General features: G+C 33.9%; 1 protein-coding gene across 4 annotated transcripts; it reads left to right on the plus strand.

Annotated features, from left to right (window-relative positions):
* Window positions 1-14087: 14087 nt before the first annotated feature.
* On the plus strand, window positions 14088-112909 carry PCDH17 (protocadherin 17). Of its 4 annotated transcripts, none has more exons than XM_055359459.2 (6): window positions 14088-14638; window positions 14745-19102; window positions 50093-50151; window positions 50286-50458; window positions 93268-93351; window positions 108185-112909. In XM_055359459.2, the coding sequence occupies exons 2-6, from the start codon at window positions 16538-16540 to the stop codon at window positions 108865-108867; spliced, it is 3564 nt and encodes a 1187-aa protein (XP_055215434.1). In that variant the 5' UTR covers window positions 14088-14638; window positions 14745-16537; the 3' UTR covers window positions 108868-112909. The 4 variants fall into 4 exon arrangements, with proteins under 4 accessions (XP_055215434.1, XP_055215435.1, XP_055215437.1 ...); XM_055359460.2 differs by having other exon boundaries at window positions 50289-50458; XM_055359462.2 differs by having other exon boundaries at window positions 14745-18892.
* Window positions 112910-144179: the final 31270 nt, after the last annotated feature.

Below are 144179 nucleotides of genomic sequence, written 5' to 3' on the forward strand. Positions count from 1 at the left end.
CTCAGCTCTTTGGGAAGCCAAGATGGGTGGATCACTTGAGCCCAGGAGTTTGAGACCAGCCTATACAACATGGTGAAACCCTATCTCTATAAAATACAAAAATTAGCCTGCTGTGGTGGCAGGTGCCTATAGTTCCAGTTACTTAGGAGGCTGAGGTGGGAGAATCACTTAAGCCTGGGAGGTTGAGGCTGCAGTGAGCGGTGATTTCACCACTGCACTACAGCCTGGGCAACAGAGCAAAACTTTGTCTCAAACAGAGAAAAAAGGAAAAAAAGAAAATACAGTATTTTCTATAAGTACAGTATGTACTTATTTTTGTCCAATCAGCTAAGCGCACTCAAATTTTGTCATTTTATCCGATGTTGTCATTTAGAGTATTTTTAAAATTTCAGTAAAGAATCCTGTTTAGGATTGTTAATTAATTTCTCTTTGGTTTTCTCTAATCTGAAATATTTCCACAGCCTTTTTGTGTCTTGCATGACATAAATTTTTGAAGAATGCAGTACCCCCAACTTTTTATTAGAACACACCAATTAGTTATGAAATGTGCATTTCTTTTGATATGGATAATTAATTTCTTGCAAAATAATTTCATGTGAAAAATACTCCTACAAATATAGAATAGAAAAAGATGTTATGTCAATTTCAACACTAAAAAAAAGATCATCAGAATCAGTCTGTATACCTATTAAGAGGGAATTAGTTACATACTAATATCTACACAAATAAATTCTACATATCCATTCAAAAGTACAGTGTTCTTCTACTGAAAGATATTCTTAGTATATCATTACTGGAAGAAAAAGAAATCCTAAAAAAAGTGATTATTACATCTCATTTAAATTTGCTAAGGTATTGCTGCTTTTATAAAAACCTTGACAACCAAATTTCAAAAATTGATGTCAACATTATTTTGTATCAAAAACATAAATTTAAAATATTTCTCAAGTTATTTTAGGACTAATCTAAATAATTAAAACCTCTCCTAAATTCTAAAAAGAGTTTTAAGTTTACTATTCCACAATTTTCTGACATTAGGTATTTATAACAATTTTAATGACATCTAAAAGTATTATAATTCTAAGTATTTTATCCAATATAGGACTGCTGATAGCAAAATCTCTTTACAAATTTAGAAAAGGAGTATCCACTGGTGTTTTGAAATATGTAAGATTATTATTAATTTAACAAATAATTTTTGGTGATATGTCTAGTATATAATCAAACAAATTACAGGCTGAAACTGTATATATATCAAATAACTATCAAAATAATGTGATTATCTTTTGAATCAGCTTATAGACATTTAGCAGAAAGTCACATGTAGAAATGTCATCTGTATAATAAACTAGCATGTCAATTTCCCCCCACAAAAATCATGCAATAGCCAGCAGAATATTGATGCTAATTGGTATATGTTTTTCTTTTAGAAGTGAAAATTCTAACCTTTCACTTGACAGATGTTTGGGTAAAATGCCGTGTAACATTTTGAAAGCTTATCTGTGCTCTTTACAGTTGTGTTTATGCTGCCACACATTCAGGAGCAAACAAATGAAAAAGTAAACAAGAGTAAAAATATGACTGCATTAGCTATTTACAGATCAACATATAAATCAAAAGCAAGTTAATCTCAAATATATAAAAATATAACTAATTAATCAAGTAAAATATCAACCTAGAAAGCATATTTCAAAACATTTGGAATATTTGAGAACAAACAGCATATAGTATGGTCAAGAGACTCATAATTTTAAATAGATATGAAAACTATATCTCTTATGAACACAAATTTCTAATTCTCAAACGCTCATTATATTCCTTTCTGTCATAATTTAGCTACAAATGACTACTAATGCAATAATTATAGTGACAACTGTTTTTTAGAGTTAGTAAAAATTTTTCCAAATATAATCTGCTTCCCACAAATGTGGGTAGAAGGAATATCAGATATTTTATAAGCATTTTTGAGATTAGAAAATTTAGTCTCTGCGAAGTTAGCTAACTTTCCTACTGGACTAGATTAAAACCAAGGTATGCTGATAATATTTTCAACCTCATTAATGAAGAGTCCACCCCCTCCCCACATCAAGTTATTAGAAACATTTAGGTACAATTAAGACTGCCAATAATTCCATGTGCTTTATTATGTATTATTATTATTATGACTGCATTGCTAAATGAATTTATTAATGTTTCTATTGAAAATGTTTACCAAGTCCACACAAATCAGTGAGCTTTGCTTGTTCCTGTGTCTTAGACATCTTTTTTTAATTGTTTATTTACTTATTTTTTTTAACAGAGATGAGGTCTTGCTACGTTGCCCAGGCTGATCTAGATCTCTTGAGCTCAAGTGATCCTCCTGCTTCCGCCTCCCAAAGTGCTGAGGTTACAGGCATGAGCCACTGCTCCTGGCCTTGTGTCATAGATATCTTAAGCCCATCAGGATAAAAGATAAATACATTTGATTGAAAAGATACACAGAGTGGCCCGGCGCGGTGGCTCACGCCTGTAATCCCAGCACTTTGGGAGGCCGAGGCAGCGAATCACGAGGTCAGGAGATCAAGACCATTCTGGCTAACACGGTGAAACCCCGTCTCTACTAAAACATACAAAAAATTAGCCAGGTGTGGTGGCAGGTGCCTGTAGTCCCAGCTACTTGGGAGGCTGAGATAGCAGAATGGCATGAACCCGGGAGGCAGAGCTTGCAGTGAGCCGAGATCGCGCCACTGCACTCCAGCCTGGTCGACAGAGCGAGACTCCATCTCAAAAAAAAAAAAAAAAAAAAGATACACAGAGAATTGTGAGTTATAATAAATTAATTCATACTTTCATAAATAATAGTTTATCAATGTAGCACTAATCTAATTGATCCAATAAAGAAACTCATCAGATGTTGGACATTATATACACAACAGTATTAAAATATAACAATTTAGTATACCTAATCTATGGAGTTAAGTAACAGAATTAAAAGCAGGAAGTAGTAACAAGTATTTTTTTCCTTTGAAATGTTAAGTTACAGCATACCATATCAATAGGTTCTTATTTCATTTACCTATAAATTAATTTCTCTTTTACATTAACTGGTCTCTCAGCAATGCATTAAAATAAAAAAAGATTCTTAGTCATGCACCTACACCCAGGTTGCTGTTATTCTACATTGGGGATAAATTATTTGCTACAACTTTTATAATGGAAAGCAAGAGAAAGTAGTATAAGCAATCGGTTGGAACTCTCGGGTTTTGGAAAACAGATTTCTGTGAAAAAAAAGATTTGCCTGGTGAAAAGAACAAAAGCAAACATGGAAATTGATATCACTTATATGAGAGGTAGTGAAGTAATAAGAGACTAAATGTATTGGTGAGGGAAAATTGTACTACTTGTCTATTTATACAATTTCTTTAACATAAATTAATGTGTTCATAATACAAAATTTATAAAATATAAGATGTTAAGAAGTCACCCACCATTCTAACACACAGACATAAATACTTACAATATGTCTTTATAAATGCTTGATGTTTATCTCACCACTTATTTTTCTACATACAAATGTGTATATACAAGTTTTAAGAATGTTTTAATAGTATATACTCTGTTCCTATCCTGTTTTAATATAAATTTTAACTGTTTCCATTTTATTAATTTTTATGTTAACATTTCAATCGAATGCTATCATATAAGTTGTAGGATGTATTTATCCAATTCTTTTGTGGTTAGTCAGAATACTACATTATATGGGAAAAAAAAGTACTTTGCAGATTTAACTCAGATTGTAGACTGATTTAGGGAGATTGTCCTGAGTTGTCTGACTGGACCCAATCTAATAACATAAGCCCTTAAAAGCAGAGAATTTTCTTCTACTGGAGGCCAAAGAAATAGCACAGAAGGGGAATTCAGACAGATTTAAAGCTTGAGAAGGAACAGGCTTTTCTGGTTTGAATATGGAAGGGCAATGGTGACTATTGTGGGGTGGGGAGAGGGGGGAGGGATAGCATTAGGAGATATACCTAATGCTAAATGACGAGTTAGTGGGTGCAGTACACCAACATGGCACATGTATACTTATGTAACTAACCTGCACGTTGTGCACATGTACCCTAAAACTTCAAGTATAATAATTTAACAAAAAAAGAATGCAAACTGCTGAGGAAGTCTCTTGTCTGAGAACCAGCAAGGAGATGTGGACCTCCACTCCTACAGTAACACTGAATTTATACAACCTTGGACCTTGGATGAAGCACCTCCCTTGTCTGCCTCCTTCACTATTATAAGTCCATGCCCTAAAACCCTAAAATTTACATCTCATTTGCTAGGTCAATAAATAAATAAATTATATTCCTTTTATGGAGCTTGTTCTTTACTATCATTTGCTGAAGTTTTGTTTTTTTCTTTTCCTTGAGGAATAATTCCACGTTTCTTATTGATTTGTGGGAGCTCAAAGTTCCATACAGGTATTAAATACATAGAGAATGAGACATTCAGAAGACAAATCTCTCTTATAGAAGAAGAAAAATACATGAAAGTGAGTTAATGAAAATTAAAAGAAATTAGGAGACCACCCAAAGCAGTTCTGGGAAGCATAAATTGGGGTTACCCCTTAACAGTAATTTTTTCATCATCTTTGAATTTCACATGTCGGGGGGAATATGTCTATGTTTGTTTTTACATTTTGCTGGTATTCAGTGAGGTGGTCTAATTTATAAACCTAGGCATTTCCAACCTTTTTTCCTCATATTTTTATGGTTATAGATTTTCCTCAGTTTCCCCATTTTATTTTGTTTTCTTCTTTTAAAATTTCTGTCATTTATTACTATATTCTGGCAATAGCCTGTTCCTGTCATTATATTTATTTTTCTCTGATTTTATTTATCTCTTCATCCACCCCATTGCTCTGAGTTATAGAAAAATATCTGAACTTTCTCTTGTATTTCTCCAAGTTTTCTGCAATATTCTTCTGCTATTGACTGCGCTTACTGTAGTTCTTCACTTTACAGTCATGATATTTTATTTTATTTTATTTATTTTGACATGGAGCCTAACTCTTGTTGCCCAGGCTGGAGTGCAATGGCATGATCTCAGCTCACTGCAACCTCCGCCTCCCAGGTTCAAGTAATTCTCCTGCCTCAGCTTCCCAAGTAGCTGGGATTACAGGCGCCTGTTACCACGCCCACGTAATTTTTGTATTTTTAGTAGAGATGGGATTTCGCCATGTTGGCCAGGCTGGTCTCGAACTCCTGACGCTAGGTGATCCACCCGCCTCGGCCTCCCAAAGTGCTGGGATTACAGGCGTGAGCCACTGCGCCCGGCCTCAGTCATGATATTTTAAATATTGTCACTTTGTCTTCATGATTACCTATTCAAGTTTCATGGATTCACTGTTTCCAAAAATCTTTTTGAGACCTTGATGTACAATTTTTATGAAGACTTTCTTCTGTTTCTGCATTAATTCCACTTTGTAAGAGAATGTATACTTTGATTCCTTAATGTGGTCCTGAAACTCTAACTTACAGTAGTACTATTTTTCATAATGATACACTTACCTTGTTCATCTTCACAGAGAGAGATCCTTGAGGGGGTTAAGACAGATTCCCTGAGAGACTGCAGATTTTTATCAAATCCAGACAAAAGTGAGGGCTGAAACTTCTGATTCACTTCCTATAGCTACTGATAAAATAAAATTTGCATCCACTACTTTCCACAGACTACTATTTGTGCTTCTTCTCTTCATGGACATGATATTTACATTCTTCCAGGGTCTCCTTCCTCTTACTCCCAGGGAAGTGACTCTGGGGAGTTAAGACTTGAGAAACATCCTTCAATCTAGTCCCATCTCACCTGTATCTATAAATCACTCTTAGTTATTCAAATATGTCACTGTTTCTCTTTCTATTATCATGCACAATTTTCTTTGTATTCATTTATTTTCTAGTGATATTTTTAATGACAGTTTAGCAAGATTTGAGGCAAAGGAGTAATACCTGACAACTGCACATGTCACTAACTCAATTTAGAACTAGGACAAGGTTTTAAACTGTGTTTAATCTTAGGTAGTTTTAGGTGCTTACATTTCTTCTTAGAAAAATCCCTGAATAGACCAATAACAGGCTCTGAAATTGAGGCAATAATTAATAGCTTACCAACCAAAGAAGTCCAGGACCAGATGGATTCACAGCCAAATTCTACCAGAGGTATAAGGAGGAGCCGGTACCATTCCTTCTGAACCTATTCCAATCAATAGAAAAAGAGGGAATCCTCCCTAACTCATTTTATGAGGCCAGCATCATCCTGATATCAAAGCCTGGCAGAGACAAAACAAAAAAAGAGAATTTTAGACCAATACCCCTGATGAACATCGATGCAAAAATCCTCAATAAAATACTGGCAAACCGAATCCAGCAGCACATCAAAAAGCTTATCCACCATGATCAAGTGGGCTTCATCCCTGGGACCCAAGTCTGGTTCAACATATGCAAATCAATAAACGTAATCCATTACATAAACAGAACCAGCGACCAAAACCACATGATTATCTCAATAGACGCAGAAAAGGCCTTTGACAAAATTCAACAGCACTTCATGCTAAAAAGTCTCAATAAATTAGGTATTGATGGGACGTATCTCAAAATAGTAAGAGCTACTTATGACAAACCCACAGCCAATATTGTACTGAATGGGCAAAAACTGGAAGCATTCCCTTTGAAAACTGGCACAGGACAGGGATGCCTTCTCTCACCACTCCTATTCAACATAATGTTGGAAGTTTTGGCCAGGGCAATCAGGCAAGAGAAAGAAATAAAGGGTATTTAATTAAGAAAAGAGGAAGTCAAATTGTCCCTGTTTGCAGATGACATGATTGTGTATTTAGAAAACCCCATCGTCTCAGCCCATTTTTATGCCCTTGTCTTACTGCTCTTGCCCGTTCACATCAGTAGTGCCCTTTACCTCTAACTAGACAGATTTATACCATCCATCTTTCACCAGTCAGAGTGAGAAAGATCTCTACATCTCAATGGATTTTTTGCTGCTAATCCTGAATAGCAAAGTGGAAAGACTGCACCCTGGACAATCTTTTTATTCTCTCCTGGTTGTGAGATGCACTTGAACCACAATAGTTACAAGCTTCCAATTGTAAATGAAGTTTCTGGTCATAAGCACAGGAAGCTATTTTTATAAACAGATTTTTCAATTATTAAAATATGATCATATTGTGCAATGTATTACACAAACCCGTCTCACTTTTCTTAAAATTTTAATACTAGCAGATTAAAGCTAATTCCTGAAAATTGTTGAAACTGAGCTACTCATTGTAAACAATGCGTATGCTAGTCAACTATATACAATTCCTACAAGTGTTCATGAAAATATTTGTGTACATTGAATTTATAGATTACCATCAAATTTATTGAAAAGGGATCTTGTAGCATTCAAGCATATTCTTGAATGGATCCTTGTAACAAAGGAATTTAATTAGCAGTATTCCTTATTGATACATTTTCAGAATATTGTTAATTTATATTTGTGTAAATGGCTGAGCAGTACAATAAATTTTAAATTAATCTGTTTTTATGCCTTTCTTTGAGTTTTATTCCCTGAGTATATGACTCAGAGGGGAAAATGGATCAGCCTGACTCATATAATTATTACAACCAATATGTTTCTGAATTTGATATGTATTTTTCTGAGAAAAATTGGCCAATATTTAAATAAGCACTTGAGAATCTAAATTTCTTTTTTCTAATACTACATTTGTGGTTGTCACATATCAAACATATATTGCAAAAAGTATTTTTGGTAAGAAATTAAGATATCTCACTTATTTACTACCAAAGTTCTACTTAAGTCTTTCAATGTTTAATTAAAATATTATATAAATCATTCTATTTCTGTTTTAGTATTGTCCATTTCTAAATGATTATGGCCTTTTTACTACATATTCTTCTTACCTTTTCTCTTATCACTGGCAACAAGTGACACTGACTCAGAAAGCTACAGATACTCTTTAAAAATCTGAGTATAGAGATAGATTAGATTTCAGTAGCTCCAAAAATCAATTCAGCCATGGTAATTTTCAAGAAGTTTCATTCCAGTGGTTCCTTTTATTTAATATCTAACATCATTTCAAAAACATCACTCAAGTAAGAACAGAAATTATTTTATTGGATGTGTATTTGTTTATGAATATTTTTGGGGAAAAAAATAAACAAAGGTGCTTTACCTAAAACAAGAGTGTGCTTTTTTGAGGGTGACAGACAATAGCTGTTTAACAGCGCTTGGTTTTCAATTGAAATGCTCCGAATTTTAAAAGATAAGAGAAAATAATATGCTTAGCTCACTGAAAAGAGGAATTTACATAAGCAGAACATAATTATCCAAGTAAGACCTTGTCGCTGAAACTTGGGAGGGTTAATGATTATGATGATAATTAAAATGCAGGGATTTGTAGAGTACTTATTTGCTTTCTGAAGAGCTCAGCGTACTTCTATATTCTTCTCATTGATCTCTGTGCGAGAGCTATACAACAGGCTGTTTAAATACCTCAGAATTATGGAAAGAAATATATGGCTTGTTATATCCATAAGTTATTATAAGCTTTTGGTTTTTGCCTCACCTGAAAGGCAGGACCTCCGGTGACACAGCTTTTTGAAACATCATTTTAGGTCATTGTTGCTAAACTGACTCTGAGGAAAGAGTGCCACCTACTGAATCAAATGTCCCGGGTTGCCTCCAAGGGCTGGTCTCCAGCTTTAGAATTGTCCTAACATGCTTAGCTATAAGAAACAATGGGATTGCTGCACCATGCATAAAATCATCATCTTTGTTTCCAGCTTTAGCCACCTTATTTTAACAATCCAGCGGTCACATCTGTAAATTAACTATTTAATTCATAAGCTTTTCATTTGTTTTTCAAAAGTAGTATACAAAGATTAAACAAACCTAATTTTCCTAAGAAGTAAATTTCCCTAATGCAGGAATGTCTCGCTCTACTGTCAAAGTGACCACAAGGGGGAGCTAGCATGTAACTTCTTATGGGGCAGGAGCATTGAGGTTGTGTAATGAATTGATCTTGTTTCTGGCTGACAAATTAGGAAAGAATGGAAATATGCCACTTGAAACTCATGAAGCTCAAGACAGTTTTTCTCTGAATTACATTTTGCACAACTTAATCTAACTCCTCTTCTTAATATGTACTAGCTAATACATCAGATAGAGTATAACATGTTATTTGGTTGGACAATTCTTTTTTATCCATGGTCAAGTCTATCTATACATACACAATTTATTTTGACCACACTAAATGACATTCAATTTTAAAACTTAAATATAAAAGTCTTAAAATAATTTTAAATATGTCTCAGTACTTCAGAATGTATGCCCTGAAATATGTGTCTCTTTTCAAGAGTCATTGGTTACTAATTTACATTTACTTCTGACTTACAAACTTAAAATTGTACATAAAGTACAAAAATACGAGTTGTAAATTTAGTTTATTTATTGCATGAATTACAAATTAATCTCTTGAAGATGTAACTTGCCTGTCTTTGTAGGGTTAATCCTACAAAGTCACTTCGAGTGTTCATTGGCAACACACTTCTTATACTAGCAAGGAGAACGCATATTAATAGATATGTATATGTCATCATATATTACATATTATAACATAGACATAATATTGAAGAAAATTAAAATACATTTCCTGATCTAAATATTTTTTCTAATAGCAACATTTCACAATTGTAATAAAAACAAAAAAAGTTCTATATTAAATTTAAAATGCTGTCTGTTTATAGAAATATTTTATACTTTTTCTTATTGTGTTGTTCTGTAGGCAAGATTGAGTTTTCAAAAAATTTAAAAATAAACAGTAATTATATTTTTAAAAATTATGAACAAATTATTAAATTTTTTTCCAGAATTTTAAAAATTCTTGTTAAATTACATTGCTTTTATACAGTCCACGTTTATCATCAAGGAGAAAGATATGTTTTAGCAATTGTCCTGTTAGTAGTGTGGATTTCTCATTTGTTAAAAGGTAAAGCTTTTATTAAAAAGTTAGAAAATGGTCCAGGTGCGGTGGCTCACGCCTATAATCCCAGCACTTTGGGAGGCCGAGACAGGCAGATCACCTCAGGTTGGGAGTTCGAGACCAGCCTGACCAACATGGAGAAACCCCATCTCCACTAAAAATACAAAATTAGCCGGGCATGGTGGTACATGCCTGTAATCCCAGCCTACCCGGGAGGCTGAGACAGAAGAATCGCTTGAACTCGGGAGGCAGAGGTTGCAGTGAGCTGATATCGCACCACTGCGCTCCAGCCTGGGTGACAGAGTAAGACTCCATCTCAAAAAAAAAAAAAAAAAAAAGTTATAAAATGGTTGATGGCTGTGTATTAGAGGTGAACCATACATATCTCTAAAAGAGAAGAGCAGCTAGGAGAACTAGCTATGAAGGAACTTCTATCGTTAATTTGATAATTTAAATGTGACATGGAAATCTTTGATACATATTATATCTAAAACAGTTTAGCTATTAAATTTACTTTTGAAAATTTTCTGTTAATGAATAAAAATATATGAAACCAGGCAGTGAATTGATGGTAAAAATGATACAGAAGGAGAGAATAATTGTGGAGAGAATGACTTTTTATTCATATAAACAATGACTGCATTGAAAACATCAGCATCAAAAATGTCTCTTAAGAACTGTATTTTATTGAACTCAAGAACACAGCAAGTAGGACAAGTGGCTGAAGAATGTTAAAACTGATGCTATTATGACTGCATGCATAAACTCTCAGAACTACAACTACAACTAATAAATATGTATTTTAAGGAGTCTTTCTGAGGCAAAATTAAATAAGTTACGTTACATAAAATTCCATAAATTGCATTTTAACATTATTCTTTAATAATAGTGCTATTCAATTATTGGAATACTATAGCAGTACTAATCATTTTTATCAGTCTATAAAAATAGATTTTAATAGTTGTCTTTTTGAAGCTATTCCAACATAACAATCAATTTACCTTTAAAACTCACCTACACTAGCATATTTTATTAGACACGTTATAATTATATGTCTTTCCAAATACTTTTCTCAATGAGTATCCACACATACATGGTTTGAATAACTTACAAATCTTTAGATGTTTAATGTGTGTGTATTAAAAGATATAATTTCTGTTTAAGGTTAAGACTATCATTTGTAATTATAAATAACAACTATCAATCAATCTCTTCTTGAGACGTGAGACTGCAAGTATCTTTAGCTATTTATACAAACATATTCTTCTAGATTCCTCAGTTTCAGGTTCTATGTCTGTAGCCTTCTATGGTATTAAAACATATTTCTGAACGATTTAGCTATATTTATACTATCTCTCTTTTTAAAATTAAGGTTAATACTTTAAACACAGTGAAAAATACATTCCTCAATAACTATGTTGTAAACAAAAAAACTGTTTGGGGAAAAAATACAAGTCTTAAGAGATGGTTAAAAATTAGGAGTGATTATTGTGGTTAAAGGAAAGCCAAACCATTGGAAATGAAATATCAGTTCATTTCACTCCCTTTGAACATAAACTAGGTATGGGACATAAGGAAGAAAATTAAGTACCTTGGGTATATGTCAGTATTCAGCAATAAAATTTAATACTACAGGTTAAATAAAATACAAATATGTGATACATTTCAGTCAGACACGCTGTGGTATTCACCTAAAGCATGGTAGTTCTTTTTACATACACTAGGGGGCGATGTGACATAATTACTCTGGAGGGGTCATAAGCAAATTTATCTCTATGAGGATGTATTCTCATATCACTGGGTCTCTTAGAAGCTGTATTTCTAACAACTCTCAGTTGCATGCCAGCACATCTCATTAAGTCTAATTGATAAATCATAATACCCTTTCCTTGGAATTTTTCCCATTCTCTTGTTTTTGCTTTATGGCAAACAAACCTCAAGGATATTTTATTACTTTCTTTGAATTAGTATGCAATGCAAAAAAGACATAGATTTGCTGTATTTAAAAAGTAATAATTAATAAGTGAATGTGCAGTCACTATTCTTTACTTAAGTTAGCTGCTGCTTTTAAAGCCTTAAAACCTCTGATCTTCAGCTTCCAAAATACGTGCCTTGGGACAGAGGTATTAACCCCAAAGAGACATAAAACTGGCATTTCCCAAGGCAGCATGGTTATGTACTCACTCAGGAAAACAATCTAGATTTCTACAAAGCTCTGACTCTCCCGTTCAGCAATAGTATATGCGTGACAAACTACCTGTTTAGAAAATACAAAGACACTTTAGGATTTAAAAGTCTGGCTGTAAACAGCTTCTCTTTGAATTTTTAAACTGTCAGAGTCTCTTAAGGGAGTGGCGAATTTTGGATACAGATCAGACTGCAAATTCAGACTATAGGTTATCTCATTGAATACTCCAGGAAACAGCTCCTATACCTGAATCTTTAAGCAATTATTCCAATAAAAATCTTCAGAACTATCTTGTAATTTGTTTGGATTTGATTTTCTTTGAAGGCTGAATGATTCATGTTACACACTTGTATGTTAGTCATTCACAATTTATAAATGGCAACTTAACTTCAGTATTTATGAATTGCGATCAATACTCCAGCAATCAAACACTCACCTTTTCTATTTCAATGCTTCAATTTTCTTTTTTGTTCTTAACTCTTTCTCAGAACGGCTGGATCACGAGCAAACCAGTCTCCAGTTGCAGATGTTTGTGATAATATTTAGGGAAAAAAAACGTCTCTGAGATTAGTAAATGAAGTTGGAGAATAAATAGATGAATCAGAAGTCGGCGTGTGTATGTGTGCTTGTGTATGTGGTGTGTGGTGGTGGTGGTGTGTGTGTATATATATGTGTGTGTGTGTTATGGCTTACAGAACAGAAATCTTAGATCTCCTAATGATTGGCCTTCATGTTTTATACTTTTGTTTTCATGGATCTTTGGCAAATGCGGTTATCAATGGCTATTTGATCTTAAGGAGAAAAAATCAAATTGCAATGTGACACTTTAATAACAAGAATGGAGGTGAACAAAACACCAAAACTATTGTGTGTGTGTGTGTGTGTGTGTGTGTGTGTGTGTGTGTGTGTGTGTGTGTCGGGGGTTGGGGGGTGGGTATCCACTTTACCTTGAACCTGGGCTGAGATGGTGAGGAAGGATGACCAAAAGGGGTAGAACCTTAAGTAGTATTTAGCCGGATTTGAGTTTACAAAGCTTGTATTGACAGTGAGCCTTTCTCCTTAAAGGAGAGGCTGTATTCCTCTTAAGAGACATAGCCTCTCTTTCAACGGGAGTCTGCTTTTCTTCTGAAACACTTTCATAATTAAGTGACTTTCCTTGCATGGGTGCCTGGGGACAGCTGATTTTTCTCAGAGGATGAAGAAAGTTACATATTGATTGCTGTTGCTCGCGGCATGTTCGTACCAGCGCGGGCAGAAACGGGCTCACGAGCGCCCTCGAATTCACACACACTCACCGAAATACACATCTCAGCCCGTGGAAGCGCATTCACACACACCCACATACACTCCTCCGCACCTCATTCAGATGGGTCCACGCGGAGTCAGGGCTGCGCTTCCCTTGGCATGGGCGTGTGTGCGGCGAGGGCGTGTGTGCGTGCGTGTGTGAGAGTGTGTGTAGAGAAACCCTTTAGGCAGACCGTAGCTACGTTATTCTGCAAGCATACTGCGATTCCCGATCCCGTGTATGTAGGACCACAAAAAAATTAAATCGCTGTTAAACTTTTTTTTGTAAATTCTCTTTTCCGAAGGAAGGCGCTGGAAGAGCTACTCCCGGTAGTTAAAGGCCCGGGAGACCTGGTGGCGAATCCCGGGGCGCGTCGGCTTCGGCGGAGCGCTGGGCTCCGCTAGCCAGACTGGTTCCCCCATCTAACTGATCTAATCAATGACTCCGAAGAGCCGGGGCTCCTGGCCCCGCCCCCGCCATCCTCTTCTCCGCCTCCCATTGGACGCCGGCCGAGAAGGCAGGGCCTTGCTCCTCGCTCGGATTGGCTGACAGGGAATCAGTATCAATGTTTAAGCGGCGGCGTGAGGTGAATAGAGTCAGTCAGCAAGAGACGCTGGGGAGAGAGCAGGGATCGCGAGCCCGGCGGATGCGGCAGCGGCGGAAGGCGGCTGGGGAGACGCTACTCCAACTGTTGAATTGAATTTTCACCTTTCCTTTCATCCGCTGCTTTGCTTGCGGAGATGGATTTATTTGCTTTGAAATCCGCATATCTTTCTCAGACTGTGGGGTGATCCCGGCAGACACCAGACTGAAAGAGACCACCCGTGACAGAAAAGGAGGAATTAAAAAAAAAAAAAACCTCCACAACAGACTGCACAATTAACTGTACACATCGATGTTGGACTTTGTGAATAGAAAAAATTGAGAGGAAAATCTTGAACTATGATGCGAGGCTAAGCTGGGAACAATTACTGGAAACCTGATTTTGTTTTTCCTTTTCCAAGACTCTGAAAAATTTCGGGGTACCTCTCGCCTAACCAGGAGGAAAGGTTTAAAAAAATAAACAAAATAAATAAACCAATACACCTAGCAAAGCAGACGCCTTGTTTTCCAGAACCTCGGACTCCGGCAGAAAGAGGTAGAGTAAAAGTGCTGTTAGATTCAGCTTCACCTTCCTCCCTCCATCCCTTTCTCTTGCATTTTCTTTTCCCCAAAAAACATGAATCTGGTTTTTCTTTCTATAGACTGAGTCAGAGAAAGCGTTAGGAAGAAGCCGCAACTAATGTCTGTGAAGGGAGGACCATGAGGCGAGAGTGAATACGATTCGTTCCGCTGCTTCTGACTCATCCGGCAGATCGGAACACCTGCATTTCTGGATGTGTCATTCCCGTATGTCAAGGCGCCTCCAGAACCCCGAAATAATGTGTAGACAGACCTATGTCTAACATCCCCTCGGAGGGAGCTCCCTGGGGTAGGCGCCCCTGGCTGGACCGCCGCGGCCGCAGCTCTGCACCCCCTGCCCTCCCTGAGTCGCCCAGAAAAACTGAAAGAGAGACTGCAGAATGCATCACGCCAAACCTTGATGTGTTGCTTTCATCCAGCCCACTCCTCCTACTATAAGAGAAAATTGAAGGAAAAAAAAAACACGTACTTTATTTGCTTCAAATATTCATCACTTTTATTCCTCGCCAAGGTTTTCTTTTCTAGATGAAGAGGACTGGGAGGCAGGGCTATTGGAAGGAGATGCTGAATAGAAAGAAAAGAGAGGCACTTGACAGCCCAGCCCTGTGAATGCAGAGACTGTTTCCCTTCTAGCGAGAGACAGGGAGAGTGTGTGTGCAAGGACTGGGAGGGAGGCTCCCCCTTCCTTTTTATTCGGCCTCCCCCCTCCCCCTTTAAATCTGCACATCCAACCATGAGTTGCCTGTTGATTTCCCTTCGCCTGGGAAGAAAAGCAAACTGGAATTAAACTGCTTGGAGAGAAGTCCTTGCTCGCGGGGAGAGGATGGGATGGTAGCGGAGGCTACTAGCTTGGCGTAGAGAAATCAGAGAGTGTGTTCTACGAACAGAGGCGAAGATTTATCTCTCTATTTCCCCCCTCCCAATAGACTCACACAGCAAATGCTGATCAGGCTGTGGCTTTCTTGATTTCGGGGGAGAGCCTTTTCCGAGGAAGAGGGGGAGGAGCCTGGTGGGGAGAGGAAACTACAAATCGGGACACTAGTTCTTTACGCTGCATTTCCTCCCCTCCCTTTGGCTGCTCGGAAAGGAGAGAGAGGAAAAAAAAATACGCTTGGCTGGGAGATGCAGTCCGCCGCCGCCGCTGCCTCAGCCAGCAATGCAAGATTAGATCTCTAAATGCAGCAAAACACTGCCTGAAAACAGACCGGCCCGCGCAGCAAGCAGACATTTCACGGTGCGCTGGGGAAGCTTCAAAATACATCTGTGACTCTGTCTTCGTTGCTCTTCAGCCCCATCAATTTCATCACGGGAGGCGAGCAGCAAGTAAGAATTTCACTTTCGGATCTGCCTAGAGACACACCTCCCTGCTCCCTCCCCCACTCGATGTGAAGAGTATTCCGGAGTCTCCGGGCGGGAGTAGATTTGCAGCACCCTAGCGGGAGCGAGGAAAACCTACTGATTCTTTAGCTCATTATCATCTCTCCCAGACGAGATTTCCTTCTTATCGCCTGCCTCATCGCTCAAGTTTGAGCCTCCCGAAGTCCAGGCGGGAGAGACGAAACCCCTGGCTCACCCCCAGCCGCAGGAAGCCGCCGCCTTGCTCCAAGCCCCTGCAGCTCTGCTGCACCGCAGCTTCTCAGCCAGTGCGGATGCTGTAGATCAACAGGTTCAGGGAACTTGAGCAGAATAAGGAGAGACCACCGGGTGCCGCAGCTCGGGTGCAGAGGGAAAAAAGGACCCATAGACTTGTGGCTCGCGTCGCGCGCGCACGCTGCGCCAGGGCCCCAGGCTGGCGCGCACTCCCTCTCTGGCTCCTTCAGTCCGATTGCTCCTGCCCCCACCTTACAGGTCTGGGATGTACCTTTCCATCTGTTGCTGCTTTCTTCTATGGGCCCCTGCCCTCACTCTCAAGAACCTCAACTACTCCGTGCCGGAGGAGCAAGGGGCCGGCACGGTGATCGGGAACATCGGCAGGGATGCTCGACTGCAGCCTGGGCTTCCGCCGGCAGAGCGCGGCGGCGGAGGGCGCAGCAAGTCGGGTAGCTACCGGGTGCTGGAGAACTCCGCACCGCACCTGCTGGACGTGGACGCAGACAGCGGGCTCCTCTACACCAAGCAGCGCATCGACCGCGAGTCCCTGTGCCGCCACAATGCCAAGTGCCAGCTGTCCCTCGAGGTGTTCGCCAACGACAAGGAGATCTGCATGATCAAGGTAGAGATCCAGGACATCAACGACAACGCGCCCTCCTTCTCCTCGGACCAGATCGAAATGGACATCTCGGAGAACGCTGCTCCGGGCACCCGCTTCCCCCTCACCAGCGCACATGACCCCGACGCCGGCGAGAATGGGCTCCGCACCTACCTGCTCACGCGCGACGATCACGGCCTCTTTGGACTGGACGTTAAGTCCCGCGGCGACGGCACCAAGTTCCCAGAACTGGTCATCCAGAAGGCTCTGGACCGCGAGCAACAGAATCACCATACGCTCGTGCTGACTGCCCTGGACGGTGGCGAGCCTCCACGTTCCGCCACCGTACAGATCAACGTGAAGGTGATTGACTCCAACGACAACAGCCCGGTCTTCGAGGCGCCATCCTACTTGGTGGAACTGCCCGAGAACGCTCCGCTGGGTACAGTGGTCATCGATCTGAACGCCACCGACGCCGATGAAGGTCCCAATGGTGAAGTGCTCTACTCTTTCAGCAGCTACGTGCCTGACCGCGTGCGGGAGCTCTTCTCCATCGACCCCAAGACCGGCCTAATCCGTGTGAAGGGCAATCTGGACTATGAGGAAAACGGGATGCTGGAGATTGACGTGCAGGCCCGAGACCTGGGGCCTAACCCTATCCCAGCCCACTGCAAAGTCACGGTCAAGCTCATCGACCGCAACGACAATGCGCCGTCCATCGGTTTCGTCTCCGTGCGCCAGGGGGCGCTGAGCGAGGCCGCCCCTCCCGGCACCGTCATCGCCCTGGTGCGGGTCACTGACCGGGACTCTGGCAAGAACGGACAGCTGCAGTGTCGGGTCCTAGGCGGAGGAGGGACGGGCGGCGGCGGGGGCCTGGGCGGGCCCGGGGGTTCCGTCCCCTTCAAGCTTGAGGAGAACTACGACAACTTCTACACGGTGGTGACTGACCGCCCGCTGGACCGCGAGACACAAGACGAATACAACGTGACCATCGTGGCGCGGGACGGGGGCTCTCCTCCCCTCAACTCCACCAAGTCGTTCGCGGTCAAGATTCTAGACGAGAACGACAACCCGCCTCGGTTCACCAAAGGGCTCTACGTGCTTCAGGTGCACGAGAACAACATCCCGGGAGAGTACCTGGGCTCTGTGCTCGCCCAGGATCCCGACCTGGGCCAGAACGGCACCGTATCCTACTCTATCCTGCCCTCGCACATCGGCGACGTGTCTATCTACACCTATGTGTCTGTGAATCCCACGAACGGGGCCATCTACGCCCTGCGCTCCTTTAACTTCGAGCAGACCAAGGCTTTTGAGTTCAAGGTGCTTGCTAAGGACTCGGGGGCGCCCGCGCACTTGGAGAGCAACGCCACGGTGAGGGTGACAGTGCTAGACGTGAATGACAACGCGCCAGTGATCGTGCTCCCCACGCTGCAGAACGACACCGCGGAGCTGCAGGTGCCGCGCAACGCTGGCCTGGGCTATCTGGTGAGCACCGTGCGCGCCCTAGACAGCGACTTCGGCGAGAGCGGGCGCCTCACCTACGAGATCGTGGACGGCAACGACGACCACCTGTTTGAGATCGACCCGTCCAGCGGCGAGATCCGCACGCTGCACCCCTTCTGGGAGGACGTGACGCCCGTGGTGGAGCTGGTGGTGAAGGTGACCGACCACGGAAAGCCCACCCTGTCCGCAGTGGCCAAGCTCATCATCCGCTCGGTGAGCGGATCCCTTCCCGAGGGGGTACCACGGGTGAATGGCGAGCAGCACCACTGGGACATGTCGCTGCCGCTCATCGTGACTCTGAGCACTATCTCCATCATCCTCCTAGCGGCCATGATCACCATCGCCGTCAAGTGCAAGCGCGAGAACAAGGAGATCCGCACTTACAACTGCCGCATCGCCGAGTACAGCCACCCGCAGCTGGGCGGGGGCAAGGGCAAGAAGAAGAAGATCAACAAAAATGATATCATGCTGGTGCAGAGCGAAGTGGAGGAGAGGAACGCCATGAACGTCATGAACGTGGTGAGCAGCCCCTCCCTGGCCACCTCCCCCATGTACTTCGACTACCAGACCCGCCTGCCCCTCAGCTCGCCCCGGTCGGAGGTGATGTATCTCAAACCGGCCTCCAACAACCTGACTGTCCCTCAGGGGCACGCGGGCTGCCACACCAGCTTCACTGGACAAGGGACTAATGCAAGCGAGACCCCTGCCACTCGGATGTCCATAATTCAGGTAGGAGACTTTTAGCATAACTGGGAGTTCACTTTATTGCTGGTTTTGGAGCTGTCCTGAAACCTTTGGAACAGGGCAAGCCACTCTGCCAGCAGCAGTGAGGGGGAAAAATAATGAAATGAAAACGGTTTACACTTTTGACACTGTGTATACATCATATTCTACATATAACCCCTCCCATGTAAATAGTCTAAACTCTACCAAACGTAAATATCTTACTGTTTCATTTTAAAATTTATTTTTATAGGTTTAAAAATGTTAGCAGTGTTCAATAATAATAGCTTATTTTACTTACTTTTATTTGTTGGTTTACATTTCTTTTCATAAAAAGAATTCCCAGATCAGAAAAAAATGTTTTAGCTAATTGTCTTGAAAATATTTTTATTCTGTTTTTTTAAATGATGCCAAAAATGAAAGGAACTTATACCCAACTATTAAGAAGTTAACTTCTTTAAGTACAGAATAACAACCAGTCAGAATTTCAGAGTTCATTCAATTTGAACTAACTTTTCACCCTTAAAAAGTCAGCTTTATATTTTAAAGGTGCTTTAAAGAACATGAATCTCACTTATTCTTCATCATTCAGTTATGCTAAAACTGCAGCATAATGCATTAATACAGCTTAAGCTTTTCAAATGTGAGTTATACTCTGAAGCACTTTGAAAAGTTTGAATACATGCAGGCTCTGCAAAATGACTAGTAACTATCTATGAAAAGTTTGTATTCGTTTTGTCCTGTGGTTATCGTGATCTGTTTCTTGGAGTCACTGAGGAATGAAAGGAATACAGCAGAGGACCAGAGGCTCATTTTGCGCTACTGAAAAAAGGAGGCAAAGTTACACTGAAGGCCCTTGATGTGCCAAAATGAATTCATGATGCATTTAGTTTGCATAGTGTGTATTTTAAGTATATCTAAGTGATATTTAATATATATTAGATAGTATGCCTCAAAGTTATTGATAATACCACAAAACTAAATGACTGACCCAGCTTGGACATAGATTCTAACAGCAGCAGGTGACTATACCATGTCTAGTCATTGTCTTGTTTCTTTTACCTACTATTGAGTTGTGTCACAGAAAAACTTCATTCTTCCTTATTATAATTGTATGTTGCAACAAATTACTCTGGATGAGCAGTATGTGGAATTCAAAATTGAGCTTGACTGAAAGTGACACCTCAAGAGGAAGATTAGTTTGGGGCAAGTGAAAATAATTTGTTCATAATTTTATGCTTTGAAAAGCAAATAACTTTTGATGACACTTGACTCAATAATGTTTTCATTGTTAAAATGGAGCAGTAATATTTCATAATCTTATTCTTTCTAACATAATAAGTATACCAAATACTAATACTTAGCAAAATATGTTTTCCTATAATAGTATAATGTCCTTGTAAAACAATCTCACACTTGACACTACTAAATATTAAAATATCAATTGTCATATTAAATCTCACTTCTAATAGTGTTTACTGTACATCAGTAATCATAATTTTTTAAGGTCTACATAAAACTGAAAAAGAAATTCTCCACTTTAAAAAAATGTGGTTTCTATGAAAGTATTTCTGTGACTGTGTAAAACTGGTATTTATGATAATCAATACGTATTTAGAAGGAAATATTAAAACACATATTTAAAGATTTGCTACAGTCATTTTATAAATACACATATGTTAAATACCTTTCTTATATTTTTACCATTGACAATTACAAAGATGTCACAGAGGGTTAATGCTTAGTCTTCCATTTAAAGTGCTGTGAGTTGAATTTTCATTTATTTTCCAGTAAAAATGAAGGTGGTGCAGAATTTTCAACAAGCCTGATTCCTTGGTTAGACTAGTGGGGAACAATCTTGGATTGAAATATCCAGAGGTTTTGAGAGATAGTGATACCTGTAGTATATTGCACCATGCTGTTCTTGAAGGTGGTCATTGCTTAAGGAGGAATAGGATAATGATTCCTCTCATTGACAGTAAAACTCAAGCCAAAGCAAATACACACGTGCGCACACACACACAGAATGTAAAGGGAAAACTTTTTTTAACATTCTGTTTCTTCTAGATTCTTAATTCATGCCATAAAGACACAAACTATGTTTTTGTTTTAAGTCCTTGAAATGTTTTGCACAGTGGCTAATTTTCCCATATTGCTTCTGCCCTAGAAGTATCCTCAACATGCATTGTTTAAACTTTTTTTTAATTCAGTTTTTGTAATCCTCTAATGGATGCTTTGTAAGTTCTTAATATGTTAATTTTCTTTCAAGTATATCAGGTTTATCTCAATATTAATTATGGGGAGCAGAGTAAATTAACTACAGGGACAGTCTTTTTTTTTTTTAACTAGTGTGTCGCAAACACACTGTGCTAAAGTGACATGCTTAAATTAAAGCATTTAGGTATCCCATAATCTTGTTTCAGGTGCTTTTATTAGTGTATATATGTAATACAGCATCCTAAGGAAACACACTATTAATCTCATGTGTATTTCTGAAGGTAGAATTTTAATCCACAGAGTGCACTTAGCGTAACTACTACTAGGTCTGGTTCATCTTCATTTTATAGCATCTGTGTTCTGTTTGGAAGTACAGTGTATTCTATTGATGGAATGAAAAGAATTTCATAATTGTGTTGAGATACACTGGTACAGTGTGGTGATATGAAATTTAGGAACTTTATGATTTATGAAGCTCACATTATAGCTAAAGTTAAGATTTAAGTATCAAAGCATTTTGTGTGGGTCAAAGGGCCTAAAATGTTAAGGTTAATGCCTGTAGGTTCTCCTTAGGCATAGGAGTAATTTTACTGAGTATGGATGCTAAGCATTCATATAAGCTGATACAGAAACAGTGATGTTTGTGAGAAGAGATTTGATTTCAGGTGTTTTTCAAGTTCCTCAGAAAAATTAAAGTATAAAGTGTTTAAACAATAGATTAGCAACTAAATACCCACAATAGTGTGAATCATAATAAAACACAGTTATAATTAAAGTCTTTTTAAACATATAAAACTGATATTGAAGAATAGGAGCACAGGTTTTGTAGTACATAAGGCAAATAGATTGTTATACAAATTTATAAGAGCACTTTTTATAGGAGCAATATTCCTGTGAATTATTTTATGTGTTAATATGAAATCTAAAGTCAAGTAAAGAGATTATTACTAGTTCTCAAGAATAACTGCTTATCGTGATTTATCAAGAATTAAGTGCTAAGTCTCAGGGTGACTTCTCAACAGGTGTTTTCAATGAAGGCCTTGTAGGAAAGAGAGGAGGAGGCTGGGGACTTCTCACTGATGGGAGACTTCCCAGTTTTGTTTGAACATCTGTGTTTTCACATTTTTTGTAGCACTACTACAAGTCATTTTAATATGCTCTCATAGAAGGAAATATATTGAGCCAGCAGAATAAGATCTACTAAAATAAATTTTGAAAAGGAATACATTCTCAGTGTTTTACAAATCAATTTCAAACGATTCACATTTGGGTTGACTTTAGAGTCTTTATGCTAGGAAGATAAAATCCTTTTGATAGATGTACATGGCCTTTTCAATAACAGGGAATTAAGCATATGGTAAATACCTAGAGCCAATCCAAATATATAAAAATGATATTGAAGTGTAGAGGACTAACGTATCATAGTGTAAACAATAAACTCAATATTGCAGAGTAAAAAGGTGAAAGGAGACTCCATCTTTAATAGCAACATTATCCGCTGTATGCCTTTATTCCCACTTTGCTCTAGTACAGGAAGATCTTCACTACCGGCACTTATTCAGATAAGTTCCCAAGATCATGATCTTCAAAATTTCATACTCTAGCCTATTAATGATTTCAGTAACAAATACAAAGTGTGCAAACAATTTATTTTGATATTTATAATTTTGGAGATATTTTGCTATGATTTTTATTCTAAGACAGCTCTTTAATTAGTATATACATTAGTTTCCATAAACTATATATACATCTCTACTTGTAGGCATTCTGGTATCTTGAGTAGGAAAGGAATGTCCCTTTCTTACTGTGTGCCTTCTGGATTGTTTAGTTCACTCATCCTTTTTCTTAAATATTTTGAAAAGGTAGAATGAGTAATTCCTACTTGAGAGTACACAATGATTACATATTTCTTTTTCTGTTTTATCAGGCATTAAAAGTAGTGTAAAGTAAATAAACTTAATTTAAAATATAATCAGATATTCAATGTTTAGAGTTTTTTTGGAGAAGAGTTTATAACCCCTAAAAGTCCAAAAATTGTTATCATCATTATTATATTGTTACTTTTATTTTTATATGCATTTATGAAAATTTTAGCTCCAATTTTAATGTGGCATTTCTCTATTTCCCAATAAATGAAAACACAGAAAGTATAAAGCTAGAAACCAGAGCATCTTGTTTTTATATTAACTAATATAATTCTTTGTAATGTATTAACTTCTTGATTCCATTTCGATAAAATTTTCAAAATGCAAGCTAGGTAATATTTTACCATTCTTGTATTGAGATTATAATCCTTCAGTCTTTTGAAAATGTCAGGAGTAAGATAATTTTTAATTTTACTTGAGTTGTGTGAGTTCTATAATTTCAATAAATATTACCATATGTAAGTATATGCCAAAAAATTTGGAATTTTAGTCTTGGCATCTTCATGTTATTTAAGGCTGTGTGTGACCATGAAAAGATCGGCGTAGAAAAGTATGCCCTAAAATTGTTATCTCAACTACCTGAATACACTGTTTCAGTCATGAGAAAATTTACATTACCACCTTTGACTACATTGTTCAACATACTAAACACACAAAATCCCTCAATTTTCCAGAATGTTTTCTCCATAAAGTTGATGCTATAACATATATCATTCACTTTTTTCAAGTGCATAGATGCAGATTTTGTATATGAGGTTAAAATAATCCCAAATATCATCTCTCTGCAAAAAACTAAGAAATACACATATTTTAAAAGGAAAAAACCTTCAAAAATTTCAGGTAATATTTAATCCTGTTTAAAAATATAGCATTTATATTTTATCATGTTTCAGGACTATTCTTGGGTTTCAGGTTTCAAGTTTTTCACTGTTAGTGCTGCTTGCTGCTTATGTACTATAACACAATAGAAATGTATCTACAAATATAAAGGGCATACATTAAGAAAAAATATATTTAAGATTAATGAAAATTCACATGCATTTATTGCAGTGAAATTTGGCTATGCCTGTATTTATAAAAATATACAAATAATTTTTTGGTAAATTTAAATATATGTATAAATGTATATGTCTTTATATTTTCAATATAGTGTATGTAAGTACTTGCTCAAGCAAAAATACTAGTCCAATTTTATACATTTTAGTTCAAAAGTATTTCTTCTCTAAGGAACAGCTCAAGCTTTTATTTTTCTTTGAAAATATGTTGAAGCTTTATTTTACTGTTTTAAAGTTTCAAACAATTTGAAGTCCCATAAAATAGAGCTAGTGACCCTAGAGCGGGGGCACTTAACACGTGGCCTTCAGTGGGCAATAGGTTGAAGCCTATGTAGACGAAGAGAAACAAAAATCTCACCCAAGTTCCTGATTCTTTTGAGAAGATGGCAGGAGAGCTGGAAGCATGTGAGAATGTATGCTGTGAGCCTGATGATGAAACAACAACAGGAGGAAGAAGAAGCCACTATAACTGGGCCCATGCCAGTTAGGAAGTAAAACTTAACTCCCTAATGCTGAGAAGTCTTGCAATACACTCAATAGTGGGTAAATTCTTACAAATGCACCCGCTAATTACAATATTAGTCATTGCACTAGAATGTATTCCCCTCAGTGGTAATTCTGTTTAATAAATCCCATAGGGCATTATCTTAAGGTTGTATTTTAGTAAAGCCATTAGGGAAGGATTTTTTGTGTATTAAATTCCTTCAATCAATGACTGTATATTAGTTAGATAATAGCATAAAGTTCCTTTTGCCTATCATTTTGAAGATAATGTGACTTCTGCAACCCACCTACAAAGCACTTTTAAAGTTCATCAGACCTGCATTAACCTATTGTCAACCTACTTTAGTAAAGGAGGCTTTGACAAGAATTTTCTTCAATGACATACAGTATTTTACAGTTAGTCATAAGCTTTCACCACTAGCTTTGACAATGATATATTGCGATCTTTGGTCTTCTGGAATAAGTTATCTACAATAAAGAAGTCCTTAACGACATCAACATCCCTACTGTGACTAAGCAGAAGCATGCTTTTATTTCCTTGCTACTGCAGAAATACTAAGATCAATATATTTAAGGTAAAGCAAAAAAAAAGAAAAAAAACACGCAAAAATCCCATAACAAAATATAGATGAAAAATTGTGGCTCTGTGGGTGGCATCCTTTGCTTGTATGTACCAAGTTCTTCTGGGGATAGACTATAAAATTGGTTTCAGACAGTGTTTGAGAGAAAAAAAAAATATATATATATGACATACTTCTATTCGTCTGTTCTGGTCCTAGTGACATTCTGATTACTGGTATTTGTAGGCCTTGCCCTGGATCTATTCCAAGCAGTTTTATTGTAGTGAAATGGTTCTTACAGTTCATTGAGCATCTAGCATAACTGTGCTGAATATGATTGGCACGTTTGCATATATTTATTCAAAAAAATAAGGCAGTTAAACAGCATAATTACGGGAAAACGAATCATAACAATAAAAGACCATTTAAGTTAACAAGCTTTGTGATCAAAGGATAAATACAGGTTGGATAAATGACACTTTAGATGTAACTAATCTACATAAATAGACTTTGGTCTGATTAGAGGGGTGGAATATATTAAAATAACTTAATGGTATTAGAAATTCACTTTATTTCAGTTATCTTGAAATGTTTAACGATCTGTATTATCTTATTTTCTTTATGTTTCTATTTAATATAATAGTGATACACCATATTTAAGTTGTATGAAAAATGCCAAGGTAAAGATAAATATAATTTTGTAAACTTCTGTTTGATTCTGAAATATATGCTGTCTGAACAATATTTAATACTTTTTAAACTTTTAATGTTTTTGATTGATCTTTAATTAGTGGAACACATTAAAGGGACTATTTAAAGGACCATTTCTTATTTACACTCTCAGCTAAAAGCAGCCTTTGTAGGGTTTGAAAGCTAGAGCATGAAAATCAGTTTGAAATTTCAAAGCTATACATTCATAATTGTTTTATAGATATATACTCATAAAAAACATTGGTTACATGTTTGTAAATTATATTGATACATAACTTAGACAATGACTTGATATTCTGAAAGATTCTGATGCTATTTTCATAGCATCTATGCTTTACAGTTACCTTACAACTTCTCTAAACAAGTAATTTCTTTGCAACAACTATGGTATTTTAGATATATTTCATTCAGCTGTTTTTGATAATAACTTAAAAAATATAATTTAGGCACTGAGTCATGAATTGTTACATCTCATTATCTAGGATTTCCACCTAAATACTTAACAGTTATGCTAAACAATGATTTGGTTTTTTGCGTGCCTAAAATTTTCATGGTCTCCAATTCAGAAAAAAACTCAAATTAAAATATATAAATGAAATAATTAGGTTATATTCGAAATTCCAATAATTTGCTTTGATCAAATGAAAGTGCAACAGGTATTTATTGTAGGCAGAAATGGTTATGGGAGTCAAAATAGCTTTCTTATTTTTATAATACAATTTCAGACTATGCATGTCTTATATAAATTCTTAAATTTGAATTTGCTGTACAAACATTTGCATCAGTTTTGAACATCTAAAAGTAGTTTTCACCCTTAATCTACAACATTCTTTTAAAAATCATAGTCCCCAATAAAAATGCCTTTGCTAAAAGTAGTTCATTTTATTTTTCACACAACATATTTTAACAGCGTATACTGAGATTATTTTAACTGAATACTTGATATATTTTTGCTATTTTTGCACGGCGACATAGAAATTGCATATGTATTACTGAATTTATAAAGCAATTCACCTTTGATAATCATGAAAAGAATTACCTAACCACATGTGTAAAGTGGCTGTGTGAAATTTTTACTGATGTTCTTATTTTATCAGTAGATAAAATGAAATTAAGACATTAGAATGTTTGAGAAATAATATGCTTAAAATTTTAGCAAAATATAATAAGAAAAAAGTTATTTTAGTATTTTGGAAAAGGCAATTTGTTTAAAAGAATATTTTTCAGTTCAAACTTGAATAAGTGCTTAATGATACATTTTATATAAATTATTAGTCATAAAAACTTACTAAACAATGTTAAAAATAATTACTTCAATTTCTATAGTTCTGTCAGCAAAACAAATACAAAACAGAATATCATCTAAATATTGGTGAATTCTATTATAATAGTGTCTTCTTGGGTCCCACCAGAATTCATGCCTTCTATTTCGCTCTTGCAGTTTTGCATCTATTTTAAAATAGTATATCCCAAGTCCTTTTATTGAATTAAGAATGTGAATAAGAGCAGTTATAAGTCATACAAAAAAAGATAAATCACTAGTCCATCTTTATTGTCATTTTCATTGTGGTAATATTAAGGATTCCATACAAACTTACCTTCCCATAGTTTCACGGCAAGACACTTGATTGTTTTAATTATTATTTGAAGCTTTGTGTGACCTTGTGTTAATTAATGAATTTTTTTATTTTTGTGAGAGGCCAGTGCCTTGCCTCATATTGTAATATTGGTTGATTAAATCAGAAATTCCTGACTTAAAGAAGTAAGCTTATAGATATGCATTGACCGTTATTTGGCATGGTATGCATATAATGCATTTATCATTTTAGAAAACAATACAAATGTTTTGGTGCTGTGTCATGAACCAAAGTGTAGAGTGAGATACAGGTTTGTTAAAAGCAGATATATCAGAAAACAGTAACTATTTTAATATCAATGCATACCTTGAAAAAATATTCATAACCTTTCACTTTTTAGTGTTGGCAGATGCACGGGTAGTAATTATTAGCTAAGTTTCCAGGTTCCAACCTTCTTAGGAAAGCTGCTATTTATCCCTAGATGGTAATAAGGATGGAAATAAGAGAACCATCCTATTAAACAAATCCCACTCACAGGACATTTTAAGGATCCTTGGCAGAAGTCTATTCTATGGTGTGGCTCTGATATCAGATGTGCCAATACCAACAAATGAAGCACTATGCCTGAGTGGAGAGAAACTAGAAAAGACAAAGAATACATTTATAGAGACTTTTTTTTCCTTCTGATTTTGAGCAATAGACTTTCCACGATTTTTTATAATCAAGACAATTACATAGTAATTTGGGTTAGAATGCGTGCCCAGTTCCCCATCTCAAAACCCAATTTGTTACCACCTGTGGCTATTTCTATTAAAAAAAAAAGAAACATAATTACTATGAGTCTCAGCAGTCTTAGAGTAAATTTTTGCAATTACAATACCTCCCTTGGGCAGATGTGTGAAAATGGCAGATTAATTCTTGCCAGGATTTTTCTGTTCCTCGTGCGTTTTTAGGTTTGGTGTCGCCTGCTTATTAGAGTGCCTGTTTTGCTCTGGTTAAAGGTTATGTCAGTTTTTCCATAGTAAATCTCTAGAAATAAAGATCCACAAATTAGCCATTAAATTTTGCCTTAGGTGAAAAGTTGACATGTAATGTCTCAGGAAAGGAGTAGATAATATTTTCCATCACGCTCCTCGGTTGCCTGGTTAAGTTTGAAGTAAAAGGGAATAAGACCATTTGGCAATGTTGAGAAAGCACGACTTAGCCTAGGAGGTAATAAGAAAAGTGTGGTAAAATAATATCTAATCCAGTAGTAGCCATGGAAGTGATCCCAAAGCTACATGTTGCCTAGGGATTTTAAAGTGCAGTAAAAAATATATTAATACTGGGTGGATAACAAGAAATTTAACACCCAACTCATTTCCATTCATTTCTTTTTGTAGTTGTTGTGTGCACTCTTTTCTTAATAAAGATCTAATTGATCTACACACAAAATAATGAACGATATTGTCTGTAAAGTGTTAAACCTCTCGATCAGTGTTTTAACTCTCTATGAGTAAGATTAAGTTATTTTTTCTCAAAGCAGTCTAGATAGTAGAATACTTGAAACCAGAAGCCACATCCATCTTGATTGTCACTGTAGTTGAAATAATATAGCAGTTTCTGACATGTAGTATACACTTAAAAAAATATGAATTCTTTTTGAAGAAACTGAGACTTCTATAGTTAAGTCGTTTTCGACAATCACCCATCAGATACATGCTGGAATTTGGATTCAAATCTAGATATGACTAAGGCAAAAGTCTAAGATATTAATATAAATATGCTAAAATATTGATCTGCTGGTAAATAATTTATTTGAATGTGGCATATTTCGATATTTTTTAAATTTATAGCTACCACTTTTGTAATTATTGCTATGAAAATTTGTATATAATTTTATTAATAATATTACAACTTCATGGAGAAAGACAGGTGATCAAGTTTCACAATTATGAGCATCAAGCTCTCCCAGTATTTGTTTATATTATATATAATTGTATATGGTATATATGATATATACACACACACTTATATAAATGGTACATCAAGAGGAAATTGTGTTGATTGTAGCATATCTTTCTATCTTTTGTCCCACTCCTTGGTCTGGTTTATATGGTATTAGAGTGATGCACTTCTGATGTTATGTCTGTCTATTTTTTAAGGCTTTAAGGATTACACAACCCCAGTCAGTTATTAAGAAACTAATATGATCATTTTGTCTATATATTAATTAATTTTTAACCTGGTTTTATTTGTGGAAATGCTCCATAAAGTATAAATATTTATTTTCTATATGATAATTTTAATGAAATGAGATTATATCTAAACCATAAACAGTTATTTGGGGATTACATTTATTTTTATTTTTTGATATATAATTTTACAATTTAATCGCTTGGGCACAGATCATCTACCATGTGATAATCAGAAAATAAAATTATGGTTGGAAATTATCAAGTGTATGTAATAAGCCAACTTACAACATTTTTCTCAAAATTTCAGAATCTGTCACATATATGTGGTAATGAAATTTTTATGCAAATATTGAGTAAATGCAAGCTAAGCCTTCATATAAACAGTATGTTGTCCATTTCACTATTGTTATTAAAAAGACATCCACAACGTTCAGAGGTGTTTAATCTATAATTATTAATTCAATGAATAAATAATGTAATAATTTTAAAAGCTATTAATTGAAATGGTTTACTGGTTTTTCATTTTTTTAATTGTGCAAATTTATGGGGCACATGTGAAGTTGTATTATTTAGTACTTTTAAGCTATACTGAGAGTTAGTTATGTTTGTCTGAATTTTACATTTTAAAATCCATATCAAACCATAAGGAGGTTTTACAGAATAAAAGTTTTAGGCAGAACGAGTTTTCAAACATATTAAAAATTCAATTATCCCCATTAGTCAGAGTAGCTGAAATAAAAAGTGAAGGAAAAATAGAAAGAAGCATAGAAATGTAATTTAAAAATGTTTAGAATTCATTTTCAACCTTCGTAGACAAGAGAATTTTTCTGAAAGATTAAGCTAACGGTATTAAATATCATATAAGATTATCCCACGAATAAGAAGTTCTCAATGCAGAATTTATATCCACATTTGTCTAGGCATTATACTAATAGTTCAAGTCCATCTGTTAATTCACCCTGAAATATTTGACATTTTTGAAAATAAGACACATCAGCAATCAGTGCTACTCAATCTTGATCGAGGGGGATGTCAAAATAAGTCTTGGTTACATGTTACTACAAGAAGCCCTGTGTGCCAGGAACAAGTTTTCTCTTAGACACCATCAACCAGAAACTGGGCTTGTAATATTCCATAATTTGTTTGTATTTTACTCTTTCTGTGACTTTTTCTTAAACTATCGTACATGCTTTCTTTTAAAAAATACAGCTTGGACATCTGCTGGCAGTGCGACTTCCAAATAATGTTGGTAAAAATCTTAACGTTTCATAAATACACCAGTTGGCAAGTACTTTTTAGTCTTTATATCAAACCTTATAATCTAAAAACATATGTCATTTGTTTAAAAGACTTTGAAAAGTCATTTAAACATTTTAGAAGTATTGTCCAAAATACATGATTGTGAGTGAAAGAAAAGGAAATAAATTATTATTTATGTCTTATGCTGACCTGTTCTAATTCTATTATTTTTATCCTTGGCTCTGGTCTCTTTTCTGTGACATCCCAGCAGAAAATATGCTTTTCACAGCGTTACTTTAGTACCTTGTATATTTACATCTAGTGTACTTTTTAAAAATATTCAAATAAATATGTTGATAAGGCATGGTGATATTTATCACCAGATTAATGTTTAACTATATGCACATTTGGGCCTGGGCTCTGTATAGTTGACTTTACATAGTGCATATACACAGGGGTGGATTGGATTGAGCAGTATTATGTTTCTCATTTTAAAAATGCATTTAATAGACAAGAAACTTTTGTTTATTAGCTAAAATAAAAGGCTTCTTCAATTTCCTTTAATTTAGGCTTGAGTATATATTTTAGGATGTAAAGTGTTGATTTTCTTTTATATAAAAGCAATAAAATAAACTTCTCCACATGATTTCCTCTTGTGGTTCTTCAGGCAAGAGTGTGCTCTAATAAGATATAGTCGAGATAAAATTCTCCATCTGCTACTCCTGAAGAATAGAATGCTAATTTTTTTAAACTCTTGGTAAATCTTCTTTCCATACTTATGACTATGCAAGTCAGCGTAAGCTAATGTATCAGTTCATCATATAAAGAAAGAAACTTTATAGTTAAACTTAGTCAACAAGTTTCTTAAAATTATTTTTATTTGAAATTTTCCATTGAGTCTCAGTGAACTTAAACTTGACATTTATGTTAAATATCCATTATTTAACTAGAGAAATCAAATCGCCAAGGAGACATCTGTTATTTAACGATATTACAGTTTGGACTTTTTTGGTTGAAAGTGTGGGATGGTGATAGAAAGGCTCTAGGGGTGAGGGAAGGAAAGGAGCTGTGGTTCAATATCCCCAGGTAGTATAAATAATTGGAAAGTGGAGATACCTTTTCAGTTGGTTAATTGTAATAAACCTATTATCTTTTTAGAGCATTAAGGTAGAATCAACATGTTGGAAAACAGATAAAAGGTGCATGAAAGCATTTAAAATTCAATCATTAGGTTTCATTGCACCCATCTGCTCCCAGGAAATATAATTGGAAATTTTATTCATTGACCTTTAGCTGCCATTTTGGACAACAGTTTCAAAGTCTGTATTTTCAAGTTGGACATTTGAAGTTAATTAGGTAAGAGCCATACTCAGTGCATTTTTAAAACCCGATTATTTGTTGGAACAAAATTTGAAAAAATAAAGGCTTAATGGGCAAGTGTATATTTGACAAAGAGTCAAAATAGTTATTTAATCTTGGATCTGCTTAAAAGCAACTAATGTTCAACTTCACTAACATTTCTGTTAACTAGAGGGACTGCTCAAGTTTTTATTGTTTTTTTATGTGCAAATTCCTACCTCGCATTAATTATTTTCTGGATTCATATTGCCTTAGAATTATACTTACAACATTCAATTACTCTAAAATCACATACCATGATATAAGGGAAAAAAATTAATGAAAGTATTTAGTATTTCAGGTGGTTATCTTGAGTTTTAAAATGTTGGGCACTCCCAATTCCTTTTGCCAGTGTAAGTATAATACCATATAATCTTTCTAGGATATTTTTATGTCTCTACTCAGAAGGATGATGTATGATAAAACTGTGTGTCTAATATAGGAAGTACATTATGTAAATTGATCAAGATTTCTTGCCAGCATTTGTGTATTGCTCTGCTTACTGAAGTTCATGTACCTTGGAAAAGAGTCATGATTAGACAGGTGTTTCTTCATCCTATGAGATCAAATTTCTGAAATATTTATATAGTGATGAGCCAGATGTACACAGCTTAACCTTGTAATCCCATTTCACAGCTTTCCCAAATACTTGGAAACTTGTTAAGTATGAAGCTGATTATTTTGGCAGCATATCTCCATTAATAGGATTCAGATATTCCTTATTTACAAGCCAGTGCTGTTAATATAATCTACTATATTAAATCAACAAGGAAATGGAAAAAGGAGAATCCGTCCAAGGGCAAATTGACAGGGAAGCTTTTCCTAAAGCTTTTTAATTTGTTTTTTATTGACTCCATAATATCAGAAAACACACAGCAAATGTGAATAATGTACATGTTGTGGATACCATGCTACAGCCATTTTGGTGTGAAGTAGTTAGTGCTCAGATCCCTTGTACCTCTATCATAACTTTGATGTAAGCCACATAAGACCATGCATCTCTGCTCTTTAAAAATATCCCTTTCAGCATCATCTCAATGGCAAAGCTTACTGTCATTTGACATAAAATTATTTTAAATGCACTCATCTGTTTTTTTAATGAACAAGAGCAATACAGAATAATGTAATGTATGCCATGATTTTCATTATGCTTATTTATTGGTTCTGCAATAATAGGAGAGCATATTGTTATGCTTTCAGCTTGAGCTATTTATGCACTGTGCTACTGGATGCACCATTTTATATTTGTGATATTTTGTCCTCCCAAGAAAAGGGGTATGAAGATCCTTAAATCAAATTAGACTAGGGGAAGAGTTTCATACTTCGTCTTTTTTATATTAAGTATATAGCTTTTATAAATTACCTAACTCTACTTGAATAAACTTACACACCTTCAGAGAGAGGAATACCCTATTTTCCAAGCTGTATGTGACAACCTGATTTACATGGTTTGAAAAGAAGGAAGAGGAAAGCAGGCTATCAGAAAAGAGAACAACTCTTCCTTTTTTATCTGTTGGAGAAAATTATGTACTTTGTGTTTTATGTTTACACAAATGTGTCTAACACACCAATAAGATGACATAACTTTTTTAGTTATGTTACAAAACAAAACATAGAATTAAGTAACTTGTAAAAAAAAGAGTTTTTCAAGCCCAGATGAGATGTAAACATTTGAGATTTCTGTACCCTTGATTGTGTGTGTGTGTGTGTGTGTGTGTGTGTGTGTGTGTGTGTGTGTAATAACAGATGCTCCAGAGATGGAGCTACTCCACTGAGACCATGTGCCTGTAGGCCTGTGTAGTTGAGATTCAGGCACGGCTGGTCTAGTGCCTTTTGGATTTCAACTAGTCTATCATTGAACTGGAATCTGTAGTGACCCTCCAGGGATGAATTGCTTACATTTGACTACAGGGCCAGTTACTCCTCTTCTGTTTGATTTTTAGCAAGTCAATAGTTTCCCTACAAAAAGATACTTTAATCCTGGGGAAAACAACAACTATTACAAACTCCTGATATTCAGATATCCATGTTTTTATATTAAAATAATTTCAAGTTGTTTTTGAATATGTTATGTGTCTTTGAGTTTAATTTTCACTCTTCTCAAAATTATGACTATATTTTTCCCAATTTTAAGAAAAATTCTTATATATTGCAAATATTCTACTAAAATAAATATCTAAAACAGTGTCTAGTGTATAGTAAGAAGTCATTACATAATTGTGGACTGAAAATAGAGAAAGTTGAACTTATAGAGTTCAATTGCCTATAATTTACTACTCAGAGAAAACCATTGTTAATTTTTTGTTGAGTAAATCTGCAGTTCTTCCTTTCCAATTCTAAAATTCAAAAGACTCACGCCTGAACTGATTCAACATTACTTATAATCTTTACTTATTCTACCTAGTGTGAATATCAACATTTTTCACTGCAGAGATATCGATATGTTTAATATTGAGGTGTTCCGCTAGTCCCCACTGGAATGGATAATACATGACATATACATCAAAATATCATTCTAAAATATGAAAGAGGATGGTCTTACAAAATGAAAAAAAGGATTGTGAACCTATATCTCTTTCTACTTCTTCATGCCTGTGCACATGCACACAAACACACAACTATATATTTTATAAAAAGTTGTATATACTAAACACAGCATAGTAAACTGCATTTTCCTTAAAATTATATAAATTTCATGAAAAATTATATACTATTTCATTTTTTCATGTCAATAATGTAGTTTCACATTATCTTAATAATGGAATTCTAGGCCAATCAATGGATATATTAAAATTCAGTTACTCTCTGATAGATAGGTGGTTTAATTGAGATTTTTTTTTTTTTTTTTTTTTTGAGACCGGGTCTCACTTTGTCACCCTGGCAGGAGTGCAGTGGCACGATCTCGGCTCATTGCAATCCTTTCACATCAGCCTCCCAAGTAGCTGTTACTTCAGGCATGTGCCACCAGGCCTGGCTAACTTTTGTATTTTTTTTAGAGCTGGGGTTCTGCCAGGTTGCCCAGGCTGGTCTCAAACTCCAGGGCTCAAGCCATCCACCCGCCTCAGCCTCTCAAAGTTCTGGGATTACAAGTGTGAACCACAATGCCTGGGATTCTATTTTGAAAATTCCTGACTTAAAAAAATATATATTAGCTATGCAGTCCAGGGGAAGTTGCTTAATCTTTTTAAATTTTGTTTCTGATTTCTTATAAGGCATAATATTTACTATCTATAGGGCCGTTGTAAGAATTAAAGATAAAATGTAATTATTTGTATAAAGAATATGATAAATACTAAATACATATTAACACATATTATTATTGTTGTTAAAAGCAAATTACATAAAACATTCTGGTGCAGTTAAACTTTAGGGTACCGATTTGCAAACATATTCTCTATAAAAACAATATTTCACTTGGCCTAAATATAAGCAGTTGCATAAGAACAGAGTTTTATTTAAGAACACTTACGACTATAAAAAGGTAGTTTTACTGGAGTACTAATTAATTTTATTACAAATTTCATTTTGCACCCTCTAAACCAGGCTTGGTCACTTTTGGTTAATTTTTGTTAGATGATTTTAAGAGTGACAAACTTTTGGTAGAGGATTTTCCAAAATCGGTTTCTAGATATTTTAAATTTCTTAAAATAACAAAGTAAACTCTAAAGTAGAAAGATGTTAAGTCTTCTGTATAAATTGTGACTTCTTTTTTATGGAGAGAGGCCTTTTAGGAAGGAAAGCTTGTACCAAGGAGAAAATGAAGAGAAGTTTCTACAAAAGAACTGTTGTAGGATAGTGAATATTAGAAATTTGGATGCGTAAAATTGCTTCTGATTCCATTTATACTTCTTCTCTTACAAGAAAACTGAAATACAGAGATTTCATTCATGTATTTACAGCCAGCTAGGAATACAGAACTAATGTCATCTGGTTCAAAGTTTAGAGTTCTTGCTCTTATACCACCGGGATCTCATGATTAGCATGCATTTATCATATTGAGGTATCTATAGAGTTTGAGAAACTTATATAGTATAAATAACTGCTGCTATAAAGTACTGCAACTTGGTTCCTAGATTGCAGGTCACTTTGGAGGAGAATTCTTTAAGGCTTCTACATGTTAAACATTAAAATCTATGCTGTGACCTATGTATAACACATTGCCACAGGGTCTTTCAAATAGGAACCTGGCAGTAGTTTCAAGAGGTTCTCTAGCTTTGTCTTGTGTAGTAAAAGTATTCACAAATTTTGGATACTATAGAGCAGCCCAGGATTCTCATGGATTTAATCTCAGATTTAATGTTAAATGTATTTAATTTTATTAAATTTATTTAGTTAAATCAATTCTCAGATTTAATCATAGAACTGGCTCTGATTATTATTTTATTCTAGTCAAAATGGTCCAGTAGATTTCATTGCTTTTCTTTGTGTTTAATCTAATTCAGAGCTGAATAGTTAGGAAGAAAGCCATTCCAGGGGGTATGACCTCGTATTAGAAACTGTGGGGAGTGTTAATTAGAATGAGAATAATAAATCTGTAAAATAGATGTGACAATGATAAATAGAGTAGAATAGAAAGCACAATACACAGAAAAGCTAGATGAATCATACAGTACTTGAAAGAGTGCAAAATTTGAGTCAAAAGAAACTTGTTCACATTACTTACTCATATTGAAATCTCCACTAGCCTTTCATAAATTTCATAGGACTTAGTTTCCCCATCCACAAAAAAGAAATAATTATAATGGACCTATAGAAGTGAGGTTAAAAGGAAAGAGATTTGAAGGTGTTGTAATATAGTGGTGAGATCATCCTATAAAATAGGTGAGGAAGTATGCGATACAAAGGAGTAAGTTCTGGGTATAAGGGTGAATTCTTTGAAGTAAACAAGAGCTGAAGAGCAATGTTGCTGGAAAGAACCGGTATTTACTCTTACACTAAGTACACTCTAGAGGAATTTATAATATGCTTTAGGAAGCTTCATGTGTCGAAGTGCATTTTGTTTTCAGGTGTTCCCATGGCGGTACTGTTTCCGCAGTTTTAAGTAGTTTGGAATTGAGTACAAACACACTGCAAATCACCTAACACTGCAGTCCACTTAAAAGAAATATGAACAGTTTTTCAATCAGGTGCTTTCCACATGTACATCTTGTGAGGGAGGTCTGTGTCCTACAGAGAAAGAAAATGATTTGTGTTTTTTCTAAACTATGACCTAATTAAGCATAGTGCATACATAAAAATTCATCTTTAATATTTTATCTGCAGGAATGTGCAGAGTAAAAATGTCAATTATATGGTTAAGAACCTAGACCTAGATTTTCTAAGTAAGCAGTCAACAACTTTTTCTGTTAAGGGCCAGATAGTAAATATTTTAAACTTTGTGGTTCATGAAATTCTCTGTCACAAATACTGTACTCTGCCATTGAAGCAGGAAGGCAGCCATAGAAAACATGCAAATGAATGGGACATGGCTGAGTTCCAATAAAACTTTATTTTCAAAAACAGATAATGGGCCATGAGACAACCATTGTTGTAAAGCATGACTGTTATTGATATTTCTTAAGTTTTTTTTTTATTTGTGTGTGTGTGCCTGTAAAAATTGCACCACGTAGATTATAAAAAGTTTCTAACAAAATCAAAATGATTGTTATTTTAAAACTAGATATAAAAGAATGCAGACCTATTGTCTCATGAAATGATTGTCATTAAGTAAGATTGCTTGTTTCACTAGAGGAGAAAATTCTTGAAATTAAAATCTTTAAGCAAAGAAAAAATTGGAGATGCTTGAATTCGATATTATGTGACAGTCTGATAAAGAGTACAGAGATTTCACTTCATCTTGTGCTAATGTTTAATTAAAAGTATATTGACACTAGTAAAGACACTTTATTTTAATTTGAGGTATAAATGTCTACCTAAAATAGACTATTTCCATTGAGTCATAGATTTTAAATGTGGTATATATTCTTATATTTCAGAGAGAAAATGATAAATATCATAGAAATCTAATACTCATTAATTTGATTAATAATTATTTTTTTCCTCAAATTTGGAAATATCTTTTCCTATGTAATGGTCATGTCAGAGGTTGTCTTTCATTACATTTTTGGATGGAATTGGTAAATTATCTTTGAAGCCTATGTAGAAGGTTGGGGATTTCAAAATTTACCCAAACTATTTATTAATTATTATAAAATATGTTGGCTGATTAGCTAGTGGACTGACTTGTCGTTAATAGTCATAAAACAGTAAAAATTCTTTATGCCTATCAAGAGTTAAAAGAAAAACAATAGGCATTGTGTCAGTCCATTTCATCTTGAACTTCATTTTATTTTGTTTTTTCTGTTAGGAGTTAAAATGCACCTACAAAGGTGATAGCTTGAAAGAATAATGCAAAACAGAGAGACAACTAAATTTGTTGATATTTTTAATTTCATTTGTCAAATGTAACATTATCTAAATAATAATTGATTTATCTTCTAATTGATGATTTAATATTTTGAGATGTAAGAATGGTGAATTTTGTTTACCAAAATTACTGTATTCATAAAGTTTCTTATTTTAGTGTATTGTGAAAAAATAAATTGATGGAAATATATAACAGACTTGTAGTCTGTTATATGTTTGGATCACCTTTTAAATTAGTTATTTTGTTTGTGTGTGGGAATTTTACATAATGGTGGGAAAAAAGTAACATTAAATTTCTTTTGCATTTAAAAAGGTAGGTATTCATAGGTGCCTAGTTTGACAATTTATATGAGTATAATGATGATAAGTAATCATATGATTAAACCTCCTGCATGCATTAGAATATTTGATAATAAACGGCCATGATTGCCTTTTAATGTTATAGATCAAAGAAAAATCTAGTTGTCAGAGTTATATATAAAGCACATTAAACATTAAACAATAAAACACATTAAAACAATAACATGAAGGTATAGAAATGTAGAAGTACAGATTCTTTCAAAGAACCATCTTGGTATTAAGGGGGATAGTAGTTCTAGTTTTATTTATTATGTAACAGTAATTGTAAAAAAAATTTTCAAGGAAAGTTACTTTAATTTCTCATCAACTTATTTCAAAAAATATTGGAATGGTTCATTATTTTTCTCCATTATCTCAGAGAGGCAGTACAGCAACCGACTGGTGCTGGCAGGCTCTGGCAAGTGTCATTGTTCTATAATAAATTGGGTATATGATGGACAAATCTATGAAAGTCAGTTAGCTACAGTTTCTTTGTTTGAAAAAAATGTAAACAATGCCTCCACTTTATCTCCTAGGGCAATTGAGAAGAATGAATAATAAACATCACTACAGTAATACTGTCTTGTAGATCCTAATACAAGACACTGTACTCCAAATCTCCCAGTGCAGAATTTAATTAGTGACATTATAAACATGCATTTAGACTCAATGCATTATAGTTTCCAAGCATGTCCATAGTAGCTAAATAAATTAGGCTAAAAACCAGCTTGATCATAAAAATTTAATTTGTTAAAATGTATTTTTGCTTATTAGCAGGTTTCTTAAATTTAATTATATCTAATTTTAAGAAAATGTATCTACCATAAGACTCAGAATTCTTAGCAATAATAAGTAATATCACCAATTTATCTTCCTTTCTTTATTCTCTTCCTTTGTCTTTATATACCGAGAATATTAGAAGAAGCTATTTCAGAAACGTAATGAATTTTCACTGGCCACATATAAACTTTGAATTCTTCGTCCTGGAGGCCCTATTGCAGAGAATCCAGTTTTAGGTATTTCTTTCAGTGGGAAAAGTCTTCAGTATTCTTAATAGAGATGGAAAAAGAGCACGGGAGGAAGAAAGCAGAGGAATGTCTCCAGAGATAAGTCTGGCTGAGAGATAGCAAAAAACAGAAAAGAACTTCAAATTTACTCCTACACTGCCACTGGAATAAAAAGGGAAGACTAAGTTTTGAATAGGGCTGAGGTGAAGAGGCTGACAACACAGAAGAGAATGGGTGATTTGAGGATGTTGGAGTTAGCAGTCTTTAAGTATGTTTTAATTTCTGTCCTCATGGCACATCCAGTATTTAGTGGCATCTCAGTTGGCCCTGGGATTCGCAATACAGCAAATATATAACAGGAATGTATGGCAGTCTCTATTTTATGCGCTTTCATAGATAACAAATAGGGCTCATCTTAATTTAATTTTAACTTTTTGATAATCTCAGTTTTCTTTGTTCTTGTCAAAGATAACTTTTTTCGAGATTCATAAATTACATAATTAAATGCTGGCACATCAGTTATTATTAAAGTTATCAATGTCATTTCAAAGAGTTAGCATTTGCAAGAGATCTTAATATATACCCAGATTACTTTAAGAAAAAAATCTAAGTCATCCTCATTGAGCAGCAGACTTAAAATTCTTACTTACAGGATGTGGCTGTTCCTGTCCTCTCATTTTTAATTTAAAGGAATGCTGGTTTTTGCTCAATATTGTAAGAATACCCAATGTTTTTATTACGCCTTTAGTAGCAAAACACAAATGTCAACCACACTATACTTGTATAAAATGTATTATTTTGAAAACCACTGATAAATACAGTTATTGCCATACTTCATACACTTTAAAAATTCCACAGCCATAGGTGATGTCAGATAACTTTATAAGTGGTGGCTTAAAATGACGTTGCCTACTTCAGCAATGTAGAAAGAACCACACCATATATTCTGTGGAAGGCAAAGCTATCAGAAGCAATGTCGGTGCAAAAAGGCTTAAAGTGAATTATTCACCTCTTAACACTCCCTTGTGTTCAGTCTACTGCAAACAGAATGCTTGTTATCAATGTGAAAAGCAGTGGCTTTGAATTAAGGCAAAAATTTGTTTTGTTTAGTTTTCAACGCAATGGTATCAAGGTAGACAAACAAACTTCTGTCCCTAATTCAAGGGTATTTTTCAAAATTTTATGTCTCTGTACCCCTGGATTAGGAAAACACTGAAAATATAAATTTTACTGAATTTATAATTATACGATTTAACACCATGTCTAGAATCATTTATTTTTAGACAAAATGTTGTTCTGTTCAGTACACATCCAACCCCAAATTAGATTTTAAGAGCTGAGTTGCTCTCTTAATGACTTCAAAAAGTCAAAGACATACTTACATTTATTCTAGATTAATACACCTAGAATTAAAAATGTCTTCGTCTTTATATTTCAAACAGTGGAAGATCACTTTGTATTTGAAATACTTATCTTTATAATATATTTAAAATGTATAAAAATAATGTTGACACAAACATATAAAGCCTATACAGATAATGCAAAAAATAAATTTAAGTATTATCTATTTAGATTATTGAGGCAAATGTTTCTAGAACTTGCTGAAAAAATGCTACATCTTTTCTTCCTTAGTCTCTAATCTGCTTCCAGTCCCATCCAGTGTGTGTATTTTTACTTTAAAATACTACAGCTTTTATTTTTAGATGTTTCGTTTGAATCTTTTTTATATCTTCTATTTCTCTCTTTCAGGATCAAAATTAACGTGAGGCAAGGGAGGTAGTTAAGGCACAAGATTTAAGGAAACACTCTCCACGTCCTGCTTTTACATTCCTGAACATATTTTTAATATTTCTGATCGATTTTTAAAGGTCCTATTAGTTAATCCTATCATCGCTCATCCCTGAGTCTGTTTTTATTGATTTTTCTCCCAGGTCTAGGTTATATTTTCCTGGCTTATTGCATGCCCTGTAATTCCTGATTGAATCTCGGATATTGTGAATTTTACATTGTTGATGCTGGATGTGGTACTGCCTATGTTCTGAGCTAAATGTACATCTGTGAAATGAATGCATCCATTGGGCTGAGTGGTAGACTCTGACTTAAACGTCTCCAGTTTGGTAAAGAGATAGAGAAAGCCAAGAGGACTTCAAGAATGCTAACAGGGGTTTTTCGTTTGTTTGTTTTGTTTTGTTTTGTTTTGTTTTGAGGCGGATTCTTGCTGTGTCGCCCAGGCTGGAGTGCTATGGTGCAATCTCTGCTCACCTCAACCTCCGCCTCCTGGGTGCAAGCGATTCCCCTGCCTCAGCTGCCATCTCTACTAAAATTACAAAACAATGCTAGCAGTTTATAATCCATTGCCTCCTGTGTCTCCGCACCAATCATTCTGGAAATGTCAGAGTTCTACGGTGTGTCAGAATTGTTCCTTTCATAGGAAATTTCCTGAATATCTCATGACTCTATCTATAATGGGTAGCATAATATTGGCTAATTAGCACCAAGGTTATTTATAGTGTGTGTGCGTGTGTGTGTGTGTGTGTATACACACTCACATATATAATTATCAGAGTATGTGTAAATTAATCCCAGATTGAATTCTAGCAGCATTTACTTAAATGGTATGTTTGATGGTGAAAAACTGACCATAGAATACAGTTTCCTACTGCTCACATTATTCTTCTCTTCCTTTTGCAGGGATACATTTGAAGACTAGTGTTCTGATTTTTTTCTTAGAAATTCGTTAGAAATTAGACTTAAAATAATGAGGTCTTTATTTTTCTCATCCCACAGGTGTCTAATTTTATAGAAATCCAAGTGTTGCATTAAAATTTACCATACACTCATCCAGTTACCATTATTTCATATCATTACAGTGCTGCACAATTTAAAAATTAAAAACTTATAATGAGAATTGTATTATAAACTAAGAAATTTGCATACATTATCTCGTATAAACTTAAAACCCCACATTTTGGATACTCTTATATTATCTTAATTTTGCTGCCAAAATTGTAAAAGTATTTTCACAATATTTTGCATACATTTTGGTACATTTCAGAGGCTAACCGTTTTGTATTACATGTTTTTTAAGTTTTTACAAAGTATGGTATTAACTTACTTCGAAAGGTAGAAACAGTTTTATGAGCCATTTTGAAAATTAAAACAATTCACCATTTCTGAAGACAGAGCCCAGTCCTCCACGATCTAGCCATGTTTCTTTCCTGTGTTCAAAAGAGAAGCTACTATTTGCAACAAGTGCAGTTTGAAATTTTTATATAAAGTATTTATTTTATGGCTGGGTAAATCAGAGATACACACAAGAAAAAAATTCTTTGGAAGAAATAAAATTTGAAGGCTGGGTTCGGTGGCTTATGCCTGTAATCTTAGCACTTTGGGAGGCCGAGTCGGGTGGATCCTTTGAGCTCATGAGTTTGAGTTCGAGGCTAGGGCAACTTGGCAAAACCCCGTCTATACTAAAAAAGAAAAAAGAAAAACAAAAGATAGCCTCCATGTTGGCGCACCCTTGTAGTTCCAGTTACTTGCGCGGCTGAGGCAGGAAGATCATTTGAAACTGGGAGGTTCAGGCTGCAGTGAGCCACGATCACCCCACTGCACTCCAGCCTGATGACAAAGTGAGACCCTGTCTCAAAAAATAAAATTAAATAAATTTGAGCTATGGATCTGTTGCTTGGATTTGATGGTGTGATTAAATAGATATTTATATCCAAATTCATTTGTATTCTGTCCAAATAAATATTAAATATCTACATAGGTTTTAGAAATTGGCTCAGTATCATTTTAAAAGACAAGTTCAGAAACACTCTTTGTTGAGAATATTAAAAAAATAACTTTTATTATAATTATTTTATGAGACGGAAGAATCCTCGGCATATATGTGATGCAGATAATCATATTAGGTATATTTCGGTATTACCATTTGCTTTTAAAATTAGTTACAGTAATGTGAACCTTTTTTGAGGTGTATAGTTCTATGAATGTTCATACATGTGTAGTTTCATGAAACAAGCAAGATACTGAACAGTTCTATCACTTTAAAAGCTTCCTTATGCTATCTCTCTCTATCATACTTTCCCTCACCTTTAACCCCTAGCAACCACGGATTTGTTCTGTGTCATAATAGCTTTGCTTTTTTTTAATGACTAGTCTTATAAATTGAGTGATACAGTATGCAATTTTTAAAGATTGACTTTTTTCACTCAACATAAAGCTTTTGAGATTCATTCGGGTTGTTACAACAGTAGTCCATTTTTTCATTGCTAAATGGTATTTTATTACACATATGTATGAATATGTATGATGGTCTGTCTGTTCACCTTTTGAAAGATATCTAGGCTGATTCCAGTTTGGGGCAAACATACAGAATTTTGTGTGAACATACTTTTCATTTTTTTAGGGTATATCCCTAGAAGTAGGATTGCTGGGTCATATGATAGATTTATGTTTGACGTAAGAAATGGCCAGGTTGTTTTCCAAGGTAGCTGTACCATTTTGCATTTTTACCTAAATTTATGAGAATTCCAGTTGTTCCACATCCTCATCAGCATTAGTATTGTTAAGTTTTTAAATTTCATATAATCTAATAAATATATAGTGTCATTTTATTGTAATTGCGATTTTCATTTTCCTAATTGCAGCTTATAGTAAATCTCTCTTCATGTGCTTTTGTACCATCAATATATTCTATATGATTTAGTGTTAAGCCTTTCAAGTGTTTGTTTGTTTGTTTGTTTTCTTAGTTTTGACAGTTCGTTATACAGTCTGCATGCAACATTATAGATGTTCTCTCAAGGGCTGTAGCTTGTTTTTAAATTCTCTGAACAGTTTCTTTGCAAACTCAACATTTCTAATTTCATAAAGTCCAACTTTTTCTTCTGTAGATCATGCTTTGATATTGTCTAACCACTGTGTAGTGCCCTTTCACAAAGATTTTCTGCTAAGTTTTCTACTGAATATTTTTAGTTTTACGATTTACATTTAGGTCTATGTTCCATGTTTGAGGGAGAGAAAGAGAGAGAAAAAGAGAATGTGTATGTGTATGTGTGTGTGTCTAATGTGTAAGGTATAGATCAAGGTTCATTTCTACTGAATTATATGTTGAATCGTCTTTTCAACTTTGTTAAACATCAACTGTTCATATTTGTGTGGGTCTGCTTCTGGACAGTCTTCTGTTCCATTGTCGTATGTATTCATTCGTTTGGCAATACTGCAGTCTTCATTAGTGTGGCTTCAATATTAAGTCTTTTTGTTGTTGTCGTTGTTGTTTTTTGAGACAGAGTCTCACTCTGTTGCTCAATCTGGAGTACAGATTGAGCTCACTGAAACCTCCGCCTCCTGGATTCAAGGGATTCTCGTGCCTCAGCCACCCAAGTAGCTGGGATTACAGGCATGTGCCTTGAAACCCAGTTAATTTTTGTATTTTTCTTTTAGTAGACAAGGGATTTTTCACCATGTTGACCAGGCTGGTCTCGAACTCCTGGCCTCAAGTGATCCACCCACCTTACCCTCCCAAAGTACTGGGATTACAGGCATGAGCCACCATACTGGGCCCAACAGTAAGTCTTAAAAGAGAGTAGTGTAATTTCTTCAGAAATTGATTTATCTTTTAAAAAATTGTTTTGGCTATTATAGTTCATCTCCTATCACATATTAATTTAAGAGTCATTTTGTTTAAATACACAGAAAATTTTTCTGAGAATTTGCATGGAATTATGTTACATGCATACATTATTTGGGGATCCAAATTGTCTTCCAGTCCGTAAACATATATCTCTCCATTTATTTAGGCCCTTTAAATTTATTTCATTTTTTATAATGTTCAGCATACAGATCCTATACAATTTAAAAAATATTTGTTGAATAATTAATTGATAGGCACTATTATAAGTGTATTGTTTTTACTCCTCTCAGAGGAACTTAAGGACATGTGAGTGGCCATATCAAAATAACCTACTTCCACAAACAGAGAGCTTTCCTAGTCTCAGCTAGCATGACTCAGTTTCACTACATGCTTTCTTTTGACCTTTATCAGACAAGTTTTTTAAAAATTACAATAATTTGAATCAGACATCAAGTTGTAGAAGATTGCATATCCTTAGGAATAGTTTATTACTGAATATTGCTGATAAAAATGTTGATTTTTAATATCATTTATAAATGTACCACAGTTTGCTGGTCACTAGTAAAGAAAAAAGACAAATAATCAGAGAATTCATATTCTGCCAACTTTATCCACTCTAAGTGTTTGCTTGCTTGCTGGCTTGCTTGTTTATTTTCCTGTTTATTTTCTCCACAAACGAAAGTAAAGAATATCTACTTTTTTATTACATTTAACACACAAAAAAAGAAAGTGAAAAAGATAGGAGAGTACATTCAGTATGATGTTAGTTCACATCTGTTTTGTTATGAGCAAATAATCACTTTTTTAAAAAAAGTGATTTTTTGTCTCATGTATTATTGATTTTTTGTAGATTTTTAAATAGATCATCATATAGTTTTTAAAATACCTACTTGAAAACATTTATGTAGCTGCCCACCAATTGTAGGTACATGTGATATTTTTAATGATAAACAAATCATCATGTTTATATATTTATCATATAAAAGTCACTGTGTTCAAGTTGAGTTTGAAGAGAAAACACTAGTGATTAGTTTGCATGAAAGATAAGGTTTTCAAGCATTGTAAATATTCATGTTTAATTACTCTGCTGAGTCCTAAAAAGTACAAATGTCTGACCTCAAATTCTACCCTCTTCCAATACTTAAAATTTATGAATTATAAATGGAAAAGGTAAAACTCAATTTTTAGAGTATAGTGTTGTAAAATATCTGAATACTCTTATACTTCTAATTAAATGGTGCTGTCATACATATGGCTTTTTTCTCTATTTTTCATTTTTCTATGCAAATACTGTTATTTTATATTCAGATTATTTTAAATGAATTTTCAGAGACCCTTGGAGTCTAGATAATGAAAATGTAGTGAATTAGTTATATGTTTGTTAAAGGCCAAATGGCTATTACGTTATGGTAATTATACACACACACAATCTCTCATTCCTATCTACTTTAATCGATGAGTTCAGACATTATTAGTAAACTTCTGATACTCTGCTAGTGATTGAATTGCAAACTTTTAAAATTGTACTTTGTGAAATTCTATAATTAGAAACCAACTTCTTTTTTCTACATTTCTTTTCACTCCTCTCACCCTGCTTCCTCCTCGTTCCTGTATCTTTTCGTTTCTCTCTCCCACTTTCTTTCTCTGTGCTTTTCTCTTGCTATTCCTCAGATTTCTGTTTGTTTGTTTGTTTATTTATTTTTGTTTTTGAGACAGGTTGACCAGGCTGGAGTGCAGTGATGCTGTCACAGCTCACTGTAGCCTCGACATCCTGGGCTCAAGTGATTCTCAGTCTCAGCCTCCTGAGCAGCTGGGACTACAGGTGGGCACCACCACACCTGGCTAATTTTATTATTTTTATCGAGATGGGGTCTCAATACATTGACAGGGCTGGTCTCGAGCTCCTGAGCTCAAGTGATCCTCCTGCCTCCACCTCACAAAGTGCTGGGATTACTGGCATGAGACACCCCACCTGGCCTTTCTTTGGCTTTCCTATTTTCTCTTGTTCTCTCCCAAACACCCTTCTTTTCTCCTTTCCTCTTGTTTTTCTATCTTCATCAGACCAATATTTGGCTGCAGTACCATTGCCCAGAGTTCATCAAATGCTCATGCGTAAATACATGTGTGTGTACATAATTTTAATAGCGTTTCATTCAGTGGAAATATGATTTCATTTCTTAGCTTATGTTTCTTATTTAATTAGAAATGCTTAGAACTTTAATAATATGCAAATATTTCTAGATACAGTTCCTATCAGGACAAGAGAAAAAAAGTTTCCCCAGACTATTTCCTTGTGTCTAAACGAATAGGGAGCCACATCCTATGAGGCTTCACTTAATTAAAACCATTAAAATCACAAGACTACTTATAATAGTGCTTACATTTTTTAACTAGAGTTTCTGATTTCACAGTAAATTTTATTGTCTCTTTAATAACCTGGATTTTGTTTTCTTGAAGTGTTCTAAAACACTTATTTTTGGCTTTCAACTGACAGCAATAGTGGAATAGATACATGTGTTTGATCAATTCAAAGGATGAACTAGTTTTTATTAAATTAAAATGTGAAGTGACTAAGTAATTATAGTTTAAAAATTTTTCAAAATATTTTTGGAAACATTTTTGCGACTGGTGTTGACTACTGCTATTAACTTTACTAGAAAATCAAGTTATCCTTAAAAACTGATATTTTGTCATTATGGAAACAAAAAGTAAGATGCTTCACTGAATCTAGAAATTACTACAATATGTAAATAGAAAGTGTCTGCTACCAACTGCTAGTAAAAGACGGTTAGGAGTGAGCAATGAATCCACCTTTTTCACTTCATCTTTGCATGTACTTTGACATGCAGGTGAGTGAAGTTTTCCAATGCTTCACTTCATCTTTGCTTGTACTTTGATAAATGTCATTTGGACAAACCAAAAAAGGTTATATATTAAGAAATTTGTGGGGGGGTTTTCTGTCCCTAAACTTGACAATGACACTTACATAATATTTTAAACTATCATTCTTTAATGATATCAAATAAACTATCATTCTTTAATGATATCAATACTTTATATTACTTATCAATACTTTAAACTATCATTCTTAATATGCCTTTTTATTTTTTCAGTAATCGCTCACAAATTCAAATGCTTTATATTATTATATGGGAAGAAGAAAAAAAGAATATCTTATTTTAAATTAGCCTTATTAATAAGGAAAGCACATATTGCACTACATTAAGTCTTACCTTGGGCCCTCTGTTTCATGAATTGCATGATCCCTGTGTCACTGATACTTGTATGCTGGATGATCTTGTAGGAACCCATAGCTGCTTCAGAGTATAATGCCGTGATATGAAGTGATGCAGGAAACAGGAGAAGCTTTGTCACTGAGTCAGCTGCAAGAAGAAGTAATGTGTATGAATGTACAGTATAGGGAAATCTATGAAAGATCCAGTCTCTTTCTCCCAAAAGACTCTGTTCCATGATACAAAGAGAATTCAGTTCTTTTTGGCAGACCTCCATGCCAGTTTGGAAGCAGTAAAAACAACCGCAAAAACAAGCCTGGTTTCTCAATGTCTTTATGCTCACGTTTTGAGAAACATTTTTTTCTCTCTTATTTTTGTTTTGCTTTGTTTTTAATAACTAGGAAGTAAAATAGAAATCCATTCCCACTGGATTGTTTGAACATAATTTCCATAGTTGGGTTGTAGCTGAGAATGAATTATAGCAATGAATTCAACCATATGTGATATGCTTGTATCCATTACAGGCAAAATTGGAAGGAAAGGCCCTGCATCTCTTAATTGAGGAGTGGATGACTTTAAATGATATTACATCAAGAAACACATAGAATCCCAGCAGATGATGTAATTATGTTTAAAAATGAGTATTATTAAATAATTCACACTTTTAATATGGAGAAATTAGGTTATTTTCCCACTCCTCCCACAAATATTCAATCTTAATATCTAAGTAATGAAACAACACAGCCAGTGTTATCCATCCTGGTACTAAAAGAGAATGCCAGTTATGACAGGCTCATTGTTTACTTTAACAGGTAATTTGTGGACCGGAATCATTTAATTGTTCTGAGTACATAATTACATGTCAGCAATTTCCAATTTAATTAAAATGTACAAATCTGAAGATTAAGGGAATTTTTGAATTATTAATCATTTTTCCACTAGGAAATCTTGTTGCTCTGCAGGAGATTTGTCCAGTGTACAACTATACGTATTTTTTTTCCTTCTCTTTCACAGACAGACAATTTTCCCGCAGAGCCCAATTACATGGGCAGCAGGCAGCAGTTTGTTCAAAGGTAAGGCCTATTAAATAACTTTTCTCAGCTTCCCCATTTGCATTCGTGTCAAAATTGCTTTGCAAGAGACTACACTTCAGATTCAAACTAGTAGAGACAACAGTTTCTCTTCTTTTTCTTTATATGTATTTCAGTAGCTCCACGTTTAAGGACCCAGAGAGAGCCAGCCTGAGAGACAGTGGGCACGGGGACAGTGATCAGGCTGACAGTGACCAAGACACTAACAAAGGCTCCTGCTGTGACATGTCTGTTAGGGAGGCACTCAAGATGAAAACTACTTCAACTAAAAGCCAACCACTTGAACAAGGTGAGTGAAGTCTTCCAATGCTTACAAAGTGTAAAGCTTAAGCAGTCATTATAAACCTATTAGATCTAGAGTTGCAGTTTATCACAGTGGAATGGACCATTTATAATATATCAAAGAAACAGCAAATCTTGAGGTTGCCCCAGAAAAAAAGCAACCATTGAATAACACAGTCAAAAACGAAAAACGAAGGCCCTGGGTATCATTCATTAATCCTAAAATAAGAACTTGACCAAAGTCACTTGATTGTTCTTATTTCATAGACATTTCCTACCCTTTCCTATTTGGGGTTATACTAACAAGGAAAATACGACATATATTAGCTAGATATGTATATTTATGAATTTACAGTATGAAAATTAGTAAATTCAACACTTTTTAGATAAAATGAAATCATTGGAATTTTATAGCTCTTAGCAGTGCTTGTTGATTTATTTTTTGTTTGGATTTTAGCTTCAAAATAGTTTTTCAAGAGTCATAGGTAAACCAGAGTTTTGGCTTTCTTTTGATTTACATCTAAGTCTTCATGAATATCAAATGGTAATAAAGCAATGTGTCTTAAATACATACATTTTTGTAAAATTTTATCTCTAATTTATTCATCTCATATGACTTTTTATTAATTTTAATGTTTTTGTTGTTTCAAATACAATAAAATGTTTGCTAATGATTCATCTAAAGTAAATTAAATTACTCTTATGTATAAGACTAAAAACTGTGAATAGGTTTTTTATGTCCTATTGTAAAAAGTGAAAAGAACTGTAGTTGATATAGTAATAGTCTTCAGAATATTAGTAATATTTAAATATATTTAGACTTATTATTTCAGTTGTCTTGAATGAGAAACTACATTTAAAATGTGTGAACCTAACCTCTAAGTCATTTACTGATTAATGATCTATAGACAGTAAATTTTTGCCTGTAGAGCAGCCTGTTCTATTATATAGACCTCAACAGATATAGTGTTAAGTTTTCTAGTCGTTAAAATGTTTAATGCAAATATTAATATACCCATATATAAGTATATACATATATGTTTATATATACTTATTTATATATTTTTTAAAAACAAAATTAATATATATTCAGTTTAAATATATATTAATATTTTTGGACTAAATATAATTATGCTGAATTTATTTTAAGGTTGACCGCAGAAAAAGCTGTTTTCTAAGTAGTAATTGCTAGACCGATGACTTTTTTCACGATCTTTTACCATAGCAACTTTCTGTGTTAATAGTGAAATATTGTTTTAAAAATTATTTTTAAGAACAGCAATGTGAATCCTTATTTATTATTCCCATTTTCTGAAAATTTATATGTTTACTTGACGTGACTTAAATGGTCATAATAGGTTGTAGCTCTGTGATTTTATAAAACATATGAATCTTTGAGATACATTTTCAATAATGGTTTGTTGAAACTTGATATGTAAATACACTGCATGAGATAGACCCATCTATGTGCATGACACATAAAATGATTGATAGATAATTGATTGGCTACTACTTATGAAAATGCCTAAAGTAAGCAAAGAGTTTTTTGTATCTTTATGAGAAACTGTTAATTTTTTAAAAAGAGAGCAAACCAACAAAAACAGCAACAAGAAAAAACTGCTGTTCACATTAACTGTTTAATTTCATGCCAACCACTAACTTAGAAATGTATTTGACAGGAGTGAATTTTATGTATATTCTCTTATAGAGAAAGGAAGTGGTCTTATTTATTATGTATGAAAATGCAATTTATACTAAAAAGCTCTTTTTTCAATTTTGATATTGAAAATTGAAGTCTAGGGAAGGTGGCTATTATTATTAAAAAAATGCCAAAGATGGCATAAATTTTAAATAATATTGCACAGGAAATAATTGCTAGCCTAAGAGTAAGAATGCCACACATCCCTATTAGTAAATACAGGAAAATTATTTTGAATCTAGAAGATACACTTAAATAATTTATGAATTATGTGTAAAAGACTGGCTTCCACTTTAAAGCATGATTTATATATATATATTTTTATTATACTTTAAGTTCTAGGGTATATGTGCACAACGTGCAGGTTTGTTACATATGTATGCAAGTGCCACGCTGGTGTGCTGTACCCATTAACTCGTCATTTACATTAGTTATATCTCCTAATGCTATCTCTCCCCGCTCCCCCCACCCCACAACAGGCCCCGTGTGTGATGTTCCCCTTCCTGTGTCCCAGTGTTCTCATTGTTCAATTCCCATCTATGAGTGAGAACATACGGTGTTTGGTTTTTTGTCCTTTCGATAGTTTGCTGAGAATGATGGTTTCCAGCTTCATCCATGTCCCTACATTTTTTAAAGTTAGTTAAAACAATATTTCACTGATTGATTGATCCATTGATTTGATTTATTCATTCATTTAATAAATATCTAGTAAGTGCTTTGAATATGTAAGGAAACGTTAGATCATTCAGAAATGTCAAAAATGAATTTGAATTAGAGCCTGCCTTTAAGTAATCATATGTAACTAATTACAGATGGGTGATCTCTCTCTCTCTATTTCTCCCCTTCCCCCTCTTCATGTTCCCCTCCTTTGCTTTCTCTCCTTTCATCTTTCTGTGTCCTCTATCCTCCTATATTTCTTTGTCTACTTTTCATCTATATATCTCTTTATCTATCTTTTTTGTCTATGTCAACTATTTTATCTGTCAATCTGTCTTTCAAGTATCTATGTTTGTATCTGTTCATCTAGATTTAGAGGAGGAGACTACGATTTATTGAGTTCTTACCACTTACCATAAACAGTGCAAACAATTTCAACATTAGGTTGTTTAACCTGCAAATTCTAAAAAGTTTTTATTTTTATCTTACATATAAAAAATAAGCTAACTCGAAGTTTATTAACTGGCACAGCAGGTTGGAGTTTAATCCTAGGTCTGGATATGGCTCTAACTTTCTATTTTCTACACAACCTTGTCTCCAAATGAGAGACTTTGCTCAAATAACCATTTTGACTCATTGCTATGAGAATATATTGAATAAACATCAGAGTAAGTAAAAACCAGTTAATGTGTGCAAACCAAGGGGGAGAAGATCAAAATATCTCATATGGATTGATTGAACTACTGTATTTTGTTCAGTACCTGAAACATATTACCCTATTTAACTCTCATGGCATTTATAGGTAGGAAAGTACTGTTACTCTCACATTCAGTAGATGTTAAGTAACTATTAAGCAACTTTTTTTAATATTCTGTTGTTATAAGTAGTGAAGGCAGTATAGAAATTTAAAAAATACATTCAAAGCCTGCCCTTTCAAACAATGTTTTATGGTATTCACATAATGAGTAGTTTACTCAGAAATAACGTTAAAATGTTAAATAAGCAAGCAGCTATTGTCTTGATCAATGTATTTATTTATTCTATTTGAAAAACATCATGAGAGAAAATTCCACAATTAAGTCAAGCACACATATAAATAACAACTTTCTTTATAGATGAGAGATGATGACAGCCATATCCAAATAATTATTTCATGTAGATTTCAAATATTAAACCCTAATTTTAATAGTTTCAAAATTACCCTAAAAAACAAAAGTAAATTTTCTCTTACGAGAAAAAACTAGAGCTAAATGAAAGGAGATGTGTTTCTCAGTCTTTTTCTCTTACTAAAAATGTGTAGCAGTCCCTTACACAGATTTCAATTAAAATTCAGTAGCATATTATATTTTATATTTTTATATTAGATTATTTTCCAATTTAAATGATCTCATTTTAGAAAAAAAATGTTTTATATTTAAATTGAAATATTTCTTTAATTTAGAAATGAAAATCAATTTCAAAAATAATCTTCACATTTTCAATACTTTCTTTGTTAATAATGGTTTTCTTTTGGAAATGACTCAGGCCTTTTGAGATTTCATTTTATTAGCTCCAATATTACTTTCTCATCTTTTGTGCAGTGAAATTTTTTCTATTTGTTCCGTTCCTGATATTTGTGTATTTTTGCTACCATTAGTTTAATTCCAAATACATCGCAAAGGTAATGTATTGCCCACTATTTTGGCAAAATAATTTAAAAGAATTCAGCAGCTAATTGAAGGTGTGATGTACTGTACTAGAGCTGAAGACAGCTTTAAGGATGTAATGTTAATAAACCCGTTAGTAGAAAGATGTTATTTTTTCTTTTAGTGTGATGGGAAAAAATTCAAAGAATGTATCTAGTTTCTTTCCATTTTATTGCATGTTTGTGCCCTAGTTTTCTAATAGTTAATTAGATTTTCTCCATACCCCCCCTTCATCCTTTATAAAATATAGTAGGTAGGAAGGTAGATTAAAAAATTCCAAATATTTTGGAAGTTGTATAGTACCATAATAGCATATTACTTAATAAAAAGGTAAATATGTATTTTTACCTAATAAATTATTGTTTATTTTTAAAATGGGAAAAGAAAACCATGGAATATTGAGAAAAATATATCTGATCCTTTTTTTAATGATTTTATATTTTGGAAGAAGATAAACTGATTTATATCAAGACCTAATGAAAATAAATATAGTATTAGTTCTGTAAAGAAGAGCTACATATAGTTTTATAAATAATAAAACTTTTTTAAGAGTTTATGAAGCTAATGTTTTCTTAAGCCTCAGAATATTATTCGGACTTTAGCTTCTTTAAGTAAGTACTGTATCTTTGAATTTCTATCCATTAGAAGCCCTGTAAATTATTTTGATTGTTAGCAATAACTTTTTCTTCATGAAAAGATTTAATAAGCATTTTCTAAAATTTAATAGTCTCCATTGATTTCTAACTAATAAATGTACAGTCCTTGTAAGTGCTCACCAGCAATTTCTCTGAGCTCCTTAATGATGGCTAAGTGATAGTTCCCAATTTTCCAAGGATTATCAGCTTTCTGCTATCTTTATAATTGACTGAAACCAACTCCTTGAAATAGAATTGTACATGATAATTCTGTTGCAACCTGTGCCAGAAGTGGCGGTGGGATCATCACCAATTCTAACATCACCCTTTTGGGTGGCCAGCTGTCAGTCCCTTCCCGGTGACTGGATTCAAGGACTTCTCTGCTTCCCAGGGATTACCATTCTAATTCTTTCTCATTTTTTCATTTTATTTAATTGCCTTGTAATTTCTAGTTTTCTATTTAATTCTATGGCTTCCTTCTCCTGCCTCTACTGTTAGAAAATCTGTCTTCTTAAATTACATTGAGTTTTAAAATTTCATAATGAAATTTCCGATTCAAATCCAATTTTTAAAATCCATGAAAAGTTGCCAGTAATAGGAATATCAAATATCTTGGTTTGTTTTAGTGAATTCCAGTTCTAAAACTAAATTTCTTCCTTAAGGATGGCCTTTATTTCCTTCTTAGAACATTCTAGAAAATCACAGAAAGTAAAGCTAATAAATATTTGTTTGTTTGTTTCTTTAAGTTAGTATTTGAATTTTGCTTGGGGACACCTTAATCAAAATAGGCTTAGGCTAGTTTAAATGAGGGCAGTATTTGTTATGTAATTTCACAGTTGCCTAGAGGTGAGGGTGGGGGAGGCTCTGAGTTTCACTCCCTCAACTCTCCCTTTCTAATTCCCCATATAATGACTGAAAGTTCATCATATTTCTAATTATGTTTGGAAATGAAACCGATTAAGAAACTTTCCACAACCTGTATTTTACCATGAACGAACTATTTAAGAAAGCTATAGCAAGGAAATAGAAGTTGAGGCTCATGCCCACCTGGGGACGAACGTGTGGAACCACACATTCAGATTGTGTGAAGTTAGTGAGCTAGAGGTTTAAGGTGCTGACCACAAACCAGTTACTTTACAATCTTCCCTATAACTGACACTAAATAAAAAAGTAGTAGAACTGTTTCTTTCTGTGTTCTAGTCTGTGGAATGGTTACTGTAGTTCTGACTCTTCCAATTAAGCAGTCGAGATCTTTTCCCAGACCTTCCCATAACAGACAGCAGCCAAACTTTTCCCAGACCAAAGAGAGGGTCGAGATGCTTATTCCTGTGGCCCAATAGCAAGATGCAGACTAACTGGGAAAGAAGAGAGTTTACTTCTGTAACCGGGTACAGGGAGAAGGCTGGGAAAGTATCACCAGACCAAGTCTAAATTACAAAGTTTTCCAGAGCTTATATAACTTCTAAGCTAAATGTCTATGTGTAAGTGTGCATTTGTCTAAAGACATAAGTGATTAACTTCTTCTAATCTATAACTAAGGTCTGAGTCCTGAAGACCTTCCTCTTGAGCCTCAGTAAATGTACTTAATCTAGATGGGTCCAGGTGCCGGGGGTGATTACCCTCATCTTGTCTCCTGCTAAATCATGGAGGTTTGGGAAGTTCCTTTAGATCCCCCAATAAAACTTGTTTGTGGAGGTCTGGGAAGTTTCTTCAGACCCCCAGTAAAACCTGTTTAATCCTAAACGTGTCCTGTTAAGAATTCCTTTGTTATCTTGCTATGCTTTAAGGCCCAGGAAAGGCCTACTCAAGACTTGATGGGCTTTTGTTACATTCCAGCCTTTGTTTAGGGGCACTGGCTCTTTCAGCTTTTAATATTTAACCTAACCACTCAATCAGTGCTGAAACATTTGTCACAGAGGCCTGCTGTTCAGCTGTTAGTGAGACCTGGCCTGCCAAAAAACCACTTCCACGTAACCAAGAACATGAAGGTGATGACTGTGTCCCTCCTTGTAGTGGCCATATGCCAGTCTCTGAAAACAATTTTTAAAAGAAATGCTGCTGCAAGCTTATTAACAGTAAATTTGTCTTAGGAAGGAAATAGAAAATTACTGTCATATATGGGGGACAGGAAGAAACTGTTGAATATTTAACACCAGAAAAAAAATTACTTAGAAATGTTTAAGGACGCTGTTGTTTTCACATAGGCGGCATCTAAGAAACTGCAGTATTTGCCAGGACTTCCAATTATTTTCAAGCCCTGTAAGGTTTTACTAGAATGCATTTATCTAATAGTATCTCAGTGTCAATTTTCCCACCCTCCTGTGCTGTCTTTCAAGACTTTCAAAATTCATCTCGGTTTATGTTTTCTGGATAAAGTGTTTCCCAAATTGTATGCAGCTTCAGTTTATTTTTGCTTACCAAAGTTTGCAACTGCCCCCACAGTTTACCTAACTCTAAAAGTTTCAATATATTTTTCACATGTGCAAACATCTGCTTCTAGAATCCAGCAGCTGGTATCATGAAAATAGAGAGATTTTATGATTCTCATATTTGTTGCTCATTGTAAAGCCTCCTAACAAGTGTTGCATGATTTACTACGGACTCATGTGATTTTGAGAATCTCTTGCTTTTGCTAAAATTAGGGAATGCTGGGACTATATTTCCAAATGTCCTAAAAGCCCTCTCCTGCCTTATAATTATTGTACCTTTCAAGTAAATATCTCAACATATCAACATAAAAAAGTCCTTTTTTTAGTTTTATTATAATGACAATATTTTGTTTTATTTTTTATTTCATTTTATTTCTTTCTAGAGACAGGGTCTCATTCTGTTGCCCATGCTGGAGTGCAATATTGCAATCACAGCTCATTGCAGCCTTGATCTCCTGGGCTCAAGTGATCCTCCTACCTCAGCCTTCAAAGTAGGACTACAGACACACACCACTATACCTGGCTAATTTTTCAAATTTATTTATAGGTATGGGGTCTTGTTTCATTGGCCAGGCTGCTCTTGAACTCCCGGCTTCGAATAATTCTTCCGCTTCAGCCTCCCAAAGTGCTGGGATCACCAGCTAGAGCCACTGTGCCCACCTTTTTTATTTTTTATTAAGAAAAATCATGTACTATTATTAAGTACGCTTTTATGGAACTAGGAGGGTGCCCGTACACTATTAAAATTCAGACTAGTTATCAGCATCAGTTAGTTAAGAACTTAAGGAAATAATTTTGTTAATTTAATAGGTCTAAAACATTCCCCAGAAATTTTCTCTTACTTCACTTTGAGAGCATGTTCCAATATTAGAAGTCCTCTGCTCTTTTAAAAGCCATATTACAAAACATTATGGTGAGAAGAAACCTTGAAATATAATGCCTCCATTTTATAAGTAAGAAAACAGACAGTTTCCATTGAGTCTTCAGGTTAGTGGCAAAGGCAATACTAGTTCCAGGTTTGTGGTTTTCCACTGTAGGACTCTTTCCATCCTACTAAGCCATTCCCGTAACACACAATAGAGACTTCAAAGTCTCCAAATAGGTACATCATATCTGTAGCAGCACCATTTATTTCCTTACCTGAAGGAAATCTGAAGATGTAAGTGGTCATTTTTGAGAGCTTGATTCTTGATCCTTTAACATATATTGAATGAAAGCTCTAAAATGTCTCAATCCAGACGTACCCACTGACACTACTGTACTATCACCAAACACTAGGATGTATATATTTTGTCAGTCTGTGCACAATATCTCTATTTCTCTTATTTGTTGCTCACTGATTCTTTCCTTAGTGTTGTAAGGAATCATGGAAACAGGAAAGCTTTTAACTCATTCATTTATTCATTCACTGTTTTAAAATAAACAGGTATACCACGGAATACAAAGATGAGCTGAGGCACAGACTGGGTTTTCAGGGAGCTCACACTGTCATAAGAGAATCTGACATATAAACTACGAGGTCAGTGCAGTAAGACATATGTCCACAAAATTCATGTAGAATGAAAACCCAGCCCAGATTTAGGGAATCAAAGAGAATTTGTGGAGTAAGAAACATTTGAGCAGACCCTTCTGCACACTTGGCAGAGTGAAGTCAGAGGAGGGAGGATGACAGGAAACACTCAGAAGCACAGATGACATGAACCAGTGTATGGCAAGTTGCTGTGAGGTGCAGATGAGTAGCGATGTGTGAGACTAGGAATGGCAGATATGAGACTAGGGAGGTGGCTGGAAGCCCAGTGATGCAAAGCCTGATAGAGAGCTATTAGGGGTGCTCAGGAGGTAACATTGCAAACTTGCATTTTAAAGAGATGATGTTTCTGGCAATGTGTTGGGAGAGAGGAATAAATTAGGAAGCTTGGGAAGTAGTCCAAGGCAAGAGAAAATGAGGCCCAGAGTAGTGAAGAGGTAGGAGGAATGAACAAAGTAAGCGATTAAAAACTTGTTTTGATATATGCCACTACTTTTATAATGATAATGGATTGCTTAGTATTTTACTTGAAATTAGTTTTTGGGATAAGAAATTCTAAAGAAAAAAAATGACTTAATGTCTAACTAAATGGAATATTAATTGAATTATTTAATGCCTTAATTAAGTTTTTAATGTTATGTATGTGTTAATTATCTCTTAATGTCTGATGCTTTTATGTTTATTAGAATTGACTCAGTAATGTGGAACATTTGAAATTTTTTTCCAGAGATGCTAGGAAAAAAACAAAAAAAACTTCAGTTAACCAGATCTTTGAGAAAACCTTCAGAAAACAATTAGCTAGTATAAAACTTGATGTGTTATTGTACCATAGGATTGTGACTTCAGTAGCTGCCTAAACAGTAGTGCAGTTTACTAAGGTGGTGAAGACAGGGTGAGGTCACTGCAGGAACAACATTTGGGCTTTATAAAGAAGAGTTTAGATTTAGACATGTTAGAAATGTCTGAGGCACCCGTATGGAAGTATCAGAAGAGGCAGCTGGCAATTACAGTTTGGCAATCAGAGAGGTCAGTTTATAACTTGCAGGTATAAACTTGCAAGTTATTGGCATAGAAGCATACTTAAATCCAAGTAAATTAATGAGAAAGAATATTGGGAGAAAAGATAATAGGGTTCATAACAGAATCCCATAGAACACAACGTTAAGAAGCTAGGAAGAGGAAGAGGTCAGTAATAGTTCAGCCTGCCAAGAAACATACTCAGTATGTTCTGTGGTCAAAATCTAGAGACCCCTAGATGAGATATTTCACTGAATCCCACAGTTTTTACATTTCATTTCCAGCCAAGTATAATTGATAGCCAAATTACGACAGTATATTGGTTGAATACTGCTGTTTCTGTTTAAAATAAAATATACTGAGCTGGTTGTATTTTATGATTCACAAACTAGTCCTGAGGGCAGTCCCAAATATGTGACCATGCGTGACTGGCATAAATGTATAACTTTTCAAGCTCACTATTTTGAAAGAAGAAACATTTACTTGAAAAAAATATGTTTTGAATTTTTAACTAACTTTTTGTCTTGTGTGCACTGTGCATATGGGACTGTCTTAGTTGTTATGTTGAATGTTTGTTCAACAAATATATATTGCATTTCTGGCATGTGACAGATACTGTTTCAAGTGCTGAGGATTGAGTAGTAAGTGAAACAAACATTCCTGCTCACATAGAGCTTACATTCCAGTGAGGATTCCTAGCCAATTCCCTAGACTATCTTGGGACTTATGAAACCTATTTTCAAAGAATTTACAGTCTAGTAATGAAAATGAAATATATATTGAAAATATAGTAAAATGTAGAAAATAATGTATTGTTGTTTAGGTATAAATGAAAACTCTAGGGCTTTTAAAGAGGAGGGATAGAATGCTAATACTTATTCATTGAAGATTTCATGTAAGAGTTAAAATTTGAGCTAGGACTTAAGAGATGAACAGAATTTTACTTTAAGAGATAAGGAGAAACTTAAACAGCATAAACAAGCATGAAATATAGAAGATATATATACAATGTTTCAAAGAATTGTTTGATGTATTCAGAGGAGAATGGACAGAGACAGAAGAGTTATCAGTAAGAACAGGAAAGCCATAGTCAGTAAGGAAGGAGAGGGGTAGGAAGCTACATAGTCACAGTGGCCGAAGCTACGCAAGAAGACACACTGTCGGTTCTTTAGAGAAATCTAACACAATGAAGTTCAAGAAACATCTATACAATCTGACAACTGACAGGTCACTCCTGATTTCCATGAGAGGAGTTAAGATGTTAAAAGATAAGAGATTTCAAAAGGATATATCGTGGCACAGAAACTCAAATACTGCATGATCTCACTCATGTGCTGGAATCCAAAAACACTGATCTCATAGAAGTAGAGAGTCAAATGGTGGTTACCAGAGGCTGAAGTGGTTGAGAGGCCAGGCTAGAGGATTAGAGAGATGTTAGTCAAAGGATATGTAATTACAGTTAGAAGAAATATGTTCAAGAGATCTTTTGTACAGCATGGTGACTATGGTTAAAGATGATATATTGTTTTCTTGAAGAATGCAGAGACTGTGGATGTTAAGTGTTCTCCCTACATAATAATAACTATGTGAAGCAATATAGTTTTTAATTAGCCAGATTTAACTATTTCACTCTATCACCATCTATATATATATATATATATATATATATATATATCTTGAAACATTGTATATGATAAATATGTTTTTTTAAAGAGGGATATGCCAAGGAATTATGTTCAGAGATCGGAGACAGAAGGTTTCCTCCTGTTTCAAGAAAACGTAGCAAGTAATGGAGAGGGAGCTGGGGTAGCTAAGGAAGATAGTGTTATGGATGAAAAAAGCTTTGAATATTCAAGAAAACTGAGTATCAATATACTGAGGCAGTTGATCCAGTTAGGAGGAAATATTGAAGGATTGGACTAGAAAAAGGATATTCATTGAAGCATAATGGGGAGGCTAGCTTTAAAGTAAAGATAAACTCTTCTGTAAAGAAAGGAATGAAGAAATAAATTTGAAAACATAAACAGAGATGTGGCAGAAAAGGGTAAACAATTGCTGGTAGTTTATAATAGGTGGCTCTAATCTTTTCTATAAAGTGCAGGGTAAAGTCCATTAATCTCTTATTTCACATAAGCACTTATATAAATGACACTCAGATATGTAAAAATTCAGAGAAGCTAAGAAAATTACCAAGATATTCTACCACAAGGTGCACATGCGTCAAAAACACGTGTGGCCATTATTTCATATTTATAATTGGTAAAAAACAAGAAATAGGGTCATGGAATATATCAAACCAAATATTTTAACATGTTAAAATTAATTTTTTCTTTACTTTTCAGTCTTATAGTTCTCATGAATTTTTGAAAATTGATGTTATGATATTTAGGCATATAATTCTTGAAACTGTATGCTTTCCAGAATTAAGAATTTTTCTGATCTTAGAAAGGTGCTATAGTGCATATACGTACATTATGTAGCATTTCCATTGGATTCTGTGACAGCATCCATAATCAAACACATTAACATTGTGTAGTGAAATATCTGAATACTCGCACTAAATAGGGTAAACTAATAATATAAGTAACCTATGTCAGTTCACGTCAGTTTTATTCACCAAAAAAGTAACAAAGTTACTTCAAGATATGGATTTTTTATTTTAAAATTATGAATAAGGAATATGCAGTCTTATATTTAATTTGCATGTTACAGCTTTTCCTTTTTAAAATTCTTGACAAGTTATATTGATGATGATTTAAGCAGTTGTATAATGAAAAACATTATCTACTATGAAGACACATTATTTAATCCAATACTCTATGAAATCATAATAGAATTGTGCAGTTAGGAATCTTCAGACTGAATACAAAAAAAAAAAAAGGAGTATAGGTGGTGATGGACTATTTAGTCTAGCCAAAGTAAATATGATAAATATTTACTTTGGGAAGCTAAAAAGTAACCTAGGCACATGGTAATGTATAATCACAGCATAGGATCATTTTGAATAGCACTTTTAGGATTTGCAGACCAATAACAAATACACCCTTACCTCTGACACTGGGTTTATTTTTGAAACAAAATATATATTTCATGGAAATTGATTCATCTGCCCTAGATTTTATTTTCTTTGAGGATTTGAAAATTCATATTGAAAGATGAAATTGTTTTGTTTTTGTTCTGAGTCATTTTCTTTCTAATTTGAATTACCGTGTTCATTACATAATATTCTTTATACAGATATCTGACCTTTTACCCTTACAAGCTAAGAGTATTTGTAGTATTTAATGGGAGATGGCAAGAAAACCTGAGAAAATTTTAATGCATACAGAATAACTTCATGATGTATGCAAGCATTACTGCACTCTGTTAGAAAACAATAGACAATAGATTACATCTTAAGTAAATATAAATCTGAGAATATTTTCTTTACTCATGGGGTTATGTTTTGATGTTTGTTCAGGGCCAGGTCTCATTATCATTAATTCATACATGGATAAGGTAATTCAGTAAATATTACTTCAGCACTCATGTATATGACATTGTTTGCCTTCGAAGTGTTTTGTCTTTGAGGATATCAACTCTCTATTGATCTATCTGTAATTCCATTAGGTAAATGCTATATCTACATATATATATATATGTATATATATATATATGTATGTGTGTATGTATATATAATTAATTTTGCTAGAGAAGTAAATAAGGAATGACTTCACAAATTACATGACCTTGTAATACGGTCTTGAAAGTGGACTCTCTATCAGATGAAAATATAAAACTTACAAAAACTGACAGTAATTTAAAAAGTGAATTGAGTGTTTAAAGGTGGGATAATAGCATCATCAAAGAAGTGGAGATGTAGCAAGCCATAGCATAATTTAGAAATGGCAAATAAATCAAAATATTTTTATTGGAGTGTAGGGTTATCATGGAGATAAACTGGACCAAAAGAATTTGTTGGGGTCAGATTATGAAGGACTTTGAATGCCATACTAACGAGTTTAAATCTTATTTTACAGACAGCAACAAAACTTTATTTTCAGTGTGGTTACCTGGTCAGGTTGTTGCTTTAGAATGATTATTTAATGATACACCTGAGGAGGGTTGAAAATGCAAACAACTTGATGGCCAAGCTGATCATTCATCAAGTTTTAAAAGGACAGTGGCATGTTTAAAACTCTCTGAACTTTGTATATTATAATATCATGTCATTTAATTGCTGTGCCCAAGGTTTTTATTGAAATTATTCTGAACAATAAGCATAACTCATAAGAAATATTGTGCAATATCGATTTCTGTTTGTTGATGATACCCAAAGTTGATTTTTCCCACTCATTTTTACAGCAGAGCTGACACTTCTATGTTAAATATAATTCCTACAGAAATTCTTAAAAGAGTATAAATATACAACAAACCATATGAAGTTATTCAATCAGATAACAAAGATCAGCTAGTAAGAATTGGTAATGTAAAGAAAAAAATTATTAAACATCTACTATGTGTCAAGCATTGTAGCAAGCAAGTGCTTTTAAACACATCTCTCCTCAAACTGATGATATTGCTGTTACCACCTTTAAGAGATGAAAACCTGAGCATCAGAGAACTGAGGTAACTCGCTCATTTTGATGCCTTTAGCAGTGCAGCAGTTGTCTGTCTCATGCCATGTCTGTACTTAAATTTCCACTCTCATCCCTTTTACTTATTTACAATCTTAGATGATTATGTGCAAAGGAGAGTTTGCAGAACAGTTGTATCAATATTTCTAAGTTGGAAATAAGATATGTTACTTTTAAAAGGTGAGTTGAACCTTATTCTTTATAACTAAATTTAAAGATTTATGGAGAGTACTTCAGCACCACCTATAGTCATATGATTAATTGTGATTATTTATTAGTATTATTCTTTTGATTTACCTTGCTTAGCATTTACTCCTGAGACTCATATCTGGTGTTTTTTGGTTTTGTTTTATTTTGTTTTGGTGCTTATATAGATTACTTACCTTTACCCAGAATAATCTCTAGTTTATTGCTACAGATTCTGCAGTTAACCCTGGTCAGTCTTACTGAAAATGGATAGAAGACACAAAAAGCTCTGTGTTAACACATTAACACCATTTAAAAATAATTTAATTTCTATATACTCCTAAAACCACCCTTATATATGAGGCTTAGCTTATTAATATATAGCCACTGGGGAAAACAAGATATAATGAGACAATTCTAAATATATGGTCTATCTCCCAATTCAGTGCCTCTCAGTGCCAAATGGTACTTCTGCTAATTATGAGCAAGAAATAAGATCACTTTTTATTTTTTAAATGTTGTATTTATTAAGTGCTAGCGTGAGTGTTATGTTTGGAACTATCTCAGACTCTTCCAAGATATCTACATTATACACACAAATTTAATTCCCCTTTAATGAGACTCTACAATGTACAAAACACTGTAGTCCATCTGTATTCATGAGAGATTTCACAGTTCTCTAGGTACTTGATCAAAGTTTTTGCACAATTAAAATAGAGCAGCAACAACAACAAAAAACCCCACATACTTGGTTAACCTCCGTTTTTTTTCTTCCATCCCAAACCTGCCAGCATTTTATCTTCACGTCTATCCCAAGCCCTCCCCAGCCATCTTCCTTCTTGTACTCCTACAATTTACCTAGTCACTCCAGTTAGAAACAAAGGAATTACTATTTCCTTTCTCTTCCTCATGCTAACATCTGTCATTAAGCCGTGTTGTTACCACCCCCTAGTTCTTCTTGAAATTTCTTCAGTTCACTCACCCCCAGTGTATCTCCCTACCCAGGCTACCCTTCTTACTCAAAATACCCTCTCGGGTGGTCACATGTTTTCTTTGTTGTCCTGTTACTCAATCACCAACAATTAGCAAGAAAGTGATCTGCTTGCAATGTAAATCAGGTCATTTCACTCTTCCGATTACAATGCACAACACTTCCAAAACAATGTAAACTTTTAACCTTGGCCAACAAATCCTCTCTGTCACCCCTGCTAGCTCACTCTACAACCAGCCATTGAGGCATTTTCTTCTTTTCTTTCTTAGGAAAGAGGTGTCTAGTGCTGAGACTGTTTTGTTGTTGTTGTTGTTGTTGTTTTTGCACCAACTTGTCTCCACCAGTAGTCTGCAGGCTTTGTGTGGGGAAGAAAATATTTCTGTTAATCTCCAATGTATTCCCAATGACTAGTTTAAAAGAAAAAAAGATTGATCGAGTATTAAGACCACAGGTTAAGCAGAAGAATTTAGAGAACCTGAAGTTGATAGTGGGTAAATGTTAAAGGATCTTGATCCGGTAAATGACATGATATCAAACTATTAATAATTTTTAAGGCTTAGGGTAGTTCTGTTAAAGTCAGTAGCAGATACAACATTTAATGACTATTCAAAGAACATAATTATGTACACTTATCTAACTTACCTCAGGGAACATACAAAAATTTCAACAGTTTCATAAGACAGGCATATTTATTTTCATTTTGAATAGAGGAAATAACCATTCTAAGGTTACTAGAGCTTTTGCGTGACTAAACCAAAATTTTAGCTTAGGATGTCTAGTTCTAATTTCACAGGTATTTTTATTATTTCACAGTGGTCATAGCCCACGTGAGAAACAATGAAGTTCTAACCAGCCTAGGTGGTATTTAAGAGGGAGTCACGGGGATGATTGTATTTGGAGAATAAAGGCCTTATTAACATCTTGACTGGGAGTTGGAAACCCTTGATAGAATGATCATGTTTTTCAGTATTAAGAACTTCCATCAGGTTTTAACAATACAGTTGGGCTGTTAAGTAGTATTGGCTGGCAAAAACAATATGCAGAGGAAACAAATGATTTAATAAAAAGGGTGGAAAGAGAATCGGGACTTTGCAAAGAATGAGTTCAATCCATTTTGAAACATATGACTCCTTTACTTGAAATATGTGACTGCAGATGCTCAGAATATAATGTAATCTTGAGAGAAAGATAGAAAAACTTAGGTTAGGTTTTGATTGCCTATAACTGATATTGTACTATAAAGTATATACAAAAATTACAGTAAGCTGGCATCTTCAGGAAAATAGTGAATCAAATTGACACTGTGAAACATGAGACAAATCGGCAAATAACAGCTTATTCTGTGAGTAAATATAATAAGGACCTCAGGTGAGCTGGTAAATATTCCTCAGGACTCAGAAACCGTCTTTCCTATTACTGTACCCAGAAGACACATTTCTAATTAAATAATTCAATTTGAATACCCAGATAGTAGTGGGCAGTTATTTGTGAAATGCTGATTCAGTTAGCCATGTATATGCACTGATTTAAAAACCATCAATTTAGGTAAGTTCATCTAAACCAATTGAGATGTGTAGAAAATAATGATAGAAATGAAAGATTTGCTGAAAGCAATAAGAAGACATCACCAAGAAAAGGAATAGCAGCGAAGTACTCACATATTAAATAGTTTCTAAAGAGAGGGGTAATGCGCCTCTGGGGCACGAGGTGAGACACCCTTGAATTTAAACTTATAGGAGAACCTATATTAAAATAATAAAAGTTAAAAGAACGACTCTCCAGAGACCAGAGTTTTCCAGGTTTCTTTCTTTCATTTTCACTGAGGAAAACAACACTATGTTTCTGCTCACACTTTCCTTCTGTAATGTACTGAGATTTTTAAAAACTAGGCTACATAGAATCCTAGAGGTTAGAAATAAATCTCCTCCTAGATTTGTTCTTATGATATGCAATTTTGACTTTCTATATTTGATTACTAAATATATGTTGTTTTATAACCACACATTCACATATATATAAACACACATTATTTTATTTATACACATATATTTATATTCAAAGTTTAATGGCATAAGCTTTTTAAAATTTTAAAAATTACACCTAGCCTACATCTACCAAAATATTATTAACTTCTCAAATGTACTCTAATTGTGCCTGGAAATTGTACCAGATTGCTAGGAACTTGTCCTTAAAATTCCAAAATGTATAAACAATAGTTAATAATGCATTTTCACATAGACTTGTTAGCACACAAGTATTCAAAACCCATTATTTATCAACCTAATTATTTCTGTGTTCATATGGCAATATTTCATTAACCATCATTTTTAAAATGTTGAATGTTGAAAAGAATGAAAGAAACAGATTTTTAAAGCCATGGGGCAAGTTATTGGTTTTACATTATGAGTATTATGCTTTTACGAATAGAGGATAAGTATTTTACTTCATTGGTTTTAGAACTATGGTGTTATGAATATAAATTTGTACATGCATTTCACTAGATTTGTTACTTACGTATCACCAGTTCATTTGAATATGCTTGATACATGTATTAGTGCCATCAATGTTTGAGTGATATGCTATCATTTTCTTCTAACATAACCAAATTTTTCTGATATCGGTTCAATAATGTCAAACTACTCAAATTGAGTTAATAATACAGCACAGTAATTAATTTTGCCTTGGGGAATCTATCTGCATTATGAATTACTTTAAAAAGAAGTCAGATTTTTTAGTTTGCTTTGGTTCAACATCATACTGAAATTGAAGTTGAGTCAATAGTGTGTTGCCATATAAATTTTTATTAAAATCTTCAAAGATAAATAGATGTGATAGATAGTAATTAGTATGTTATCTATAATTTTCTTCTAATTTACTTGAGGGAGACTAAAACTAACTTGGTCTCTTAGTACTATAAGTAAATTCTTATAATTGTCTTTATGCTCTTAATATGTAATACCTATTAAAAATATTGGACAAGGTAAAATCTATATAGCAATAATAATACTGACATATAAAGCATTACTGATTCTTCAAAATGCTATACATTCTTTTCTATCTTCTCAAATATAGTTTGCATTGAGTCAACAGCTATTTGTGCCACTATATAAGGAACGAAGGTGTGAAATTATGTACAAATTATGTAAAGCCTAATTCCTGATCTCTTAAAGCTTACTTTCCCTCAGTGGATGTTTGTGTTTTTCAAAGCTTTTGGAAAAATATGTAGTTTGATATTGTGCTAGTTATGAATACCAGTCTAAAAATTGTTTTAAATCTACCATATGAATATTAAATAATGGGTGGGAGTTGAGTATAAAAGTTGGTTGGAATAAAAATTTATCTTACCTGTGGGTGTGTGGTTTGTGTGATGAAATTTTAATCAATTTTATATAGAATAAAAAATTGTGGAGTTAGATTGTGGATGGGATCCTAGAACACAAAAAGGACATATGGTAATAACTAAGGAAATCACAGTAAAGTATGGAATTTAGGCCAGGAACAGTGGCTTTTGCCTGTAATCCCAGCCCTTTGGGAGGCCAAGGCAGGAGCATCTCCTGAAGGCAGGAGTTCAAGACCAACCTGGGCAACACAGTGAGATCCCCGTCTCTATGAAAAAATTGTCTAAAATAGCCAGGCATAGTGGCATGCACATGTAGTCCAAACTACTCAGGAGGTTGATACAGGAGGATCGCTTGAGCCCGGGAGTTTGAAGTTGCAGTGAGTCATGATGTTGCCACTGCACTCTAGCCTGGGTGACACATGGAGATCTCATCTCTGAAAAAAAAAAAAAGTGTTGAATTGAGCTAGTAATAATGTTAGCAATAATTAATAAATTTTTGTTCATCAATTGTGACAAATGTACCATGCAAATATAAGATGTCAATAATAGAGCCAACTAGTTGTGAGGTAGTTGGAACTTTCTGTAGTAACTCATTTTGCCTATAAATCTAAAACAATTCAAAAATTTAAAATTTATGTTAAAAATTACTAACGTTAGCAGAAAAGGACTGAGACCAAATTGTGTAGAACCCTGGATGTTAACCTGAAAATTTGAACATTTTTAATGATCAGTAAGAAACCATCAAAAATATAAGGGAGAAGCATAACATAATTAATGCAGTAATTTAGGAAAGCTTTTGCAATGACTCTACAAACAAATTGTAGGAGAGAAAAGATGATATCAAAGGGGCCAGTCTGGGTCTATTTCCCATATAAAGTGATATGAACCAGAATTTATGTGGTGGTCAGTTTGAGTGGAAATATGAAGGTTTGAGGTAGTTTGCAAATAAGTAACAGCACTTGTCAATTAGATGGATATGACATCTGTAGGAGAAACAAAGTCTGTGTAATTTAGAGAAGAGATATAATATAAAAAACTAGATTTGGAGATATGAAAATAATATAAAGTTTAGACTTTAAAACTACAGTTGCTAATGGTGTTAAACTAGATAGTGGAAAATAACATATATTTGAATTCTCAAGGCAAAGTGAAAGTTTATTTCCTCGAAATATGGCCTATGATTAAATAATTTGAAAACTTCTTGAACACTCAAGAAGGGATGCTTACAGTTTTTCAGCCTAGAACACACTGTGGTCTGCTTCACAAATCTTTTTGTTATGACTATTGTGTTTTATTTGAAATTCCAGCATTTTCTCTTAAGAACATGGTGAGCCCCATCCTTTAAATGCATAACTAAGTATTAGAAGTAAAATAGGAAGTTTCCCAACTGCCAGGCCATCACTAAATGAGTAATCTCTAATATGTATTCAGAATAGTTAAATAATGGTTATAAGTCTAAAAATGGCACATCGTGCAATTCCAAATTCCGTTGATAAAATGCAATTTTAGGTACTTTATTTTATTCTCATTTACATTTTTACTTTTCATTATTAAAAACAACTTTATGTTCCGTATTTCACAAGTGGAAAGTAAATTACTTCTGAAACATTTAAAGAAGGGTAAATGGTTGGAATTAAGGAATTTGAAAGTGACCAGGAAAACACCAGCAATTACTTGAGAAAGAGAGAGGAGAAAGGGAACTAAAACTTATTCACAGGTGTGTGAAACAAGCTCTTTTCTTTCAATGGAGGTTCTTAGAATGTTTTTGTAGTTGTTTTGGTGTGTTCAGATTAGAAGTAGCTAGCTATTAGATTAAACACAATCTCAATCTCAATTAGATTTACATTTGCATTATATATATTTGACTGGCTCTTGAGGTTCATTCTTTAATAATGAAGCTAACTCATTTTTTAAAAAAATCTAAAATTGTATTATCAAAGGAGTAGCTATGAAGGAGTTCGCTTGAAAAAAAATTAAAAAGAAGATTTGCATTCATTATTGACCTGTACAGTGCCTTTCATTTGGATTCAGCAATTTAAAATATTATGATTAAAATATATAAAATAACTAAATATTAAACCCCCAATTTGACCATGAATACCTGAAAGGAATAATGAAAGTTTTGTCCACACAAAAGGATGAATAGCACAAATTCTTCAATAATGATGTGTCCTCTTGTTCCCCTCTGTCACTACTGTCCAAGGCTGAAGTTGTGGAGGGAGCTCCCCCAGTGGAGCTAAGTCCTCACATATGGCAGATTGTCCTCCACCTTCATCAGGTGCAAACATTTTCAGGATAGTTGGAATCCTGTGAGACAATTTAGTCTAGATAAACTGTGTAGAGAGAGACTGTTAATTTGTAACACTTATAGGGCAATGAACTACTAACATCTTTGGAAATATTTTATCCAGTTAAAAAGCTTAATTCAATCATTCTCCTACCCCCCACCCCATTTTTTTTTTAAACCTTTAGAAGTCATGGGCTTCTCTCCTTCAATAACTAGTTAAAACATTTAAAAAATATTTGGGGCATGGTGGTGCACACCCGTAGTCCCAGCTACTCAGGAGGCTGAGATGGGAGGACTGTTTGGGTTGAGCTCAGGAGTACTAGGCTGCAGTGATCACAAGACTGTACTCCAACCCTCCAGCCTGGGTGACAGAGTGAGACCCTGTCTCAAAAATAAAATAAATATAACAAACTTTGGGAAAAATTGTGTTTGTGTGTGTTAAGTGTGATAAAATTTCCCTTTTGGTACTAATTGACACATTGACTAAATGACAATTGACATAATTGACACATAGTAATGCAATTTAAAAAATTTTATTAGAAAAAAGGCAAGATTAATGGCTATTTTCGTTAAAGCCAATCTTTCTCCTTAATTCAAATTTTGTGTTTTGATTTGTATGTGTGTGCACATGTTTGTTTTCAAATGTTTACAAACATTAAAATGTCTGTTAGGATGTATGAGTATTTGCAGAAATGCTATATATTATATCAAGGTACTTGACTGTATCATCAAATGCACAGCAGAAGATTTGAAAGATTCCACATCATTGTAATGAATGTAAGATCAGGAATTAAAATCAGTTGCAGTATTGACTCAGTAATAATACCAGCTGCAGATCTATTTCTCTGGCTAAGACCTTCCTTTACTCGGCTGTGTCTTAAATTCCTTACCCATAAATGAGAGGACCAACCTAGATTATCTCTAATTGTCTTACCACCTCATAATGCAGTGTATATACAAACATATGGAGAAGTTTTGCTATTGTATCAACCTCTACTCTAATTCCACCATTGTAGCATTGGCATCCATATTTGAATTCCACCAATCATTTTCTTAGTATAGAAGAGGCCATGATTAATTCTTCATGGATAATATCAATGACTAAAAATTTATTAGCGAAGAAATTCATTTGGGCTTTTGCAAAATTTTAGCATTCTTGCTGTTGCTGATGATAAAGATGATGATAATGTGTTAATTAAAAATATTTCTGAACAGCAAGATTCATTCATTTAACAACTTTTTCTGAGTACAAATGTACAAGGTACATTGTAGAAGGGGTAGACAACAATGCTTAGGGGAATATGTCATTCTAGTCAACATATGAAGGTAATGAAGAAGCACAACCAGTAGCTCCCTGGGGAAGAATTTTGAGCAGAGAAAATGACCAGTGCATTTCCTACTTGTCTGGCATATTGAATCGAAAGCACAAAGTCCAGCATGGCTGAGGGAGAAGGGGCAAGTTTGAGATTAAAGGAAGTGTCAGATAGTGAAAGGAGAATGTAGAAGAGGGATTGTATTGGACTTTATAGAAAATGGGAAGGACACAATTCTTGGTTAATTACCTTATTGATGATGTTTGTAATCTGTTTTTGAAAAGGATAATCTAAATGAGGTTCTCTTACAGTAAAGTACCAAACATTCATGGAAATTATATATTATAATCAAATTTACATAGACCTTTAAAAATACATTGCATATTTTCTCAATAAGTATCTTTGAGTGTATTTTTCTGTATATGCATAATGCAATCGGATTTATTCCAAATATATAATTTGTGCATTTATCTTAACACTTAGCATTATATTATAAGCAAATCCTTGACTCCTAAATTTCTTCAAAATCATTAGTCATGTTCAACCCCGTATTCAGAACTGTGGTTGAAGAATTCTTTATTGATGCATACCTCTATTCTGGGAATAAATAATATGTATACACATACATTTTATAATTACTTTTATAATAGGCTATTCTAATTATACTTGCAGATAATATACTGTTAAAGATATGTCTTAAAATAAGATCTCTAATTATTTTCTTAAGAAGTGGCAATAGAAGCAAAATTATTGTTTTAAAGGCTGTGAATATTTTTAAATGTTCTTGATGAAAACAATGACTCCACAGGAAGTTAAAGTAAAATTAGTAGGCTATAGATTCTTCAGAGTCTTCACATAACCAGGCCAGTGTCCAAAAAGACAATACTCTTAAGAAGGAAATATAATTATATTTTTATATTTCATATTAGGTTTTTAAAATCATGTATGAAAAATAATTATTTTGGTATTTAGACTAGCATCCTATCCACATTCATGCTGGGTTTTTACTGTATTGTTGGCATTATTTGGGCACAAGTGTTTTTACAAATTAGTGAAAACATATGCTTTTCATATCCTTTTATTGGAACACATCTCTAAAAGTGGCAACACAAAAAAGAAGCAGTATCAGATGAACTGGTAGAATCTAGAATAACTTTTAAGAATTACTATAATATCATCTTACTGTAATAAAGAGTGTAGGAGATTATATTCAAAGGTTCCTTATCTAATTAGAATGTAAAGAGATCATTTAATGATGTATAAGGGAGTTCAAGTTTTAGATAGAACAGTTTAGAAAACCTAAAATTATTGCCATAATATTCATGAGTCACTATAGCTTGTTTTACCAAATTATGCAACTGAAACTAAATAAGAGAGGTGAAAACAAGGAAAATCATGAATTTCATTAGGTGAAATGGTATATTTAATGTATACTTATGATGAAAGAATACAACTTCTCAATAAAACTGAAAATTTTCATGGGTAGAAAAATTTGATACAATGCATAATCCATAAATATAAGTCCTTTGTAGTATCATTTATGTGTGATATAAATCATGAAATCTTTATCTTGTGCCGAGTATTGTTTTTATGATAATCTAAGCACAGCATGTTCACTAATTGCGTTACTCTAACTAGCTATATTGTATGCCCTTCATTTGACAGTATAACTGTATAACCTTTGAAAATGGTATCCCTTGTGGTTTTTAAATGCAGTATCAACATTTTGGCAGAATCATTTTACAGACATTTAAATTACATGCATTTGAGTTAATAATTACAGCCTCAGAATAGTGTCTGCAATATGTATATTTTTTCTTTTACTCTTGCTCATTGGAAGTATAATAAATTAATAATTCTTTGGTGACTACCAATTCATTAGTCAAAAGTGTTTACCAAAATTAAATATGAAGTAATTATGAAGAAATATTTAATTATTCCAGCTAAAATTCTGTTATTAAGTGAAAGAAATAGAAAATGAAGCAAACTTTTTGTTCATTTAAAATGAACTTAATTCACTCAATACATGACCATTTTTATAGCACATAATGAAAATATTTAGTAGGATGATCATATAATTTATTATTCAAAATGGCTAATTTTTGAGGGTGAAAGGGACACTTTTAAGTCTTTCACTGGGACAAATATTTCAGGACAAATCTGAACTTATGGCCAGCCTAATAATAGATAATTTTTTTTAAATGATGGGATAAAAACTAATCATGGAGAAGACCAAAAAAACATAAGGACCATGGAGAGATGAAAAGTGGGGAGTAAACAAAGTATTATTCTATTTGCCTCTTTTGTGATTATTTTTTAAGGTTAAAGCTTTTAACATTTACATTTTAATTTTTAAAAAGAATGTAAGCTATTTTTGGTACTCATAGATGTAGTATGTGTACACATCAATTAAAAGTTTAAAAGCTTTACAAATAGCTTCACACATCTCCCCTGTGTATATTTAGAAGTAGAAATGGGTAAGTTGAAAGGGAATCCATGAGAAAGAAAATTATTTAAATTTTAATTCATGGAGAAAGTGGCCTATCTAGGATAACTTTAGTTGCTGTCAGTATGAATGTATAGTTTCCTTACATATTTTGCCTTTGCCTAATTAATAAACACATTATTGTTATGCTGACTAATAAAGGCACTTTATTTTTGAATTGAAGGCAAACCTATATTTGAATGCATATCAGACTTTCTATTTTGAAATTATACTAGAGCTTATTAAATTTTAATACAAGTAAACCAATTTAGGTGACTTATGGTTTAATAAATGCCAGTGAGAACAGGAAGTTAAAATGCTTATAAAATCAGGAAGACAATTTCAACTCGATAATGTTTCATGGGGTAGGCTGATAACATTTTCTCTTACTATTTCTTTTCATCCTCTATTTTCTGGTATCCAAACACTGATATTTAGCATTTCATGCCTTGAATAACAGTTCTACGCTTATTATTAAATTGTCTGCAATTTTATGGATGAATAAATGAGACAGTCTCAATTTCTTATCCATGCCCAGGAAGCATACTGGCAGTTTTTATTTCCATACATCAATTGAATGTTACGTTAACTAACTGCTCTCTTGGTTTATCAACAGTTAATTATATCTGTATTAATTTACTTTAAAGTTTTACTTTTTAAATATTGTAATTTGTTTGAAGTTAACTAGGCTGACATTTAGAGCTTGTATTCACAATGAAATAAGACTTTTAAAGCTTTTGTACTAAAATGAATTAAGATGTGCCATAAACTAATTCAGCTACATTTCTAGTAATTTAAATGTTTTATTCAATATATAAGAGCATCTGGGAATGTTAAAATGCTATATGTATTTCATATGCTTTTATTGGAACACATCTCTAAAGGTGGCCATGTGAAAAGAAGATGGAAAGAACACAAATTAACTTGTATTTTAATATTCACTTATTTTAGATTGAGTATTATTTTTCTTTCGTTCTTACTCTTTTCTTTTTTTAGTCACCCTTTCAAGCCTTCCCTTTCAAAGGGGAGAAGAAAAGCTTGGTTAGCTTTCCCAAATCAGCTTATAAACATAAATCTCATTTTAAATACTACCATTTTGATTAAAAAACAAATTATACATTTCATATATTATGTATTTTCAGCAGTAAGGTGAAACATATCATAAAACCTTTGAATTTTTATTTATTTGAACTTGTTTTAGAATTAAGTTATTGTATGCCCATTTCTCTCACAAATACATAGATAGAAGAAGTATAAAGATTTTCTTTTTTTCAATTAAAGAAATAGAGACAGTGGAATTTCTCAGCTTTTCCATAGCCAAAAAGAAATCCATGACTCAGCCTGGATAGGAGGTTATAGTTTTTGTTCTTATCTCCAGGGATGTGCCTGTTGTCAAGATTTCCACTTTCATTTATTTCCACTGTTTTCAAATACCAAGAAAGTTAGTGCTCATTGAAATAGTAAAGGTGAACACCTGAATGCAGACCAACATCTTTTTTTTTCATTTCAGTATGATAACTAATTGTGAACTGAAATAGTATTCGAGGTAAAAAAAAATTTTTAAGAAACTTGTTATATTTGTTCACTTACATTCATATATATATATATATATATATATATATATATATATATCAAGGAGTTAGGATACAAAATATCTTCTGTAAAAGAATGCTTAGATCTTGAGATTCTGATTCATTTAAAAATTTTACACTGCTCTTTCATACTTTGTTTTTTAAGGTTTAACTTAGAGGAATTGCAGATAGGTTAGAGTGGATGTGAGTCCTATATATATTATTTGGAAATGATACATAAAGTCAAATTTCATATATACAATTTCTTAAGTTCCTTAAATTTGATTTCACTTAAAATCGTTTGGATCTTATTATTTCAAATATTATGATTGGAAGGACACAATAATTTAAAAATGATTGCATGATTTTATAACTTTCAGCTACACAGATCTCTTTTATAAAAGATTAAATTATTACACAGCATTTCAGTCCAAATAATTATTTTTCTAATTATATAGGTCTTTTAAAGTTATTTTTCTCACATTTTATAATCTCTTCTTTTCTTTAGAAAAAAAGTTTTACAAATTCTTGATTTTCTTTTTAAATTTTTCAAACTATTACATTTTTAGATTTCATCTTTCTATATAAGTTATGTCTTCAGAGACCAGTTAAAGTCAAAGGAGGTTGCAGGAATACTTCCAACTTACACATTGTAGGTACATAAATCCAGCATTCAGTCAAGTGTTTTTTTTTTTTCTTTTTTGAGATAAATGACTTAAAGAACAGCATACAAGGCAAGTCTAGGCAGCACAACTTGAATATTTCATAGCCAAGTTTTATATTTCCATCTAGATCAAGTTAGATGCAAAATGAAATCAATCCTACCTTGATTTGGCAAAGTTGAGTATTGACTCAGTTGTCAAGATGTGAAAGCTAGAAGTTGATAAATCAGTCCAAGTGTATGGGTTTATGCTATGTTTTCTCAGCTAAAGATGTTTGTTGTTAAAAAATGCCCAATGGACCTGAGTTCTGTTTGCAACAGTTTTGGAGCACAATAAAATTGCTACATTATAATAGCTACTTTCTTATTTGTAAAATTATGTCAGCAATACCTTGCATACTTACCATAAAGAGCAATTGTTAGAATCCAATGAGCAATGAAGATGAAAAGATTTTGATGAGAATGAAGGACTTTCTTTCCTTTTGTCCCTTTTAGCCCTGTGCATTCGTGTATATACAAGGGTTCCTCCTATTAAAAAAATGCATGTCCAGAAAGTATTAGGGAACATTCTTTACTTCAGAAGATAAAAGGAAATTTGAACCTTCAAAAGATATTCTAAGCAAATTCAATTATTGAATAAACACACTTAACACTAGTTTCGGTTTCTAAAATAAACTATAAAATGGTAAATATTATGTGTTTTCGTTTTTTTAATATTTTCCTGAAGTGAAGTCCTTTTACTTGAGGTCAGCATTTTATTATTAAAAAATTTTTAACCTTTTTAAAAATTTCTCTGAAAACCAAAAAAAAAAAAAAAACAGTTACAGTATATGATACTATAATTGTTCCATTTTAATAGTCTATTTTTTCTCCAGTCCTCAGAGAGATTGTATGTAGGCCATTGCCACATGTATCATTCTAGAGTATATTAATCAAGGATCTGAATCAGGATGGCAACTCCTGTGTGTCCAAAGAGCTGGGTCAGGATGTTTCTGTAATTCCCTGATGAGGAATAGAAAGATATTGGCCTTTTGTGCTATATATATTTTAGTGTTTTGTATTTTATTAACCACTTGATTGCTGCCCAGGATACTTGCTAAGTAGGACACATTTTTATAAGTGCAAGTCTCATTTATCCAGTTGAATTGAATTTTTAGAAAAGTCTCCTACTGCCTGAAAAAAAATGAAATCAATTATGTTTTTCCTTTCTAAATAAATTAAAATCAAATGTATAGAGAAAATGGGAAGATTGAGTTACCATCTATCTATTGTAGTGTATCTGTTATAAAACAAAAGCTTCAAGTATATTGATAATTTACATTTTAAAATATTAAGTAACTGAAAAAGGAAGGAGATGATCATATTTAGTTTGTAAATTTTTGACTTTCATTTAGCAATTTTAGCATAAACCCTTGGTTTTGAGATGCTGCCAAATTGGAGTTTTCATATGAAGGCACACAAGGTAAATTTGAAGTTACAGATGAAATGAGAGAAGGAAAGAAAGAAAGAAAAGGAAGGCAGGGAAGAAGAAAGGAAAGAGAATGGTGGGGGGCATGGAGGAAAGGATGGAAAAGATTGGTTTCTAAAGGTAAATTTTGTCTTCAGTGGAAAGAAATGTATTTATTCTAGCTATTTTAATGAAAATCAACCAATTTTTAACATATAGTCTGGCATTTATAATTCCCTCCTCAAAACTACATTTTTCTGAAGAAACATCAAATTAGAGATGGAAAACTGGGGCCAAATTTAAATGTTATGGACCAGTGTGGTAGATTACAAAATTGCCACTACCACGTCTCTACTTTATATTCAACTCTTTACTTATATCATTTCTGTCCTCAAAGATTAAAACCATTGTAATTTATATCTTATTTCCATGTTACTAAAAAACAAATCATGGCTCAACAAGCATTCTTGTAATTGAAAGTCTCTGCTCTACCCAGGATATATTGTTGTTTCATATAAAAGTAGACAATTAAGCAGAAAATCTGGGTCCTGGTTTAGTTTTATCAGTTGCTGATATAGATCAAGTCCCTTTAACTCTTTGGATTCAGGAGGCTCATTTGAAATCCAGAACTGTTAGCAGTGGTCTCTCTTTGAAGATGAAGTTCAAGTGTATTGATACATGGGAAAACAATGTGTGAACCCTGTAACTCTATACATATGATAACGTAACAGTTGTTCTTAGTGAAAAATAGGAATATATGATTGATATTTATATTTAACTTGTAATTACTACCTCGATTTTCCAAACTAGTTACTTTTGACTTTCAACAGACAACATTTGATGAAAATACTGGCTAACTAAGATACTGAGTATCTTGACTAGAATACAAAGGAAAAATTGCAGATAACATAAAATTATTTAAATCTTTATTTTTAGACAGCCAAATTCTTATTTTATAAATGTTCAAAAAAGTGGGTTTTAATTTCGTGTAAATTAATTATGTTTTATTCCCAATATTTTAAGAAAACCATCTTAAATGTGTACAGAAATATAATAAAATAGAATATTGATGGAAATGTTAATGTTACTTAAAATAGATCATTTTAATAAAGGAAAATACAGATATATACTGTTTGCGAAAAATGTGGAAAATAATTGGACTGTTTTTAAATCCCTTAGGATTAATTCTTCGCAGCCTGTCTTATATGGTATCCATTAAAATATACCATATTTTAAAATACATTTCAAAGAATTAGTAATAAAATTGAAATTTATTTTGTCATTCACATAGGATAAAGAAAGTTAGGGGTTCTGTTTTTTAAGCAAAATGCCAGGTTTTACACATTTTGAGTATTAACAGTGGAAATTAGAACAGATCTATAAATTGAGATTCACAATGAGGAAAAAACCTTTTCTTCTTTCTAAATGGCAGTGAAATTGCTAAAGTTTTTGTCTGTGTTAGTAGAAGAAAGGAGTCAAATATAAAGGTTGGCAGTGCTTTCATCTACTTAAATTCCTCCCACATCCACAGCTGATTGACAGTCTCAACAAACTGATAATTGCCCATTTGGTTTGTTTTAAATAATTCTTAATTTTTTTTGTATTTTTAAGTAGGCTTGAAGAAATCATTAGGAAATACTTGCATCAAGTGGGATCATTTGCTTTTATTAAGGTAGGGAGTCCATCCTTTATGGAGGCAATCTTCTATCCATTGGGGCACCTGCTTCAGTTTTCAAATGCCCCTCTCTTCATTAAGCTGCATGAGCTTGTTTTCATTAAGTGAAAACCCCATGAATTCAGGCTGGTTTTTTATTCTTTCTGATCTCTTATGGCTAGACAGAGTAGTTCTTATTTATTCATAAAATAAATGGTTTTATGCAGATTAGCCATGTTGCAGAACAGTGATTTAGCAAATTTTTGCATGTGTTCTGTGCTAGAAATCTAAGATGGTTTTCTTTTTTCCTCAAGAGATACTGGATTTTGAAGTTATCCTTTTAGATTTGTGTTAACAGGTTTAACATCTAATGTATACAACTCACATAGAAAAAAAAGTCATTGATCTTGCCAAATAAGCAAAATAGGCTAAATGATGTTAAGAAGCCAACTATTTATTATATCCAGCATGAATTGCTGTGTTACCATTGTTATCTGATATTTAGGCTTGTAATAACATGTTACTACCAAAAGTTAAACTGTGAGTCTCCTGTTAACAATTCATACTGGCCGGATAAGAATGACTGTCATTATATACGCTTTCTATAGAGTCAAAAGTTAAATAATCAAAAATGGTATTTAGAAGAAAAAAGACTATAGATTACAAATAATGAAATAAAACACCGACTATGTATCTTTAATGTATTCATCCTAGAGCTCAAAACAAAAGTGATTTTTTTTTTTAGGGTACAAATGAAAGTTGGAAAAGGAGTCAGTAACAAAACACAGAACCAAAACTCCTAGTTGGGGGGTACTTCACATTAAATAAACTTAAATTATATTTATTATGTGAAATTAAATAGATCATAATTCTACTTTGGGTTTCTATCAGTCTTTCAAATATATTAAAATATTTGTTAATTGTCCTGATATTCTTCAGTTGTTTCCACAGATAACGACATCACAGCAGTGGGGCATCTGAATTCAATGATAGTGAAAATTCATGCCTTGAAAAAGCCAGTATACATATGGTGTAACATTGTACAAAAACATTTAATCAAGTAACATTTTACCTGGACCTAATGTATTTTGTGGTGCCTAGAATTATAACATGTTCTGAATTGATTAAATTGATTCATTTGTATACATAAATATGAAGATAATATATAGAGAAATATATATATATAAAGATATATACATATATATATATACACACACACATAGAGTTTGTCTTGTTTAGTTATTTTTTTAAAAATAACTCAAGATTTTTTATTCATATGCATAAGTATCATTCCTAGAGTATATTTATGGAAACAAACTTTACCTGTTGGCCTTATAGGAAAATTGAGGCTAGAAAGTTTATCACATAAATGTTCTGTTTGAGATTAAAATTAGGACTTAAATATAGGTTTTCAGGGGTTGTGTAAAATCATGCTGCTTTCTCGATCCTTCCTGGAAAACAGAGGCCGATTTTACAATATGGGCACTATTCCTGCTCATGTTACTGAAAGACACCAAATAGCATATTGTGCTTTTCACAATTTCAATTGCTAATTTTGAGGACTATATAGTGAAATAAGCTTACCTATTCCGCAGAAATCATTGAATAATGTGATCCACTCAAAAATATTCCAACATATTTTCTCTCACTCTGAAGCTGATTCATTCAGGTCATAGAGATATAATGATCCGAAATGATGCCTAATAAAATGGCCTTCAACACTGTTAATGCCGGCCTTTCAGAGTGAAAGAACTCAAATAAGCAGTCACCTTCACATTAGGTAGCGTATCTTTATGAGAAATTAAAAAATGGATAGTGATCTATAGCACCTTGTAGAAAATCAGAATAAAATATTAGCTATTTTATGTCAAAAATCGAAAGGAAAAGGGGAAAAAAAACAGTAGCTAGAACCGACTTGACATCTTTTTTCACCCACTCTGATTCAGTTATATGTAAACAGAGCTCCATTTTGACAACTGTTTAGCTCAAGGCACAGATTTGAAGTATTAGAGATAATGGCAGTTTTATTAGATTAACTTTTGCCAGGATCTTTAGTGTCCTAGATAATTACCAGCCATGGTACATCTCGATGGTTTCAGCTTGTAGTATTTTAATGTGTATGCATTCCCTTGTAGGCATTGATGTTTTGTCAAAAGAGATATTAGAAAGTTCATACCTAGTTTTGTTTCATTGATTTGTGTTTTTAAAGTGTGTACGTGTTCATGTGTGTGAAATAATTCATATCTTTGTTTTTATATCCCCAAATTTAAAAAAGGTGAAAGTTTCTTTTAATTTCCTGAATTCCTAAGAAACTATTCTCCCAGCTATCTTTATAATTTTAATTATTGATCTGTCATTCTTTGATTGCTCAAGTGAGCGGCACCAGAATTCTTTCATCAAATTTGCACATTACATTTCTCTCTCTTGTTTTGTATGATTAATTTGCACAGTCTCTTTGCATACTTGCATTTTCATTCTGGATCCTCATGCCTTTTTATCCTTCTTTTGTTTTTACCTATTGTTCTTTACTAGCTCCTTTATATGTAAGATTCTTTTTTTTACAAGGCATGTTTTTATTGCTTCTTTTATAACTCTTAATTTGGTTTAAAGTTTTTTGATTAGCTTAGTATTTTATATGGATATTCTTAACATTTCCCTATTTCTGTTCTTTGTGGTACCTATTGTTTCTCTCAAAAATGATAAAGATCTTCTACCACATTTTTTCATGTACATTGAAGGAATCTTCAGTCAATAAATATACAACTATTTTAAAATTTTAAAATATTAAAAATTTATATTCTTTTCCAGGAAAAAAATGTTAAAATTATTCAACCCAATGAAATTTTTATTTGTTTTACTTTTTAAAATGACCTCTTCAGAACAAAACAAAGGATACTAAACTTGATCTTTCCTTGCCTTATGAGTAGGGATATCTTATGTCATGGTTTACTCAGAAAAATCTCTGTTTATACATATTCTTCTGTCATAATTATTAATAGCAGCTCCTATCACTTTCAAAATTGCCGTGGTTTGGTCAACACATTATGTGGTCAACCTGTTATGAGTAACTACCACAAAGAAATATAAAAGGAAAAATATAAAGATACATGAAGTGTGGGAAGAGACTAGAGTTGGCATCAGGTGAATAATTCTTATTTTGCCCCTAAGTTTCCTGGACTTCAATTTTCTTACCTGAAAAATAAACATATTTTATTTTATGATACCTAACATTCCTCACCTCCCTAAAATATAAACTATCACACATAATCACATCTCTCTCTCTCTCTTTTTTTTTTTTTTTTTTTGAGACCAAGTCTTGCTGTATCACCAGGCTGGATTGCAGTGGCGTGATCTTGGCTCACTGCAACCTCTGCCTCCCGGCTACAAGCGATTCTCCTGCCTCAACTTTCTGACTAGCTGGGACTACAGGCGCGTGCCACCATGCCCAGCTAATTTTTGGATTTTTAGTAGAGACGGGGTTTCATCATGTTGGCCAGGATGGTCTCGATCTCTTGACCAACTACACAAAGATTATGTATGCTAATGAACAGTAGCTGCAAGGGAAGAAGCTTAGATGGATATATTTGTTTTGAGGGATTAAAGAAGCCTAATGGTGGGAGTAAATATATTCTTTCTTTTGTTTGAAATTATGTTGATATCGTCCAAAGGCATTTGTCTTCGGAAAAATATAAATATATTAATGTGACTGTCATTCTGTAGGTGAGCAGTCAGTCATGCACATTAAAATCTGAACTACACTAGACTGGAAAAATTCAGAACAAACACTTCTGAAATAGGGTTATTTTCGCAGTGTTCAATTAACAGGTAAATAAGATGTGTTTTAAGCCACGCCTGGTGATTTGTGCTTGTAATCCCAACTACTTCTGAGGTTGAGTCAGGAGGAACAATGAGCCCAGGAATTCGAAACCAGCCTGGGCAACACAGTAAAACCCCATCTCAGTAACAGTAATAATATAAGAATAACAGCAACAATAATGTCCTTCTTTCGAGTCACCATTTTTTGAGTATCAATAAGCAATGTGTAAATAATAACTAGATGTTTAGACTAAAAATAAACCTTCCTTATTATTTTCTTCCAGTATTGAGACCCATAAAAAAGAATTTTTTAAAATGAAGTTTAGTTTACCAAAAAAATCAAAGACAAAAGCTAGCATTATCTTTCACAGTTTATCAAACTACATTGTCACAGTGCTACTTTGTATCTCCCCCGTTTGTTTGTCTGTTTGTTTTTTAACATAACCTGTAGAAGTGAAGCAAAAAGTGATGGGAAAATAACGTGTACAGTAGATATGAGATACTGTTCTAAAATTTGTTCTGCTTCTAATTTGTGTGGGGCCCTGGTCAAATCCCTTTGATACTTCTCAGAATTTTCTACTAAAGGATTTCTAAAGGCAGAAAAGAGTAAATACATACTTGTGGGCCTTCCAACAACTGCTAGAAGTATTTGATTCTGATATTTTAAATTTAAGACACCCATGATTTTGCTTTATGTCTTATAATTTCAATATTTTTTAATAGAGAAGTAATGCTTACAATTATTTTTCATCTAGTAATTTCATTCTTCAGAAAAATGTACCAGGTTTGTTTTCGGTTTTATGTATCCTGAACATAGTCCCCTATTAGAGAAGTATGGTGATAGGTGACCAGTGGTTCTAAAATTCTGATTCTATTTATTACAGAAATGACATAGAAGTAAAGAATAATATATTTATAACATTTTTGCTTCAAATGTAAATGAATTCCATCCTCAAAAGTTTTGTGTATTTATTTTATTACATATTTAAATTTTGAGTGAGAAGTTTTATTTTAAGTGTATTAAAGTTTTCAAGTGTATTAAAAACAACAGCAACAACAATAACTGTACGGGTATTTTTTTGGATGGAGTCTTGCTCTGTCGCCCAGGCTGGAGTGCAGTGGCATGATCTCGGCTCACTGCAACCTCTGTCTCCCAGGTTCAAGCGATTCTTCTGCCTCAGTCTCCCGAGTAGCTGGAATTACAGGGACGTGCCACCAGGCCCAGTTAATTTTTGTATTTTTAGTAGAGACGGGGTTTCATCATGTTGGCCAGGATGGTCTCGAGCTCCTGATCTCTGGTGATCCACCACCTCGGCCTCCCAAAGTGCTGAGAATACAGGCGTGAGCCACCATTCCCAGCCTGTTTTTCTTTTTGATACCAAAACGTAGCTTCAAAATAAATGGCTTTCACTTGCAAAAGGCTCCATGTCTAAACAGAGTTTGTGCCTGAATTATATTGTACTTTTCTTGATTTGCCCACCGAGCCCTACTTGGCATCATAACCTAATAGTAGCATTCACTGAGTGCTTTGCATACATGTATTCACTTAGCCCCCACAGAAGCCCTGTGAGGATATCCCCATTTTACAGAGGAGGGAGTGAAAGAATATAGAACATAAGAGATTTGATCTAGAACACCTACAGTAAAACTTTAAATCCGGCTGTGCAGGGTTGCCAAATTCAACCCCTTCCCTTCCCCAATGTTCTAACTGCCAGACATCATTTATATTTGCAGTAATCCACATATTCAAATTGAAATTCTCAACTCCTCAAACAAAGCAGGCAGCTAGAGTCAAAGGATAGTAGATATACTCTCCCTTTGCCTCCACTGTGCTCTCCAAGTACTGAAAGAGCTCAGCAGTATGACACGCAACTGCATGTGGCAAGACAGCCAGTCTCTGACTATAAATGACCCACATAGACCCATAGGAGAACACTGTCCTGCTCTTATTGTCTTTGTCACATTCTGAACTGCTGCTGACGATGAGTTCAAAAAGTGGTTAGAAAAAATAGCTATTAGAAGGAGGCACAGTTAAAGATGCTGGCAGGCTCCAACTGATTCTGACGTTTCTGCCTATCTCTCTGCAAAAGTATGTAAGTGTTTGTAACTGTGTTGTGTGTGTGGTGTTTGCATGTGCACATGTGCATATGTGTGTTCTGTCTTGTTTTCATTTTTATATCACCAGTTTACTTTTATTAAAATTTCACAAGTGATGGAGTTAACTGGCTTCTGTAAATGTTCCCCACTTTTTAATGACACATTGTTTTTTGCCAAGATAAGAATTTAGAAGTCCATAAAAGGCATCTTCTTTTTCTCTAAAATTTGAGGTTATGGGTTTTTTAAGCCACATGACTTTGAATATAATTTAATCAGCTTGCTTTTAGGCCTAACAAGCACCAGATATGAACTGCTTGGCATTCAAAAAATTTTTTTGAGAGAGGAAAACTTATAGATAATTTGGGGTGCATAAAGAACTTCTAGGGGTAGTAAATAAGTAAAGGTGATTATTTCCCTATTAGGTTAACAAAGAAAGTCTAATAAATTTAGGGATGCAAGAAAGTGTATAGTGGAGGAAAGATAAGGAGGAGCGAGCAAAAGGAGATTGGAGTAAAACAAACTCTTTTTTCATGCATCTTCATAAAATCATGTCTATGTCCCAGAAGGAGGAAACTAGCTCTTTTTCTCCTGCACTTTCTATTATGTTTTATTGTTCTGTTCAAAGACTTCAGATTAATTACTATAACTCAAATTAATTAGCCTGAGTTAGTATTCTCTTTTTTAGAACAATTGCACAGCATGTTGAATATAGCTAATAATTGGGTACTATGCATTTAAATATTACTAACTGAATAAACTTCTAATTTCTGAGCTAGTATTCTTAGCATTGTATTTAGTACTGTAGTTCAGCCACCCTATGAGTTTAGCATGTTTTTGTAAACTAAACTAGGAATCTACTTAATTATGACCTTTTTAATGTAGTAAAATTTTTCTTTGAATTCCAAAAGTCAAAATAAAGAATAAACTTTCAGAAAATAATTTATTTTCAGTTGTAGAATACACATAGGCTCAGTCTTTTTGATTGTATAGTCTACCAGTGATGTTTGTTTTGTGTCATAATCAGAATGTTGACTTATCCTTTTATTTTTACTGCTGTTGCTACTATTGTTGAGCTAGAGAAAGTCACAGAAAAAAATTTAAGATAAGATTTATTCCTGACTTGGTTGGATATTTTTATACTCTTAGATACCTGTTCTCTGATTTCAAGACTAAAATGAATAAGAATTCAGCTATATAGGTTTGTAGTCTCTGAAATTTAATCACAACCCAGCTGTACCTGTCAGTGTGCCATTTTGTTTTGACATCAAAGTGAAATGGTTTAAATGATTTCTCTCTTCTTTGTAGCCATTGTCAAGGATAATGATGATTACATGGCTTATTATGTCTTCATGACTTTTTGGTAGGCATTACAGATCACAAAATCTGCTTTCTAAAACAGTCTAGTAGGAAGCAGAAATTTTGTAGAAAAGCAAAAGTCTATCGAGCGTTTTTCCCTTTGATTATAATTCTGATAATATAAACCATTTTTTAAATCTAATTTTGCATTATATTTCTGAGTCATCATAATGATTGATAGATAAATATTAGGAATAATTTTAATTTAATAGCTATTCCCTATTGTAAAGCCCAGCTTGCTGACTCAAATCTCTATCCAAAAAAAAAAAAAAAAATACTACTGAAACCCTGAAACCTAAGATGTGGGCACAGTAATTGGAAGCCATTATTTGAAACAGTGACAAGGGGTAATTTGCTTTGCTACAATAAAACATGTATTGATTTTTCATTTAAAGAAATTGAAATAACATGGCGGAAACATTCTACTTTGAACAGTATCACAAAACGATGAGATATTTTATTGCATTTGTGTGTAAGATACTCTTGTCAGTTTTCACACACCATTAGGTTTAATCACTTTGAGGTATGTTATGTAACTTGGATAGATTGATTTGTAGGATCTGCACTTGCTAAGGACATGTGAATACTATAAGTACATATACATTATATCATGTGTATATGTGTATGTATATATGTATATTATGTATATGTATATATACATAATGTAGAATTTCTTTAGCATCCCACAACCAATCAGTTATAAAGTTTGACTCAATTTCTTTTTAAAGCTACTTGACATTTACTCTTCTCCTCCACAACATTTATTTCATGAAGTAGAATGCCTTAGAGAGAAAATATGACTTAATATTAACATAGATATAAAACCCAAAAGAAACAAAATATGTGCATTTGTACTAAATTGAGAAATGCCTTTGCCAATAACCCATATTGCTAATATATAGTATATTTTAGTGAAATTTAGCATAATATTTCTTAAGGAAAATATATTTCTGCCTTTTTTATCTTAATGAAAAATATAATCAATGCCTTTTAATAAATGTATAAATATGAAATATTTTTAATGTTTAAGTTTTCATTTTCTAGAAAAGTAGGAAAATTACATATTGTCTGAAACAATGCAGAGTATCAGCTGTTGGCATCATCCATTCATATTATCCATATTAAGTATCTGACTAAGAACATGCGTGTATATGGAGCTATATTTACAAATATAAGGACATGTATTCTCCTTACAGAAGAAGATCTCTTTTGATCATGAATCCAAATACCCATACTCATATGTGCACATTTTGTGCACATGTATTGTCACACATTTCATTTAATAACTCACTAGTATATATGGAAATTTTAAGTAAATTTATCCCTGGAGATGATACCAAACATCTGATATACTATACCTAGAAATCAAACACAATATGCAAACTGAAAAGAGAAGCTTCATCAGTTTTAAAAAATAAGCAACAATAGGGTAGGCACGGTGGCTCACCCCTGTAGTCCCAGGACTTTGGGAGGCCGAGGTGGGCGGATCACCCGAGGTCTGGAGTTCAAGACCAGCCTGACCCACATGGAGAAACCCTGTCTCTACTAAAAATACAAAATTAGCTGGATGTGGTGGCGCATGCCTGTAATCCCAGCTACTTGGGAGGCTGAGGCAGGAGAATCACTTGAACCCGGGAGGCAGAGGTTGCGGTGAGCCGAGATTGAGCCATTGAACTCCAGCCTGAGCAACAGGAGAAAAACTCCGTCTTAAAAAAAAAAAAAAAAATACCCTTACCTTTCAATAGGTGTCAGAGAAAAAGCATCAGATTACTTCTACATGAAATCCAGGAAATGTAAATATTAAAACACAAAACTGAAAAAAGGCAAAAATAGTGATTAATTTGTAGACATTTTAAGAAAATATTTGTTTCAAAGTATTTCGTATGATTTGGAACAATTACATATGTGTTTCTTGGGTGCTGTCAATTGAATCTTACAGTCAGTAGCATCAATTTTACTGGCATATGTACTTACATCTTTTGCCAAATTGTTTATTTGTGAACCATAATATGGAAGACAAAAATTAAATTTTGTCATTTCAGTCTTGTTTTATCTTTCCACAGTCTACTTTTTAATTTACTCCATTGTCATTATCAGCAGCAGTGTTTTTATTGCTATGTAGGCATTTTATATTTTGAAGTTTCTTTTTCAACAGCCTGGATTAGTTTCCTAGGGCTGCTATAACAAAGTACCACTAACTGGGTGGCTTAAAACAAGAGAAATTTATTTTCTCATGGTTCTGGAGACTAGAAGTACAAAATCAAGGTTTAGCAGAGCCATGCTCTCCATGATGGTTTATTCTTCATTTCATCCCATCTCTGTCCTTTTCAGTCCAAGTTGGCAATGTTTCTGCTAGTATAAAATTCTCAAAAACTTTGTTCATCTTCTGTGTTGACAGGATGAGCAATAGACAAGATAGTTCTCTATAGATCCTTCCTCAGTAACTCCATCTCTAATCCTAACCACTGTTGAAATGGTGGATTGGATCCATAAGTCACTTGCTTAATCTTTTTAGCAAATGGTTGTTGAGCCACATCCTTGGCTCTGTTTCCAAAGCATGCTATCTGATTGGCAGTTGAGAATTTTCCAAATCAAGTGCTGCTTCCATTTTCCTTAAGAGTTCATTTCTCAATTATTCTCTTTTCCTCTAATTAATTTTCTCAATTTTCATTTTCTTAATTATGTAATTTTCTCAATTACAAAAGTAATTGCGGTTTTTGTTAAAGAAATTGCCAAAAACTCAAGTACTTTTGCACCTAGCTAATATAAGCATCAAGAAGTAACCACACCACACACATCACACTTAGCTTGGAGATCTCAGCTAAGAATCCAAGTTCATCACTTACAAGTTCTACCTTCTACTTAGTAGTAGATCACGATTTGGCAAAGTTTTCTGCCACTTTATAACAAGGATTGTCTTACTTTCAGTGTCCAAAAACATTTCCATTTGAGACCATTTGCATTTATGACTATATATACGTATGTCATAAAAAAACTTTCTCTGTAGCTTTGTTTGTGATATATGACTGTGTGTGTGTGTGTGTGTGTTCATAATAAAAGCTTTATCTGTAGATTTTCCTTTGCTTCTTTCTGAGCCCCCAGCAGAATCAACTATAATGTCATTATTTCCTTCAATAGTATATTCAAAACAATGTAGGCTTTTTCTACCAAGCACCTCAAAGATCTTTTAGCTTCTACCCATGGCAGAATTCTAAAGCCACTTTTACATTTTTAGATATTTTTTACAGCAGCACCTCACTTCACAGTAGCAAAATTAGTAATGGTTTTCTAGGGCTGCTATAACGAAGTACTGCAAACTGTGTGGCTAAAAATGACAGAAATTTATTATCTCATAGTTCTGGTGGCTAGAAGTCCAACATCAAGGTATAAGGAGGACCATGCTCTGTCTTATAGTTCTAGGAGAGGACCCTCCTTGACTCTGGTAATTGCCAGCAATCTTAGACACACACTTCAATCTCTGTGTCTATGGTCCCATGATGTTCTCCCTATGTGACTGTCTCTGTGTCTCTGTTTTCTCTTCTTTCAAGGACACAAGTCTTTGGATTAAGGCCAACTCTATTCCAGTATGACCTCATCTTAAGTAATTACATCTGCAGAGACCATATTTCCAAATAAGGTCATAGTCTGATGTTCTGGGTTGACATACATTCTGGGGTTGGGGGGCAGTATCCAATCAAGTACACAGCCTATGGCTGTTTTTTCTTCAACTTGGATGAGATCAATTTTTCTGATTAAAGGAGTTGTGTACTTTATGTGACACTGCTTATATTATTTTAAAAATATATGACATATTTTGAATATATCTAAAATACATTAGATATTGACTACTGAGTTTGGATTATTATCAAGTAAATGTAAAGTGCTTTCTACATAATAAAATGGTTAATGGATATTGAAAAGCCTTATTGTTGGTACCATTAAAAATCTAAGAGGGTCATGTTATATGCCGAAAAGACAAATGAGTTTGGTAACAAAGTAAGAATATATGAAGGTCCTAGACTTTGAACTTTTTAAATATATATTTGGCAAGAACTAGTGCTTTTTCAGAATGTCAAGACAAACATAATAACAAGGTAATTTCTAGATTATTCTTTTTCTCTAAACAAACATTCAGTATATTCTGTATTCTCTTTACTCTGTTAAATATGACAATAGTCATCATTTAAACATGTGTGTGAGGCAGACTTATTTTCAGGTGTTTCCATCTGTTGTGAGGGTATACTTTAAAAATAGGACAGAAACACACACAAATTAAACACAAAGCCAGGGGAAAAAGAAAAGAATGAAAGAAATATCCCCAGGGCAACAGTGAGAAAAAAACCATTTGAGCTGCCTGTTATTAATTGTTCAACCTGTTTTACCTTGGAATCCTACATAATTATTTTCCAGGGGAGGGGCAAACAACAGATGTTGAATAAAGGTTGAATCTCAGAAAATGAGACTATTTTAAAAATAAAGTTACTCTCACTCACCAACAGGCATTTTTTTTTGGCAAGACTTTAAGGCAGCAATTGATTTCTCATATTCACTGTGCATTTCAATAACATTAATGCAGAACAAAATATTCTTTTTTTGTTTGTTTTAGTCTAAGAAGTAGATCAAATATACATGTACATAATATATCTAAGTTAGAGGCTCATAAAAAGCAAAACAAAAACAAAAGCAAGAATATACCACAGCATTTTCTTAATTTTGTATTACATGCATGTTTCATGTTAGGTAACAAAAAAATAGAAGATGTTACAGAAATATATATATGTATAAAATATATATATATATATTTCTCATTGCTAAAGTCAGTACATTCTTAAATTAGGTGACTGAGTAAAGGGCTAAATTACAAATAGTGTCTTGTTTCAAGTTCTAGACAGCATATATTGTATAACTAATATTAAGATGCAGTACACATTTTTATTAAACCTTTGGTAACTAGGGATATTATAGAATAGTTTGTGACTTTAATTTTGGGGGCCTGCTTGTTCACATCTTCTATCCACTATTGCAGAAAATTATTTTATTTAAGATTAATGAATGCATCATCATCATGACTGTATTTCTTCCATGGACCTAGGAATACATCTGGTTACTTTGCATTGTTTTCATCTCATCTAAACTTAAATACCCCCAGAAAAGTAATTTTCTTCCAATAAGACTAAGTCTTATGTAGCTGGGGAAATACCAATGACCATATCTTTTAGATATTGATCATTCTAAAGAATTTTAATATAAAAGTTAAAATCAATAGACAAGGATTCATAATTCAGTTGGCCCTTTTTCCTACTTGGTTTTTTCTATTTGTTAACTAAAAATATTTTATTTTTCAAGCATTCCCGACTTTGCTTTCCTTTGCTATCCTCACCCTACACACCATCACAAGTAGACTTCAGTCTGTTGATCTGCTTCCTCCAGGTGAGCAATTTCTTCATCTGCTAGCTTTCTTCTCTGTGATCCAAATTTTACTTGTTAGATGATAGCACTCATAAAACTATACATTTGCAAGGCAGAACATGTGGACTTTATTTCTTTAAAGGAAAATAGCATAGTAAGTGAGTAATTTTCTTTATTGTTTCTGCATTAATGCTCTTAGTATTTCCGGAAAAGCTGTATAGTGTTAACGGTTGAAACAAGAATCTAGTCTTACACCAGGTTTTTAATATTTGTTATTCTTAAGTGAGTTTAAGTGGGCCAAATCTTAATTATTTCATATTTTGAAAATTCTACCACTTATATTAATTTCACTTAGGAGATAGTGTAGAATAAACTGATGGAATGGAAAGTGGGCTGTGCAGGAAAGAAAGACTTGATTATTTTCTTTTGGTGTAAGTTGTTGGTGTAGATGCAATCTGCTTCACTGTTGCCACCTGAATAACTAGGTTTCACCTGAGAAACTGAGTCCCCAAATTCCTCTTTCCTTTTGGACTCAATTACACGTCATATTAGCTAAGTGTTACTTTGTGAAAATACGTTAAAGGCTTCTTTACACAATACTTTTAAAAACCTTTACATAGCAACCCCATATAGTTTCCTAAAGGCAAGGCAGAACCAAAATTATATAAATTATAATGGCTAATGAAGCTAAATATTTAAATCCCTGGAACTCCATAAATTATGCAATATATTTCAATCTCTAAGTATGCTCTACATGTGATTCAGATAATCTTGGAAAACACATTAACATTTGAAACAACTGGAAAAATTAAGTAAAAAAACAGGAAAAAGTATTCCTATCTCAGGTGAAATTTTAGCTCAACATATTATACCATTCTACGTCTGGATATCATCCAAGTCTCTGAATCATTTGAATGCTTTTGAGAGATTTGATTGGTTTCTGCATAGTTTAATCACTACTTAAGAAAAACACTTGCTACTGGAGAAAATGATTATATCAGGTTGTTGCTGTGCTTGAAAAACATACATGTATATTATAGTAACCTAAGAATCACAATTTTTCTTGCTTTATTCATGCCAGAGAAAGAGACAAGGTTGCTTTATTTCTTGTATGGAAATGAATGGAAACTGTAGTAAAAATAGAACAGCTTTAAACAGACAAAGTTATAGTTGGGAAAGTTATACCTGTCCTTGATTTGGGGGTAAAAAGGTGAGAAGTTTGAAACACAAGTGTGTCCGTGTGCATGTGCATGCACACACACACACACATATATAAGGTCTATATAAAGTCTTCCTTGTTACCATTGAATAGCTGTGATTTCACATTGGTTAAATTTTAATTAGTTGGGAAAAGTGTTATATTTTTTTCATTCAGCAAAAATTAAATTCAACGGTATCATTTATACCAATAATCATTTTGGATTTTAGAATGTAAATTTTTATACATTATTTCATGTGTTCCTCAATATATTTCTGTCTTGATCTCACATCCATTTCCTGCTCAAATGTATGTGAATGCTCACTGGTGCATACATGCACAGGCGCAAGTACACTTGTGCAGAACCATGGCCATTTACCAACAAGAAACACAGAGCTAGTGTTGTGATTGAGCACCAGGAAAACTGGAAACTGTTGTTAGGTAAATTAAGCCTTATTTTATGTCCACTAAGTGGTTCTCAGAGATTGTTGTCTTTAGGCAAGGCCCCTTCTATTCATTTCCATCTGGTATATGAATGTAATTTTTTAATCATGTGTATGAAGAATGCATGCATAACTATATGTACATTTGCTTTTTAGCTGTATTCCTTGGGTGATAATTATGTGACAAATTTGAAGTTATCATTTTAAATTTACATTTTCTCAAAGTGTCAAGATAATCAGGATAGCAAAGCTTGCTAATATTTTCTATTGAATATATACTATAAAACTCTTCAATTTAGAATACAATTGTTGAGGCTACTGAATGTAATTTTGCATATATATTTTTGATTATTATAAAATTACTATAACAATCATTTTGTCTCTATGTTATAAAATAATCAGAATAATAATATTTTTACTTTTGTTTCAATTATCTCCCAAATAGTTCATATAGATATAATCTTTGTGTTTTATAGGTAATAAATACATCAATGAGTTATGTATCTTAGGATGTATACTTCTTAATAAATTATTAATCTAACAATACATTATTTATATTTGGGATTTTATGCAAAATTATGTGCAGATATATTTATTTTTAGTAATAAAACAACTATACTCAATAAGAAAAATGCCTAGATAGAAAGTTTCTTTTTACTAAGTACTGCTAACCTAATAATTTTTCCATTTTATAATAATAGAAGGTAGGTTTCCTTTGTGATCATAAATACTTTTATCATTTAAAGAATGAGCTTTAAAATAAATATATTACTGGAAATTTGTCAAATCAAATAGTTTCATTGTAGTTCACTTATGGGTAGACCTTGGATTTTAATACTGGATAAGTTTAGCTCAAGTCAAAAACTCATCTGGACCTTAAAAATGTACACATTCACGGTTAGAGTGAAACTTACTTAAATTCAAGCTTTTTTCTCCTTTCAGCGGAGAGTTTGTGATCCCAATTATGTGTCCAATAGAAGTGTCCACATTCTCTGATTGACTTATGAATTATACTTCTAAAGGAATTTTAGGGTCCAGTTAGAAGATTACTGCTATTTTCCTAAGCATTATAAAGAAATTTGCTGTGAAAGCAAATATAAAAATCTGACTTGCTAGAATTTAAATTTATTTTTTTAATAATAGAGTTGCCTAAAAAATTTATTTTGGCCAGATTATGAAGGTCTTAGAACACCAAACTGAATAATCCATCATACATCCATTTTTGATAATGAATATGAAAATTGTTAAATGGCTCCTTGAAAATACCTTTGGTAGCAACAAAGAAATCACTTATTTCTAAGATAGAATGAAAAGATTATTAATAAGAAAAACTCAAATATAGCACGTTTGAATTAAGAAAGACTGTCTTAATTAGTTCTTCTGTTATATTAATATGAATTCCTTTTTAGATTGGATTCAGATTAAAAGTCTGAAAATAAAATAATTGCTTATATATTTGTATTTATTTTCTTGTTAATATTACCCTTTGGGAATGCACTTCACTCTTACTGTCTGTTCTTTGCTCTGGGTATGGCTGATTATCAATGGAATCGCAGAAAATACTCTCCAAGATAAGAAAGTATTTAAAACGTCACTGTTAGACACTTTTTTATCTCCATACTGCATGATGCATGGTAACATTTTCTTTAAAAACACATTTTTATCTTTACTGTGATTCAGAAATAGCCCTCTCCAGTAGCTTTTTTGCCCCTCAGTTTGATTACATAGCAGGATAATCTAAAGAGCCACATCTCTCTTTTAATATGTAAATTTCCTGACCTCTTTTACCAATTTCTCCAATGCTTCAGTGTGTTTTAATGATTACAAAACATTAAAGCTGTTACTAGAAAAATGGCTTGTCATTGCCAGTAAAACCTATTACAAGAAACATTTCTGTATATTTACTTTAGAACATGGATATTGAGTGCATTGATTTCACTTAAAGTTTTATTCTTGGGATGAACCAATTGTAGAGGATAAAACACATCAGCTTCCAATAAATTTATAGCACAGTTACAGGTAATAAGAACAGAATGGTTTTAGAGAGGTAATTCCAAGAACAGCCTTTATTTGAAATGGCAGTTATCATTCCTTTCCTACCCTTTATAGGTATTTTTGACTATTTAAAATAATAGTAGCCATAAGATTCACAGTTTCAGCAGCTTAGTGGTAGGGGTATTGTTTGAGTAAGATCAAGGCCGAATTATTTAGGTCCAAATGCCTGTGTTTTATTCTAAAGTTACCTTTGGAAACTATCATTTTAATTGTCCTCTTAGAAAGATTCCACTTCATAGTAGACATTTGTATGTATTTATTCAAGTACATATTTATTATTATTTTTCTGTGTGTGTGCATGCATGCACATATATGCATATGCATGAACACATTGAGGGCATTTAGCTTTAGTTTTTACATTTTTGTTATATAAGTACCTGTTGCAGAATCATTTATGGAGTAGTATAGTTTCATACATATTTCTCACTCATTTGAATCTTTAAAAATACCTTTTGTATTACTTCTTTCTTCAAAAATATAGTATTTTTGAAAATACTTGTCTGAGCAAGACACGGATCTGTTCGTCTACACATGCCCCCCTAATTTAAGTTAACAAAGGAAACTTTAGACCTATCCCAAGTAGAAATCTGTGAGTTTAATAAACAGCTTCTGGAAACTAGAATGTCATTAAAAATATTAAAATATTAAAAACATTCTTTAAAAATCTATCTTCTGGGACTCCCATATCCTATTGGCAGAGGTTGATTGCTAAATAATAAGCCAGAGAAGATGAACTGCATCTGAATTAACTGTTTTCTGAGAGTGCTTAAACTGACACCTGATTCTGTTTGCTTGTTTCTAGCAATTGAAAACAAGAGCTGCTAGAAACAAGATGAACAACAGGATTTAAACTGGTAAATAGATATACATCCCAATAGCAATCAGACAGCAGGCAGAGAGAAAACACTAATAAGACTCTCTTGCTTGCTTCTTACAACAAGTTTGGTTTAATAGGCATATTTTCATTGACCTTCCTTACAGGATTACCACTTTGCTAGGAGGATGACTTGAATCTTAGATGTATTCATCCATGTCATCAAAAATGGTGTCATTATCAGAGATGGGGTTAGCTTACAGAGGCAATAAAAGCATAAGGAAAACATCCTCTCCAAAGATGAAGAATAGTAGAATACTTAAACAGTCTTGGGTCTGAAATTCACAGTATTATTTAAGTTGCTAGAATTTTAAATTTGTCCTTGTAAGCCAAACAGCTTTTGCTAACTACTGCATGCCAGAGCATAGGTTTCTCACTGCATATAAATCAGGTTCTTTCGGAAATTGCATTAACTCTTTCAAGACTCTAAAATTACAAAGTCTTATTAATTAATTCATATGTTGATGATAGCTGTTGGCTAAAGTGTAAGATACAGAGACAGCTCACTTAAAAGAGAAAAGTGTCTCATTCGACACGGCAATGCAGTAGAAGAAAAAAACAAAAGAGAAACGTAGCAGAGAAGAAAGAAACCTATAGGTGCTGAGGTGTAGTTTTCAGGATACTCACTGTTTTCCATAATTTAAAATTATAAAAAGGTGATTATTTAAATATAGGCTTTGATTTCAATAACAGTGTCACTGGTTTCCAAAATTTCCTAAGGGGAAATTATTCTGACCTCCAGTTCAAGTAGAATATATGTCAGGCAGGATTTATCTCGTAATTTAAAATGGTATTTTCAATAATAAATAGATAACTTTATATTTTCTATATAAACATTGTTTTTAACAGACATCTGATATTACTGTAAACAATGCATATCTCACAGCAATAGACAGCTATTATGTACAACTTCATTTGGTCCTGGGATCATTCTGAAAACTGACATTATAATCTCACAAATGAATGGTACTGAAATGAGTAATTTATAAAGTATGTAGTTGTTCCCATTATAGGTTACCCATAGTGTTCGATAACTTTTAATTTAATGATCCTTTCCATCAATTAAAGCATCTGTTCAAATTCAGAAGTGTACATTGAGTGTGTCATATATTCAAGGAATGGAATGCTGAAGAATATACTGTAGTATCTTGATTTCAAGGGACTTTAGGGTCTCCAGGTAAACAGATAAAAAATAATAAGGAATGCAGAGTAATGCTGTAATATATAATTCAATGGGAAAATTGCTACATTATCTTCATATGAAATATAAATGCCTATTTAGGAAAAAATTGGAAGTTTTTAAAATTTATTGTTCTTTATATGGTGTATCAAAAACCTTTTCAATGGTGTATCAAATATGAAAAGTGTTCTGAGATTCAACATCCATCTTGCTCTTTGTTGTTGTCTTTGCTTTGTTGATATATTTTTTACCTCTCTTTTAATACCTAGCGAATCTCTTTTGTTCCAGACTCTCCATTTTCTGATCTTCTAAAATAATCCTTTAATATTTCAAATACTTTACCATATGAAATGTTATGTTTGGTTAATGATAACAGAAAATTAGAGGAAGAGGGAAGAAAGATAAAGCAGATGTAGGAAAAAGAAATATTTTTCTAATGAAGAATTTTAAAATGCAAGATTTATGCTGGTAACATAAAATACCAGTTTAAATGCACATTAAGACTTTCTTTAGAAGAAGCAGGATGATATGAAAGATGAAAGCTGAGTCTGGGGGCTGGAATGCCTATTTCAGTGAATCATTCAGGTCTTGTTGTGTCTGTTGGAGATACTCTGGCTTGAGCCAAAAACTCTAGATATCCCTTTTTAGAAATAATGCTGATTTGGATTCTATTTACCCTATAGCTCATCCCAATTCTATAGTTTGATAAATGGTGTCTGATGACTTTCCAATCAACCACCGAAATAATTCAAGAATCTTTGAAACATATGATACACTGCTTAAATACTTATACTAGTGCTTCATTGCCTGCTGCATTAAATTTGGTCTTTTACTTAGAACTTTTCCATTCTTTTTTCAGATCCTAGCAAATTTTCTCTACATTGTTATGTCAAGTGTTGCCATTGCAGCTTAAGTCCTTTGACCTATAAAGCTGGTCTCTTACTGCCCTGTGAAGTGCACATTCCCATGTGAGGTGTGTTTCTTTTCTTAATCCTTTACCTGGAGCGCCCTCTCTCTGCTCTCCACTCTCTGTTGAAACCCTGATCAGCCTTTGAATCACAGATCAAGCACCACCTCTTGCATAAAGCCTTTCACAATATTACAACCTACGCTTTTCTCTGTATTTCTGCTGCTTGACGTTCATATGACATAGTTCAAAATGTAACTGATCATGAATAATTTCCCATATGCTGGTTTCACTCTACTCTTTAGTTTCCAATCAAAGTTTAAACTCATCGGTAAAGAGATATAGTCTTACAAACTTCAGAACTTTAGAAGTAGATAGACCTAGGTTTATTTACCACAGACCTGTATGCAACAAAACACTCATTCTACAGCATTCTATCCAAGATACCCCTCCTTGAAAACTTTCAATTCCTAGGCAAGGTGTGGGGAGATGTGTAATGCATTTTTACCTTATAAATTATTGTGTGTAACTTCTTTAAAGTAATTGCTGAACTACACACATCTAATGTGCCCACAAAATGTGAGCTGTCTTTATGCTGGTGGGACGTTTGAATTGTATTGTTTTTCCTTGAAAGTCTCTGTAAGCATACTTTTCTCAAAGTGAATATAAACCTTGTTCTAGTGGTATAATATTGAGCTTCAGCCAGTTCTCTTCAGGGTACCTGTTAGGAAAAAGATGGTTCCATTTAGCTGTGCCTTTACTTCCAAGCATCTGCCGCTGCCCCAGGTGATGGCTGTGCCTACAGAAGGGAATTCAGGGAAGGGGCAGATTAAATTTTCAGTGTTGATCTCAGTGGCATGCCATGGGACACAAATGATATTTGTGCCATAAATTCCCAATGCATGGTTTACATTCTCATTGTTTTGTAGTCCTAGCAGTTCCGTATCAAATACTGTTTTGCATTTATTCCTTATCATAAATTTCATTTCAATTTGTCTTAAGTTCTGTTCACCTTAGAGCACTATCTATGTGTGGTCAATATATACGCCAGAAAATTCCATTCCGGTAAACATTTTACTATGTCCAAAGGGTCACAAACACTTAAAACCATCCCTGAAGGTGTGCAGGTGCATTGAACAGTAAGTACAAATGCTCCAAACAGCTCCAAATACCCAGCTGTGATTGGATTCACTTGCTTATGATATAGGACAGTGATTTCTGGTGTCTGAATGCAGCCGTGGCAATACATTCAAAAGCATTGTGCGATGCAGGTGCACGCTAGAGGATTGGTACTTCAAAGCTGCCGTGGTTTGACTATTTGATAGTATTATAACAACTTCCTCTTCAAAATGTACTCTCTGCTATCAAAAGCAGATAGAATGGCACTTCACAAAGTAAAATCTGGAAGCCAGATTAGCAGTGTATACTCCTCAAAATGTATACGTTTTTTTCTCATAGTATTTTTATTACTTGAGATATATTTTACATTTATAATTCTTTATGGGGCTGATTTTTTAAAAAATAATCTTGTTTCCTCAGGTCCTATGTCTAATTTTTCCTCATTATATCACTGTCAACATGTTAACAGGCAGCCTCATGAAATAAGCATATTATAACAAGATATATTTTCCTCACTATATTAAAAAATAAAAGCAGCAAAAGACATTCCATATCTGTGTATCTGTATATTAGTTACTTGATTAAGAAACAACATGTATCCCTGTGCACAAGTGAGACACATGGAAAATACAATGCTATAGAAGAAGAATAGCTTAGCTAAGCAAGGGATGGATTCTCCGATTAACATTTTTTCTTACACAACCCTGTTCTTCCCTGCATAAAGGATAAAACAAGCTTATTAAAAATGGTGTTAAAATAAAACTTGGAAGTAGGAAAAAAATTCCAGGAAATTTGTAATATTAGAATACCCATTTAAAAATCTGACACAGGAAAAAATAATTTTGAGACAACTTACTTATCCAGAACTGTCTCTAGAAATAATATTGAAAGCAAAATTTTTACTCCTTTTAGTCAGATAGTGAGAACAGAATATTCATTTTTAACAATATACAAGTAAATGGGACATAGAAGTCATAAGTGGAAATAATAATGTTTATGAATATAGATTGTTAAGGTACCATTTATATGGAATGACTCACTCTATTATTATAACAAGTGTAAAGGTTTTATAGGATCAGAAAAGAAAGTAAGTCAATAATAATCAACATAGCCGAAAAAAGAAAGAACTGTGTATGTTAGAAAAGTGTCAGTTCACAGGATGTTGTAAATTATGTCAATTCACTGAAAGAAAAATCCATTTTATTAGAGGTATGTTGGACCATTTTCTGATGAGATTTCTATTTTAGCATTGATGTTTTCTCTATGTTAGAATATATTGGGATAAATTGCAATTTGTTGTGGTCATAGAAAAATGTGGGCACATGCATGTGTGTGTAATTGTGTGTATGTCCTGAAGAAAGAAAAAGGCCATAAAATCAAGCTGTTGTTATACCATTAAAGCCTCTTAAGAGAAAACTATTACTGAGCATGAACTGCCAGCCAAAGGTCTTGGCTTGGCTTGGTTTGCAGACAGATAAAGAATTTGTGATGGGTACTTAGCTTAGATTCTGTAGAATTAATCTACAGAACACTCGTGCAGACCGTAAATAGAGATGAGTGCTTGCTCTCTGATTTGGAAGACAGCTAATTAGATATTATGAAAGCTTACATTGTTGAAAGAAGGTAAATTAGAAACAGAAAAAGAATAACGGGAACAAATAAAAACTGGACTTCCATTTATAGAGCTGTCTACTTGGAAAAACTCTAATATTAAGATGTTGTTAGAAATGATACCAACTACTACAGTAATAGAAGAACACGATTTCTATTTACATCTGTTTACAAAACAGAAATAAGACCATTTGGTTGACAATCATAAAGCACAGATAACTTTTTGAAATGTCCTTTTCCCCTGGCCACAACAATTTAGACTGTCTTTATTGATGCCATGATTTATAGATTTTGGTTTTTAAGTGTCTATGACACAGACATTTATCTCATCATTATAGAAAAGAAAATCAGAGGCAAATACTGGATGCACATAGGAAACTCCTGTGCTGCAAACTATATGCACGTTTTCAGGTGTACAAATATGTAAGTTCCCAAAGCACTAAGTATGTCTGAAACTCAGGGGAGGAAATCCTTTTATGCTCTCTAAAATTTCCCTAAGTGGTCACGAATTACTTTTGTAGTGCTTTGAAGACAGGGAAAATAAGTTTAAAATGCTGACTTGTGACAAATTTCTGCCTGAGAGCAAAACAGAATAGAATAAAGAGGTAGATTCTCTCCAAAGTAAGACTTTTTGGCTGGTTGCTAGGCATATTTCCTGTGCTTGGACACTACAGAATCGGAATCCACAAGTGTTTTTCCCTGAACTTTCCACAATAACTATGTTCAACTGAGGCACTTAGTCTTTGTTAATCTTTGTTGATTTTAATAACATTTTGGTTTCAACTTTCTATCTTATAAATGATAATTTTGGGCATCATTGAAATGGCTATGCACTCCTGTGATATAGTGACATTATACAATTAAAACACATCGTAAAATTAAATTATGTAACATTTGTGGGAGACTATTAAAACCCAACAATTTAAAAGCAGATAATTTGATGTTTTTATCTAAGTATTTTTTCCTCACATAGATATAATTTAGAATAATTTCACAATGGCTTAATTCCTCTGAAGGTATATTTTGTCACAAAATGATTGTTTGCCTGATATCCTTAAGATTAAGCTATTAAACTGCTTAGTGTAGGTTAAAAAAGAGAGAGAGAGCTTTCAGATATTATCAGCCAATATGAATATGCAGATTTCGGGTATCTTTATGTCCAAATCCATTTTAATTACATGAAATTCTAAAATCAGAGACAGTTAAAGTGTTGATCTAATCATAGGTTTTGCACCCAGGCTTGTGGCAAAGGGGAAGATTAAAATGTTGCTTATTGGTGCTTTTAGTCTGAAAGATTTATATATATGTGTACATTAATATATATAAGCTTTGTTAATATATAAACAAATACATAAAATATTGTTATTTTAGTTACAATAATAAAATATTGTCTTGTTTATGTACCCCTGATATTACGAATATAGAACTTCCTGTGATTCACCTGTATTTCTCTTATGGTAATTGCTAGTAGTTAATGTTCAGAAATGCATAGGTTATGAATTTAAGATTTTCTATTTTATTAACGAATTTTTAGTCTTTGTCTTGGAAAAAGCTAAGTTTTATCACAAACATAAAAATAAAGGTCTGTATACAATATGAATATGTGTGCATGTGTGTGTGTGTGGTTTACGGTGCAGGTAAACTGCAAATACTACAGTCTTTTGAGTTACTTCATCTGTTTTGCAAAAATGTCATATAAATTAAGAGGCACAATTGAACTAATTAAGGTTACTGCATTTAGATACTTCCCTTTGAGGCTTGCATAACAGTCAGATGCAGCAACAGGAGTATAGAAAGTGATTCTTAATACTAAACAAGTGTTTAAAGTTATTTGATTGTCACATAATATTTCAGGGAATCATGCTTTTAAAAGATTAGACATTGTAAACTAATAGTTTATAACTGTAAACACTGTAGTTTACAGTGTCTAATATAGGCAGAACTGCCCACAGTCCCACCTTGTGTACTTTAGAATTGTTTTCTTTCTACAATATAAACATGCTTATCTGTGAGTATCTCTCATCTGCATACTATTTAAATTTTGCTATGTTTCTTGGCAAGGGATGCATTCTATGAAGGGGTGATCATGTTATATTGAGGGAAGTAGGAAAACAAAAGTAAATAATATCTTGGTAATCCCAGATTGAACCTGAAGAAAAAAGTGAATATTTGTTCAACTATTTTTTATTTGATTTCTTCTGTTCAGGGTTTCTGGACTTGTTTTCTGGTGTATATATTGAATATATGCAAACGGTGGCTATCTAAATAATTTGCTTTTTTTTCATTTCCATAGCTTATAATTTAACATATCTATTCCAGAATCCATTCCCCTTAAAGTACAGAGAGCAGTTTGATCATCTATCTTAGAACGGTAGGGCTTAAGTAAATACTCTTCAATGTTATTTTTTATTATACACACTTAACTTATTGAGGGCACTTAAAAATGTGCAATAGAAGGTACACATGTCAGAAATACTGTGAAAACACCCTTTTTTGTCTTAAACAAACCCTTTCTTTGTGGCAGCTTTCCCTCCTTCTCCCTCCACACTCCACTCTCTCTTCATCTACCCCCATCCCTTGCCTCCCTCTCATTCTCGTTTCCCTCCTTCCCTTCACTTTGTTTTGCTTCTTTCCCTTTCTACTTTCTTCCTTTTTTCCATTTGTCTATCTTTTTTGCCCAACCAGTCATTCATTGTATATTATCTGTGTCTCTTCTTTCTGTATTTACCTATTCATCCATTTATGTTTTTTCAAAAATGATTTCCCTGTCTCACAAATTCTAACTTGACCCTTGACAGTTAGAGTTCACGTTGTGCTCATAGTTTCTGCTGTTTGTACAAAAGTGTCCATTCAATTTTCTTCACTGCCTGTGAACTGCTGCCATCAAAATTATAGTCTAATCACAAGGTGAACAGCTTGTAATGTATCATAATCAATACTCAAAATTTGCTCCCCACGATGTGACATAAAGGAGTTAAGTAAAATGCTGCAGATTTTCAGCAGTGACAAGCAAACAATCATTTTATGTTGGTGGTTTCAAATTCAAGGTCGATTTACACTTTCATACGTCTGCATTATTCTTTCTTTTTCTGTGTCTTAAATTCATGCTGAATTCATTCAGTGTTAGCTATCCAAATAGCTGCAATGAAAGGCCAGTCAATATGAAACATGAAACTACATTAGCATATTTCAAAGACAGTGTATGAGTTATAAATGAATTTTTTAAAAAATTTCATGATGCTAGAAGATACAAAAGTATTACTGAGTGAAATAGATTGTAAAGTTTTCTACTTTTCCTTCTTTCTGAAAGATAAAATTTGTTGAAAGTTATCTATTTGTTGAAATGATTTTTTTAACATTTACTGACAGATATAAATAAAGGTAATATTTATGATTCCCATTTAGAGTAGGTAAAGGAAACAAATGACTGATACCTGATATTAAACCTTTCTTTTTGCTTTTCTATGTATTTATTTACTTATTTATTTTGAGACAGGGTTTAACTCTGTCACTCAGGCTGCAGTGAAATGGCATGATTACAGCTTACTGCAGCCTTGAACTCCTGGGCTCAAGCCATCTTCCTTCCTCAGCCTGCCGCGTAGCTGCATGCACCACCTCACCTGGCTAATTTAAATTTTTTATTTTTGTAGAGGGGTGTCTTGCTATGTTGCCCAGGCTAGTCTCAAACTCCTGGGCTCAAGCAATCCTCCTGCCTCAGACTCCCGAAGTGCTGGGATTATAGGCATAAGCCACTATACCTGGCCAATATTGAACTTCTGATACCCCCTTTTAAGAAATTTCAGTTCTAATTTAAATACATAAATAGAGACTTCTGAAAAAAATTAATGCCTAGTTTCTGCTGTTCTTCATGTCTGTCTAACAGTCTTTCAATTTGTAGATAGTATTTGTGTCTGTGGATGCACTGTGTGACTGCTTTTCAGCATTCTTTCCTGCATAATAAATTTAACAGTGAATATTTAATTTACTCATAAGAAAACATTTCTTTTAAAAAATGACAAAATTAAAATAGAAGAAAGATACCTAATTTTTTTTGAGGTTTCACAGGTGTGAATAAATAACATAGTATCTTTGTTCTCTCAAGACACCATTTTGATTTCTTCCTAAAAAATTTCAGCCTCTTAAGAAATTGTTTTATCTTAAAACCTTTTGAGATAAAACAGATTGTGGGCTTTTTAATGTAAATAATTATTTACATGCTTTAAGTATAAATTTAGGTTTCATATATAACTTTGAGAAGTGATATACAAATTTATCAATGCTATTACATTTGCTGCTATTTTAAATATATGTTTCATGTGGACATCCTTTTCTTGCACAGGACACTGTAAATGTGTAGAGATCATCTAGCACCAATTAAATGGCAAATCCCAAGGGCGCCTAAAAGTGTAGGGACTTCTATTCCCATTACATAAAGGTAAATTGTAAATATCCTCTCCTAAAAGTAAAAGTCTCTGATTTAGAAACAGTCATTAACCACAATGAGCACAATCATTTATATAAGAAAGGGACAACTGGGAAGATGTAGCTCAAAGTTATGGTTTAAAATATTGGGGTCAATGGAAGTATGCAGCTGTTCTATAATTAAGGATTTTTTTTCATATTCCGCATTCAGCATCTGTGAAATAGAGATCATTAAAAGAATGCTTTATTTAGAGTCTCTATTGGCAAAGGAAAAAAGTAAAAATTCCCACAGAAAGCATTATTATTTAAAATAGGAAATCATGATTTGTCATTCATTCTGACCTGTATCTGTTGAGTAAATGCATTTTCACCTACTTACACCCAAAAAAAAAGCTGAACAGAAAACTGATTACATGATCCATACGCCTATCTAATAAAATAGAGATGTGCACTTTTTGACAAGCTTATTCATAATACGTCCTGATAAAAAATTCCATTTGCCACTCTCAGTAGGAAAAGTAAGCATTTAAAGGAAACCTTTTATTTCATGACTGTCATCCAAATAACAATTACAAGCAAAATAGTGATAAAACATTTTTTAAAGAGCAGCTTAGAACTTGTTATGGAAGTTTGCAATCCAGTTTTTGCCTTGTTATTTGATTTGAAAAAAATAATCCTGATAATCTTTTTTGAAGTTCACTGTTTCTAGGATGAGTTATACAGAACAAAGACTAACTGATATTCCCAGGAGTTTAGTTTATGGTGATGCTCTATTCTACTGAGAATGATTCTCCAATGGCCACCTCTTACTTCTTCCCAGGCTATGGGAATTCATTAATATCTAGAGAATAGACTTAAATTAAACCATTGTCTCAACCAGCAGGTTTATGCAACCATCCTGAAATGTTTTAATTATTGTTTTCTTTTCCTTTTTAATTAAGAGACCAGAGGTCAAGCAAGCCCATTGAGAGCTGATCACAGCCTCTGTAGAAATTTAAAGAAAACTCTAATGATTGGATTTGCTGTTTTCTCTTTTGTTTTGCAGAACCAGAAGAGTGTGTTAATTGCACAGATGAATGCCGAGTGCTTGGTCATTCTGACAGGTGCTGGATGCCACAGTTCCCTGCAGCCAATCAGGCTGAAAATGCAGATTACCGCACAAATCTCTTTGTACCTACAGTTGAAGCTAATGTTGAGACTGAGACTTACGAAACTGTGAATCCCACTGGGAAAAAGACTTTTTGTACATTTGGAAAAGACAAGCGAGAGCACACTATTCTCATTGCCAACGTTAAACCTTATTTAAAAGCCAAACGTGCCCTGAGCCCTCTCCTCCAAGAGGTCCCCTCAACATCAAGCAGCCCAACCAAGGCATGCATCGAGCCTTGCACCTCAACAAAAGGCTCCGTGGATGGCTGTGAAGCAAAACCAGGAGCCCTGGCTGAAGCAAGCAGTCAGTACTTGCCCACTGACAGTCAATATCTGTCACCTAGTAAGCAACCAAGAGACCCTCCCTTCATGGCTTCCGATCAGATGGCAAGGGTCTTTGCGGATGTGCATTCCAGAGCCAGCCGGGATTCCAGTGAGATGGGTGCTGTTCTTGAGCAGCTTGACCACCCCAACAGGGATCTGGGCAGAGAGTCCGTGGATGCAGAGGAAGTTGTGAGAGAAATTGATAAGCTTTTGCAAGACTGCCGGGGAAACGACCCTGTGGCTGTGAGAAAGTGAAAAAAGAAAAAAAAAGGCATTGGCATTTTCTTGTCTCTTCTGTTGATTTAAAAATGATCCCTCCTGGTGATAACCCATTTTACAGGGATGAAGAAAGACCAATGCTGCTTTAAGGCTTTTAGTGAACATCTGAAGTGCCCACAAGTATGTTCTTTCCACTGCTGATTTCTTTTTCAGAGATAACAATGGTTTCGTTTTGACCAAACTTGTATTAGGACAGAATTAATGATGCTTAAAGAGAAAAGAGAAAAAAAAAAGAGAAGAAAAAGGAGAGACAAAAAAGGAGGATGAGGAGAAGAATTACCTTTTGACAATCTGTTAGGAAGGTATGCAGTGTGAGAACTGAAGTATTTCTGATCACTCTCAGACTGTCCTCCGTGATTTATGCTGACTTAACTGTTTACCTATAAACCCCATACAAAGCAGGGTCATAATTTGTAATCTGTGGTGGATTTCTAGCAGTCATCACAGGCTTCTACTGAAAGTCCTGAAAAGACCTTGCAGTAGTCCAAGCTACACCAAACATTAACACATATTTGTGGTAAACATTTCTGTATAAAGTTACCTGACACACATATAAACACAAGGAACATTCCATATCATTAGTCAAAAACAAAAACAAAAAAAAAACCTTTGGTCATTTGTAAGACATCTCATGTCATATAAAAGTTAAATGTAAAAAGATATAGTCCATTTTGTCCTGCACACACGTAGACTAATTCACGTCATTAAAGAAGAAGAAAATTTAAAGGTTTAAAATGCCTATTTAGCATTTTAGTGTCCAACAAAGATTTAAACAATGATGAATATGTTTTAAATTTGACATAGAAAAGTTGTAAAAAATAGTTACCATTGAGTGGTAAGATTCAGAGAAAATTAACTTGATTAATATGTTTTATTCATTTGTGGACACTAAAATAGCTCAGGAAAGTGAAAATGTCTTAGACATACGCAAGTCACATGACCATTTAAATGTGCAAATGTAAGAAGATTCAATGTGTTTACATCAAATGACATATTTTATTGATTTATTGCAGATTCAGTGCATATGAGCCAAATTGTTGAGTGTATAAGAGCTATATTGTGTATTTTATTAAATTAATATATAGTTGTGTTGCAAAAATATTTGGGCTTATATTGTAAATGGCAAGTGTTGCCTTGGTAGCTGTCGAACTCTATGAGTTTTGTTTTTTCCTGCTTCCTTTTCCCCATGGAGTGTGGGAAGCAGTGCCTCAGAGCAAAGTCTCTTGTTTAATGTATAGTCTACCAAGTACTACAGTACATAATCTGTTCAAAATGTGTTTGAGTGAGCTGATGGAGCTAACTGAAAGGTCAAAAAATACATCCATCAGTCATGGTTATGTGCAAGTCCTTGTAGAAGCTTTTATTAAAGTCATGCTAAATCACAAGAATTGACATTTGTACCAATATCTGAAACTTCTTCATGTTTTTTCAATAACATACAGCTTCTGCCTATGTAGATATTATGCCATCAGTTGGTTCTCAAAAGTATTTTAAGTGCTTCAGATGTGTGTTCCCATTATATTTTGGAAACATGAAAAATGCTTTAATGCATGTATGTACCAGCAGTGGTTACTTGCATTGTGTAGTGTTTTTCAAGAGGTCTGGGTCTTAACAAAATGTTTTCCTTTATCTCAGTGCTCTTCTGCCTCTTTTTGTTGGTGTCCTTTGAGAACAATACACCTTCTATTCCTTCATTTGGTTACACCTTTCCTTGTGACATTTAGCGAGTTTCAAACTTACTTCCTTATGAGGCTAAGAAACCTCAAATTTCAGGAATTGGGAAAAATAAAATTAGCACTTGCAGAAGTAGCAGCAGATGGGAAAATGCCTTGATTGACACTTTCTTTCAGCATTTAAAATTTTTGGCATTTTACAGCTTCATGACAAACAGTTTTGTGCCCATACCTTAGAAAATGTGGTGCTGAGTTGAATAAAGGCTGTTTGAGCACTGGAGCAGAAAAATGCATTATTTGCAAACTGGTGGAGAATTTTGTGCCTTCTCTTCTGGCCACCAAGCCAGTGTAGAAACAGCAAAAATGTCATAAAAATTCTTATATTTAAAACAAAAACAAAAGCAAAAACAAACATTGAATTAAATTAAGTTTTGTAATTTTAAACTTTAAAAACTTCTACTGAAAATATTTCCGCCAAATGCCATCAATATTTTAGACTGTACCTCGTTTGCAAAACTGCTTTGAGAGGGAAGAGTGGACAACTCCCATCAGCCTTATTCTCTTGAGAACTATATTTTGGTTCCTAGTAACAGCCTTTCCAAAGCTCTACTCTTGGTTTTTATTACTCATAAATGTTTAAATTAGAAAAGAAGGGACCTTGTACATGTGAAACCTAATTGACTCTCTATATTTTGGACAATTTATGTATCTGAAATGTGTTGTCTCTGTTATATGACGTTATTTTTGCCAGGAGACTACAGGTTGATTTAGCTTGATAGCTGAAATTTGATGGAAAAACTGATTTCCATTTAGTCTTACCAAGTGTTGCCTCTCTCTTACTAGACAGATAACCACTTAGTAAAATCTAAAGCAGTATGTAAATGAAATCAGCAAAGAGAGTAGGGTTTATTTTATAAACATTCTTAATGCTAAGTAACCAGTTGTTCAATTTATTATATGTGTCTGAGGACATTAAAACACCATAAGATTGTAATAATTGGTTGTGCCAATGTGTGAGGGATTTACCTTTAGGCTCGCTGTCACCAGTGATTTACTAGTGTTAGCTGTTTAACACATTATCTGTATTTAGTAGTGATTATTTATTTACAAGTTGGTGGTAATTCAGCAGTCAGGACTCTAAGCTTTTATAGTTGAATTGAGGAAATCTCGCTTTTATTCATTTAGCTGGCAACTGCCTTTATTGCAGACCTCTGGTGCTTGGCTTTCAAGGAAGCCTATGAGATGCCAAAATGACACCTTTAGAGAGCACCTTGCTCTAATAGGTGATGCATGAGCAAACAGTGAGATTTGAAGGGGTTTTAACATAATTTAGAATGTGAAAAAAATATCAATTCACATCTTTCAAGTACTAACCCCTCAAAAAATCCCACACATACAAAATATGTGATGTGATACCACTTTGTCTTTTAGGTCTTTAAGTAACTGAAGTTAAGCACAGAAAAAAAAAATCACTTCATGGAAATTTCAGTAAGAAACCCAAACTTCTAAAAATTTCTACAGATGAACTAAAAAAAAAAAAAAAAAAAAAAAAAAAAAAAAAAAAAAAACAACAACAACAACAAAATAACCTTTTCATCAGAGTTAAAAGTAGTGAGAATCTGTTAGTTATACCTATACCAAAGTAAACATTAAAGAGACATATCACGCAATTTCAAAGAATTCTTTCATGCTATTTCTTAACCTGACATTTCTAACTTTATTGCAGGCAATATACAAAGATTGGCTCACTACTCCATAGGTTAATTGAATTCCTGGTTGAGAAACTAACTTGTTTTGTTTTCTAAAATTAGCTGAAATCTTGTAAAACATGACTTCCCTTTAAAGGATCTAGATATTGCTCAATTTAAAATATGGCACCATAAAAAAGTCATGTAGTAATAGAGCATATGCTTTTTTAGAACCAGGTTAAAAGCTGTTTGTTATCTAATAGAGTAGAAGTTACTGAGGTCAACAAATAGACAGGTCTGGCATAATATATGCCCAGTCATAATAGTCTAATTATATTCTTTTGACAACAGACAGCATTCATCAGAGCACTAATTCGAATGAGAGTTTTGGCTATCAAGATGTGTTGATTCTAAATATTATTGAATGAGACCTGATTAAAGTCTGACTTTCCTGGCCCCAGTGTTTTGCAGGTTGGCTATTTCCATTATCAGCCCATCACTCCATAAAGTTCTTAGCTGCACCAAGTGATTGGTGAACAAGGACAACAACAAAAGCAGCATACATTGTATGGATTTATCTCAACGCTATTGTTTAATGGCTGTGTTTAATGTGATCTATCTGGAAAATGAGGACTCCGAATAAAAAGCTATTACTAATAGTGGTGTTGCCTTCCCTTGAATTCATTAACACAGAAGGGATGTGTTACACACTTCCCTGTGCATATCACAGGGACCCTGATCATAATGATTTTGGAAAAGCAAACTGTGGCATCACAACTCATTTTGCTAGTTATCTGCTTGCCATTAAAATAAGACTTTTTTTAAACAAAAATTACTTGATAGTATCACTAGTTTCTCAATAGAAGTGGATTAACAATCTTTCACATAGCTTAGATAAATTGGCTAGTTAAATAATTACCAAAGGGTCATAGCCTAATAATATTTGTAGTTTTAAATATTTACAATTAGTATAAAGAGAATTTGGCATAAGATCTCAGAGGATTTCAGAAAAGTACATTTATAAGCTCTGTCATAATCTTACATGACTAATGAAAGCAAATAGAATAGTCCTCCCTCATCCGCAGGGAAACGTTCTGAGACCCCTAGTAAATGCCTGAAACTCCAGGTAGTACAGAATCCAATATATACAATATGTATAAATGGTATTTTAAAGTAAACACATATTTATCTTGGCATTTAAAAATAATAAACCTCCTTTTCTCCTCATTTAACAAGCATCTATTGCATTCCTACTATGTGTTTGCCTTGGGCTATGATGCCTCAGGAGTAAACACTAAAAAGGAATGGTGTCAGAGTTACTATCTTGTTGGACAAGTAATTAGGTACTTTCTAATATACATTACTCTTTATAAATTAGATTTGGTTGTTTGCATTTTTTCTTAGTTAATCCACACATCCCACATATCTGCCATTTCACTAACTGAGTGACATCTTCTAAATTTCAAACCAGTGTAATATTCTTTTTGTTTGGAATTTTTTAAAATTTTACTTTTCTTCTAGCTGCATAACATATATCATGAAGAGTGCATTGCTTTTCCATATCTGAGAAGATCTTTATAGGTTAGATTTATTGTTATAGATTAAATAACTTGCATATTTGTCCTTTTGTTCATTTATTTGCTTGCTTTTTCTTTTTTATTGAAGACCACTTATGCACTAGGTGCTATACAAGGATCCTAAGGTACAAAGAAGTGCTAAGCCAATTACATTTTGCCCTTAGAATATGTATAGTTTTTGCTTGGTGATATTTACTAACATAGAAATTGACCTTATTCTACCTTAACACTACTACTTAATACAAGTAATTTCATTACATAAAGAAAATAACTTTACTTTTAAGAACAGCAAAATCCATATGCTTACCATACCATTCCTTCACTGCTCTCAAGTAAACCAAGCTGTTAACTGACTTACCTGAACAATCTGACCAGGGCTGAGGGCGTACTGAGTCTTTCAAATGAAGTTCCCTGTCTGGCTATGCTGCAATTAGGAGGAAACTGTGGAAGGGACATATATCACAGGCTTACTCCATATCAATGAAATGTTAAAGTCCTCCAGATAATATTTACTTAAGTAGGTATACTCACTAGATACAATTATTTGGTAATAGCATCATTCTTTGTAGAATATGAAGAAAATTAATTTGTAAAGACCAGTATAGCATCAATAAGGCACATACAAATAGATCAGCCAGCTAATGGACTATTTTAAAGCTCTTTATTACCTGCTTTTGGAGGTGGATGCATATGGCTCACCAATGGCATGTATCATTTTCTGTTCATTTTAGACACTAATGATATTTTAAGAAATCTATTCTACATTAGGGATCAAATTCTCAGTATTCCTAAAAGAGGGTGCAGCTTCTTTTAACGTTCTTTATTTTAAATATCTCAGAAAGAGTTATCGAAAAATAACTTAGGTTTTGGTCAAACTATGGCAATAAGTATTTTACATGCAAGGAATAAGTAAGGGAGGGAAGATATTGGTGAGCTTTTACAAACTGTATATTACACAGATCAACTTACCGTTCATTAGCTCTAAATAGATGCTCTACTTTTTCTCTTACAAAATGAAACATCTCACTTTGAGAGGAATGATTTGCTATTTGTTCCACGCTCTGTTTCTTATATACATTAAATTATTTAAAATAATCAAATAAACCACATTTTAATTATGATTCATATTTTAAAATATAGCTTTCTGAAGTTATGTAATTCAAATTACTTCATAACATTTTCCAAAGATTGTAAGGAAAAAGAACCAAATTTTGAACCTTTTTAAATTAACTTCAAATAGATTATCATTGGATTTTGTTTAAAAAATTGGCATTCAGGGCTGCTCATATGAAGACTATGCTTACTTTCCTAAGGATAATTCAGAACCTAAATTAATAATAGTAAACTCTGCTTATAGAGCATATTTCAATTCACAGAACACTTTCACAAATTTATAAGATATTACGGAAGTAAGGATTCTGAAGCTCAAAGAGGTCAATGGACTTATTCAAGGGCGACTAGTTAGGAAGCCTTATACCCAGACTTGAACTAAAAGTTCAATTCCTCCCCTTATCATAGACTTTGTGAATTCTGTAATCCTGCCATATTTAATATCTTACCCCTCTAGTATCTCCAATGTATCATTTGAAACAATTTTTAAAATTATGCCACTAACATGATTGTCTTTTAAAATTCACCATTACATCATATACTTTAGATCATCTCTATGTTAATGGTTCTTAATGGTTCAGAATTGTTTCTCCAAGATTGCCTTCAATTTTTCATTGCCATTTTTAAAGATATTTCACAACATTGGTGGTATGGGCTCTAAAAAATATTATGGCACATTAGAGATTTTAAGTGAGCTTGGTATATTTTCACCTGGAAGCAATTATGTAGACTGTATTGAGTTCCTTTATACCATAAACTTTTGCATATATAAATTAACAGGATTATCAAATGGCTTCTTAGAAATGATTATGTAAGTTCTAGTAATATTAAAAAGATATTTAAACATTACATCCATACATATGGGTTAAAATACACATACAAAAACAGGAGAGCCTAATAATTTCAGAAGCCAGTATCATAAAACAAAGGGGAAGGAGAAGTTAAGTAACAGCAGTACGGCTAATAAATAAATAATGCATTTTAAAATGTCTGCTTGCTTCATTTATATTAAATAAATTCAATTTTATTGCCTTCTTCAAAGATCAGATGAAAAGGTAATATTGCAATTGCTGGTAGTCACTTTCAGGGTGGTTAATCAAGTGAGGCTGGCCTGACTCTGAATTTAACTTACTAAAAAAATTGTTTAATTTGTCTCCTTAGAACTTACAGAGCTCCATCTTATTCTCAAAAGATGCAGTAATACATTTCTAATGTTCTTTAAACACTACTTATTTTATATTTTAGAAATCTAAATTAAAATAGATGGGATGGGATATTCACTCATTTCATTGATCTGCTAAATACCAGTATACTACCTCTTTAACAATATTACGTCATATTTTGGTAGTATTTTCCCTTACCACTGCAGTTTAAATGCTGTCTTAAATTTAATAATCTGCTTTGAGATAAGATTTTTAAACTTTTATTTTATCCTTTCCCTTTAAGAATCAAATTTATGTCCATATCTTTTTCTCCACAGTATTACTAAACATTCTATAATGATTGTCTACTATTTCCCATGTGATTATTATCTTATTTTCATCTTCATTTCATAATTTTCTCTCAATGACAACTAAATATTATGTTGTCTTTCTCATCTATTTATTTCTCCATTAAAATAACCCCCATATGTCCACATGTTGTAAATCAATGATGGAAGTAGGAATGACCTACTCAATAATTACATTGGGTGAAAAATGTCCAAACTACTTATGTAAACCTGAAGGAAAACTAACAGTAGTATTTAGGTATAACCTACATGGAGTGTTAAAATGGACAAAATGCATTATAAAGTATAACAGGAAATATATGAAATGATAAACAGGTTAGAATGACAAATCTCAGATAAAATCTTTATGCAAGAGTGCCTAGCTATTTCATTTAAAGGTTGAAAAAGTGATAGAAAGTGAATTATCTTACTATATTATCACCAATTCCTATGTATTAAGAAATCCTCATTTTAAGATTCACCATGTGAAGTGTTTGACTTTGATTTGAGGGTAAGAGAAGATAACCTCTGAGATTATGTGCTTATGATTTCTTAACCTGCATTTCTTCCTAAAAGATTTCTAAAATTTAAATGTTATATGTACTTCATTTCTTTCATTTTGCACAACTACAAAAATCTAGAGGAGGAAAGGAAATAAATGAATGGGTCAAATATGACTTCTCTGCTACCTTTCCTTCCAGAGATTGTACATCCCAATTCAATTCGACAGAAATTTATGGAGCATATATAGTATATTTTGACACCATGGGGCATACAAATATTAACTAGATATAGTCTTTGTCTCTCTAGAATTTATAATATACTGAGAAATGAAGATATTTACAAAATATAGATTGTAGTTGGTACTATGAGAAAAGTACAAGTCACAGTGAGCAAAATTTTTTTCAAAAAAGAAAAAGCAAGTACTTTCAAGGGAGGAAATGAGAGGTCAAAAAGGGAATCAGTAACAGCTTCTTGGACACAGCAGCATTTGAATTGAGCATTTAAGGTAGGACAGGATTTTGGCAGCAGAGACTTACAGGAAATGCATTCTGGAAGAAGAGAGAGGCTGCCTGTATAAAGACATTTAAATAAAGTCAGGATATTTTCTGATTAAAGTTAAAACAGGGTTAGAAAGGTAAGTTCGAATAAGGTGGGGATTGTTCCAAATGTGTCGCTTAGGAGATGTCACCGTGATGTCTGTCCTAAGGAAGATCCTTAGCCAAGAGCCTTAAGGACACCTGAATTAGGCTCACTAGCTTGGAGAGTTCTGCAGAAGACTTGCCAGGCTGAATGTGAATTCAGGAAAATAACAGTAGGACAGCTTGCTGTTGCCTGGTGATCCATTCTTTATAAGATGCTGCCTAATAGCACCTTGTTCTTGGGCCAGGTCCAACTATCTAGAGGCAATGCCAACTTTGCTGAATCTTGCAATTCTCAGCTTCAAGCCATTATCAGAGTATTTATGTGTATGTTTCCAACTTCCCAGAAATAATTCTTCGTTTGAAATCTGAAATCATCTTTGAAGCTCTGGCAGACAGAGACAGAAGAGAGAGGTGAAGATCAAGGGCAGAAATGATAGGAAAGATGTCCATGCCTTGAAAAGTGCCTTTTAAATATCCCAGATCCTCCAAGCACCTCCTGAAATCTGCTGTGTGAATTCTGTTAGGTAGAATAATTTTATTCCTAAGAATTGTTTATGTATGTCCACTGTCCCAGGAACTCCCAAAGTTGATAGAGCTGTCCTGTCTTATTCCTTCTATAACATTCTATATTTACTGGAGCTTGTACTAACTGGTATTTTGGCACAAAATAGAGAATAAGTAGTTCCCAACTAGGGACAATTTTCCCCCTACAGATATTTGGCAGTATCTAGAGACAACTTTGATTGTTAAGACATGGGGGTAGAGAAGTTGTTGATGCTTGCATCCAGTGGGTAGCACCAGGGGTGCTACTAAGCACCCTACAATGCACAGGGCAGCCACCCACAACAAAGGTTTATCTAGTCAAAAATGTCAGTAATGCCCAGCTTGAGAATTCGTGCCATACAGAGAAAGGACATAGATAAGAAAAGGGGAGTGAACAACACTGGGCTTTGGATATTGAATATTAAATAGATTAACATGTTTTTGTTTTGTTTTGTTTTGTTTTCTAGAATTTAGACAGAATTTTTGGAGATTCTTTCATTAGCATTCAGTACTTCTTCCCAACTTCCTGGGGATATATTCTTCTCTGTAGATTGGCAGGGCCAGCGTCTCCCTGCAGCTGAGAGGATTAGCTCAGGCCCTAGTCAGTACGAAAGCTCACATGTTGGTAGAATCGCCATGGAATGTAAGGGAAGGGCATTGCTTGAGATAACTGTTTCTCTACTCCTTTTTTCTTTTCTTTTCTTTTTTTTTTGATACGGGATCTCACTTTGTTGCCTAAGCTGGAGTGCAGTGGCATGATCTCAGCTCACTGCAACCTCTGCCTCCAGGTTCAAGCAATTCTCGTGCCTCAACCTGCCAAGTAGCTGAGATTGCAGGTGTGCACGACCATGCCCGGCCAATTTTTGTACTTTCAGTAGAGACGGGGTTTCACCATGTTGGCCACGCTGGTCTCAAACTCCTGACCTCAAGCAATTCGCTCACCTCGACCTCCCAAACTGTTGGGATTACAGGCGTGAGCCATGGCACCTGGCCTTCTCTACGCCTCTTGAAAGAATTTAAAATGGATTCCTTATGGAAGGCAGGTAAAACAAAATTCCCAGCTATGAAAGGAGAGAAAATAATCTGCCTTTGGGACTCTCTCAAAGGTCTAGCCTTCTGTTGCGTTTTAGACAGATTGGCATGACCAACTTATTCTCCATCTGAAGTCACCTTAGTGTGTATGTGAAATCTGTCTCTACCATGACTTTGGGAGTCTGTAGAGGCCAAATACTAAAAAGATAACGATGGTAGAGTGGTAGCAGATCAAGAAATGGCAATCTTCAAGCAGAAGTTAGCTAACCATATGTATCCCTGAATGCTGTAGAATGAGTAGAGATCTTTATTGATCTCTTAGGTATCTTCCAAGCATAAACACTGATTTTAGTTCCTTCAAAGTAACACATGGAACGCCAAAAAAAAAAAAAAAAAAAAGTCAGATTGACTTTCTAAATGAGGTGAGGGGAAGGTGAGTGCAAACGTTTCTTAAAAGTTTTTTTTGTCTTGACACATATTCTGTTTTACCCATCCGTAAGGCAGGGTAGGCGGTTCCAATGCACATTTTATGAATTTGAACTTGAAATGACTCTAGTTTTAAAATAATAATGGTAATGTGTTAAAAGGGTGACAAGAACTCCAGTGGCAAAGTTGAAAGTCTGCACACTGACAGGCTAATTAATATAAATAGTAATTACCATAGCCAATCCACATTAGAGACTGGATTTTATTTGGCTAAGTATGCACTAAGTGTGTTAAAAATAAAGTTATTATACACTGCAGTGAATACTAGTATTACCGACAGACCAGGAACCCTGAAAATCAGATACTTTCACAAAGGGGGGCAGAAGAAAAGACTACAGCCTCAGCCTTGGGAATGATCCTTCCAGTGGAGACTCAGTAACCTCCCCAGCACATATACAAATGTGTGTATATCTTCCTATTTTAAAAAGCAACATAATTGTGATCTACCACCACTGTTCAAGCTAATTTACTTCCTAATGGTTTATTTGCATAGTGAAATTTGCATTTTATTTTATAGCAAATGCTATTATTACTCCACCTGCCCTCTCTTAGATGGAACACCAAAACTAAGAGCGAAAATAGAAACAATTTAAGAAGAGAACAAATATTGGAAACACTTCAGTTAGGCATCCTCGCTTGACAATACTGAATTTGGCAGCCAGGATAGGGCATGCCAAACCTTGATGCTTTCTACCTTTCGTGTATGAGTGTACCAGCTTTCCATTTCAATCATCTCTCTCTCTGTTTCTCTGTCTCTCCGCCTCTCTCTCTCTCTCTGTGTGTGTGTGTGCACGTGCACGTCCAAGTACTTGTGTCTACTGTTGCAGTTCAATAAAGGTAATTTCCACAAGTGACACTAAGCCATACTAAGTTCATTGCGAGGGTGTATTCATACTGAGAAATGTTAAAGACAAGCAAGAAGTTACATGCAGGCGTAGAATGACTTACCAACCTTTAACATCACTCCTGCCTGCCTGACTTTTATTGGCCTCAGGCAGACAGGAGTCCAAACTGCAGATCACAGCCTAATATAAAAAGCATTGCTGGCCGGGCCCAGTGGCTCACACCCGTAATCCCAGCACGTTGGGAGGCCCAGGTGGGCAGATCACGAGGTCAGGAGTTCGAGACCAGCCTGGCCAATATGGTGAAACCCCGTCTCTACTAAAAATACAAAAATTAGCCGGGCATGGTGACGGGTGCTTGTAGTCCCAGCTATTTGGGAGGCCGAGGCAGAAGAATCGCTTGAACCCGGGAGGAGGAGGTTGCAGTGAGCCGAGATCCAGCACTCCAGCCTGGGTGACAGAGTGAGACTCCATCTCAAAAACAAAAAACAAAACAACAACAACAACAACAATTTCTTTCTAACTTCCTTATGTTATCAAGAACACAAAATCTGGGGATATATTTTCCCTTTTTGTTGAAGCACATGTATCATTATATATAAATAAACCTATGTATAAAAACCCATATATACATGTATATATATGGTTTTTTTCCTGCTTCAAAGTTCAAATTCTAGGGTGACAGCTGTCATTTTAAAGGTGACTCACTATAGTCATTTAGAGGGTCCTGTAAGAGGTAGATAGGACTTTGTTTCCTGTGGAGCACTGACAGGTAATGATTCCTGACAGCTTTTTAATCATTTCAACAAACTTATACACATGTGTCAATTACCCTATCTGGGAAAGTTAACACAGCAATCAGAGAACGACAGGGTGCTGGAATTAAAAGAAAAAATATTCCATAAAATTTTTACATACAGAAAAGAAAATGCAGGTAAAAACATATTTGAAAGTTTATTTTTTTAATCCATAGGCAAAAACTCTGAATTTCCAATAATAAATTTCATATTTATGTTATTATTGGTGATAATTCTTAGATGCTTCATAAATAAAAGTATTAGGGATAAAACTATAAAAATGTAACGAATTAAATAAAAAATTGAAGGCACATAATAAAGCAAAGTCATTTTTCTCTTTGAAAACTTTAATCATTGTACAATTAAAGGCTCCCAACTGAATGGAATAGGAAGTATTTTCAGTTACAAAGTCACAGAAAGGAAGTAGAGAATGGTGAAGTCATGGACTCTGTGGCTTAACTACCTCAATTGGAATCATAACTCTCACCTACCACACTCAACGATGTGCCCTTGTATCAGTTATAGGCAAAATAAAATCTTTGGGCCAAATCCATCCCCTCATCTCTTTGTGTAAATTGACTAGAAGCCAGCTATGCCCACTTAATTTACTTATTGTCTTTGGCGGTTTTCCAGCTAAAGAGTTCGCTCGTTAGGACAAAACTGTATGTCCCCAAAAGCTAAAAAGATAACTATCTGGCCCTTTATGGAGGAAATTTCTTGGCTCTTAAATTATGTAACTGCTATGTACTTTAATTTCTTAATATGCAAAATGTGAACGATAGCAGTAACTCCTAAGGTAATTGTAAGCAATAAATGAAGTAATACATGAAAAGCTTGGAACTATTTGGACACATAATAATCTTTCAAGAAATGTTATCCATTATTCTAAATGGGATATTCTCAGTAATATCAATCTATCCACACCTAATCACAGTACATCACTTCAAAATCTTGTTGAAGGTCTTTGTCAGACAAATTGTTCTAAAACAAAACACAAACAAAATAATAACTATAACAAAACAATTCAAGTATTGACTGAGTTTGTTGTAGTTTCCCAGCCATTATGAGCCACTATATTCCTTCCACATTAATAGCCAATAAGTCACTTAAGCATTTACCATCATTATTTCACCAGAACCCTGAAGGCCTTTACCTTATTTGCCACTAGCTTGTAGGAGTATGTAGTCCATGGTCAAATGCTTCTCAGTAAAGTTAAACAAGTGGCAGCTGGCACCATACAGCTCTATCATAATGAAAACATGAGGTGGCTGCCATTACACAGTCCTGCACTAATGAGAACAGTAGGAGGCTAGCATTACAATGGTCTAATGAAAACAGGAAATGGCTGGCATTAAATTGGTATAATAAAAACAGGAGGTGGCTAGCATTACCCTGGTAGAATAAATAAATTAAGAGATGTCAGGCCTACCCAATCTCATCTCCATTATATATGACCACGGTACTCACAATTTGGACCAATTCCACTCAAAGTCAACCCAGTGTTGGATGAAAGTATGATTTTTTTTTTCACACTATGCTTCAAAAGTTTCTTCTGTTTCAATTTGTGTTTTCCTTCAGCAAATGCAAGCATGTTATAAAATAACGATATAATTTACACTGAATTCTTTCCCTCCCCCTTTACTCCAAAAAAAGCAACATTATTTCCGACTCAGAAGAAGATTGGCTGGAATAAAAGCCAACAATTCAAAAGGAGTTTCTAATTTTGTCCTTGCCTTTTCCTCACCATTCTCTTTTAAGTATCCAATGGTGACTAAATACTCAGAGTTGCATAAAACATCCTGAAAAGGAACACAGAAAGAAAAAAAAATGCTGTAGAGAAAAAAAAAATAAGCATAAAATCAATCATTTAACTCATTTAACTAATGGACTTTTTTTCTCTGAACAAAAGGTCAGGTTTTTCTCATACATGGGTTGATTTTTAAAAAATGTATTTGTGTAGCTTGAAGACTCTTGTTTATAGCTCTCAGACGATAGATTTGCAAGAATCCTGTGCTCTGTTGTAACTCACAGAGCCAGCTGTATCTGAATCATCCTGGTTTTTTTTGTTGTTGTTTTTTTGGGGGTTTGGGGGGGCTAAAAACTGAGCAAGTTTGCGCAGTTCAAGGTCAGTACGTTAAGACAGCACATCAATCCTCTGTCATTCAGTGGCTCCAATTTCCATTTTAAAATTACATATCAGCTGCTTTGTTTTTTAATTTAAAAATGCATACATATGTACATATTTGCGAGTGACTTCCAAAGAAGAACAATGCCAAAAGTATTAAATACTTCTACGGAAAGGGTCAAGTTTCTGTAGGCTCAGATACTGCTGAAAGCTTTAGGATCCTGATGCTGAAAGCAGAAGCAAGCATTCTGATAAGATACTCAGGTGAGAAAACAGCAGTGTAATTCAAATAAGATCAAAATATTAATAATCAAATAAAACTTTTTAGTCCAGTTGTATACACTGATAACATTTTAATTTTCTCTGCTCCGTAATTTTACTGGCTTTCTCAAATACTTCTGAATATATCCAATTTCATGAATACATTTCTAATATACTAAAGAAGCAAGAAGGTGACAAGAAAAAATAATTTTCTTACATTGGCCCCGCTTGCCTTCTACATTTAGGTAAGGTTAATTCTTTTTTGCTGAATATGCCTTTATTAGAAATCATCAAAATTGATATAAAAATTTAGAAAGATAATGGACAAAAAAAGGCAGTTAACGTTCCTTATTGTTTTCAAAGAGATGGAACTTATAATATAAAAAAAGTGATTTTGTCCCATGTTTAAAGCCTGAATAAAATCAATGATGCCCTGAACACTAATACATATGTTGCTTAAAAATCTGTTGCTGGGCTTGCATGGGACTCACAGACATGGCTTAATCGAGACACAAAGTGATGCATGCCATGCATTCAAAATTAGCATCTGGCTTGGGGCCACTAAATTTGGCATCCCAAGAACTGATTCTGTGCTCTGCCAAGTTTCTGCAGGGACTAGACTCACTGAATTCTGAATCACAGCCTCTAATTTCCTCTTCAACAGAATCTCTTTGAATTGTGAGACCAGAGAAACCTGCAAGTGAACATAAAAATTGAATGTGAAATACAGAACTCTTCAAAGAACATTCTAGATAAAAGTTGGATACAGAACATGAAATATTTCCAGTTAGTCAATTGTAATATGGACTGCTTACTAGACAGCTTGCCCCATTCAATTTGTTTATTCGTTACGTAAAGAGGGGACACGATAGGCTGCCTGTGCTGCCAAACTCCAAAGAAATACTTGAAACCTTATAAATTTTGCATATCATAAATTTACTTGACAGGTTTCATCACATTGTAAGCAATATTTTTTATTAACCACATTTGTGGAAGAAATGGTATTTTGCCCTATTTTCAAACTAATCAATTCTGTCATGGTTGGCATCTTTATTACATTATTAAATACATCAGTCAATACCACCTGATGTGATTGAGTCCTGTTAATGTAACAAAGATGTTAAAACTTAGATTTATTTTTCCCTAAGTCAAATCAACAGGTAGAAAAGAAAATTGTTTTTAATGGAATTTTTAAAAAAGTATCGCCATTGAAACTATTTCTGATTTAAAATAATAAATTGACCTTTCTTCAGGTTATGCTCAAAATCACTTATAATTGTGTTTCACTGAAAGTGCTGCATCAAGCGTTTGATTATATATGATTTCAGCTTTTGCAATCCATGAAACCAAGCACCTGGAAATTACAAAGGGATCACAAATGAATGAGGTGGTAAAATGTAAGAAGGACTTGAAAAGGCTTGCTTAGAATTCAAAAGAGGGGAAGAGAAGAATGGGTTAGAAAACAGAATATTTAATAGGGGAAACAGAAATCGTTCTTTATTTTAAATTGTTTTTTAAAATCTCTATAGAAAAAGGTTAGTAAGTTTTCTTGAAGGTCAATAAAATTGTTTTAAACAAAAAAGGTGCTAAGAGAGGGAAAATTCAGGAAAAAACATTCCAACCGTTAGTTTCCTTCTCTACTGAAACTCATTAAAACAGCTTTAAATGCCAATAGAAAATAAGAACACAGAATTAAGTTAAATTTTCATAGGCAGTGTCAGCATTATTTAAAACATTTAGTATCTTGTCTGGAAAAAGCAACTTAATTTCTGATTTACCCTCAAATCAGAAAACATAACAACCATTCAATTGTGTTTTTCAAAGAAAAACAAAATATTTAATCTTATCTACTAAGAACAAAATTTCCATGATAAAGTTATTGTGTTTTTAGCATATGTGAACTCAGAATTCCACAAGAACTCTTGGTAATATTTCACATTGGAGCAATTTATATGTGACTCACCTAAGTAAAAATGAAAACTTAAAGACTTTATTTTATGTGTCAATTTTTTATAATAAAGCTCTCTCTCTCTAGATAGAAACATAGATATACATGCAGATCTATTTCCTACTGGTTCTAGTTCTCTGGAAAACCCTGACTAATATTATTACTAATACTACTACAAGGGTATACAATTATATTTTCAGTGCTTGGAGCTAGTTTGTTTAATGGTAGTTTTGGTTTTAGGACTGTCGAGGACAATGTTGGGAAATGCAACCTCGATTAATTTTTTTACCCAAAGCACATGTAAGTTGATTATCCCAAACATCTTTTCAAAAGAATTGACACAGAAAGTAACCACCCAGCTGTTTTAAAGAATAAGTAGAAATTTGTCTAGTGAAAGGAGGGATGAAGAAATCCCTGTAAATAATTCTAGGAAATTGAAGCAGTACATGCAAAACCTGGATGCCTGAAAGATCATGACTTATTTAGAAAATTATATTAATAGGAAGCTTTCTACTAGAATGATCAATTGCTGTCAAGGACATTGAATGATTTCCTGGCAAGTATGTTATGGAGGAGGATTTCTCCACATCTCTTTGAAACACTCAGCTTCCTTAAAAAATATATCTAAAAGTCTTATTAATAACATATTACTTATATTAGTTAATTATGTATGATAAATATAAAACAATGTGACTTAATACATTGATATCTCATAACCGAACAAAGCAAAAATATTTACAAATTATATATAAACAGGAATACAAAACCAACAAAACTCAAATTAGCCTGGAATCCAGCACTTTGAGGGGCCAAGGCAGGAGTATCGCTTAAGCCCAGGAGTTTGAGACCAGCCTGGGCAACATAGTGGCACCTTGTCTCTACAAAATAAAAATAAGAAAATTAGCTGAGGATTGTGGCATATACCTATAGTCCTAGCTACTCAGGAGGCTGAGGCGGGAGGATCACTTAGCCCAGCTCACTTGAGATTTCAGTGAGCTATGATCTTGCTACTGCACTTGTGTGGGTGACAGAATGAGACTCTGCCTCTAAAAATAATTTTTAAAAAAAGAATACTTAAATTAACCACAATTAACTTAAGATAATGAATAATTGTGTTTTGCTGAAACTGAATTGCCACTTGAAATGTTAATATGAATATAGCACAGTGCTCTGTTTAGGGACTGACTGCAGGTGGTTTTGAGTTTGGCACTGTGCATCTTACAATGACGTAAATCTCCTACCACTCATCTGTTTTTGACCCACTGTAAAACACTCATTAGTACACATACCCTGGTGTCTTTTGAATGAATGCATCATTTACATATTAATTATGTCTCTATTCTTTTTCTCTTTAGCCTCCAAACATGGTGTTAGGCTCAAACTTAATAACTAATTTTTTAAAAATCATTTTAACAATGAAAACCTATACTTTAAAAGTTCTGGGAGAAAGTTTTCTGACACCCAAGGATATATCTGCATATCCCAGAGAACATATGGAACCCAGTTGAAAGAAATTATTACAGAAAAAATTTGTATTATGTTAATTTGTTTTCCTGAGGTATTTGAACCCAATTTTTTTCTGTTCTCCTTATCGTGGAAATAATCTACGGCTATAACACCCTGAACGCGTCTTATCATGGAAATAATTATCTTGTTCCTTATCTTGTTCCTCAGAAATTTTTCGACAGAATAGAAGACTGAAATTGTGAGATGCAATAGAATGTGCCATACAAACATAATGAAATCATGATACAGCTTTAGTGATTGTATTTTATTTCATGAATAAAAGTGGAATTCATGCCATTATCCACAATTTGGTTGGAAAAAGCAAATCAGTGTCATCCAAGGAACTTCCATACCATGAGAATAAGTTTAGGTAGAGTGATAATCTTCTATAACTTTCCAAATGAAGTAAGGCTGGAGAGTTACGGCACTCCTTAACCAATCTTTAATTTGCCCCAGCTTGGCAAGGTTCCTGACAAGGAAGCAAGAAGTGGCATTGAAGTATCTCATTCTAACCTTGATAAGCCCTTAAAATGCAATTTACTATTACTTTCAATTACTATATATCCCACAAGTGTTGATTATTTTTGGCTTACGGCAGCCTCATAGTCAAACAATGATGAATGAATATAATGATCTGTTCTGTTTTAACAGAAATCTAGTGTTAAAGCAAAATAAGATATTTAGACTAATCTCTATGACTCCCACTTGAAGTTTTAATAAACTGCCAAAACAATGTGTTAAAACTAGAGTGAAACAGTTATTCCAAGAAGACAGAATTTTTTCCAGGAAAATAAGTGATTTCCTTCCTACAAAAGTGATAATTTGGCTTGTTTTCCAAATGTGTTATTTATATTAATTAACTCAGTTCTAGAAGGTCCTACTTTATACTACTAAACAACTTAGTAGGTAGCAATGAATTCAAATATCCTGAAGTATGGCAAGCATTCCCCAATTACACTTTAATTGAAAGTACCATTTCTGAAGTTATGTCATATAGGTCATATGTATCTCATAACATATACGTGTGGGTCTATATTGGCTGTTTAAGATTTACATGGTGGCCAAAAGCAAAACAACAAAACAAAGAAAAAACCTTACTGTAAAACATTGGCAGGGAAGACTATACATATGGATGTGGGTGGCAGTGTTTGAGCAACAGATCTTGTCGTCCCTAAGGGAACATTTCAGGAAAAAAAAAATATATATATATATAAAAGTGTATGTGTATATATATACTTATATATATGTATAGATATTATATATGTATATATACACATACTTATATATAAGTATATATGTGTGTATATATGTACATATATACTTATATGCATAATATATATTATATATAATTATATAATATATATACATAATATATACGTATATATGTATATATACGTATATTAATATATAGTATATATGTATATATATACACTTATATATATGTGTATATATATACATATATACACACACCAGACTAGTTCATTGTGTTACTTTGAGTGAGAGTTTCTATCAAATATTTGTATGTTATCAAAATTACAACCTTTGCCATGGTTAGCTTGGTGCCCTTGGATCTTATTATCTTATTTGTGAGGTAGGATTTAAGATACTGCCTTACTCTCACATTGTCCTACACATTTTAAGATGTTGTTCCACTTGTATAAAATTAGTTTTAAAATATTGAATTAGTATTATTTATGTACATTGAATAACATGGATATCTATATTTATTTATTGCAGCAGCCCATCACGTGGCTTGGAAGCAATCAAGCAAAATATTTTAGATACATTATACAACAAGTCCTAAATGCTCATTCCTTTTTTTTTTAACTCTCATTGAAAACTTGCTCTCCTTCAAATATAAGAGATATAATTAGAGATCATTTAGTAAGAACACCGACTTTGAAATCAGAAGGATGTAAGTGCAAATCTATCTCAAACTTTTGCAAACTGAGACATTTATTGAAATTATCTGGGTCATGAGTTTTATATGTATGATTATGCCTACTTCATTAGGTTATTGTGAAGGTAAAAGTGAAACTATGGTCTGATGTATAAACAAAATAATGTCTGGATCATATTAATTTCTTTTTAAGTGGTGGTGCTGATTATCAACAAATCCCTTTATTATTCAATTTACTTCAACACAGAAAACATTTATTGAGCTTTAAGGATATATGCTAGATACTATATAAAATAAAAATATAATTAATCTTAGGTGTATAATAAGTGAATATAGGTGTACTTAGGAAGGTGGGAAGAGATGCATATTTTGTTGCAGTTATTTTAACATACTTCAATCCCTTTGATTTCAAAAATACTTTAGATTATATCTTATCATCACTATCTCTTTTTTTTATGGATGAAAATATTGAAGCCTAGACTAGTTAAGAAACTGGTTTAAGGTCACACAAGATTTTAACCAAAGTTCAGTTTTGAGATATGTGTTTTCTCAACAATATCCAATCTGACAGCCAACCTGTGGGCACTTTTTTCAAGTATTCATACACCATTTACTTCTCATGGCTCCCACTAAACTAACCCAATCCAAGACACCATTGTTTCTAGCGTGGGTTACTTTATAATTTTCTAGCATAGCTTTCCGCTTCTAGCTTTTTTCCTAGCATAGCTTTCCGCTTCTAGCTTTTTTTTTTCCTTAAAATATCTATTCTCAACTCTGATGGTTAATTTTATTTGTCACCTTGACTGGGCTAATGGATGCCAAGATAGCTGGTAAAACATTATTTCTGTGTGTGACTGTGAGGATGTTTTCAGAGGAGATTAGCATTTGAATCAGCAGATTGAATAAAGATCCCTCTTTCCAAAGTGGGCGGACATCATCTAATCCATTGAAGGCCTGAATAAAACAAAAATGTAAAGAGAGGGCAAATTTACTCTTGGTTTGAGCTGGGACATCCACCTTCTTCTGTCCTTGGACATTGGTGCTCCTGGTTCTACAGACCTCAGTCTCAGAACAGGCTTACTCTATCAGCATCCTCTTGTTCTCAGGCCTTCAGACCTGAACTAAATGGCATCACCAGCTTTCATTGTTCTCCATCTTGCACTTGGCAAATCATGGTACTCCTTGACCTGCATATTCATGTAGTAAAGAGAAATCCTCCCAGTGGGCGGAAGCTCAGGTTGTGTACTTTTCTTGCAAGGAGAAATAGACAGACTTGCAATTATATATTAATTCATGAGATGTAGACAGTTGTCTAGCTGGGTAGTAAAAGATTTGAAAGGAACATGATTGGGAAATTGGTGACAAATTTGGGGAAGAATGTGGCAAGATCTTTCTGAAAGGGCACAAAATGTTAAGATAATTGTGTTCCATGTGAATGCTCACCAAAAGGTGACCTCAGCAGGGGAAGATTTTAAATATTAAGTGAATAGAATAATCTGTTTTATGGACACCTTTCTACCTAGTCACTCCTGTCATTGCCCAGTTGGGCTCATAAACAAAGTGCTCATGATGGCACTGATGGAGGTTATGCAGGGGCTAAGCAATGTGGGTTTCCACTCACTAAGCTGACCTGGGTATGGCCACTGCTGAGTGCTCAATCTGCCAGGAGCAGAGACCAAAACTGAACCCCAGATATGGCACCATTCCCCAGGGTGATCAGCCAACAACCTGTTTGCAGGTTGATTACATTATAATGCTCCTACTGAGGGAAGAGCAACATTTTGTCTTTACTGGAGTAGACATTTACTCTGGATATGGATTTGCTTTCCCTGAACGTAATTTTTTCTGCCAATACTACTTTCCAAAAACTTACAGAGTGCCTCATTTACCATCATAGCATTCCATACATATGGTGCTCAGACCACAGAACTCACTTCACAGCGAAAGAAGTGTGGCAATTGGCCCGTATTCATGGAAATGACTTATTTCACCATCTTCTCCACCATTTTGAAGCAGCTGGTTTAATCGAATGGCTATTAAATGGCTATTTTGAAGTCCCAGTTACAGTACCAGCTAGGTGGCAATACCTTGCAGGGATTAGGCAAGACTCTTCCAAAAGGCTGTATATGTTCTGAATCAGTGTCTAATATGTGGTGCCATTTTTCTGATAGTCAGGATTCATAGATCCAGGTTAAAGGGGTGGAAATAGGAGTGGCATCACTCACTATTGCCCCCAGTGACCCACTAGCAAAATTTTTCTTTCTTTTTCTACAACAGAAACAGAAAGGCCTAGAAGTCTTAGTTCTAAACAGAGAAATACTTCCACCAGGAGACACAACAATGATTCCACTGAACTGAAGACTGCCACCTGGCCACTTTGGGCTCCTCATGCCTCTGAGTCAACAGACAAAGAAAGGAGTTATTGCGCAAAGAAAGGAGTTACAGTGCAAAGAAAGGAGTTGCGGTGTTAGCTTGAGTGATTCACCTGGGGTCCTAAGGGGAAATTGGACTACTACTGGAAATTGGACTACTAATTGGAAATTGGACCACAAAAGAGGTAAGGAAGACTATGGCTAAAATACAGAAGATCCTTTAGGGCCTCTATTAATATTACCGTGTTCTGTCATTAAGATCAATGGAAAACTACAACAACCCAAGCCTTGCAGAATGACAAGTGGCTCAGACCCTTTAGAAATGAATGATTGGGTTATATTGTTAGGGAAAGAACTATGACCAGCTGAGGTGTTTGTGAGGGCAGAGAATTCAGAATGAGTAGTAGTAGATGGTAGTCATACATACCAGCTATAACCACATGACCAGTTACAGAATTGAGGACTGTAATTGTCATGAACATTTCTTTCTTATTTTATTATGAACACTTTCATATGTATATATACACATATTAGCAACTATCTTTGTTGTCTTTCCTCTCTTCTTCCTTTTCGTGGAACATAAGATATATTAACTTTAAATCAGTGTTTTCGGTACTCTTAATTTTATATCTTAATATTCAGGCTATAGGCTGTTAGAAGAGTAAATGTCACTTAAGGACTTTACTTTTCTGGGGAAGGAATTATTGCTTTTTTGTTGTATGTAAGATAGTATCATGTTTTGTGAAATTATGACTTCATTATTGTCTTCATTTGGAGATTAAATATAGTTTAAGGAGATGTGGGTATCAAGTTAACAAGGGGTTGGCCTTTTAATTTTATGTGTCAACTTGACTGGGCTAGGAGATACCCGAACAGTAGGTAAAACATTATTTATGGGTGTGTCAGGATAGTGTTTTCAGAAGAGTTTAGCATTTTCATGAGTAGATTGAGTAAAGAAGATTGCCCTTATCAATGTAAGCAGACATCCTCTAATCCACTGAGGGCCCAAATAGAAAAAAGAAAAGTTGAGGTAGAACAAATTAACTCTCGCTTTGAACCAGGACATCCATCTTCTCCTGCTGTCCCACATCAGCCTTTGGTTCTCACAACTTTGGACCAGGACAAGGACTTAAACCATCTGTTTGCCTCTATCTCTGGCCTGGGGACTTGGACTGAATTACCCTACTGGCTTTCCTCGTTTTTCAGCTTGCAGACAGCAGACTGTGGGACTTTTAGGCCTCCACAATCATGTGATCAAATGAGCTAATTTCCATAATAAATCAATCTATCTATCAACTATCTATCTATCTATCTATCTATCTATCTATCTATGTATCTATCTATCTATCACCTATCTATCTATCTATCTATCTATCTATCTATCATCTATCTATCTATCTAGTGTTAGTGTTATTGGTTCTGTTTCTCAGGAGAACCCAGGCCTATACATCGACCCAATTTCCAGAGTCATACTTTCTAATCATAACCCGCAAATAATTCCTCATGTTACTCAGAGAAAAAGCCAAAGTCTTTATACAGGCTTACATGATGGGTCTTATCTTTACTGCTATCGTTTTACATACTGCTGTCCTATTCTCTCACTCTATTTTCAGGTCCACTGGACTCTTTTTTCTGGACATGAACTTGGCCAGGCCCTTCATTTATTTCAAGTCTTGACTTAATTCTCACATTGTTACTGAGGCCCATCCTGCCACTCTAAAACAGCCATCCTGATCACTCTAAATCCTGCTCATCCTGCTCTATTTCCTGACATTCCACATCCTGTGTACAATGGTCTACTTTCTTTCATAACACTTATCATTTTATAAAATAGTAAATAATTTACTTATTATACTTAAATACTTAAATATTTATCACCCAGTCTCACTACTAGAATCAAAGCTTTTTAAATGCAGGGGATCTATGTTTTTGTTTTGTTTATTTGTTTTCTTCATTCTTGTTTCTCAAGCACCTAGAACAGTGTTCCTGGAACATAATGGGTCCTCAATAAATATCTGCTAAATAAACTTGAATGTCAAAACAACTTAATAGACATTCAATAACTAGGAAGTTTATGAACAAGACTTCAGCAAATTAACAGTGTAGGAGAAGAAGCTTATTATGGAGGTGACATAGAATCTATAGAGTTTGAGATTATTTTTATTTTAGACAGTATAAAGTCATCAGTATGGATGAAATAAATAAAAATATATCATTAGAAAAAGTTGGCTGGCCACAGTAGCTCACACCTATAATTCCAGCACTTTGGGAGGCCAAGGCTGGTGGATTGCTTGGGCCCAGGAGTCTGAGATCAGCCTGGGCAACATGGCAAACCCTGTCTCTACGAAAAGTATAAAAAGTAGCCAACTGTGGTGGCACATGCCTGTAGTTCCAGCTATTTGGGAGACTGAAGCAGGAGGATCACTTGCACCTGGGGAAGTAGAGACTGCAGGGAGCTTTGATCATGCCATTGCACTCCAGCCTGGGCAGTAGAGTGAGGCTCTGTCTCACACAAAGAGGAAAGCAAATCACCAAGTGAATTCTGATTAGAAGTTTGTCATGGTTGTCTCCATGGTCACTAAAACTCAGTACTGGATAATAGGATGCATAATAGATAGGCAAGACTAACAAATATTCACTACTTGAGAATTGTGATACTGTGAGGATTTACACCATTCTGAACTCTGACCCATGGTATGCTAAAAATTAAAAATAAACAACAAATATTGTTTTATTAACCTTTTATAAGTAAAAAATAATCTTAAAAAGATTTATGCTGTATTTTTTTATAGATAGTCTCAGTGTTTGCTTGCCCAGTATTAAAACATTATTTAGGCAGAAATTCACAGGAGTTACTGTGCTCTAGTTTTCTTCTTTGCAGGCTCCCACTTTGGTGGTTGCCACTTCAACTTTTCAACATCTGTCCAATTGTGTATACTACTTTATCCATTTGTTCAGTCACTGTTTATATTGGGCCTACTCAATGTCAAATAGTGTTCACAATCCTGAGGATAAAATTGTGAACAATATGGAAAGGCCCTCCCCTCATGGAGCTTACATTTCATGTTCAGGTAATAGTCACATGAATAGTTATTTTGAGATGGTTATATATGCCATGAAGATAGTAAAATAGGTAATATAATGGAGATTTACTTGAAGGATGGAGTTACCTTATTAGACTGTTGGTGAAGGAAATTTTCTCAGGGAATGTAATATTTGAGCTATAATTAGAAAAAAGAGAAAAAATAAACTGAAACATTATCCAGAACAAGAACATTTCTTTCAAAGTGAGAACGAAATTGGCAACGTCACACACACATACTCTCTCTATCTCACATACACACATTTAGCAGGCTGGAGTTAGTATGCAAGGGGGCAACCAATAAAAAAAAATTGGCTGAAGAAGCAAGAAGCAACAAGGGGCCAATTATGCAAAGTCATGTAAGATATAATAAATGACCAGGATTTTGTTTTGAAATGCAAAGTAAATCCACTAAAAGATTTTAAGTAAAACGGAGGTTTAATTTTATTACAATTATAAAAAAATTATTCTGGCTATTAGGTGAATGATTTGAATGGCATTGAGAGTATAAAGTGTGACATTACTTGATAGGTTATATTAGTAGTCCTGGCTCAGATCAGGGAATGTTGGGGGACACTGAAAGGTTTGGACAAATTTGAAATCCATATGAACATAAAACTAATTGATGGATTGAATGAAGGGGAGAGAAAAGCTAGAAGCAAAGAGGATAAAAAGTTTCAAAGATAATTTTCAGGTGTTTATTTGGAAACTGGGTAGATTCAAACATCTCATTGCCCTCTAAATTGTACAAAACTTCAAACTTCCCAATGTTATTTACAGTTTTCTGAAGCCTTAAAAAAAATCAAATTTAAATTAATACCTATACTTGTCCCCCCAAGAAGGTTATTGATAATCTTCCTCATAAATAACAATAAAAAGATATTCCAAATAAAATACTAAAACCAGCACAATAAAAATTAATGCTACAGTCATTTTTTATTCCAGAAATGCAAGGATGGTTCAATATTAGGAAATCCATTGAGGTAATTTACTATAATAATAGGTGCACAAGAAAAGCTGTATTATCTATTTAGACACTGAAAATGCATTCAAAATGTAATGTATGTAATACCCATTCCTCCATTTTAGAATTTTCATAGAAATTGAATCAGTGAATATTCCTTAATATCATTAAATGTTGAACTATTTAACCTTTCCTATTAAAGCCAAGAACAAAATAGAATTTCAGTATTTCCATTCTTATTTAAAATTATATTGGAAGTATGATCAGATGCAATTAGGAAAATAATTGGCCATATAAAAATTAAAAGGAAAATGCAAACTATTTGTATTTAAAGCAGTCATAATACCTTACATTGAAAAGCTAAAAGAAACAAATAAATAAATCATTGAAACCAAAAACAAAATGAATATACAAAATAAAATAATTTAGTAAGTTTGCAAGATACAAAATAAACACACTAAATTCTATTTTTAAATATATATACAAGAATTAGGAAGTGTAATGGAAAACTCATCTATAATAGAAAAAAAGAAAATGAGAGAAAATGAAAAAGAAAGATAAACCCTTAGAAATAAACCCAACAAGAAATGTGAGCAAACTGTATGAGGAAAAAGTTAAAATACTTCTGAAAGATATAAAAGTATGCTTGAGCAAATAGAATAGACATATTATGTTATTTGTTTGGATAAGTCTGCTTAATAAAAATGTAAGTTCTACCCAAGTTAATATCTAAATTTTGTTCAATACCAACGACTTTAACACTTAAGCAGTTGACTCTATAATTCATACAAGAAAAATATATTTCTTAGCTCTGTTTGTTACAATAATATACAAGCAATGATACTCTGGATGCACCAAAACCTGGATGTTGCCTTCAAACAGCACTCCTAACTAAAGAAACAAGTCTTCTAGAAGAAATAATTATTTTTAGTCTAGGCCAAGGAAAACAAAAGATGAAGTAGTAACATTTTATTGTGCCCAAAAGACCCCCAAACAAATGAGATTGTGTCAAAAGGAAGTAGACTCACTTGACTTGGCTCCCATCACCCAAATTTAGGACAATTTGAGCTTCTAAAAGGATAATATCTTTCTATAGTTAGTGTAACATGTTGAACAAACAAAATCCCTGAGAACATAGTGATACTCAAGAAAATAAAGAATAAAGAGCAAGTAAAAAATAGTCACCATTGAAGGTAACTATTACACCAACTTTAAAAATTAGTAACCAAATTAAAATAACTAAGCACTTATCCTGCCTTTAAAAAATTACTAAGAGTAGTTTATCCCCAGAATATCAAGAAAGCATTTATATACAAAAGAATATTAGCAAACAAATTGAGAAGAAATTATAAATTGGAAAACAGTTTTAATCTGCATTGAAATGATTTATAAAAGCAAAGATCAATACTGTGTATTACCACAGTGAAAAATTTCATCCCACAGATTGTTATTTGCAAAGGATCAGCCTGGCATAGTAGCTCATGCCGTACTCCCAGCTACTCGGGAGGCTAACATGGAAAGATTGCTTGAGGCCAGGAATTCAAGGCTGTAGTGAGCTATGACCTCGCCACCTCACTCTAGCCTGGGGGTCAGAGTGAGACCTCATCTCTAGCATCGCTGATAGTGAGAAAATGTTACAGCATGTGCCTCCTGAATACTATACAAAGGAACCAGAATTATGTGTGTGTGTGTGTGTGTGTGTGTGTGTGTATATATACACACACACACACAAACTGTATATATATGTACATATATATACAAATTATATATGTACATATATATATACAAACTATATATATGTACATACACACACACACACACACACACACACACACAGACACACATACACACACACACACACACAGAGTCTCGCTCTGTCGCCCAGGCTGGGGTGCAGTGGTGCATCGTCATCACCAGACGATGATCTCGGCTCACTGCAACCTCTGCCTCCTATGTTCAAGCGATTCTCCTGCCTCAGCCTCCCAAGGAGGTGGGATTAGAGAAGGCCGACACTATGCCTGGCTAATTTTTTGTACTTTTAGTAGAGTCGGAGTTTCACCATGTTGGCCAGGCTGGTCTCGAATTCCTGATGTCAGGTGATCCACCCACCTCGGCCTCCCAAATTTCTGGGATTACAGGTGTGATCCACTGTGCCCAGCCATGATATGTTCTTAATAAAAGTTTTACTTGAATTCAAATCAAAATCTCAGAACTAATATTCATTTCATATAAAATGCCAGAAATAGAGAAATTGTTTCAATGAAGCCATAAGGAAACAACAGTTAAATCTAGCATATAGAATATTTAAAGATTTTAAAGATAACTGGCCCATTCTCTTTAAATTTCAATATCCTTCTTTGAAAAAAAAAATGTAATGAGGCTGTTCTGCCAAAGAGAGACAAAAGTTTTTTGTCAAAGAGAGAAAAATATTTTTCAAGAGACAAAATAACCAAATGCATTGCAATTCTTTTTTGGATTTGATGTGTGTTTAGGGTAAAATATTAAGATGTCTGCGACTTATTTTAAGTGGTCCAGGATAAATAAATAAATAGGTAGATATTAAGAAAATGTGATAAAATGTGAATAACTGAATCTAGGGATATGGGTATTTAATACACTATTATTTGAAATTTTCTCTGTTTCAAAAAATTGTACATTAAAAGTGGGAGGAAAAAGAGTAGAGAGTAAGAAAGCTGGAGATGATGTGTGAATATTTTCTCCCATTCTGTAGACTGTCTCTTTACTCTGCTGATTGTTTTCTTTGCTGTGCAGAAGATTTTCAGTTTGACATACTGCCATTTGTCTATTTTTTCTTCTGCTGCCTGTGTTTTTGGGTCATGTCTATAAAATCATTGTTCAGATTAATGTCACGGAGCTTTTTCTCTACGTTTTCTTCTAGCAGTTTCTTAGTTTCAGGTCTTTAATCCAGTTTGAGTTGATTTTTGTATATGGTGAAAGGTAAGAGACTGATACCATTCTCCTGCATGTAGATATCCAGTTGTACCAACAATATTTATTACAGAGACTGTCCTTTGCCTTTTGTGTGTTCTTGGCACCTTTGTCAGAAATAAGTTGGCTGTAAATGTGTAGATTTATTTCTGGGCTCTCTATTCTGTTCCATTGTTCTGTGTGTCTGTTTTTCTGACAGTGTGATACTGTACATGATAAATATGTACCATTTTAAATGTCAATTTTAAAAATAAACAAATATTTTTGAAAATAAAAAAAGATAAAGCTGAGAAATAAGTGTGGTCAAATAATATAAGCAAGCCATGACTTGGAGTTACTAACTTAGTACCTGAATTTTTATGTATGAAAGCTCCTATAACATTTATTTCATGAAAATCAAAACTTCTTTTTTGTAGAATCCAGCAACCTTGGGAAATCTTATGCTACAAAGACAAAAAAGGCTGTAATTTTTGCTTTATAAATGCATTTCAGAGAAAAAGTGAGTTGAGCAAGAAAGTAATTTTGTAAATAAAAACAGTTTATTATTTAACAAAATACCCATATTACTCACTTTCCCTAAAAATAAATCTTTGAAGGTATTTGGAGAAATATAAAGGAGGTTATGTTTATGCCACTAAAGCTGTGATTTAAAATTGAACATTAGGTGTTAATGCTTTCCAGAATATTGAGAATAATTGGTATTTTTTTTTTAAAAAACTTTCATAGCATTTAAAGTTTATAAAATGGTTTTTACATGCGTATTTGTTAGTATAGAAAGAGCAAGCACAATTTATATACTTAAAGCTAGTAATCTTATAATATGAAATGTTTGTCCTCAGAAACCATCCAGCTGTCTATACATCTCTGTCCTGGAATTCTATTTCCCTAGTATTATTATGTAAAAGAGAAAATGGTAAGCAAAGGCCTACTATGTTCTAGGCACTATTATAAGTGTTTTATCACAATTTCCCTATTTATGCCTCACAATATTTCTATCTAATTATGTAGTATTGTTACTTTAATTATATAGATAAGGAAACTGAAATTCAGACGTTCAATAACTTGGTCAAGGATATACAAATAGCAAGGATGGAGCCACAATTCAAATCTACTCGGTAAAACTATGGAAGTCATGCTCTTAACCACTCTATATTTACTACTTCTATGGAAGGAAAGGCAATATGAGATTTGTTTCATGATAACTATTTTAGAGTTACAGGCAAATAAAAATGGAAATAACATAATATGGAAATGTTTGGAGTTGGAACAGATCTCCATCAGATTCCCTGCTTGAAGGGACAAAAGTGGAGAATAGGGATAAAGCTGGAGAATTATATAAAAGTCCTGAAGGACAGCACAGTGGGGAACTGCTGAACTCAAAGTGGAAAGCTGCAAGCAATGTCCAGTACCATTTTGCAAATGATCTCGTGTCATGTACATTAAACAGTCTGTCATGCTCACTCCACATCGAAAGGTAACTTTGTCTGTCCTTGGAGACCTGAGGACCTTGAAGGCAGTCTTTAAGCTAATTGGAAGAGTCAGTAGTCATTTTGGTTAAAGCAGCATCAGGAGTAAAACGGGTGCACAGTTCACAGGAAACTTCGACAAATATTTATTTTTCATAACCTGATTATTTTACATATGAAATTGAGATTTAGGGTTGTGTTACTTTAAGATTAGCCATAAAGAAATGTCAGAAATACTCTTCATTTTATCCTTCCTTGTTTCGTTGAGATAAATATAATATGCATAAGATTCACCAAGGGTCAATTAACATTCTCTGTCTTTTGCTATTATGGCTTTAAAATAGTACAAGGATGCATTATCTAAGACAACTGAATGTGGAAAGCCAATCTGAATAGTTCAGGCTTATCAGTCTGCCTTCCTTCAGTAAAAGAATGTGTGTCTGCTGTTTATAATTTTGCAATGATCACTTCATCTCCACTTTGTGTGTGTAGACACAGCCAGCATTAACTTTTATGGAGTGTGAAATCAAGCAAACTGGAACTAATTTAAGTATTAGTCAACACTGTACACAAGTTGAATAAAACAAGATTAACAGGGCTCAGGTAATAATTGAGAGTCATCTGATTCCAGATAATCTTATCTCTGAGATAATTAATGTACTCTATTACATAAGCTATGAAGCCAATGTGTCTGTCTACCTGTTTATCTATCATCTGTCACTCTGCAGATATACATGTATATATGTGTAAATATATTATCTAAGAATCTTACTACATCATAAGCTTTTAACACTACAGAGAGGCAGTATAGCCTAATATTGAATATGGCTTTTGAACCAGACAAAATTTTGTTCAAATCTTACCTGTATGGCTTTTGGCAATTCATTGTCTGCAAAATAACCACAGTAGTACCTATTTCAGAGCTAAATAATTACTATAAAGTACTTAACACAGCACCCAGACCAGATTGTGAGCTCAATAAATGGTGCCACATTAAAGAAGTAAAGCAATGACTCAGTAAGATAAAGCATATAATCCTGCATCTACAAAAATATCTTCAGTTATTCTACCTATCATATCTCATTTCCTCATTTCCTTGTCAGGCTCTAGTCAGGCTAATTCGGGGGTTCTGAACAGGGGTTGAATTTACCTCTCAGGGACATTTAGCGATGTAATTTTGGTTTGTCATGACTTCAGGAACGGGATTTCCTGCTGGCACCTAGTGGATGGAGGCCAAAGATGCTGCTAAACATCTTCTAATGCACAGGACAGTGGCATATAATGTATGATTATCCAGTCCAAAATGTCAGTTCTACAGAATTTGAGGAACCCTGTGCTAATCCTATCATATCTGGAATTTATAATGATCATACTGTAGTGTCAATCCACAACTAGCCTATTGTATGACAGGCTGAATACTGAAGATACAGTGTATAGTAGAAGGCACAACCCTTACCTTCGTGTTGATTACAGCCTATTCTTTCTGCTATTCTTATTTCTGTCCCTCTCCTTCCTCAAATTATGTTTCTATACAAGTTATAGCTGTCCTTTCAGAACTTCCAGCAAGCCCTTTGTGGCCTCTCCAATTTTCACTAATCTTCTCTTTTCCAAAGGTCCACAGTACTGTTGCCTGTATCATGTACTTCAGCATGTACTTGTATCCCATGCTGATGGTTCACTAGTTGTAACATGTACACTAATTTCATCTTCACAGCTAAAGTTTAATTGGGAATCATAACTATATTCCAAGATGCTTATTTCATGATTAATTTATAAAGCAAGTATAAATTCTCTATTTATGCACTTAGATGTGTAAAAACATAACTATTCTTTAACTGAAGAAAATTAATATAATGAGCCATTTTATCTGATAATGAAAAACTTAATGTCATTAGTTCAGGATAAACTCAGTTGCTTGAGGGTTTCTTTTGCTGTTCCAGGATAAATTTGATTAATGGTGGCTTTATGTTTTCTCAACTTCTCCCTCGCAAGCCATCCTAGGCTCTAGAATATTTATGTGGCCTGTGGGGCAGATGTCTGGACACCTCATGCTTTCCTTGCCTTAGCTGAAAGGATATTTAGGTCTGCTTGTTCAGGCCACATTCACGTGCAAAAAAGAAAGGGCTCTCCTGTTCCCCATCAAAGGGCAGATTACATGAGGCTGCCTTATACTTGCCTCTACTCCACTCTTTTGTGCTATGGTTGCCTCTCACCCATGAATGGGTGGGCACCTGATCTCTTCTCAGGGGCATTTACCAGCACCTGTCTACATTATTTTGCTTTCCACTTTAATTCTGTCACTATTTGAAATGATCTTCATACCATCTCTGTATGTCTTATGTGTGTGCGGTGGGAGGGAGTTTGAAGCAGGTAGAGAAAAGGGGATTGACAGCAAATATTTGTTCTGCCTGATTATTTGCAAATCTTTTCCTACAGCTGAAATGCCACTTTTGAAATCAAAGTCTTTTTTCTATACCTGAAATGCCGCTTTTAAAATCTAAAGTCCTAAAATGTATATATTTACTTTCTGGGTCTGCTTTGACAGCCTTCCTCTAAGCAATAGAGCCCAGAGTAATCAGAAATACAGGAAAAGTCGTTATCTTCAAATACTCCACAACAGCCCTTTGTAGCACCTGGAGCATTGTAGAACAGCTTTATTATAGCTACTCCCACCTCCATCCTTCTGCCTCGATTATTCACCCAATTATTTTCTATGTTTTACCTTTGGAGTTTTCTGTATGCATGTAATTTTCAGTTTGTCTTCCTTTCTGTAGACATTCTCTTCTTTCAAAACTTGCCATAATGCACGCTCTTTTATGCAGAAAATTACACATAAATTATTCCATATCTAATGAAAGCAATGGATAATTTTGCATCTAAAGCAAAAGACTTAGTTTCTTTGTTTTCTCAAATTATGTATTTCTAAAATCAGAGCTCTTAATCTAACTGTACAGTAGCAGTTAGCACACTGTGGGAATACAATAATCAATTGCATTTATGGTTATATATGCAACATATACAAGCATTTGTATTTCTAATATAATCTGTTCTGTGGAACAAGAAAACACTTGAATTAATTTAATACACAAATTTAATACAGCTTGGGCGATATTGTAGTTTCCGTGTAAATATCCAGTACAAAAATAAAGCTGAATATGTAAGAAGATGCATGATAACAACAGTTTTGTTATTTGAATATGTACTTTATGGGCATTCCATATTCTGCACTCTCACTACACCCATATAATGGTGTCATAAATATTTCAGTACTAATCTGAATCTGTTCATCTCTTTGTACAAGCAATTTCATTTTCTTTTGCTTCCTAGGATAGCACCAATTGCCCATCTTTGCACCTCCAAACAAAAGCAATCCAATCTCCCACAATTTTTCACCTGATGCTAGTAATAAGCAGCCAGAAAAATGGAATTTTCCTGTTAATGTCATCATTTGCATAGCTATTAGTATTCCAGCATATCATTGTATCAGAGAATGGAAGAAAAAGTAACAATGTATTTTATTCAATCAAAAAACAATCAGTGTCAAAAGCCTGATGTCCAAATCTAACCTTTTAATTATAGTTTCATTCCATGTGGGTTTGTACTGTGAGGTAAAAAGGATAATCCCTTAATAAAAACAAGGAGAGCTTACACTATTCAGGAGAAATCCACAACAAAATTATGGTTGAATACCCGATTAGAAATTATGTGTGTGTTTCTCCAGGGAAGCTTTGGTCCTGCACATTCCTGAAATCAAATATTTCTATGGGTGTTGACTGAGGATGTGATTGTTTTACTGTTAGATTACGTCAATGCTGCCACTGCAATCTGGTATCACTTTACCAGCAAGGCAATTTCACACAATTAATTTCTTTCATTAAAGGAAGCAATGAAGGATAGGCAACTGGAGCCCTCACAACTTATAACTAATATTCTTTAGTAACTAGTGTGCACATCTGTAAACACAAATATCCCACTTTGCGTACACTTAAACACACAAGTACATTCGATTGTAAAATGACAATTGGATTTTCATAGATCCATTTTGAACTTGCTGCCAAACAAAACAAAACAAAACAGTATTGTTAAAAGCAGAGACCACAGACTGACTCCCAGTTCCCAGATCTGAAATACCTCTATGGGTACTTCTGTTCACTTTGGGTATTAAAGATTGCAGTTGTAATGCAAAAATACACACACAAAAGGAGTAGAATACCAGAAAGTAACACAGTCTGAAGACAAAATCTCATGACTAATTCCAAAAGCTTGGAAAACATTGATTTCATAATTATTTTCCATTTTTTAAAGTTAAAAGGCCATGTAGAGTGCTGTAAAG

The sequence above is a fragment of the Gorilla gorilla genome, chromosome 14 (assembly GCF_029281585.2).
Source record: "Gorilla gorilla gorilla isolate KB3781 chromosome 14, NHGRI_mGorGor1-v2.1_pri, whole genome shotgun sequence".
NCBI lineage: Eukaryota > Metazoa > Chordata > Mammalia > Primates > Hominidae > Gorilla > Gorilla gorilla.

Excerpts from the sequence above, each read along its gene's own strand:
- PCDH17 (XM_055359459.2), top strand. The coding sequence starts at position 16,538 with ATGTACCTTTCCATCTGTTGCTGCTTTCTTCTATGGGCCCCTGCCCTC. Across the intron at positions 50,459-93,267 it reads AAGCCAACCACTTGAACAAG|CATTCCCGACTTTGCTTTCC; the intron begins GTGAGTGAAGTC and ends TTATTTTTCAAG. Across the intron at positions 93,352-108,184 it reads TGTTGATCTGCTTCCTCCAG|AACCAGAAGAGTGTGTTAAT; the intron begins GTGAGCAATTTC and ends TTTGTTTTGCAG.